We start from the raw sequence: 129,019 nt of genomic DNA, 5'->3' as shown, positions 1-129,019 counted from the left end.
AAAACAAGAGAGCATCTGTCCTTAGGTCTACCTCCTCCAGCATCGACCTCTGCCAGGCTGACCAGCTATGGTTGTGTAACCGTGCCACATCCTCCTCAGCAGTGCCTTCTCCCACCGGGCTCCATGAGCTGACACTTTGACTCATGCCACCAGTGTTTTAATGTGTGTGTGTGTGTGCATGTGTAAGTGTGAGCATTTTCACATAAACTCCATGAGTGTGTGCTTATGCATTCATGTTTTTGTGTGTGCATCTGCATGCAGGCTATTTAGTTGATGCTTGTTTGGTCACCCAGTGTGTGCGTGCGTAACATGTGTAACAAGCTCCATGACTAACATGTTTACATGATGCCAGCAAATGGATCCAGCACATTCTCTCTTGTTTGAAAACAACCACATCTGTGTTACCCAGCCTCCCTTTTCAGACAGCTCCATCTCTGGAGACCCAGCTAGTCAGTCTGTCAGTCACACTTCCACAGCCCGGGAAGGATGTGTGCCCACTGTCATGCACTAACGACGGCCCTTTATTCTGTCATTCAAGCTGTCTGTGGAGGCAGGAGACCACTCTGCGGTTCACAGTTCCACTGGCTGATATTGCAAACTGGTGAAGAAACTGGGAACACAGGCAATGACATAAAGCTTGCAGTGTTATTAAATATAAACCAATGTCCAGGCATGAATGTAAATAATATGAATGGCACTAACCAACTAGAGAAACTTGTTATAATGGAACATGCTGAGATGTTAATTTTATTGCTGTGGGTACTGGTATTCATGGCATAAGATCACTGAACCCTGAGCAACATTAGTGATTAGCTTCTGTATCTAATATTTAAAATTCATCCCCATAATTTCCCAAGGAGATGTCATTGAATGCCTTGTTTTGACCGACCAGCTGTCCAAAACCCAAAGATATTAAGTTTACAATAATTTTGAGACAAGGAAAAGTTAAAATGACTGCCAATTGATAGATTATTGTTGCCAATGAATTAGACGTTTTTAATCGTTGCCGCTCTAGTTAAAAAGTAGAGTAACAGATCCCCCACTAACACCATTTGCCCACACCCCCAAGGAATATAGACACGCCATTGCATAAGTCCACTGACCCAGCCATGTCCCATCAGTCCAGCATGACAGCACACAGCAAAAAGAACAGTGTGACCAAGTTACTCGTGACCATTTTCTTGCATGGTATTTGGCATTGCATATCAGGGTATGTCACCATATTTAAGGGACATACTCCACCCAATGGCCTCAACATGCCAACCTGCCAAAAAACCTCCGCCACCTCATTGCCACCTGCCAGTGTCCATGATCATTCAGCAGTCAGAATTCGGCAGCAGTGGGAAGCTTGAGACAAATGGACCAGTTACGGCTGTTACAGCAATGACGAAGCTTCTGATGATGATGATGATGAAACTACACAGCTTACGTAACCTTCAGTTTTGCCTGCTGGCCTTATGGGAGTCTCTCTCTCACCCTCTCTCTCTCTCTCTCTCTCGCTCTCTCTTTGTCTCTTTCTCTAAAAGTCAAATTTCACTACTCAAGTTGAGATAGCCAGTGGACATACGTAACCCATGCTACTGCTCAGCTGCATGTCTCCATCTGTCTGCCACTGTGTGGGAGAAAAACATGTATGTAAAAGACTGACTCATCAAGATAACTACGTTTTTTACCACCCTGCCGTGGAAGACGTGTAGGAGGTCTCGATGCAAATCGGCTAAGGTTACATTACTACCATGCTCTGTGGGAGACCCAGATGGTGTTCATAGCCTCCATGGGGGAATCCCTTGCTTTTGACAGGAGTTATTAACCGCCAGCAATTCTTATGTGGCTGCTTGGCTCATCAAGTAAATTTTTTCCACTTTCAATCTTTAGTTCAATGCTACCCACCCATTCACTGTTTATTCCTTCCTGCCGTATTTGTATTGTTTAATCTACAGAACACTTGTATATAGACATATGTTGTTGGTCATTGTTGCTTTTTTGAATATATTTATATATACACCTATTTTTCACCTACTTGTGTGTACATAATAGTTGTATGTTTGGTTTTACCTATCTTTGTTCAGCTTTGCTCTGTGTGTAAGTACACTGGGAGCAACTTTAAACCAGAGTCAAACTCCTTGTGTGTGTATAAATACTTGTCTCTCAGAGGCAGCAGGTCAAAGGAAAAAGAAAAAACTCATCGTGAGAAAATTAGCAGTCTTTGCATAATGAATAACAGCAAGTATGAACACTGACCAAACATACTCCTGGTGTTAAACAAGGCAACCCACTCAGTTCTTAGGCTGCTGCTTTGCCCTTATCTAGGCTACAAAATACAGGTCACATGGAGAGGATTTGCTAGTGGGTCAAGGAACAGAGAACGGCTCTGATGGCTCACTGTTGCCTTGTTAGTGAAGTGTTGGCCTCAGGATATTGAGAGACATATCTTATAAAAGAGGAAGAAGATAATAAAACAGGATGAGGAAAGGAAAGAAAAGAATAGCTTTAAATCAGCTGGGTCCACACTGATTAACCAAATGTATGACATTGCACTGCACAGCATGGCTTTGTTACAACCACTGACAGTCAAAACAATATTATTTGAAAAGGAAGAATTAATAATTCAGTATGACTGCTGTGTGCAAAAAGTGGTTCTAGCAGTGTCTTACGACTCATTCTGCTGATGATTACCCTGGGACACAGTGGCAGTGCTGTTACCCTTACCCCTGCATAACAGGATGCAGGAACTAGAACATGAGTCTCAGGGTTCAGGGACCACCATTCCTTTCAAAGACGGAGCCTATAAAGGTGTAGTCTTGAAAACTGGATGCTTCTGCCCTGAACCTGCGCCTCTGAACAACAATGTTTTACCATAGCATCATTGCAAGTTCCCACCCTTATGGTGCAGTAACATCAGTACCAACCTCTGAGAGAATGTATCCATCTCCCATTCGCTTCAGTAGAAGCCCACGGAAGTCATACTTGACCTTTGTTCAAACAGCAATCTATTATGTTTAAGTATGGATAAGTCATTATTCTAACAGTGTGCCATCAGCATGCGTCATTATACTTACAGACCACAAAGTGCAGCTTGCTCTCATACAGTGTTCATGTCGGACCAGTGACGTTGCATCTCCTTGCCTTTGGAAACAATGCTAGGTTTAATTCATTTCACTTTTACTTGTGTTTTTGGTTTTGTAAAGACTACGAAAAAGACAGGACCCTCCAAACCCTTAAGATACCAAGTATCACATACAGCCCCATCCACGTGCATCGACAGAAATCCAAAGCTTCACAGGCTGGCTGTTGATGTTGATGATTAAACTGTGAATTTCATTGTACGGAGGGCTAATATGGCCGTACCTTTAGCCTCAGAGAAACATGTTCCATGCATGTTCCTTGTAAAGTTGTAAATATTCAAGTTTACTTGAGTTGGTAAATATGAGTGGCAAATTTGGGGAAAAGATGACTTCACTCTGGCCTAAGTTAAGCTTTACAGTATTTTAAGAGCTGCTTTCTGGAATTCCATAACACTTGTGATCTGTGACAGGACCTATGCCCCCTACCCATAAATCCCTGCTCCATCTCAGCCCACACTTACCCATAATTACCTAGGGCTTACTGTTACATAATGCTGGTACAATCCTTCAACTGCACACCCTACAACACTGGACTCCTACTGCATTGTAGTGCATGACTTTGCAGCCTTTTATATTATTTTATGTCATTTATCCTTTATTTAGCCAGGAAAGTCCCATTGAGACACAAGATCTCTTCTTCCAGGGAGTCCTGGTCAAGACAACATGACAAGCAGTTTCACATAAAAAAAACTATTTCACACACAATACATAAAAACAACACAAGGAAAAGAAAAGAGGCAAATAAGCCATACCAGCGATATGCATAACACCAAGTCAAGGATTATGCAAAGCAGCAATACGTTTGCGTGAACAGCAGCATACATAAGCATGTACTAACATGTAGAAAGAAAGAAAGAAAGAAAGAAAGAAAGAAAGAAAGAAAGAAAGAAAGAAAGAATGTGGTGTTATGCAACCTGAGCTTGCTGTGCATTATTCCTGCAAGTAACTGTAGTGTCAGTGATTTGAAGCAAAAGGCTTTACTGGGTCTGCTTGCCTCAGCTAAGCCTCACACTGACACAAGGGTGCAGTGACACCATGCATTTTTTTGTGCATTGGTTGTGCGTCAAGGCAAACACACACTGAATAGAAATAATTTCTTTGGCTTTAATGCAACAAGAAAACCTTTTCTTGTTCTTCTTTATCCACATTTTCTCAACCATCCTGATTCTTTCTTCTTCAGACATTTTCCCTCTTCGCATCGCTGTTTATCAGATCATCGGCACTCTTTATGTCTAGGAATCTAACACAAGATGTAGAGGTGGTGTGTGAGCGTGTTTCAGAGGGTGTGGGGTGGGTGGTCCAGGGCCACCAGGGTTCAGAGAGACAGTTGAGCTGAAGCACATGATGTTTTCATCCTTCTGATTTATTCTCCTGGGTCTGATCCTTTTTCCGCTTCCACTACTCTGCTCCTGATAATCCACACTGCTAGTCTTTTTATTCCCATTCAAATATGACAATATACCTATCTGTCTCTCTGGTTGTTTTGTTTTGTCCCAGCATGCAATGTGCATTTGTTTCTCTCTGTTGTCTTCTTTTCCGGCTACCTTATCAGCATCTTTTCTGTGATGAAAACATTCTCTGAATACGTTTCATTAGCCGCTCTGTGTCATTTTAATGGTGCAGTCATACATCAAGAGTCCTGGGAACTGTACTGGAAGCAGGGAACAAATGTTCCTATTGAACCAAAGAGTCACATGGTGAAGCATTCAATCCCCTTGCGGCTAGTGGAAAGAAATCCCATGATCATCTTTCTGTCTTCAGTGAACAGAGAGGCTGGGTGTTAGTGTGTGTGTGTGAGAGAGAGAGCTAGTAAGGCAGTTGCACTGCATGGCCAGTCACATTTGACAGCCCATCTATCTCAAACTCCACCCCTCCTCTACTGCAGCTCTTCATTCCCCCCAGGGGACGATGATGGTGTCACCCAGCTTTCAGCAGTATACAGCCACATCATTTTTTGGTATTACTGCTATTATTTACCGAGCCTATCGCTCTCCTCTGCTGGCCTCGTAGCCACAGCAGTCCATCAAGCATAAATCATTTATGAGTGAGATCACTGCACCACAACAGCCACCTCCCCCGCCATGCTTCCCCACTACCCTCTCCGCCCACACACAGATATCCGAAAACACACAGTCGTGTAGTAGAAAGTAAATCCAGACTGGTCATTTAGGATACCAGTGCCCCACCTCTTTCCACAACACCCACCATCATCATCGTCATACTACGTCATACCGCAGGAAGCTCTACAAATCATCATTCATCACATCATTAAAATCTCCATTTGTTTCATTCCCTCACTCTCATCTCTTCAGGTTCCTATGATCCCACTGCTGGGATTTTATCTTGAACCTTGTTCGACCACCTCCTCCATAAGTGTCTGATCAGACAGTGTATTCCCAGGCCATTCCCATTCCCAAAGCCATTAAGGCTCTTCACTCAGGGCTAAATGCAAAGATGACCTCCAGCCATGCCCACTGCTCCCTATTTAGGTAAATCAAAACAGGGCTTTCAGTAGTCTCCACAGAGCTCATATGCAGTGCTCTGCCTCTGTAGTCTGTACACATTAACAAACACTCAAATGCACCACACAGAAACAGAGCAGCAAGTAGTATGGGAAAATAGCTGATTACTCTCTTGACACTTAAACACAAAAAACAGCACTTGTGAGGCAGTTTGTAGAAAGCAAGACAATGTTCCTCTGTCAAGCAGGTAGCAGTTAGCATGTCTTTCCTCTTTCTATATAAAGACCTTTAGCTAGCTTAGTCAGACTCTAAGAAGTAGTTGTTATCCCTTCACTGTGATTAAACCTCATCTGCATCAACAGCGTCGCACCACCATCAAGGCTGTCAGGGTAATTTAGTTAAGAGGAGATGGCCTATGGCTGTCATTACTTTGGACTATTGGATTTTTACAGTAGTTGCTTGAGAGGCTTGGTTCAAGGCTGGACCAAGAAATAAAAGGATAAACTGAACATGTGTAATGGTTTTTATTGAGTAATAGTTTAATGAATCTTTGAGGGCAGTTTTCAATAACATAGCCCAGAGAAGAATTACGTAACAGCCATGCAGTACCTACTATACACGCTGAATGGCTAATATTGATCTGTTGTGTTATCAAAGCGCTAGCCAATGCTGAATTAAACATCTCTCATGAAGGAGTTGTGTTGAGGCTCTGAATGATGAGTCGCTATTCATGTACAGCTGAACCAGTAGTAGGGAATCAATACCCCCTGGGATACGCAAGTATATCCTAAGGGACTATACAGTGGAAATGAACGTAGTAAGTGTCTGCCCAGAATGAAAAAGAAGAGCACAAAAAGTGTTAAATTACAACAACAATGTAGAGTAAATCCCTACACAGGACATAAAGTTCCAATACACTGTACAGTCCTGCAAGTCTGCATATTTTCTCTTCTTCTACATTTCTGTTAACTCATACATTGTTGGTTACTTACATGCCAGGCGCTTGTTGTGGTTGGTTGACCCGGTAGACGACATGATTCAGTGGATGTGGGACTGGTTGAGAAGAGTGTTTTGCCTTTGAGTGTGTGTGTATTTTTCTTGTCCCCTCCTGTCAAGGCTCCAGGACAGGATGCTGGTGTGTGTAGGAGCTGGTCATCTAGTCATTGCATCTCTTGACTTTGGCACCAGGACTATCGAAGATAGTACATTCACATTACACTTTATCTCCCTCCCCTCCTCTCTTCTCTTTTTTCTACTTTGCTCTGCCTTTTTGCTGTGTTCGCTGTCTCCCTCCCTCCTTTTCTGATCGCCTTTGCTGTTCTTTTGAGGTTTTCCCTCTCACTGCTTCACACTCTCATCTCGGCTGCCTCTCTGTGTCTCACACACACAGACGGACACACACACACACGCGCTCTCTTCCCCTCTCTCTCTCTCTCTCTCTCTCTCTCTCTCTCAGCAGGGTTGTCAGGAGCTGTGCAGCTTAGGGACGGGGCGAGAGTGATAGTGGGCTACAGCATTATGGCCTGTACCAACTGGTGACAAAGAGGGGGTCAACAGGATCAGGAGTAGTAAAGGCTTTCTACATAATATTGAGGAATATACCAGGATTAAACCCCTCCCATCTCAGCCATCACTGCTTTTCTTTACATATATATATTTTTTAATGTATTCACTTTGTTGTAGGATGAAAGCTTTAGAAGTGAGCTGTGATAAGACAAGAGGTACTGCATATTAATAAATTGCCACAGTCTCTCTCAGCATAACTGGAGAAAAATCTCAAAATTGACATGACTGACTATCACCGCACTATATGCTGTATGTAATAAAATCTATGTAATTTTATGTAATGTTGTGTTGCATCATGTCATGTTACGTTTATTGATTGTTTGTCTATGCATTCATTCTATTATTTCTTCAGTTATTCTCTTTAACAGTACCATTTTCTAATAAGGTATACTTCATAAAGGATTTATATGGTTTAGCTAATGTCCTTGTTAAAAGTCTATTCTAGGAATTCAGTATATAGAGTTGAGGTACTCCTGAGAGACTCCACAGCTAGCTTCTCTGTCAGGCTGTACCTGGGCACAGCGGTGCTTTCAGCTAAATGCTAACACCACCATGCTAACATGCTCACAGTGGCAATGCTAACATGCAAATGCAGGTATAATGTTTACCATGTTTACCATCTTAGTTTAGTCTGTTAGCATGCTAGCATTTGCTAATTACCACTAAACACAAAGTACAGCTAAGGCTGATGGGAATTTCATTAGTTTTGCCCTGATGATGGCACCAGACTAAAGGATCCCCAAAATTGCACCTTAAATATCTGTAGCAAATTTTCCAGCAATCCATCCAATAGTTGTCAAGATGTTTTATTAAAAAACAAAAATGTCAACCTCAAGGTGGTGCTAGAGGAAAGGTCAGGGGATCACCAAAGTCTGTAAGATTTATCCTGAGTAGGCAATATGTCAGTCCATCTTATATTTGTTGAGACATTTCAGTCTGGTGGACGGACTGATCGACATTGCTAACTATAGAGCAACACGCATGGTCCTACACTTCCCATAATTCAGCCCGACAGCATCTTTACATTACATCATCCCTGTCTGGAAAATGCCCACCATTTTAAAACTGCATACCCACAGTCTGTGGGTACGCAGGCTTCCCATGAAATATTTTTATTCTCCAAGCCCAAGCTGAGATAACCTTGATGACACCATAAGGGATTATTTTCTCAGACTTGGCAAAACTCCTCCAGAGCCTCAGAAGACATTATACAAGTCTTTTCACAGGCTGAGTACTACTCTCCATGATGAGTAAACTGATTGATGTATATAATCATTGAGGTTCCTCTTCAGCTGTTGACAAATCACTTATCATTTATTAAAGGATTAATAATAACCCTTTAATATATTTTGAGATCCCTGGTTGAGGAAAATCCATTTGGCTGGTGTAAATTCTCCTCCAGCATTGCTTTGTCTTTTTAGCCAACACTTTAATTCATTAGGAGGAAACAGAGCATCCACACATTTATGTACATGTACATCTGCAGACTTGACAGCTAATTAAAAGGTGAGAAACCCATTGCCCTTTATTAATGACTTGATAACATTTAGGCTTGGTGGCTTATTAGAATGTACGTCATTAATTATGTATTAATAGCAGCAGAAGGTCCTTTTGCCCATGACGTTTTCACCCATGATCCTTTGTAATATTGAGTACGTTTGCAGAGATGTTTGTGGTTGCATGTAATAAAGTGAATCAAATAATAATAAATAGAATTGCATACATTCTTAAAGCAAATGTGAATAGCAGCATACATAATCATGTACTAACATGTAATTAAGCACACACACACGAACACACCATTAAAAACACACATATTCTGACAAATACACGCTCTAGTGCAAACGCACACCGTAACTGTCACAGATGGGGGGTTAATAGGCACTTAGCATTATGGACTCTTGCAGGTCCTGACTCCCCCTTACCTAATAAGGGGCTTCTAACGGCCAATTACATCACACTTCAGCTGGAAGGCGCTGCTCCGGTCTAACCACTAATGTCATGGAAAACTCATTGCAGACTACGTAAGGAGATAGAGAAGTATAATAGGATATGATTCATGGCCTTCCATTCTGATGTCGTGGTAATTTATGAACTCTGAGATGCTTAATATATACTTTCACCAGCACAGTTTCACAGGCATCTGATTTTCAGGAGATATCATACCTGTGTTTAGAACTGGGAGCACCACAAGTCAGCCGTATCCTTTTTATAGTTGTGACAACAACTCATATGACTATTGACCTTTCTAAAAGATGTGAGAGAAGATTTTCCCAGCCAACACCTAATCCACTGTAGAGTACATTACAGTAAACCTCAAAGGTTCCTTATCTGGACCTCATTGGTGAGCCAATATTGGCATCTGCTGGTGAAAATTATGTATTACATTTTAGCTGCACACTTACGGAGCACCTGCTGTGTGTAGCTAACTATACAAGCACGATGATTCCTTCAACAAATTTCACCTCTTTTTTGCAACACAAGAAGGACTTCTTATGGAATGCCATAAATTAGAATCATTAATACTTGGTGCCAACATCAGGAAACTCATATATATTTCAGATCTGTTGTTATCTTGACCAACAACAGATCATGATTAGATGTTCCTTTGGGAAATGAAACACAATCATAATCACATTTGTATCAAATTTGTACTTCAGCTTTCAGATATTCCCAGGTTTAATTCATTCAGTTGAACGAAAGGGGATTTCCAGCGACTGTTACACAGTGTTATCGTGTGCGTCAGTGTGTATGCATGCGTGTGTGTGTGCATGTGTATGTGTGTTGTGCCTGTTGCTCTTTCAGCCCTATCAGTGCTTACTTCCTCTTTGAAACTGTGTTGTCTCAATTTTCTTGCAGCATAGTCTCTGATGTGGCTTTTGAGTCATACTGTGGTAAATATACACATTTGCGCATACACACACACATAAAGACCGAGACACATGTATTCACATCTACACACACACACACACTATTCATGGTCACTATAGTTAGTATTCCCTTTGTCATCACGTTACACTTTGGTTGAGCAATACACAGTAAGCCTGCTGACTTAAGCTGCAGGATTTTGTCGGGTGAAAAACATACAGCTGAGCCTCAGCGACAGACAAACAAAAAAAAAGTTCACATCTTCACTTCACGTCTTCACAGCCGCACCAGACAGTAAAGTCAGAGCCCTCAAACTTTATTAAAAATATCACATTGTGCTGTATGGGGATATTCTGGGGGTCACCATGGCAACAGACATCCAAGTGCCAAATGCATGAACGTGCACACCTGCCTGCCCGTGTTCCAACTTGTGCCTCTGAGTCAGTAGACAGTATCTAGGTGCTGTTTGCTAAATGTGGCAGGACGGAGAGGCGACAGTAACAATGCCTTTGTTCTCAGAGAGAGGAGCACACAGCTCTGTCAAGGTGTTAATTAGCCATTGTGAGACAAGAAAGTTGTTAGGATTGTGCTTGCCTCTGCTGTGAGATGCACAACCTTTTGTGCGAAACAGCTTTGTCTTGCCAGACTTTGTAAAGAATGCAACATAGTGAGTGACAGCTTCTTTGAAAGCAGCAATGCTTTATAAATATAACCGCCACATTCAGTACTCTCTGTTACAGTATATCTACCTGTTATGCCATTAAAAGTTTCTGACAGCGCAGAGCTCAGTATAATATGCCGCATCTCAGTTGTGTTTTGTCTCCCTGCTGCTCTGGATATATGTATGTTGTAATCTATAGTTCACTCAGTAAACTCTCAAATTTGAAATAGTCACGGCTCCCTGATTGTGTTGTGCCTCTCTGCAGATGAGCTGTGAAAGTGTGCACTTGGAAGGATCAGTTTTGGGTTAACATGATGGTTTGTGATGTCAGTTTTGTGAGCTGTGTTTGCAGTGTTTTTCAGTGTCTAAATGAGATCTAGTGACTCATGTGGAGAAAACAGGCTGCTCGGACTATATGACTGACAGTATCGGTTTGACTCGTCATGCCGAGCCTCGCCACTGATATACAGCAGTGAACTCAGTATTTTCTTGTGGATGTTAGTCATTGTCAGATAAAAAAGCAAACCGCACAGTAAAATGGTTTTGGTGACCCTAAAGGGCAACTACATTTTGTGTTTCCTGTCCGCGAAAATGTCAGATCATGTGTGTGTGATATTATGCATTTTCTGAGTCAACACAACAAAAATGCATGGTTCACTGTAAGAGGGCGTTTACGTTATACATGTGTAACAAAACAGTGATTAAATCTGTGAATGCTGGATGCTACCATAAAGCAATTTCCTGAAAATATTCTACTTGACATACTGAGACCTCATGAAAAGATTTGTTGGGCGTAACAGAAAGATGAAAAAGGTGCCATTATGTCACTCTTTTCAAATGGCTCTATTATTTGTGTTTGAGATTGTCTCCCTGGGGTTTGTGTGTAATTGTTAATGTTTGGAAATGAAATAGCATTTGGATGTTTCTGTGTGCATGTTTGTATGTGCGTGAATGTATGCATGAGTATGTGAGTCACGCACCACTATCCAGCCCCCTGGGCTTTGAGTTCTGATGCCCATCTTTCAGCTCCTCTACAGCACACTGAACCCAGTGAACCTTCTGCTGTTTACACTCTCCCCCTCCTCCTGCTCGCTCTGTCTCTATTTATCTCTCTCACACACTCTCATGCTCATCTATTCTCCCTCCATCTCTCTTACTTTCTCTCTCCATCTCCCTCCAGCTCCCCACAGTACATCTCCCTTTCTCACGCACTCTTGTGTTCTTCGTCTTTTCTCTCGCAACCCTTCCTCCGTCTCTCTTTATAACTGTGCCTCTGTGTATCTACCTCTGCAGATCAAGACTTATTCAGACTCCGACAGTCTCTGCCTCTATAAGACTCAGACAGACACTCAGGGTCTCTCTGTGTTAGGGTTGTCTCTTTTAGTGTTTCGATGTGTGGCCAGATAAAGAGACAGACAGAAAGAGAGGAGGTGACAGAGGGAGGAGTGGAATGAGAGATGGAAATGGAAAGAAAGGGATGTTGGTGCTTTTCAGACATTCAAGCGTTATACTTGAGATGAAGCTGAAGATGGATTCACCACAGATATCACCCTCATTCCCAACCTCTACCTTCTCCTCACTGCTGTCTTCCTCCTCCACCTCCTCGTCATCTCATCGCCATCACCATCACTGTCCTTCCGAACGCAAACACACTCATTCCATCAGGTTGCCGAAAGTCGAGCAGCTGCTGCGTCTTCAGCCCTCTGCTGCCCACACCGAGCCCCTTCTGTCAGTTACAACTTTCTCCAACGGCAGACTGTGAACAATGTGGCTCTTTTATCTGTTTGTGTGCATGTCTGTGTCAGCAAATCTCCTTTTTTTTCATGAATGGGGATATGTGTGTGTGGGCATAGTGTGCCTGGGATAGTAAGGGAGGGAAGGTACAGGAGGGGGTGGGGAAGCATGTCAGCTCTTCCAGGAAGCGCCGTTTTGAGTCTCTGGTTGACGTAACTTTACCCCCTCCCAAAAAAAAAAAAAAAAAAAAAAGAAGCAGTACGTCATCTTTGGCCCCTGAGCTCTGAATTGCTTTGCTTGCACTTCTCTGGCGCATTGTGGAACTGAAACACGCTATTAATAATCCTGGTTAAGTGTGAGTTGAGTGTGAGTGAGTGTGCGTGTTGGACCCAGCTTGAAAGTCCATTGAGCTGTGTAGAGGAGTTAAGCGGAATGTGCATCACATGGCATGCACCTCAAAAGAGCACATCCCTCACTGCGGCAGAGAACAGTTTGTCTCTGTGCGTGTGGGCTTGAAAAGTGTGTGAATGGGTGCAAGGTACAGTAGCCTACGTGGCATGTGCACTGATGTGCGTGTGTGAAGATGCTTACAGAGTGCGAGATTGCTTAATGGGAATTATGCACTCACCATAAATCACAGGTTTCATTTCCATGCAACCACCCAACTGTTTCAACACAAGCCGTACAAACTTCAATCATGTATGAAAACATACAACACAACATGCTTGTCGCTTTAGCGCGTGCCTGTTGCTTGGTCATAAATGATGCTAATCAACTGGGATTGATTGCTTTTTTTTCACGCTGTCATGCCTTTTCTCCCTGAGGCAGAGCAGCCTCCCTGGCAGCGTTTCTTCACTTGGTGGCACACATTGGGAACCCCAGGCCTGGTCACGGATAGCACAGATACACTGTAAACGGCTAATCGGGTATCAAACCAGCGGAGGAGAAAAAGCGCCTCCACTCCGTGTCTCATTCATTATTCACAGCCAGCAAATGAAGTTGGTACAGTGGGAGCAATCAATTATAGATGAGAGAAGGTAGGAGGGAAAGAGAGAGAGAGAGATGAAGGGGATAGAGAGAGGCCTACCTTGCATGCAGCAGAGCTTTAGCATGTCAATGAACATCACAGTGACACTCAGCAACCTGCATGCACAGAGCTACTTAGGTAATGGACTCTCGAGGCCCAGAAGAGAGCCTTCGAGAGAGAACTCTTAAGTGTGCATGCACCTTTCACACCATACCAGTAGCATTAATTTGATAATGACTCAGTATGCTAACTTTGTAGTCCCTTAGTTCACTTGTGTGTGCACTCATGTTTTTCTATGGCTCGCTGCGCTGACACAGTCATAGCGAAACTGCATTTGGTCTTTTCAAAAATGTCGCGCAACAGTCATAGCGTCCTTTCAGTAGGTTACAGCTTGCTCCGAAACCAGGATATAAAATTGGTCCAGATGCAGCATTTTAGAAATAACACACTTACAGTCTTCGATCTCTTCTGAGCTTGAGTCACACGGGCCTTTTTTCCAATTGCAATCGTTATATGCAGAAATTATTCATTGTGCCATCTTAAGTACTCTGATTGATCCTTTGTTCCTTTCCATAAATTGAAACTAAGAATAAAGCGATATCTTATATCACAAATTAAATTTTTGGGACTTTCCTGGACAATCAAGCGAGTCTGTCTCCTCAAGTTGATTTTAGTTTATCTTCTTGTGTGCCAGTGAGCCATAGAGGTAGTTTCACAACTCCAACCTGTGGCACTTATACACCCATTTGCATTCATTGTGGGGCTGTCCCATTCAGGCACAAAAACGCACCACTGAGATTCTGTGCTTTCTCTACAGCTGTCCACAGCTTTACATGCAGCGGTTTTCAATGAGCCTCCATTGTTGTGATTGGAGAGCCTAACTGTGAAGTTGTAAAGTGTCTGTTGGAATATTTGTATCAATCTCTCTGTCACCTCACTATTCGTTAAATGTCAGATATTGGCTTCTGGAAACTGCTCTATTTGTGCCGTCTGTATTTGGTGTTTGTGTGTTAGTGTGTGTGTGTGGGCAGAGAGGCTGTTTGATGTGAGTCAGATCCAAACCCAGGCTGGTTTCTCTCACATGTGTGTGGGACGCATCCAGATGGCTCCTCAGGACTGCACAAATGTCGCTCTGATAATGAGACAACAGGGCCTGTCGAAATACAGGTAGCAGGGCTGTGGTGCGTGCTTTTACACGCGCATGGACACACACATAGAGAGAGAAAAAAATATATATATATGTCACGTATACATAAATTAGTGGCCTGATTACATTTGCAAACATGTTCATGTGCCATGTTCTTAAAGATCATTTGATCCATAGAGAAACGTCTTTATCTCCAAAGCCGATTATCGACTTCAGCAAGAATTGATGAATGCAATAACATTCATCCACTGACCTGTGCTAAATGACACCTTCCCTCTCCAGTCCTCGGGGGTCATCGCAGGTCGCCGCGCAGTTGCCATGGGAACAGGAGACACGAAGGAAAATTCTCCTGAGCACTAAACAGTGACACCTTATGCCGTCTCCGACAGACTCGGCTGAGTTGCACATAACAAGTGTGAAAGCAGGAGTGAGAAGTTGTTGTTTATTTAATTTTCTTACGAGTCACAAGAGTGGCCTGTCAACCCCACTCTTTCACACTCTCTCTTTCTCTTTCTCTCTCCTGCATTCGAAACCAATTTTCACACGTACCCTTGTGGACATTTGCTCACACATATTTTCTTTGTCTGCATCACTCCACTCAGTAGTTATGCTCAGACAATATATTCCTGTTATTTTGAAGAGCAAAGCACAGGTGCAACCTCGCCTGTGTGTGTAAGTGAGATAGTTTCTGTTATTCCAGCTCTCCGGCTGCTGTGACCTAATGTAAGTATTGCACCTACATTGTCAACCCTCCAACAGCTCAGTCAGCCTCATGAGGTTACTGCACCTGTTTGTCTAACACGCACACAAACACACTTCATATACAGTATCAGTCCACAAATACTATTCCACTGACACCATTATGATCCAAGGCTTATGGCATGTGTGTGTTCAGAGTGTGTGTGTGTGTGTGTGTGTGTGTGTGTGTGTGTGTGCGTGTGTGTGTGTGTGTGTGTGTGTGTGTGTGTGTGGCGTTGCTGCTGTATCAAACACTGTCTACTGCTGGCAGCAAATTTCCTCTGTGGTGATCTGTTATAGTGACAGGGCAGCAAGTATTTTTAGCCAGAGAGAAAGGACAAATAATGAAGCAGGAAAGACAGAGGGAGACAACAAGGGGACGAGTAAGGGATAGAGAGAGAGAGAGAGAGAGAGAGAGAGAGAGAGAGAGAGAGAGAGAGAAATGGGGGGAGTGAAATCTGAGGGTAAACCAAAACCACCTGGATGTTGCTGACTTGCTGCTCTTCTGTTTAGAGCACAGTCTATATACATCACATTACACACACACACACACACACACACACTCACACACACCCACACATACCTCACGGTCATGCACACACACACACAACTAAACGCGTGCATAAATACAGACACTTATTTTGACAGCTCAGATGCTGCCAACAAATTATAGGATAATTCTGTTTTTTTGCAGCTTTTGGCTATGAGAATATTTTACTAGTAATTACTGAAATGTCTAATGTCTGTCTTTTGTTGCTACCGTGAAGGCCGATGGGGCGAGACACATGAGTAGTCAACGATCTGTTAAATAAGCAACTTTTTAGAGGTTATATCGCAAGTGAACGTACCCAAAATGTAATAATCATACATTAAACAGGAAAAATGTGTCCAAGTGTGGTACGTCAATCGATTAGTCGATCGCCAGAAGAAGAAAAAAAGTGCTTCTTTTCTTTGTCATATGTGATTGTAAAGTGAACATCTTTGAGTTTTGGACTGTTGGTCAGACAAAATGAGACATTTGAAGACATCACTTTGGGCTTTGGGGAAATTTTCATTTTTTCATTTTCATAAATGACATGTAACTTTCTGTTATGCTGGTTTTGCACATGAACATACCACTACCTTTGTGTAATATATGTATATAAGCAACTGTATCTATTGTTTCATTTTTATTTGGATTTATTTGGATATTTGTATGTATGTTCTGTGTGTGTAGCCTGGAGGGGAATGCAACTTTGATATCATTGTGCAGCCCTGTGTTGTAGACTCATAAATGTATCTTGAACCTATTTACAACAGACAGTTTGGGCAATAATGACTGACTGCCTGTTTCTCTTGAGCTCTGCAATTAACTTGGCGGGGACATTCGAGTTGTACTAAACCAGAATTAATCCTTCAAGTTGGGAGTTGAGTATAGTGGAACAAGTGTCACAGCACTGACAAAGCTTTTACTCAGAAGAACGAATGAGGGGTGAAATAATACAACTAAAAGGACAAAGACCGAGATAAACTTCTCCTTTTTACTTCTCCTTTTTCTCAATGGAATTCTCACAAGAGTAAGACTTTGTTTTTTTGTCTCCGTCGTCACGGCAGCAGGCAGCTTTGGCCTTAACCTCAAAGTGGTGGGTAAAACAATATAAAGTGCTCAAAGTGGTGGTCGGAACATTCTGGTTTGCACACGCAAGTCGTGAGGCCTCTGTGTAGCACAATGTCCTCTCTCTCTCTCTCTCTCTCTCTCCCTCTCTCTCTCTCTCACACACACACTCTCTCTCTCACTGGTTTGTTCCCTGAGTCAGCACTCTGCCTCAGCTCCAGTTTCTCTACCCCGGCCCGCCTCTGCCCGCCTGCCTGCAGGACACTATTAGGACATCACTGTGTGTGTGTGTGTGTGTGTGTGTGTGTGTGTGTGTGTGTGTGTGTGTGTGTGTGTGTGTGTGTGTGTGTGTGTGTGTGTGAGTGTGTGTGTGTGTGTGTGTGTGTGTGTGAGTGTCTGTGTGAGCCCATGCGTGTGTGTGTGTGAGTGAGTGTGCGAGCCTTTGTGGGAGAGAGCTACTGTTGCATTTACGTGGTCAGGTCCTTTCACCATCTTATGCAATACGATATTTTTCACTTTGCGAGTAACCCTGGATATTTCTGTCTGCTCCAGCGAATCAGCTATTGTACCAGTGCACCATAAAAGATGCACGTCTCCTCTCGCTCTTCCAAAACACTCCCAATGGGTTTTGCATGTTGTAGTGAGTGTGTGTGTGTGTGTGTGTGTGTGTGTGTGTGTGTGTGTGTGTGTGTGTGTGTGTGCGTGTGTATGAGGGAGAGTATCTGCCGGATACTACTAGTTCTGCTAACATAGCCCAAAAATAGCAAACTGGAGAGGTGTGAAGTAGAAAAGGAAAGGACACTTTAGTAGAGGAGTAACTGACACAGGGTGAGTCACTTTCACACACACACACACACACACACACACACACACACACACACACACACACGGTGTGCTCATCCAAACTCATAGTCATACATCCACACACATGTATGTAAAGTGTATACAAAAGCACATAAACACACACGCAGAGTTGTGAAATTGTCTCACATTGGCTTCGCTGAGTGTGTGTGTGTGAGTGTGTGTGTAGGCAGGAATCACGGGTTTGTGTCTCGCTGCCATGTGATTGGCTCTTTTTCTCAGTTTGTGTGATTCCATTGTCTGCACATATTACAGTCAAAGATTCCCCATCTTTGGCTTGAGGTACTGCCACACACTCGCTGTGCCTTCACAAGCTCAGTTACCTTTTTTTTTCTCAATGGATTAGAGTTCTTCTGTCAGCCTTTACAGTCTTGTGAGCTCTGCGGGCCACCGTAGAATCTGAAACTGTAATATGGTGAGGTGCTGAATTTCCTCCAGGGTCAACAGGGTCAGGTTTCCCCCAGAGAGACCCTGACACCCTTTTCTGTGTATAATAAGCCTGTCATGGTGTGTTTGACTGTGTGATGGCCTCCGATCCGTCTATTTGGCATTTGTGCTCTGTGTGTTTACGCTCTGATTGGTCACTTTGACACACCGTGCAACACCCTACATCACGCTATACACACATGCACCCACTGACTGTAAATCACTGATACTGACACACCGCTCAAAATAATTGACTTGCATCTTGTGGGGGGTCACATGTTGCTGTGCTGAGTTTGAACTTGTTGGGTATGGATAAAGTTGTCATTACCGCCTCACTGAGTCAGCGGGATCGTCAATTAGCTGAAGGAACACAAAACTCATTTTTTGATAATTATACAAGTTTTCACTCAGCGAGCAGAGTGGTTTTTTTCCCCAGTTCTGTTTACATCAGTGTTTTAGGATGTTGTAGTGTGAATGCAGAAGTGAGAATGGGAGAGAAAGAAGGAGAGAGGAAATGATACTAAGATGTTCGGCCTGTGCAGTGCCTAATGATCACAAGAGCAAAAGATACATACACACATATGAACACACACACACACACACACACACCATGTGATCTCTCGATAAGTGCTGTAGTCACACCCTCCCACTCTCTCTGGTTGTTTGATCACAATCTCCCTCCTACTCCTGGGCTCCAGTCAAACAGAAACTTTCAAAAGATTATACTTGCTTGACATGAAATCAGTGATGACCTTTCGTTAATATGACTTAGATATTCCTATTTTTTTCACATTCAGTGAAAATGTTCGGCTGACAGAACAAAAATGAATCTCTTTAATCACGTATACATACATCTTTTACGTCTGTAAACAATGTTTTGAAGTATCTATTGACATTTAAAGTTTGTGACTCAAAATCTAAAGGTGGCATAATGCAATGGCTTACAATAGCTCTGACTATTACTAGGCTGAAAGAGAATATGATCTATGAAGGTTATAAGGCACTGATGCAGCTGTAATCATGGCTCTGACACTTCGGGTGAAATGGCTAATCTTATCTTTATTTTTAGAGCTGCCCAACTGAGCCTGGTGATGCCTGTCAAAGCACATAAAAAGAATGAAATACAGTTGTACAAATATGAGAAAATATAAGTGATTTGAAACCCTGTTACTTAGAGCTGGATTTAACTTTTTAGAGGCCCATGGCAGAATTTTCTTTAGAGGCCCACTGTGAGCTAAAACTGTTGGCCCATTAAGTATTTATACTGTAAATGTACTCAAAGCTCTGTATTTTCCTTACTGTTCTAACAGAGTGTGGACTGATACACTGCTCCTTCTTTCTTTGCCTTTTTCTTTTTGATTTTTTCTGCTTGTGAGAGGTTGTTTTGGGAGGCTTCACTAGCCACACTTGAAGTGGGCTTCCTCTCCTATGAAATGGTGATATTTGTTTATGGTCAACAGCATGTAGGTACCCAATGTACCCAGAACTTAATTCATTATTTTAATTAAAAATCGATATATGTAACCCAGCTGCTTCATATTTTATATACTAATGATTCATTATTTATTTATTTATTAGCCATGCTAAGAATTCCCAGATTGTAATTTACACACAAAAAGTATAATAAAACAGATGCAGATTTTAATAGTTTAAAAAATGGATAATTGCTTGATCCAGAAGGGCGGACTGCAGCAAATAAAGACTCTCACTTCACTATCAACTCAGCATGTGCAGGTCGTAGATTCCAACTCCCTTTGGCGTCGTGTTGTAGAGAGATCCCTGCCGTGTAAGCTGCTCATGTGACCTGGCCTGGCCTGACACTCCCAGCTCTGGACCTGAGTCAAATGTTTTGCCCATGATGACGAAGGCAAAAAGATAGAGGAAGTACTCACCCAGGTGCAGTTTAAGGCATCAAAGTCAATGGTTGTCAGTGAGTTAGAACATTGAGATATTAATCATTAGAGTGCAGGTTGAATTGGATTTAAGTTTAATAAACACTTTGAAAACAGTATGATTATTACTTGTTGAAAATGTATTTACAACTCTCATTTCTCAAAAAACGGTCAGTAACATCCGTCAAGGGTTTACACCAGGTCATGTGTGATGGGAACTGGGGCGTGTGGTACAGTAAAAAGAGCATATGACTTATTGCTACATTACACAAGACATTCCCATACCTCGCAGTGGTTTCACAATAAGATGTGTGAGTGGTCTGTTGTGGTTTCATGCTTGAAAGAAAAGCATATGATGCTACTGCACGCATATCATGACTAAGTGATTAAGCTAAAAGCGAACATGACTCCTTGTGACTGTGATGAAACCCTCAATGTGTCAGATTTGACCAGCTGGTATCACCTGCCGTAACATGTCAATACTTGGTGATTACGTTTAGCTCTCTTACCTACAGCGCTGTGTGCCCGGCATGCACACCTTTCCCATCATCCCCGTGGGCTGCGATTGGCTGATGGGCTAAGAGGCTGAGGTGTTGCAGCAAATAGCACGAGCTGTGGGCTGGTCCATTCTGCAGCTTGAGGGAGGTTAATGAGTGAAGCCGCTGGGCTATCAGCCAAACATGAGCAGCAATGCTAAGGCTCCCACAATGAGCCTGACTGTATTACCACTGAGCTCTGTCTAATTATACACTCCCAGAGAGGGAGAGAGTCAGAGAGAGGGAGGGAGAGCATATTAGGCAGGGGAAAGAAAAAGTTATCAAGTGTCACTCTGTGTCAGAGAGACTTAGTAAGAGGGATGAGTGTAGATTGAAGTTATATGGGTGAGATAGAAGGTGTGTTTCAGTTAGAGCAAAGGGGAGAGAGAGAGGGAGGGAGGGGGTTGGAGAGATCAAGCAAGCCGGGGAGAGAGAAAGAGAGCGCACTCATCACAGGGAGAGAGAGAGAGAGAGAGAGAGAGAGAGAGAGAGAGAGAGAGAGAGAGCAAAGAGGCGTTTAGAGAGTGAGAAGGAGGAGAGGCAGGAATAGGATGAAGGGAGGGGAGGCTGAGCAGTAGAGAGGAGGAAGAGACTCGCAGTCTCAAAACTGGATATTCCTACGTGCCTGCTGCTGCCTGATCCAATGAGTAAACTCTCTGCTACCTGCTACGCAAAGGCACCCGGCGAGGTATGTGACCACACCGCTTCCTCCTCTGAGTGTGTGTGTGTGTGTGTGTGTGTGTATGTGTGTGTGTATGTGTGTGTGGGAGAGAGGGTGCGCAGGTGTGTTAGCAAGTTTGAATGAAGGGATAAACAGACCGTAGTACTTGTGTTGTGTGTGTGTGTGTGTGTGTGTGTGTGTGTGTGTGTGTGTGTGTGTGTGTGTGTGTGTGTGTGTGTGTGAGGAAACAGGTTTAGGAGTTACTGTACGTACATGTCATACTGAGAGTGAGCTGGGTTAATTATAAGGAGAAAATGTGTGTGTGTGTGTGTGTGTGTGTATGTGTGTGTGTGTGTGTGTGTGTGTGTGTGTGTGTGAATGAGTGTGTGGTATACACTCGTGTAAGTCAGCACCTATGTGTGGGGGTGTTTGTGCGCGTGGAAGAGAATAACAGAGAGAGTGTGAACAAGAGGGAGAGTGTGACTGATCCAGAGACAAGGAGCGTGTGAGGAAGACAGACAGACAGACAGACAGACAGACAGACAGAGAGGGAGAGAGAGAGGTGGAGGTTCATCACTCAGCCTGATGGCAGATCAGGACTTTCAGAATTAGAGCAGTGGGCTTAAATAGCCCTGGTCCAGAGATAGCCAGGGGCCCTGGAGGAGCCCGCTTAAACTGGGAGGGACGGATATGAGATTGGTGAGGGTGGGGTTAGTCGAGTGAAGGGGGGAAAATTTGGAAAGAGACTGAATGAGGGAGGAGGAGAGAGAAAATAGGAGGTGCAGATGCTGGGGGCAAGTCTGGGAAAGATCTCAGGCAATCAAAGGGAGGATGTGCAGGTGCATCAGGCGTCTGTAGTCTAACTTCTTTTTCAAGCAGCGTACAGGAGACATGAGAAGACATGCACTGGAAGAACTTTCGATGTCACATTTAATTTTTAATTACAACTTCACAACACTACTTGGTCAAGGACTTTAAATGCGTCTGTGTCTGCATCCCTCTGTGGGGAACACAGAGCTATGTTTGGGGTGCTGTTACTGACTCCACTCAAATCCCTCCTCATTTCTCGCCATTCTCGATGGAGAAATACTACGCCCGTGTGCACGATTATGATTTCTGTATGTCTATTTCTGCTACAGCAGGCACTGTCCTTCTGCTGCAGTGATATCCCATATGCTGCGTATAGGAGCATTTCACAGGTTCAGACAGTTCTCAGCTATAGATGTCTTTCAAGCAAGACGTACAACATTTGTCCCTGCTGACTTAATTCACTTATTTCAATTATGAGGACGATATGCTGGCGTGTACAGGAAGTCTTATGTCTCTGAGATATTGCTTCTAGAAATGCTCGTTTTGAGGGCGCAATTACAAAGTGTGCCTCATATGCTTAAGAGCAATTTATGCTTGTAGTTTCTAGTGTTGGATTTGTCACTAACACGTCGTGTGTCAGTGAGAGTTGGATCTGATGTGCTATAGTAATTTGTGTACCAGAGACGTGCCCTCATGAATGATGTAAAGATGACAAAGAGAAACTGAATGTATGTTATCTTTTGGGACACAGAATTACAACTTGTCTCTGTGGGGCTGAATGAGAAATACGGCATGTTCTCCCATGCCATGTTTCTTGGAGTACTGTCACCCTGAAGAGCAGAACAGGCCTCTTGTGGGAGAAGGTTGAGTGGCTGCTGGCCCTTTAAGAGGTCTATTTTTACAGGGGCACACTCATGCATGGAGCGAGGCGCACAGAGGAGGCAGTGGCACACGGAGACTCTATCTGCTCTGCCTCACTTCTGTGACTCCACACAACACATCCTTTCGGACCATAACCTCGCGACTTGAGTGGCCGAGAGAGAGAGTCAGAGAAGTTGTTAAGCCCATAAAGGAGCATGTGTTCTTTCAGCGCGAGCTCAAACGCGGAAAAATCATCAAAACTGGAAGTTACGAGGTTTGAGCCCGACAAGGAATCAGCCCTTTTCAAGTACATCTCTCTGAAGTCTAGAAGTGATAATGAGTGGGAGCTTGCAATAAAGACACCCTTATGGACACTGTACACAAATGTGCCAACATTCCCACATACTTGTTTTGATATGCAGATAGCTATGAAAGAAATCTGAAAACATTCATGCCCCCATCTTACAAACACATAATACACTTTAGTTTACTTACACCCACACACTCCTCGAAAGAAACCACAAAAATGAGCACATTTCAGAACATTTTTACACAAACACACATCCGTGCACTCAGAGGTGTGCATAGTGCTGTACACCCACGTAAAAAAAATTACTTATACATCCTCAATATCTGGACCTAAAATAATCTTCTCCTTATGCAATCTTCATGTTATATAATGCATGGCCTGTCATTATCACAGCGCTCCTTCACGCCCTGCTGTGCCTCTCCACCTACAGCACCACACAGACAGGCAGACACACACACACACACACACCCTGCACCTTGTGTTGACAGTCATATACTCTACTCTAGCACTCTCACCCACGTTGAGTGTGTGCTCTCAAACAGCCAGCCAGATGAGTGAGAGGGAAAGACAGAGAGGAAGACCAAGAGTGGGCGGGGTGGGGGGACTGAAAGTGAAAGAGACAGAGAGGGAAAACTTAGAGAATGAAGAGTACATTCATGCAGAGACTACATTTGCATGATTATATGCAATTGTGCATGTGTGTTGTGCATGTATGTGAGTTTTTTAGGGGACGTATGTTGTGTGTTTGCTCTGAGAAAATTCCCGTCTTTCACCCATTGAAACCCTCTTGTGGGCGCAGCAGTTTAGCAGGTATTTGAGGCTACATAACCCCACATAACCTTCGTGTATTCATTTTCTTTACTTATCGATTCCTCCTCAGGGTCTCGGAGAGCAGGGAAACTCTCACCAGTTCATTGCAGGATGTGTGATGGATAATCACTCTCACTGTCACTCACAGTCGCATCTATGGGCAAACACTTGCATGTCTCCGCATGTCTTGCGTGTCATCCTCTCACAGAACGGAAAGAGAGTCAAACCCCCCGTCCATCTTGCTGTTCAGCAGCAGCATTTTTAAAAACTGTGCTGCCCTATAAGCGCGTACTGTACTTCATGAAAGTGAAAATTGTATTGCACAAATTTCTCCTAAGGTATGTGCTGACAGTGAATTAGTTCTGTGTTTATGGCATTTTTGAATCAGTCAAGGGGACCTCCATGGCCACTGTTCCCAGGACAGCACTCACACAGTTGGAAGGGTATGAGAATTGGCTTGGGAGCTCAGCCGGGGAGCCAGGAGTGTTATGAATAATCCCAAACAGAGGCAGGTGTTGGAATACAACTGAAACCGTGCCAGACTACTTTAAGGTGACAGACACACCTGCCGGTCGGGGTGTACCATGAGAGGAAGGTGCAGGAAGTGATATTTCATAGGATGCCTTTACAATCAGATCCACTTACGTGTGAAGTGAAGATGTGTGTGTGCGTGCGTGTGCGTGCGTGCGTGCGTATGCAAACATGCGTATGCAATCTGCCAGTTATCTGAGTCTATTCTTTGCTCTTTGTGTTCGCATAGATCGTTTTCTTTGGCCCTGACTCACTAACCCTTGTGTATGATCAAGCAGTATGTTCTCCTCCTCCTCCACACTTCATCTACAATAGGGGCCAATGACCTTTCAACCCTGCCACCCACCACTTACACCCACAGTTTTTCAGCCAGGCCTGCCTCTTTGCCTGACAGAGCCATTGCAAGTAAATCTGCTCCCTCGTACAGACGGACCCAACGTGCGCAAACACAATATATTGCACAGTATCGGTTTTGGTATCACTGTACAGAAAGTGTAACATCTGAGACATCCTGTAGCCTATGGCATCAATAGTGTCCTGAAAGCCTGTCCTGAAGTTGGATGTGTATTACCTTCCCTACCCTTGCAATGCTTCCCTATTCATTTGATTTTTTTTTTTTTTTTTTATCCTGCGCAGCATTAAAATCACTCAACAAAGCACATTTCTCTAATTCAATTTGACGTCTTTTTTTGTAATTATTAGAGAGATTATCAAATAGCTGAGTGATAAAGGTTCTCTCTCAAGTGGGACTGGGGCTCTCCCTATTTTCATTTTGAAAACAAGCATTAAGCCCACTCAATCCTATTTCAATAAAATTTGCAGCACCCTCTATAACGAACAGCATAAGCCATGTGTTGAGTAAATGGCTGTGACCGTGTGTGGCTGGGCAGCAGATTTGGTGTGGGAGGGGTTGTAGAGCAATAGCAATAATGGCAGTGTATAGCAATGTTGCCTTGAATACCGGCACTGATAAAGGTACTGCAGACAGTATCTATGAAGCCAGTCTAGACAGCCTCTCTGAAAAAGGATGGTGCTTGAGCTACCAACAGGAGACCTGGCCATGCTCTCTCCATGGAGATGTCATCGCTATGCTTACAGCTTGCTGACATTTTGCTGCTAAACTAGAGAACCAACAGAAACCCAGTTTGACTGGCAGTTGCCAGGGGACAGCACCAAAGATAACAAATCTTTGGAATGAAAAGTAATCCCCCTCCTCTTTCACACACACACACACACACACACACACACACACACACACACACACACACACACACACACACACACACTCTTGTACTCTCCCTTTCAAGCTGTTTCTACCCCATCAGACTCACTCGCTGTGTCTCTCTCTCTTCCTCTCTCTCTCTTTCCCCTCTCCTCCACCTTCAACCCCCGTCGTAAGTTACTGATCTCGTAGCGTGAGACTACTGCTCGCATCAAGGGCTCTGAGTTGGGCTAATTATGTGAGAGGGACCTGTGAGCCTGTGAAGCTGAGCAAGTAAAAAGTTGCTAATTTAGAGAAAAACAAACAAACAAACAAAAAAGTGAGCTGCAAGAATAGGAATACAAAAGCATGACTGTGCATCAGCAGTATGTGACATCACTGCAGTTGCATAGGAATTGCTGTCACCTAACCAATAGTGGCACATTTGGTGTTTGTTTCATGTTTCTTTAACATCTTTGTGATGCATACGATGCCTACAAATTGAAACCAGAGTCATTTCTTTGTGGTTGAAAGTCTAGCTGGTGCAGATGCCGTATAAGAGGCATATTATCAGATTGAGGCAGTGGAAAAGAGCAAAGATGAAACTCCCATCACTTAAATGTCAATGAATGACAACAACATAACACCCGCCTTAGAAAATGTCAGCCACCAGGTTTGCAGAATACCTGCCCTGCCCTGCCCTGCATGCACACTTGTATGTGCGCTATATGTCTGTGTGTATTTACAGAAGCAGCAGAGAGAGAGAGGGGCGAACACTGTGGTCAGACGAAAAGGAGAATGAGGTGGAGGAAATTTTGCCTCTGCTGACTGGCTGACCTGCATGTAATTAGTCAAGTCATATTTTTAACTGATATTGCGTAAAAGCCAGCTTAAGGAGCCATAGCTGCCCTATTTATACCCCAGGGGCTAATGGCCTGTACCACTACACAGGGGGATTTCCTCCCAGAACTATACTAAGCCTGCCTTAGGCCGTACCAGTTAGGATTCACAGGGATTAGCCCAGCAATACATTACAGGCGTCACCCTCTACTCTGCATCAGTCACACCGTTCTACTCTCTTCCTATCAGCTCTGTTCTTGTATATTTACAACAATATTTACAACTCTTGCTTTTTAGAAGTTTGTATATTCTGTTCATTTTGCTGTTGATCTTATTCTTGATCAAAAAACTTTATTTTATATTTCCATTTTTTTTTTTTTTTGCCACAGGAAGGTCCATCATGAGTGAGCACATTTGCACAAAGAATCAATCTTAGAGTCACTCTTTGCATGCATGTTTACTTTTCTGTGTGCATGCAGCATACTGTGTGTGTGTTTGTGTGCGGGTGTTAATAGTAACTCCTGAGCCATAAGCCCATCCTCATTGTGGTTGAGCCTGCTGCGGGCAGGGCTGCTGGCTCATCCTGTTGAAGAATGGGTCAGGGCCCTGAAGGCTGACCTGGCCTCTTGCCCAATAAGCTATCACCCGTATCACCCTGCCCTTTTATCAGCTTAGCCCGGCTCCTTGTGGAGTAAGCCACCACACAAGGCTAGTAGTACTCCCCTCCTCCCCTCACCCCCTCCCTCCATCGCTCCAACTCTGTCTATCTATCTATCTATCTATCTATCTGTCTGTCTGTCTGTCTGTCTGTCTGTCTGTCTCTCTATCGGCTGTGTCCTCTACCCCCCCCCCACTCTCCTCTACTCTCCCCTCTGTTCAGATCTGTTACATTCAGCAACAAATTTCTGCTGCATCAGACGTCCATCATAGATCCCCCGCTCAGCCTGAAACGTGATCAGACACCCCATACAAGGCTACGCATGAGGAGGGGGGGCAATGCAAAATGGCGTTTGGATTTTTAAAAAATGGACCTGATTAAACATGTTTTGTGTTCAATAGAATCTGCTGAGGAGTGAATCCACTCTCTGAGGTCTCACCTGTGGAATCTCTTTTGCTACTGTAAATTTCCCTTCACAATGATTTGAATTTTTTTTTTGAGTGTAGTCTGACTCATCTGACCTTTCTTGTCTAGGCCTGACCCTGTGTGTGTGTGTTTATGTGCGTGTTTGTTTGTGATGGACAGATTAAACAGTGCAAAGTCAGAGAGACAGAGAGACAGAGAGAGAGAGAGAGAGAGACAGACAGACAGACAGACAGACAGACAGACAGACAGAAACAGCAAGCATGAGAGAGAGAAAGAGTGCGCCAAATGTCTCAGTGGTGCCATAAATGATTGACAGCACTGTATGACTCCACTGTGTGTTTGCTCGTGTTGATGTTTGTCTGTGTGTATGTGTGTATGTGTGTGTGTGTGTGTGTGTGTGTGTGTGTGTGTGTGTGTGTGTGTGTGTGTGTGTGTGTGTGTGTTCAATATGCTAAATATCAAAGTATGCATGCATAAGTAGAGCACAACAGTCATTTCTATATCTCTTTATTGTACTAAACACCCTTTGATAAACCCGGTTCTTGCTCTCTTTCCTTCTCTTTCACTATGAATGGACTATTACATTTAAATTTAGATCCAACACAGACTGGTGTTATGATTTGTGTAGAATTATAATTAGGATAGATTATACAATTATATAAATATTGGACTAAACGCTGATTATGGGGCAGAGGTGTTAATGATATTAGAAGAAAGTAATTATTTTATTTGCTTCACTACATTTTATTAATTTCCTATTTGTTCCCTTTTCATATTTGAATACACAAAGTATGACTTCTCATATTACTTAAAAATGTCTGATTTATGTGGGAAGTTATCTTGTATAATGTTGGACGGTTTAATTAAAATTACCGGGTAAACTCTGACACCTTATGAACAATGGGTTGCTTTGTGTAATATAATCATAGAAACATGTTTACAGAAGCAACTTTATTTTTACATGCTGCCAACTGTAAGTTAGTTATTAAGGTTTTTCAATCTTTAAAGAAAACTATTACAGTAAAATGAAAAAACATGTCCTGTTAGTAAACTAGCCTGCAATTCTTGGCCTTTTGATCCCTTTAATGCATTTATGAACAGATGGATTTTTCTTTATTTCATATCATCTTTATGATTGTTTTTCTAATTTATTTATAGTCTAACAATTAGATATTGTTGTTACTTTCGTTTGCTGCGACTGAGAATATTGTTTAAGAAAAAAAAAAAACTCACAGTATTGATTAATCTTAATCCAAAATTTAAAAATATGAGTCTTTACTCTCTATTAATTGTGATACTTGTAATGAACCCACACAAGTGCAACAAATGCCGGAGCAGACAGCGCTCGTGCCCACACAACCTCAGCGCACATCATCTTCAAACGGCATTCGCTTTGAAAAATAAAAGTAATCTTCTCCTAAATGTCAGAGGAGACTTTCTTGGCAATTGTTGCCTCACTGTGAGAATGTTTCAATGTGGCCTTCAAGCTGATGTGTCTGTACACACACCTACAAGTCTGATTAGCTTTCCATTCCATTGAGGTTGAGAAGTTAGACAAGGCTAACCTCTAAATTACTGTTGGTGGATTCACAAGTCTGCATTTTGCTCTGTGTTTGAAATGTTGGATGAATTGCTCTCAGAAATATGAAAGAACATAAAGATTGCTTTTTACAGTTAACCATCAATAATGATTTGATTGCTTCATTAAATCCTATTTCCCCCTGTGCTCCAATTTACGCTCTCGCTCCTATATTGCATTTCTGGGCTGGTTATTAACATAAGCTTGTTTGAACTGAGTGTTTTGGCCCTGTTTCTTTGACGAGGAGCAGACGGAGTTATTTGCATAGCGTTGCATTTTCAACCTTGGGCCTGTTTGTTATTTTCGTAAAAGGTCTTTTATACTAACAGGTTTTTGATTTCTTGCCGTGAATGAACTACACTGCTCTCACCAATTCGGTCCTAATAAGCCACCCCAGCCATACCAACACACTTCACTTGCACTGACTGAATCGCTGAAGCAAATCATTCAGAGCTCTCCTGCAGTGCTCCTGTTAGCGTATGAGCCTGTGTGAGTGTGTCTTTTTGTGTGTGTGTGTGTGTGTGTGTGTGTGTGCGCACGCATGTGAAGTCAAATCAAATGTATTCATAAAAGCTCTTTTAACAACAGGTACATCACAAAGTGCTTTGATGAGAACAAAGGACACAAATTCAGATGAAAACTACAGATAAACAAAAAACATTGCCAAGTGTGTGTTTAAGTGTGTGTGCGTGTGTGTGTGTGCTTGATGGATGTGAGGTTTAGTTTTGAGTCAGAGGCAGCAGCAAAAGCCTAAGTCTGAGAGTGTGTGTAGGATGAGCCTCCTACCACCCTCCCTGTCTCTCATTAACTGTCTCTCTGCCTCCCCTCCATCCTTCCCTCTCTTTTATGTGTCAACACGTCCTCTGAAAAGTGTTCATAAGACATTCAGATTCTCGGTTAATTACTGATTAACTGATTCATGACTTTTCATGTTAAAATATACATTTAACTGGTGAAACGTATGTGGAAAGCATACCGCCAGACAGACAGAGGCAGGATATAGTCAGTATATACCATCCAGTGTATAATGTATGTATGTGCTGCATCCTTGACTGCTTGTATGTGTACATTTGTGTGCGCATATATATATATATATATGTGTGTGTGTGTGTGTGTGTGTGTGTGTGTGTGTGTGTGTGTGTGTGTATGCATGTTTGTATCCCTCACAGTGATTAAAGCAAGTGGGCGGCAGCAGCAACTGGTCTGCCTGTGTGGCTCTGCATAGCAGACATGTTTCTCACTGCTAGATATTACTCATTTCCTCAGCCCTTTGCACACACAAGCACACACACACTCTTGACACACTCACACACTCACACACACAACAGACACAGAGACGGATAGCAGGCTCTCCGTTCTTTCCCTCAGTTTGGTGGGCTCGCTGGTGTTATTTCATGCGTACAGAGATCAGAGGCAGTGTGTAGCTGGAGGCTGCTGATAACTGCGGGTGTTGTAGCTGGCAGTGGTGCTGTGGAGGAGCAGTGTAGCACAGTGTGGAGCTGAGGAGTGGGTTGACCCTCTGGGAGGACTGGAATATGAATGACTGCCGACACTGGGACGTCTGCTCAGCCCGCACTAAGGTCAGTCTCACATCACATCACAACAACTACCAACTCCATCAACCTGTCTGCCTGCTCCCACATTCTCTAACTGCTCTTTTGGATTAAAAGAGCAGTTGTTGAGTGCTTTACTGGACTACCAATTGATTTTTCTTTGATAGCAAAGTAGGTAAAACTGGAGAGTAATATTCTGTAGTTTTTTGCACGTTTGCACGAGTATAGAGATGCGTTTGATAGTTCTCCCGCAAAATGCGTGTAGAGAAAAGGCGGGATGAGGTGCAGCTGTGTAAACAGACATGTCAAATTTGTCAATTACTTGAGAACAAGTTGAAGAATGTGAGCACTTTACGTTTTAATGTACAAATATAAAAACAGTTGTTTCAGATGTTTATTTTTTATCAGTTTTAAGCAAAAAATTGAAATGAACCTTTTAGATAAATTGCATTTATGCTCAAAAGTCTTATTGTCTATTGCGTTTTATTGGAAGGAATGTGTAATATCATTATGCCCGTGATCTGTCAGTTTTGGTATATTCAAATGCAACGACCACAGTAGCTCCAGCTAAACTCCAGCTCTGTGTGCATGTCTGCACAGTGTAGGAGTATTCTGTTAGAAGACGTTTCTCTGCAAACTCCTCCACATGCACAATTGTGTTCTTTGTTTTCTTGTACTTTTTTGGCAAGTTTATATTAGGGGTATTTTGACAGCCTTTTTCATATGTCAAAATGACATGACGATGGTGTCAGAGTCATTTGAGGACAAAAACTGAAACCAGAATTTTTTTCAATTTAAGAAATCTGGATTATAGTTCTTGTGCAGAATTTGAGATAGTTTTTCCATGTGGGATTTATTATGGGAAGTGTGGGAAGTATTATTGTTGCTCCTTTTCTTTTTTTTTCTTTTTTAAAATTTATTTTTGATAATGGAAAAATGTATTATTTATTATTTATAGTTTTTTTCTTTCTATTTAGTCATAAATTGCTTAACTGTTATATGATGCTATGTTACTCTTATGATATTAACTGGTTGTCACATTTAATAGATTGATAAGATCATCATAGTTCATTTGATAAAAAAAAAATATTCTAGGAAAATGATTGATAGGAAACTACAAACGAAGACGTGTATGGATTACGTAAGGAATGATTTCCAATTGTAGCTGCCGTCTTAAGGCCTTTTATCACAAGAATATACATTTTCATGAAGCCCATAGCTCAATGTGTTTTTTCAGCCCACAAAACGCTATGTTATCTCTCAGCTGACCTGAAAATATATCACTTAAATTGGACTAACAGCAACATCCTCATTGACCTAATATTTGTCCATCATAAGCATTTCCCATGTTCTATTGCTTCACAGCCGTTCTGTCAGTGTCTGGGACAATAAATCCCCCTCCTCTCACCGCCCAGTTTTCAGTTTTCCACTCAGATGCACAAACAGCTTGCTCCACTCTAACACTTATTCTGTTTTTGGACCAAGTCATTTGATGAGCAACAGTTTACCCGCCTCTACATGGAGTATCCCCATCTAACCTCTATAACCGACTGGATGTGTGTGTGGACACAGTTGCCATGGTGACAGTGAGGTGGATGGTGAGACGGCAGGGAGTTGGTAGGCTGTTGAGACATGCGGGTGAGTGCGGGGCTGAGTGGCAGCATGGTGCTGTGGTGCTGTGGTGTTGTGGCGGCGGCGGGAGCAGCGTTGGTGGCGGCGGCGGTGGTGGTGGTGGTGGTGGAAGGAACAGCTGGGCTGGCGGCGCGGCAACCATCACATCAAAAGAGCTCATTTAAAACGTTTGGAGAAGAATTAGTAGAGCTCCCCCGCACTTCTCACTGAATGAAACAAGGCTGCAAAATCTCTGACACATTCGAGGACTCAAACACAAACACACACGCACACAAAGACCTAAACAAATAAACACATTCACACATTTCTCCCAGAAAGAAAAGTTACACATGCACACAAACATGGCATGCACACACACACAAACAGACACACACATTTCCCCACACCCCTGCTGTGACACATAATTAATATGCAAAGACACATATCCTGTATCCACAACAACTGGTGGTAATATCAACAGTGTTTCTGTCAGCTTTTGGGTGGGTGGTGACCAGCTTTGCCTATCACTGGGGGAGTAAGTACAGCCGCCTGAGGGAGTATTTGTGTGTCTGTTGCTGTCCGTGTGTGCGTGTCTGAAAGAGAAGGGGTGGGGGGTGGGGGTGCTAGTAGTAAGCTTATATAGAATACAGAGAACACCCGGGGGTGTCGTGGGGGTGGTTCATGAAAGTGGTACAAAAACATATCTACATATTCCAATCATCCCCTGAGAGTCAGAGATGAAAACTCTCCTGCTGTGAGTGCTCGATGTGTGTGTGTCTTTACACACACATAATGCACTGCCTCTGAACTTCATTGGCTGCAAAATGTATTTTTAGCCCACATGTGGGAGTAATGTGTTTGAATGAAACGAGTAAGTTGGGTAGTTTCAGTCCCACCGCAGTGCACATATAGGTAATGACTAATTAGCGACAGCTATCAGAAAGCTAAGGGTTTCTAACCTTTTTAAAGTAGTTTATATGAGGGAGTCACTGGCTGATTTCTCTCCCATCTGTCTGATGCAGCTGAATGTTTGTTTGCATCCCTGACCAGACAGCGAAGTCTTAACAACAACTGATGCCAGGACCCAACAGACTGTCCTTTTTCTATGTTCACTCTTAATCTCTCTTACTTCCGTCTCTGTCCTCTCCCTCCTTTTTACCTACCTTATCTCTGTTTCTGTCCTCTTTCATCCTCTCTCTAGGTGAGTGGTGCTTCAGTACAAAAGAATCAACAGTGATCTGACAGTGATGCTGTGTAGCAGCCTTCCCCTCTGTCTGCGCCCCTCGTTCTCCCGTGAGGCCCATGTGACCTAGCCTACACCCACACACAGGGGGCCCCCACTGCCGCTGGAGCCCACCCATGAATCCCAGCCCCGACCGTGGCAAAGAGTGCCTCCCTCCCAAGAAGAGGGAGTCTCGGCAAGGATCAACAGAACACCACGTCCCTCTGGACGAGTTTAAACCCCCTGTGCCGCTCCGGAGTCGGTCCAGCGCAGGGGGAGGGGAGGGAGGCAGGGAGGCCAGCGACAGGGACAGAGCTCTGATTAACCAAAACCTCCATCTCCTACATACTCCTCCACCCCTTCCTGCTCCAGCACCAGGCCTTCCCCTGCCCCTACCATGGCACCTGAGCTACTCTCCCTCTGTCTCTCTCCCCCTTTTCCCAGGTCAGGTCAGCGAGAGGAGGGGCTCAGGATCTCCTGCCTGGAGAGATGATCCTCTATCCACACCCCTACCCCACCACTCCAGGTGGCTTAGAGGGGAAGGGCCCCTCTCCTTGCCACCTTCCCCATCTTCCTCCTCCACTTCCTCCTTTAAGACTCCCTTCCCAGCCGATTCTAGAGAGATGTGGTACATTAATAGCGGGCGGCGGGACAACAGCTCCTCTCTCTTCTCCTCGTCGTACTTGTTTAGCCACCACTCTCTCTACCCTCAAGATCCAAGCTTAGTTGAAGCCAGACACAGGTACCTGGGCAAGAGGTCCAACGGCCTGGATGGGCCAGGCAGCAGGACTGCCTCAACCTCCAGGCCTCTGCTCACAGGAGAATATGGGAACGATAGCAGCAGAACCAGGCTGGACGTCAGTCCACACAGCTCCCATACCAACGGTGGACGGAGACATCAGGAGGATCTAACATCCCGCATCCATTCTGGAGGGCCATTTTTGTCAGACTCACAAGCTCAGGAGGGCCCTGAGCCACATTCCTCACTGCAGGACAGACATCCGCATGAGATAGTTAAGACCAGCTCCAATTTACTTTCCATCAGTCCCCATCCCCTGGGACCAGTCCCCAGGGCAGGTAGAGGGGGACTATTGGACCCCCTAGGGGCCACACCAGCTGAAGCCCAGATCTACTACTCCTTGGGATCGGTGTGCCACCCCAGCCCTCAGGCCCAGGCCTACCCACTCTACAGCCCCTCAGGAACACCTCTGTACAACCTGCACAGGGAGCCAGGCCCCAGGCAGCACAATCTAAGGAACTCACCGCACTCACCTCTGGGTCTGCCTAACAGCCATGACAGGTCGCAAAGAGACCGGGAAAGAGATCGGGATAGAGACCAAGATAGAGACAGAGAAAAGGTCCTACAAAGGGACAGGGAGCGAGGTAAAGACAAAGAGAAGCACCTTCAACATGACAAAGACCAAGAAAGAGACAGTGAGCGGCGACGGGACAGAGAAAGAGACCGAGGGAGAGAGTTATCTCCTTCCCATCTTCACACCTCACCCCCTGGCCTTCACCCATCTCCCCCTGCGCTCCTACCTCACTTCACCAAGGGTTCTCTGATTGAGTTGGCCAGCGGGCGGTTGAAGCGGGTGGAGGAACTGCGGACCGAGGACTTCCTGAGGAGTGCAGATACCTCCCCAGAGTTCCACCTCAGCACCTGCACTGTGCTGCTGATTTCCCCCAGCAGTGCACAGGGCTTCAGCCACCTGCAAGTCCACCTCACAGACCGCAACACTCAGGTCAGCTTTCTCTTTAGATATATGCTTCATCTTATACTCTACATAGCAGCATAATCAAAAATAATTGCAATGACAAGATGATTGTTGATGCAAATCAGTCATAGTTTAGTCTGTAGTTGCCTTGATCTTGTCAGAGGATAACATGTTGTATACCATTGTATAACAATGTTGTGGTTTTGTGTAGGAGTTACTGAAGGTCTTGGTGGAGTATCCGTTCTTTGTGCAGGACCGAGGCTGGTCTTCTTGCTGTCCCCAGAGAACCACGCAGCTGTATGGCCTGCCCTGCCGCCAGCTCATGGAGGGGGATGTCTGCCTGGCTCTCACCCCCACACCCACCCAAACCCACCGGACACACATACGTGCTGGCTCCAGGGCCCATCGCACGCAGCTCCCCTCCAGGGTTGCAGGAGAGTCCAGCAGCTCGCACAGGGAGGAGATGCCACCTCCACCTCCTCCTCCCCCTCTTCCTCACCACCCAACTCCTACCGCGCCAGCCCCTCCACGCGCTTTGGCTGCAGAGCCTCCTGCCCAGGAGCAGCCACGTCCACGCAAACGACGCTGGTCTGCCCCGGACACCCTTCCCTCACCCGGAACTGATGAAAGCCTCCTGGATTTACCTCATGGCTCCAAGCTAATGAAGTGGCAGTAGAAACTTGGAAATGCATACGTAAACATGCATACTTACATACACACCTAAGCACATACACACCCTCCTTGTCTCTGTTGCACCCACCAAGACAAACAATTGAGAGACCTCAAGGCAGGGTTGCAGGGAAGGAATAAAAAAACTATAGAAAACACAATTTACGGGTGTCCACACTGCTGCCCAAAATATTAACCTAGTCAAACCTTTTTGCACCCCTCCTTTCCTTCCTTTCCTTTCCTCAACCTTACTTAGCACAGCCCTAAGTAAGGAGCAGCAGCTGAAGGATCTCTGGATGGCTCCTTACAGACACACTGAAGACATTTAGTGAGACAATCAAGCACTTGTCTGTGTTCACTCTGTTTTTGTAATGGTTGTCCCACACACCTACTTACTGACAGTGTTTTCTGCAGGGTATCCATTTTCAATCAGTGTTATGAAAGTAAACACTATTGAAGAAGTGCAGATATATATGAACAAAAGTTGACTATATATATTACATTACAGATGTTATATACAGTAAATATGCTAAACAGATTTAATGCAATCTCTCTGTCAATTTCGCAATGCATTTTTGTTTGGGGTTTTTTTCTTGCTTCTGAGCCGATGCCTACGTGTCGGCCTGGGCAGGCAAGGTGAATGTATGAGCAACTCTTCGCCTTTTTTTATTCTCATCACTGGGAGTCATTTCAAACAACTGTTCGTCAAGGCATTACCCTCCAATATGTTCTTAACATTATCTCTGAGAAAGGGAGAACACTAATGAAAACTGCGTAACAGACAATCCCACCCACACAGACAGGTCTGTGCCACATCGCCTCAACACTCATGGTGTTTTTCCATTAAAAACTGAATGATGGAAAGAGTAAAAAGTGCAGTATGGCTGAAGAGTAATGGTGCTAATAACACGTTGGAACATGATGCTTTGTGAATACTCTTGACCCCTGTGAACTGTACGCTTCTGTTCCCATCTCATTTTTTACGTACTGTATATGTTTGAAGGCAGGGAAAATGATGAAAGTATTTTAAACTCAGATACGGGTATCTCATCTGATTCAGCACACTCTCTCACTTTAGTTTTTGTGTTTGTTTTTTTTTATTTTATTTTCAAAAAGAGAACCTTACCTGTTGATTTTTCTTTTTAAATGTTATAGCTACAAAAATGTATATTTTTAAAAATTGTGAATCTGTTATATGATGTTCGCTAGAAATAAAGGAAAAAAAGCTTTATAGATTTAATGAAAGGTGTCAATTTATTCTCTGCGTGGGTTGTAAAATACTATACACTTAAATTATCATTTAACACATACGCTGAATATGGGGTTAGTGAAAAAAAAGTGTAGGAAATGTGTTCATATTAACAGTATGTTATCTGCATGTTTCATTGGGTTAAACAAGGTGTTTTAGGTGCTTTAACAACAGCTGAGAACTGATGTAAAAAAAAAAAATCAATACATGGTAAAAATATAGATTACTTTGAATTTCCCTTTAAGCATTGCGAATATGCAGCATCTCCAGCGTTTCTTCATTATATATACATCTCCACTGACGAGGCTCGGAATTTTTGCTCTTCTCTTAGTCTTTCATAATGATGACAGGGAAGGAATAAAGCTTCAGTATTCCACATGTATATTGTTCATGGCTACCCTGGTGCAGGGTAGCTTACCCTCTCTTCTCCTCTATATCTTCTCACCCTGTGTTGGAGGTGAGAGTCGACCGCTGCTCCTCAGTCTCTCCCAAGTTGAACCTCTGCAGCAGTTCCACCGCAAACAAGGGCACCACCTGGCCAGCAGGACACAGTGTAGTACACAATCAGTATGCTCATGGGGACCTCTACTGGTGGTTCAAAATACTACCACAAGGAGCGTTCAAACAGGAATTATAAGGTTCTGCCTGGATTGCTGAACGTTAAAGAGTTGACATACTTGTGTGTCATTAAAAGCACATAGAACGTTGTGAGTCCAAGCTCACGGTGGCATTTGAGAAATGTACATGGTGGATCAAACCTTTGACAGTAAATCATACTCATCAGACACCAGTTCACATCACTCTAGTCAGACTCTGTAACTCTGCTTTCCCTCATTTCATAGAAAAAGATAAACACAAAGTACAAGTATGAGAGAGAGTGCTTCCTTTTGCCCAGGTGCAAAAGAATTTCCAAAAGAAGCCATAATTTTGAATTCATCCTCCCAAGAAGGACAGAGGAATCTGTATCGAATGACGAACCAATTTGGGTTCAGAATGTTTCTAAATTTAAAGGGAGCATTCACTCAATAGCGTTGAGAGTCCTTGGGAGGTAAAAGTCTAATGTGAAATGAAAGCATTTCTAAACTGTATTCTTGATCTACAGGGCAAATTTAAAATGAAAAAATTACGGGTAAATGTGGAAGAAATTCTTAGGCCCTTTTCCACCCACCTGCGCCATGATCAGCTTCTTTGTTTTCGGTACGTTGGGGTCTGGATATTCCTCTCCGAAGCAGAGCTCAATCTCATAAGAAGGTGTAGGTCCCTTCCCCTGTAAACAGCTCTGGAGCTCTGTACACAAACATTTCATATAGGAAAATTCAGATTTGGCCTCTTTGCAATGAGCATATTTATGACTAACTGGTAGGTAATGTATCAACTGCTTTTTAGTAGATGTTATTGTGTTTTCTTTTTATTATGTAAAGTATGCATGCATTCCCTTACCATTGCCAAATGTGGGTATATCAAGCAGTTTGAAGGTCTTTTCTCGCTCCAGTTTGTTGGGTCGGTCAGTGTGTTGGGCCATGGGACCGCTCCAGTACACCCTGCCCTGGCAGAATCGCTTGATGAACACCCCATCTGGGGCCACCCATAATAGCACACCCCTCTCCAGATGACAAAGAAGGCGGTTCATTGCCTCAGCCATGCTTGACGGCAGGCACACAGAGCCTGGGGAAGGGAAGGAGAGCTGCTCGGCAATGCAGGGACCGTAGATCCGTTCGTTTCCCAAGGGGACACAGCCCTGCAGGATGAAGCAGCCATCTGGACTCCTGGTGGTCATTTTCATCACCCTCTGGCCGTAGTACAACAGCATCACCTGCATACGATAGTCTGTACACACAAACTGCAACTTGAGTTCCAGGTCATACAGTGCAAAGACCAGTAACGGGTTCAATTGTTTTTTTTCCTGTGCATAATCCCATAAGCGTTCTTACCTGATGTAGTAAGTGAAGGGCTGAGGAAAGTTATAGGAGCAGGACAGTGATTTTGAGGTTTCTTTCTTGTGATCTCACAATACATGTGCTCCCTCAGCAGAGCCTCTGAAGCAGAATAGAGACATTCAATGAGTACTTTCTCAATCCTGAACGCATATTTGGACCCCACAGGAGGTTGCAAGATTAGATTGTTGTTTTTAAAAATAAGTTCACAAATAAAATTCCTACCAACGTGTACATGTGGGACCAACATGGGTTAGTGATGGAGTAGCGTTTGGGTCTTATTTAAGCAAACCAAATGGGGTCCATAAATATTTGTTCAATTGATCCATATAGCAGGTCTGATTGATCAAAGATTGGGCAGAGGTGAGATACAGGAGGGGCCCCACCCCACATGGTACATGGTCCTTATTGGAGAAAGCAGGGCCTACTTTGACTTTTTTAGTAACTTTTTTATCCATTCCCTCTACAAAGATATTCCATTCACACAGTAGGAGTTTCTATTGTGGCAAATACTATATACTAGATGTAGGCTACTTTGAGCTAAATGCTAATGTCAGCATGCTAACATGTTTACGACTTCATGTCATAAGTTTTGCAGGTATTTTGTCAGAAACCAATGTACTGGACAAATTTAAAGGGGGACATGAATGAATTGAATTTCATGACATTCCATCCAATACTTGTTGAGACACTTCACTCAAAACCAGAAATGTGAACCTCATGGTGGCGCTATAGGAAAAGTCAGAAGATCACCAAGATCATCAAGTCTTTAGGATTCGTCATCTGGACACCATGGAGATCTGTACAAAATGTCATGGCAACTGTTGTTGAGGTATTTCAGTCTAGACCAAAGTGGTGGACTGGCCGACATTGCAATTCCTGCCTTGTGCATGGCTAAAAAAAAGAATTAAATGCTCAAGCTAGCTAATGGTAACCCATAAGATGTAGACTCACATGGTGATCAACAATATCCCACTTGGGGCCACTCTTTGCCGATGCACACACAACTTGATCATTTGAGTTTACTCTTCTTTGCTTTGAGGGTTTCAGGTAGAGTCTGCTTAATTGTTGTTGGTTGTGAAGCGAAATGGCTGAAAAATACTGCTAAATCCATAGGGTTTACACAGATTGCCTTTCTGACATCTATGTGAATGATTCTCCATAACCATTCAATAGAACCTTACCAGTTTATGTGCGCAACCCTTACCAGACAATGGTTTTTCTTCTTCTTCTTCTTTATTTGCTTGAGATGATTCCTTTTTATAATGAAACTACAGAAACAGGAACCAAAATTAGGTAGACATAGTATGAGGTTTATAGCTAAGTTTTAAGGATCAGATCCTTTTATATAAAATCAAATCAGATTAAACTGATCAGATTAAATCCCCACGCCCCAAAAGCTGTGTTTCCTGCTGCCAGAAGACAATGTTGTTCACCACAGTGTAAAGTCCTCTTCAGATGTGGACAGCTCAGAAAAGTGCTTCCACTAATACAAAGTCCCTCAATGCAATTAAATAAACAATACATGAATAAACCCTATACATAGGATTTGAAAATGTCTAACTTTGATGACTCATAGCGGTGGTATCAAAAAAGACAAAAGACAAATTTGACCTGAAGACGCTGAGAATAAGCAGCCTTCACCTCACCTTTTCACTGGGATTGACACTCATAAAAAACAGGAATAATGAGCCCTATTCATAAGAAACTGATTGCACTCACACAATGTTCTCAGCATGAGGTGACTGAAGTCAACCTCTCTCGGACAATTGTGTCCACTGTATGAGCAGTATATGATCCACTGTTAAATGTTGAGCAAGTTCAGTGCTACAGTCAATTTCTGGCTTATTGGCTCTATGTTTTTAGCTTACCTGTTTGTCCAGAAAACAGGGGCTCCTCGGAGACCTCTTAGCCTGGATGTTAACTTGATCCTTTGTCTGGGGAGACTCTGAGGAGAGCAACAAGTGGGAACGAAAAATGAAAGACCCAGATACTATCAAGTTAGAAAGACACCCAAAAGCAGGTTAACTTTTTATATTGATGAAAAGCTGATGCAAGAATGACAAAAAGGTCAAAAACTTTAAAACCTTTGCTCTTTATGTAAATACATCATTTCATTTCTTGTTTTGTTTGCTTTACCTCTACCTTTCTCTCCTGGTGCAATGTTTTGATGAGTATAAAGAACAGCCCTGACATCATCAATAAGATGATATGAAAGGAAAGGAGCGGTTTGCTTTACCTGCTGGCCTGGCTGACACATTGTCATGCTGGATAAGGTAGACTTTATAGGGTTCAGTGATGTCCAGCTGGTTGCGTTCAGGGACCTCCTGGAAGTCTGTGCTCTTGTTGAGTGCACAGCGGAGACGGGTTTTCCACATGGTGGGGTCAGCTTTATCCCTCCCCTCCCTGTACTTGCCCTTGTACACAGCCCAGGCCTGAATGTGAGGATTGAAATATTAGATGCTCATGCATAAATAAATAATTGGGGGGAAAAAGGAGTGTAATTTTCTTCAAAGGGAATGTCTCCCTGAAATATATGTTGTTATTATCTATCTTTAACTAAATCCATCCAGAGCACCATGAAAGCAGCAATCTGAGTGTGCACTGTAAGAAAATTATTTATTTATCATTTAACCAATCTGTCTGAACTATTACTGAATAACTTCAGTTCAGCTCATTACATCTCACTGAATTATCTTAAGTGCACTTGAGAAAATAAGTTCAATAAACTTAAGATAGAGTTCAGCCAACAATTGTTTAGTTATTGGGTTGGAGTGGCATTCAGATTTATAGCAGTGAAGTACTTTTAGATTTAGTTGCACCACACAGACTTTTGCTATTTTAATAGCTACATTGATATCAGTATTAGTGCTGAGCCATGTCATCTGTAGCCATGGTGCCTTGCAAATAAAAAGCATAGGGGTGGCATAGGTTAGCATTGTTTCTGTTTCTTAAGTTCTGAAATGGCTCTGATTGTGTTGACTTGAGATTGAAACTAACAACCTTGTTACTTACGTTTACTTAATGATTACATAGACTTTGACATTTCACTGAATATTAAATACCTTTAAGTGAATGAAACCAGCAGAACTAGAATCAATAGAAAGGCAAAATAGTCTGTTAAGAAGCACTGAAGTGACACTAACTTTATTTATATTTATATATTTATAAGTGAAGAAATTTCCTCTTGACAGCGTTCCCCACAGGTTAAACATGTACTATTCTTGGACCAGGATCCAACACTAATGCAACACAGCCTTGCAACAGAGCTTTGCAGGGAATAGTTAACTTCTTATCATGAAAGTATCTAGTATCTACGACAGCACATGAACGCCTCATTCTAGCAGACTTCGCAAATTAACCCACAATTCACCATTTATAGCCTTTTGAAAGAGGATAAAATAATACGAATTATTAGTATAATAATGAATACAAAATCAACATTTTTGAAAGCAGGTAAATCTGTTTTGGTGGGATATCCAATTAAATTACATTTCTCTAGAGAATGAGACACGTGTCCCAGACACAGATTACCTGTTTAAATAAAAAATAAATGAAAAATTCTATAAATACATGGGACACACTGTTGGCTATTTCAAACCACTGACACCTTTGCAACATGATAACTGATCTAAATGTTTCCAAATAATTAAGCAATGAATGCTCCTTCTGTGAGCGAGATTAAAAGTAGTCTGGCTTCTGATTAGACTTAGATTTACTAGGCTAATATGTTGTAATTATAAACCTATTTCCGCAGTTAGTAGCTGAACATGGTAGGCTACAATGTGAAAGGTTTTATCTTTTATTTATGGACTTGTTATAAGCCTCAACTAAATAAGATACATACATTTAGCCAAAAGGGAAATATTGGTTTTATCCAACAGTCGACTCTTCCTGGATCAAATTCTTCCTCCTAATAAATTCAAAACGTGCTAAAATTGTATTTGACCATAACTTCCAAATGAACTCACAAGAATCCACATGACATGTTGAAGAATATGAAACAGACTGAAAGTGTTGACCTTGAAAAGAGCCGCGTCCGCCGTCTGTTTGTAGTCCTTCTTAGCTGCGTGCTTCCACGGGATCCTGAACATGGTTTTGTCCTCATCTTCCCAGCACAGTCCTTCATACTTCCCACTCTCTATCTGAGCTATCAGCCACTCCTTCATGTGCATCTTAGCTCCTTCTTCCATCTTCAACTCAGACTGTGTTGTTCTCACAGGAACAAAGCCTGTCAGAGATACATGAGCAAAGTGCCTCCAACTGTTTAATCACGTCCCCACCTTGCAAACGGAAAACAATTATCAATGTTTTATTCTGATGCTGCCCACGCTTCCAAAATGATTTCAAACACAATACTGTAGCCTAATAATGAGATGATAAATGAATAAAAGTTCTAGACAAACAGACCTAGCTGCAGACTTAAATGCAGAAGTTCTGACTAAAGTTAAGTGCGCTCGTAGGAGCGAAAGCGAAAGCTTTGAGCTCATCTGATACTTTCGGTTTCCCCCTTCTTCTTCTTCTTCTTCTTACTGGCTTGCAACGAAAGTTTAATCATTTCCAAGTAAGGTGTGGAGAGGTGTGTGTGTGGGGGGGGGGGCAGGTCACGGGGTTACAAATTAGTCAGACTGTCTCTATGCGAAAAGACTATTAATAATGCTGCAAATGAATTGCTTTTGTTTGTATTAGAGAAATAATAAAGTATGACTTCACCTTTAATTATATGACACTGATCACAAAACTCAGCCTAGATATTCCTTATAATGTTGGAGAAGACTAGTGTAAAGACAACTATCCTTTATAGTCCACAAAACTGGTGAATAAAGTTTAGTTATGTTTTCTTAAATGGGGGGTTCGCCTTTCATTTGCCCCCACTGGAATCAGCACGTGGGCAACAGGACTTAATCACTTAGACCCGAATGAAGCACACAGACACACACACACACACACACACACACAGACAAACATACAGATATACGTGTGAGACTCAAATTGAAACGTTCAAGTGAAAATGAAAGTGTGTAGGAGTAAGGAATTTTCTTTCTTTTCTCACGGACTTCTCCTCCTCCTCCTCCTCCTCCTTATGATGCTGACTGAAGATGCAGCCACTTCTTGAAAACCAATATTGATACCGAGGACAATAATAAATGACAGTGCAAACCGATAAGAAAGTTGTACAAAAAGGGCTCACAGCATGACATAAAGACGTGTGGACAAACGCACTGTGTAGTTTTCCCCAGCAGAGGGCAGTGTGAGTCTGTGTTGCTGCCCACACTGTCGTCTGTGTGTTATTTAATCAACCAATCAAACTGTGTCCAAGAGACAGTTAACGTGCTGTAATGAGGAGGATGCTCATCTGTATTGAAGTGCCATTAATCAGAAAGCACCTGATCAGTTGGAGAACAGCTGGATTGTCAGTCTCTGGCGCTGATCACTGGTAGAGCTGGTCTTGGTGGGAGCTGTTTGACAGGGATTTGTTCAGGTACAGGACATTATGGACAAAAGTCAGTTTCATAACAGCCTGAAGGTGGTGTTGGTTGGTGTTAACTGAACCAAGTGACCAGAGGAACAGCAACCAGGCAAATAGAAACCCCTGATAAAATCCAACTCAGCACTCTCGTGATAGTTTGAGAAACTTTTAAAGGTTATATGTAATTTCTTTCAGTATTTTTGCTCCTCTGTAGAAGTAAATTAGCTGAGAAAGATATTTGAAATACCTTTCAATATATCAGTCCAATGCAACACCACAGCCAGCCTAAAAGTCTAAAATATATGCACAATATCTGTACACAGTTCTAACTATATAATTTCAATGTCAAATACTATGCAAGCCCTGTTTATTCCTATAGCAAATTTCGTTACACATAAAGTCAACGTGCTTTATGCTAAAATGCATGTGCAAACATCCACCCACAGACAGAAACACACACACACAATAACTAGTCATAAGCCTGAGAAAACAGACACGTTCACAGTTTGCTTTTCAACGTGGAAACACTTCTCAGACAGATCTTGGGTAAGCAGGTAAAGGATGTAGCTACAATCCAAGCAAATATTTGTGCGGGAAAGAGTAAGAAAGTGCAGTACCAGCATGTGTCCTTCCTTCAGCTTGGCAATTTAATTCTGCTTTTCATCCAGATTAAACAACACATCTCAAGGTGGTTTTGTTGCTTTTCTCCCAGTTTATTGTTGTACCAGTTCAGCAGTAAAACATGGTTGAGACATCGGAGCACACTGTAGAACATTTTAGCCAGCTCTCAATAAATAGACCTTTTAAATATGACAGATTGTATTACAGCAGAGGAATATAAACCTGAAAATGTCTAGCACACAGAACAAGATGCTTCGTACAAAGCTCCCTCTCTCCCTCTGTCTGACAGTTCAGCTGATTGTTGCTATAAAAATGTGCGTCATGTATGTGTAACAGCTTCGATATGCAGACATTTCCACAGCTCCAAGTTGTCATAAATTGCCTCCCACCATCAGCGCCTGTACACGTGAGGCAGAGAGGAGACGCATCAAGTTTGAACTCAACGCTGAATGTCAAAGCTGTTTTTCTGTCAACTTTGTTTTCATTTCCTCAGAGTCTGTGTGAACTATCATGTGAAAGACAACAGGCAGCATTACATACAGGAGAAAACACAAACCCAAGTGACATTCCAGGAAATAAATACACTTCTTGCTTTGTTTGAAAAAAAAAAAATATTTACACAGTATTGTACATAGAAGAAATTCAGAACATCCATCCGGGTCTCTCAGTCATAAAAATATATATATATATAATAAAATCTACAGTAAAAGAATGAACTACAATAACAATTACTGAAATAAACAAAAGATTGTTGACTGTGAATGAATATACAGTACAATCACTGCTTTTAATGTCTTGTATACACAGTAGAAAGCACAAACGTGAGTGTGTGTGTGCGTGTTTGTTTGCGCGCATGTGTGTGTGTGTGTGCGAAATTTGATTGAAATTCCTGTTCAGGCACACAACATCTTGTTTACTTCAGGACAACCTGGAAAATGGAATGAGAGTTTCTTCCACACTTGAACTCGCGGAACGTTCATGAAATGCGTGTACAATATTTTGTAATCCATTCGGCAAAGAGAAGCACTCTCTACTCGTGTGTGTGTGTGTGTGTGTGTGTGTGTGTGTGTGTGTGTGTGTGTGTGCGTGCATGTGTGTCTCTGTGGGAAGATGCTGACAGTCTAGTGGCAGCCACAAGCTCTTACCACCATGTTGCGGTATTTCTTGAGGATGACGTTGGAGCTGTCGTCAAAGTAGAGCACTGAGATGGCGTGGAGCTGTGTGGGGGCACAACAAGGCTTAGGAACCGTGTCCGGGTTAATAAAATGAACCTGGGAAAAGTAGGGGGGGAATTCAAATGTTAAATTCATCATTGCACCATGAATTGACAAATGATTAAATAGGATGTATCACACAGGGGAAAATGTTGATGTTTGTCACATCACTGATGAACGTTTACTCTAAAATACAATCCGCAACCGTTTTGGATCGTTAAATGCAGTAATTCCAACAGCGGCTACATTGTCTTGACAGTTGATGAGATGATTAGACTCTTAACATGACTGCTGGGTTTTTGTCCCCTGCTTTCATGGTTACTCACGAGGGTTTGCACGATGGCATGGTTCGTGGCGTTCATGTAGGAGTTCAGTGGGAAGGCACACTCTCCCTCGCAATAGTACGCCGCATATCCCTCTGGAGCAATGATCCAGTCCTGAGAGTGGGGAGGGAGACGGGGAGAAATTTAGGTTGAGGATTTGCTGGTGCAGGCTAAATATCAGCCAGATTTGGGCCAGTGGTGGGCCTATGGAAACACAGGTTTGGTTTTAGAAGTGAGGGGGCCACAGTGAAGTTCTTCTGTCATGCTATGTAATCAGAGAGATCAGCCAGTATGTAGCTTGAAAGGCAAAATCCAGGGCAAAAAAATCTTCTTGCTCTGAACATACTGTTGCATATGAAAATGACCCAAAGAGCGCATCTTTCCCCCTTGGAAATTACGCCCTTGGGCTGAAGTACTGTACGGGCTGATTCTAGCATGTCATTTATCAGGATTCTGGGATAAGACTGGGCTTCTGTTGGGACTACCTGGGAGAGGAATGCTTTCCGTACCTGCCACCCCAAGTCTCTGAAACTGACGTAGAGCTCATGCTTCTTACACGCCTGCTTCTGATCAGTACTGCTGTTTTCTGAGGAAGAAGACAGACAGACAGACAGATTATATTTCAATACATGTGCTATTATCCCATTAGAGTAACTATTTACTGTAGTTAGACCCCAAATTAGGCAGAGATGATAAAGAACAGACCTAAACACAGCCAGTATCCTCATACAAAACATTAACATTTAAACAATGGCTGAAGGAAATCACCTCCAGATACAGCAGCAGTTTGGTAATTGTTTCAAATGAATGGGCCACCCTGCTTAGAGGTCAGTCTGCTGGGCTTTGAGTTTCCACTGGATGAAACAGATGTGCACACAGAGTAGGCTCGCCCCTTTTTTCATAACTCAAGTCTTTATTTATTCTCTCTCCTTCCTCTTCACCCATTTCAACATTTCTTTTCCCCTTTTACCCCATCCATGTGTTGAAAAAAAAAAGAATAGTCTGTTTTCTATCTAATGGTATCTCTCTCTCTCTCTCTCTCTCTTCTTCTGGTGACCTCTGGGGCTCTGTGGTACATTAGTTGCTGAGAGTGGTTCGCGTTTTAAATGATCATGAGCGACTGGTTCTCATCATCCAGTTAAAGACCACTCCTATCCAAAGTTCCAAACAGGCCCATTTGGCCCATGTGTTGTGGCCCCGGTTGCCCCACAGCACACTGCAGATGTGTTCTGCCATAAAAGCCTGCGTTGCCTTACCTCCATGCAGGGAACTTGGCCCCGACTGCTCTGTAATGCTTGTGTAAATAAATAAAGACAGCAGAGGGATATTTGAAGCTCCGGCATTACAGTCTAATGTTTCAGCGCTTCACATAAACACAGCCCTCTCACACCTCTAAAACAAAGGCCCTGCAAACGCATCGCATGTCTAGTCGTGCAGAGTTCTCATATGGACCGACCAGTCGTCTGTGCCCCATTCCATGGATTCCTCACATAGCCAACAAAAGCCATTAAACAAGGGATCAGCTCAACACAACAGCATAAACAACACACACACTTTGCATGTTTACCTGCAACATTGGCCACTCTGAGAGCCTCTTGGCTCTTTGCCCCTTTGGAGCGGTTGGGGTTACGCTGTTTGGCCCCCCCTGGCGCTGAGCGGATGCTTCGCAGGTGCACCTCAGTGGCTTTGAAGAAGGCCACCATGAAGGGCTGTTTATTCTGAGGCCCACTGCGACCAATCAGCCCTGCCACCCTAGGATTGATGCTCTCTCCTGTAGGGGGAGACAGAGAGAACAGTACAACAGGTGTTGGCATCACAGAAATCTCGATGTTATTCATACAAAGTGAGGTGTAAGCAGAAAGGAAATGCTTTTGAAATCAAATAAATGTGTGCCAACATGGTGTGCCTGTGTTTATTTTTTGTGTGTGGTCCTCTCTTTCCTCACTGAAACCACTTTTGTCATGTCTATAACGCTGCGTTCAGTTTTACAAAGTCAATTTTCCTGTGAATTCCTTTCCCTTTTTCTCATCCCTTCTCAACCTCTGAAATGCCAAGAACAAACGCAGCACTGAACATCAAAGCTTCTCTACTTGTGTTTGCGTGCGTGTTATGTGTGGGTGTGTTTGTGCATGCGCGTGTGTGTGCACTCCAGCAGTGTCTATCTAGTTCTCACACAGAAGAATGTGTGTCAGATCACCGTCTGGTGGTAAATCAAGGCTCCTGGTCGCCGCTGGCGACGGGGTGTCCCGTGAGCCTGTCTGTACATGCTCACCCATAACCCTTCATACCCGATCCAACACACAAACACACACTCATGGATACAGCCTCCCCAGCACTCCCCTCCCATAACATGAAAGCAATACACTGTCTGTTTTCCTCACCTAACATGTAACATCCTGCCATCCTGTGTGAGATAATATTCTCAAACACGCTCTTGTACTTCACACTGTTTGTTGATAAAGTTTTCCACTGACTAACATCCAGGCCTTGTGATGACAAACTCCTGCTGAGATGTTATCCTTAGGATAACGCAGTGTATTTTCTGCATGCCTTCTAATGATGCTGAGGGTATGACGGATGAAGACGGGGGTGAATGACTGATGATGAATGATGAGGGGCAGGGTTTGATTTATCTCTGCTGTGTACACACAAAGAATGAATCAACTGGTTCTTTGGCCTTTAAGAGAACAGCCATGATGTAGGCTTATTATATTATAACGCAGACCTTCATGTTTGTTAGACATCCCAAAATATCAACTCCTTATTACAGTGATATATATATAGTTAATTTGGGTCTGTGTGAAGAATATGTTAATTTGAGGGTTGAGGTTTTATACCACAGTTTTTCATGGTTTCTACCTCAAGTATGGAGGCAACTAATTACATTTACTTCGGTTACTGTAATTATGCTTTCACCAAAGTAGTGTTGATCACTAAATTTTAAACTTCTCAAATCTACACTAACCACAATCTAGCTTGAACTCAATCCACTTAGGAATCTTTACTCTGAGTACATTTTAAGATATACCTCATGATAACTGGTGGGCAACTGGTAACTACTTAAACTGAATTAGCTAATTCAATTCATTCATTCTAATTAAGATAGCTACCTTTTACCACTACCAGCGTTATAGACACGACAACTGTGGAATCTAAAGCACAGGTGTACAAAAACCCAACACAACAACCGTGCAATAAATCATATCTCGGTGAATCTTATAGTTCTTGTTTACACAGTGGGGGATCAGAGGGGGTTGATTCATCTCATTTATCTGGTTTCTCATCACCGCGTCTTTGTACCTCTGTTCTTGTTCTTTTCTGATGTATTTACTTCATCTTCAGCTGTCTCTGTGCAAACCACGTCACACCAGTAACATGGCCATCTACTGACTTCCTACATGGCGGAGAATACTGAATCTGAGTGACACTCACCATTTGTGCTTTCCAGGGCCAGCTGTAGACCCAGGTTCCTGCCAGGGTTCAGGACCCAGTGGTTACTGGTGGCTGTCACGTCAAACACTAACCAGCCCTCCTCTGCTGCCCAGATCACCCGCGAGTCCAGCAGAAACAGGTCTGACTCCCTGGAGAGGACACAGAAGATAATAAAAGTTAACACTTAAAGTCAGAGATGAACACGAGTCAACAGAGATTATATGCACAATTACAAAAGATAGGCTGAAACCATGTGACAGCTGAGTGACCGAAGCGCAAAGCAAAGTAATGGAGTGGAGAGAGAGAGTCAGAAGAGTGTGACAGAGTGAAACAAAGAGAGAGAGAGAGATGGAGCAAGACAGAGAGTGAGAGAGGGAGGTGGGGAGGTGGGGAGGGCTCCAGATGGTGAGGCCCAGGGGAACACTTCATTTTCTTAATTGACAATAATGGCTTTATAAACGGCCGGTCCTTTCACACACTACACACAGTCCATCACTGGCTGGAATTTTGTGGGAGAGCCAGAAAGCCAAAGAGAGAGCGAGAGAGAGAAAGAAAAAAACACAGCTGCGAAAGAGGAAAAAACTGTGTGAAAAGTAGCGGGTGAAATAGTGCATATCCAAGTCAGTCCTATTGTCCAACACTGAACTCTGGATTTTTCTACTCTTTCACCATCAGAGACTAAAATCCCTTGTTCCTCATGTGGCCATTCATGTATCCCGACCTATTTTCTGACTGGGCAGATAGTGTGTCACAGAGCTCTGGTTCATTCATGTACCCAGGCCCGTCTCTGGCAAAGGAATAAATGACTGTGTTGTTCCCTCTGGACAACAGAAACCTTTAGGAGGGGTCGAGGAGAGCAGGACATGGGCCATTCCCGAGTTACATACACCTTCTGAGCGGCCCAGATTAGCCACATGGAGAAGGTGGGGCTGAGACCTGCCCAGAAACTTCCAGATAAGGACTGCAATGTATGCTTGTTTTCATTATTGATAAATATGTTGATTTTTAAATCAAATGAATCAATTAATAGTCCAGTCCATAAAATATAAGAAAATAATGAAAAAGGCCTCTTACAAAGTCCCAGATCCCAATGTGATGTCATTAATTACGACATCAGTCCCAAACCCAAAGATATTCAACTAAAAAAAGACATTTTGACATGTCATAGTAGGAAAAGCACAGATGTAAATACTGTAATGAATGATGGCTAAATTCCATTAAGCTGCTTTGGTTTCAGGGTCCTAGTATTGTGCATCCTGGCATACTGTCATGGCTTACTGGGAGGGACACTTGAATACAACAGAGCCCTTGTGAATGTTATTAGTAACACCTGTGCTAAGTCAAAATGTCGGCTGTGAAAAAGGCAGATGATATAAAACAGAGAAAAAAAGCAAATCCTCACATTTCAGAAAACTGAACTTTCTTCTTGATAAATAACTTTGGACTAAAAGACTTCAGCCACGCTAGCAGCTCTGTGAGACACAGCCGTGCTTTGAGCTAAATGCTAACATGCTCACAATGACAATGATTAAATAGTGATGTTTAGTTATAATGTTTGCCATGTTCACCATCTTAGTTGAACTTGTTAGCATGCTAACATTTGCTAATTAGCACTGAACAGGAAGTACAGCTGTGGCTAAATGTTGTTAGTTTTGCAGGCAACCAAAGTATTGGACAAATGAAATTTTTGACCTGATGATGGCGCTAGAGGAAATAGTTAAAGGTCCAATATTGTAGAAAGTGAGATTTCCATGTCTTTCTTGATTACAAAGCCTAGGTGCTACATAAATACTGTGAAAGTATCAAAACGTTCAGTCAAGCTCAGAAATGCACACAGCCCGTATTCAGAAACTGTGCCTTTAAATGAGCCATCAGGACTTCCATAAGGTTGTGATGTCACAACTATACAGTCACCGCACTCAGCCACGCCCCCAGCAAGTCATCTGCTGCAGGCACAGCACACCCACCAAGTACAGGGCCACGCTCATCCACCCGCTCAGTCTGTCTAAGTTATTTGACCGTTCTGCTCAGGACTACTCGTTCAGTTTGTCTAAAACTGCTTGTTTCAGACAGAGGGTGAACTGAGGGGCTGCATAAAGGGCCAGTAGAAGATAAATAAGGACTTTTTTGAACTGTGAATTATGCAAAGCTACTCTAGTGGAGTCCCAGAATAAAAATATAGAGCTGAAATGAGCATAATATGGGACCTTTAAGGTATCAACAAAGTGATTTCAATTCTTGTTGGTTTACAATATTGAAACATACATTTTTGATGCACAAACGCATTAACTACATCCTGCTCACCTATCAGAGTGTTCCTCCAACACCTGGTAGACGCTGATGCGGAAGGTCTCATTGTCATAACGTTCGTGGATGAAGTCTTTATATATCCGAAACTCAGCAGCAGTGACCGCCTCGCCCTCTGGGATCCGTGATAGGTCGAATCTGAACTCTCGGTGATGCCGCCGCACTGGTAGGAACTCCTTATCATGCTCCACTGTAAAGAAAATAAAAAAGATTTTACTTGAAAATTTAACGAAAAATGTATGATCACACAGATTGTGTGTTTGCAGAGGATATTGCTTCTTTTCACATGAGCTCTTCTGGTTCCCGGCCTTTACCAGCAGGGATACGAAATGTGAGCAGGGAGACAGAGGGGTAATGTGGCTTCATATGATGGTATTCAGTTGCATCTTAGAGAGAAACAAAACGTACGAACAAATGTATTTTCCTCTCAGATTTTCTACAATTCATTCTTCATCCACAGTCCATCAACCTCATTTGCGAGGAGCTGACATAGCTTGTCAGACTCTGGGTCAGTTCTAGATTAAAAACATCTATAGATATGCAGTACACATGTTGGCTTATGATTGAAACATTTATGAGGACTAGCACTAGAAGCAATGCATCTGGCACACACTGAGCCAGTGATAGAGAGATGCAGGCGGACTCTGACAGCTTTATGAGCCCCTTTCTTCTCCCTCTCTTCCTCTCATAGCCCCAGAGAGTCATCCAGTCTGCCCTTCATCTGGTTTTCATGAGTTGGGGCTCCATGTTTGGTGTACCCCATCCCCATCCCCTCCTCTCTCTCATCCCCACATCCTAGCTTTGCGACCCCCCCCCCGCACCCCCAAGATGTGGCCCCCCTGACCCTGCTCCTCTCAAGTCCCAGCAGGACATCCCAGGGGTCAGCGCCCTGTCTCTCATCATCTCCTGGCTCTCCCTCCACCTCCCTCTCCATCAGCTGTCAGACAGACCCCCCACATGTACACGCACCCACACATATAAAAACAGATACATAAAGAAACACACAAACACACACATGATTTATAATTTTGCAAAAACCAAGAATACAAAAATCTAGCCATGCAACTGTGACATTTCGACTTTCTGTATAGTTTAGTGCTGGTTGCTGACACACTTCATTTATTCACTGATTAATAGGCCAAAAAATAACCGACGACAATTTTCATAATTGAGCCATATTTAAGTCATTTATAAGCAAAAATACAAATTATATTATATTATTGCAAATTGAATATCTTTTTATACAAGCAATTTAAAGATGCAAACCTTGGTTTGGGGAAATTGTGATGGGCATTTTTTTTTACAAATATTCCCCTGACATTTACATATCTAAAGGATTAATTGATTACAAGACTATAAGAGTTTACAGCCACACTGTGTGAACTTTGAGCTAAATGCTAACATCAGCATGCTAACATGCTCACAATTAAAATGCAGACATGCTGATGTGTAGCAGGTATGATTGTTTTGTATGATGTTTACCATCTTAGTTTAGCATGTTAGCATGCTAACATTTGCTAATTCATGCTAAAACAAAGCACAGCTAAGGCTGATGCTTATTAGTTTTGGAGGTATTTGGTCATAAACCAAAGTATTGGACAAAATTTAAAAAAAAAATAAACTTTGACCTGACTTTAACCAAAATCATTAGGATTCATCTTCTGGAGACCATGTACTGTATGTCGGTATAAATTTCATGGCTATCCATCCAGGAGTTATTGAGATACTTCAGTCCAGACCAAAGTGGTGCCAAACAGAGCCATCCCTTGAGTCACGCCACCAGCATGGCTAAGAATAATCAATAACCAATTAATCAATAATGAAAATAATTGTTTACACCTCTAATACAGTTAGATATCAACCAGAGGCAGGGATAAGTCACAGCTGGGTGACAGAGGAAAGCCCTCTCTAGCAGCCCCTCCCTCTGCCATCCTCAGCAGCCATCCATCGGCCATCCATTACCACTCAACAATTCTTTATCAGAGTCGACTGCACCTGAACTCTGCACAACTTTGGCAGAAAAGTATCAGGATCTTTGCCAAGCTATCATCACACTAATGGCCAAACACACACACACACCAAATATTACGAGTCAAAAGAATTTCTGACAACAGCATACTTGATCCAAACCAGCTGTCAGTAATATAAATGTGCAATGATGTAAATGTTGTGCATGTTTCACTGCACAGCGAGTGCGGTGTTATTTCTTTCACTGCACACCTGCCTCTTTGTCTTCCTCAGCACTGTTTCCCCTCTTCCCTCTTATGTAGTTTTCCCGGTGGGCTCTCTCCCCTACATCCCCTTCCATTTATGTCTCTATTAAACCCAGTTGCTGAAGGATATTATGCAAAGGCAACACTGTGAGATGATTGGCCAGAGCAGGAGTAAAAGAAAGGATCTAATTACTCTTCAATGAGGGACAGCTCCGCTCTCTGTTGGTCATTACATGGCCTAGCTTTAGGCTCCCATTGTCCTCCATCTACTATGGGCACACATTGGACTGGTTTGAAAAGCTGTTCGATTCCTCCAAAAACTATGGAGTTCAAGGTTATGTGGACCTTTATCAATTCAACATCACTTCCCCCAACACCCAAACTTATTCATTACCTCTTTTCATTCAGCCCACTCTCTGTCCACACTTGTACCACTCCTGCACTGTGGACCACTCCAGCAATCAGGGCTTTCATCAAGTGTGTGGACAATACATATTTTCTATAGCTGAAAAGGTCTAAAGCTCATGGGAGTCTTCAGCATGGTTCACGACTGCGCCTGCAGCTCACTACACACTGTACACTAGCCTAGTGGTTCCCAACCGTTTTGGCATGTGACCCCTTAAAACAAAGCAGCCATGACCTGTCCTCACAGCTTATGGCCTTAGTTGTGTGCATAAGTTAGGCGAGGAATTCAACCAAATAGTGTTTTTCCATTCCTAAAGAATTAACTTTATACTAAAGAGGTGAAAGTGTCCAGGCAAAAGGCAAAAAGAAATAAATACAATTTTTGTAACATAAATACATTTTTTCTTTAATATTCCTTCAATCATCTTGTGACCCCCTCAGATTTATCTTTGGAGGTTGGGAACCACCATACTAACCTATTAGGCCTGGGCAGTAACTAATTATCGTTGTCTTTCACTATGTATTCAAAGCAAATTATAGTTAAAAGTAACGAAATTAGTTACTGAATAGTTTTCTCTTCTTTGAGTATTGTCGATATTAGAAATTCTCTCTCTATTCAAAAGAGGAATATAACAAAAAGTCTACAATTTTCATTTTATTATCCATCCAGAGAACAATAACTTCATGTTTTTGATACCCTCTCACATATTCTCATTTCTCCTTTATACCTCTCTCCTCCAGGGCCTGCTTATTCTTCTACCACATCAGGGACCTCTCCCTCTTCCTGTGACCCAGTGCAGGTGCACTCCCTCTGGGGAGAAAGCCAGACCTGTTCTTTAGCCTCTGGAGCAGCCGCCCGCCCCCTCTACTGTAAAAGCTCTTTATCTTTGCTTGTGAGAACAGCTGGATGCTGCTGTGGAACTCCCACACTAACTATTTCTCTCGCACCGCTTTCCATTTCCACTCCTCGATGCATGAGTTTCATCTGTGCAGTTTGAGAGAAAATGAGAGCAGCCTACAGAGTGTAGCTTTAGCCTCTGAATGCATGATTCTGCCTTTGTCTCTCTCTTTCTTTCTCTTTTAGGCCATTATAGCAGTATGGCAGTCATTAGATGAGGGGAAGAGGCACAGTCAAAGCCAAGCGGGTGCATTTATGACTTCCTCTGGGAGGAAGTGAGTAGCCATCGCCCCACCTGTGTCGCAAACATACACACACACCACAAACATGGCGAACACACCCTCCCATGCCACATGAGCCCTTCATTCTGAGTAGCCGGCGTCCGGATCGGCTGCTGCTGCTGCTCCTCACACACAAACACACACACACTCACATGCACACAAACAACTATCACAAAGTATTTCCTGTGAAGCGAACGGTCTTGTGCGTCACAGCACGGTAACACAATCATTATGGGTTTCTGTAATCCATAATTAGAGATGCAACACACACATGCAAAGAGACAAACACACACACAAGCACACAAACATATACACTCAGTGAGCTGCTTTTATCATTGGGTCGGACATCTGATCTGCTTTTTATACAATCTGCTGATGATGCACGTTTATCCCACATCATTTGACTTGTGCAGGCCACACACGTGCACAGCAGCACACATCAGAGATGTCAGGATGGCGATGACTTCTACATCCTCCAAATCTACCGTACACCTGGCAACCAGAGGGTTACTACCGTATGAACACTGTTAGCATCTTTCAGATTTATGCTTCCCCACCAGGCACACAGCTCGCTGAGTCTGTGCCTGCAAACAGCTGAAACCTCTGATCTTTTTCCAGAAAATTTGAGGTTCACTACCTTACAGCCATGCAGTGAATTCTGAATTAAATTTAAGTTAACTTTATTCTTATTAATTAATTATTATTTATTCTATAAACAGTATGTGCTTTCTACAAAACTCAAAATCCTTCAAAAAATGAACTGTACCTTGTTTGGTCTACAGTAAACCTTTGATCGTCTTTAAAGGATGAGTCTGTTGATATTCTATATCTTTCTTGTCAGCGAATCCCATTAAAAGACCAATGAACTATTCTAAGTTTATTAATTTTTATTGCCATTACCACACGGTTACACTGGGGTGACATGTTCCTTCATTACCATGAACATGGGTACTGTAGTTTATCGGGTTCATCCCACATACACTGTCCTGCTGATGTAAATAGTCACTAGCGTGCCAAATCCGCGACTGAAAATAGTCCCCAACAAATTTACTTCTGTTTGAGAAACATTTGCTAAAAACTCAGTTCCCAGTTGTTTTCGGAAATGATTTAGCCATTTTTAAACATGAAATCATACATTTGTGTCCGAGGTCTTCAATAGGAACAAATGGGCTTGAGGCTGAGAGCCACGGGCAAGTTGGAGACATAAGTATTGAGAGATGGACTAACGCACTGTCAACTTTGGTTTCATCATGGGATTTGTTGACAATAACAAAAACACAGAATATCACCAGCCTTATCCTCTAACTTAATGTTCTCTCTTCTTGTCCATCTCTTCCTTTTCTTCCTCTTTCCCTCTCCTCTCCCTCCTCTCCCCCTCGCCCTGCCGGGCCTGTGGACCTAAGACACTTCTCCGACACCTCAGGCTCCTGAGCAGCAGCGGTCAAATCTGACGGCTCGCATTAGCCGAAGTGTCTGTTCAGCACCCTCACACCCTTCAGTCCCACTTTGCACGCTTCCGCTGCTCCGCAGGGGGGGGATCTCACCCCTGGCACCACTCTCACTTCTCTCAACTTCCCCTCTTCCCACCCTACCCTCAGTTGTCTTGAGATAACTGTGTCGCCATTATCTGCACCTCATTCTGCATCCCTGCAGGGACCATTAACTCCAACACCACACCTGATTCGCAAAACCAGAAACTAGAAAAGCAATAAGTCAATCAAGTCAGGGTCAGAACATTTTATGATGAGAACCGGGAGGTCAATAAAGGGGCCTGTAGCACTACATAGAGTCAAGCAAATTTGATTGATGCACCATAATGATCCGTCTCTTTCTTTCTTTCTGTTACTCTGTTACTCCAACAATGTTTCAAGTGCAGCACTGGGAACAAGTAAGTCATAGTTTCCATAAGCTAAAAGGAGAGAGGGGAAGAAAAACGGAGTGCAAGGAAGGGGCAGATTGCTCAAGATGTTTATCCTATAAAAAGTAAAGAGGGTTTGATCTCTTGGGTACCGAGTGACTACCCACAGTTGGGCGATTACCACGTTAGGAAACATCCTGCCCACTGGCGACTACTGATGACATCATGCCTGTGTGATGTATTTGTACTGCTGTAGGGCCTGACAGCAGCGGCTCCCTGGGAAAGGGTCAGCGGAGTTTCATGCTATAACTTACTCACACTTAACGATCATTAACTCACCGCAGCATGTGTGTGTGTGTGTGTGTGTGTGTGTGTGTGTGTGTGTGTGTGTGTGTGTGTGTGTGTGTGTGTGCGCTATCACGTACACATGCCTTTGAGCCTGTGTGCAAGTAGGAGCAGTAACCACAGGAAGAAGAGTCTTTACATTTAAGACTTGCGGTCAAACCAAACTTTTCGGAGTTCTCCAGCCTGAAGGCCATCGAGAGGTCTCAGATTATACTCACAGCAGCTTCGTTGACCTCTCTTTCTCTCTCTCTCTCTCTCTCTCTCTCTCTCTCTCTCACACACTGCAGCCATCAAACATGCTTGCCCTCTGCACCCGTAAACTGCAGTGCTGTGTTCCACCTCATGCTTCGCTGGGCATCATGGACCAGAGATTTATACTGGATATGTAATAGCCTGGAACTCACAGGAATGTATCTGACTGTAAAGCTTCTCTTTGGTGCTCCACCTCTGTCCTTGACAGAGCACTCATGCAGCACCTGTGCTAAGAGGTCGGTTCATCCAAACTGGTATCTTGCCATGCAGATAGTTTTGGTTTAAATGAATAGTTCGACATTTCGTGAAATACGGTTATTTGCTTTCTGGCAGAGAGTTAGATGAGGGATACCACTCTCATATCTGTCCGTTAAATATGAAGCTGGAGCCAGGAGCTGGGTAGCCTAGCTTAACATAAAGACTGAAAACCAGGGGAAACAGCTAGCCTGGCTCTATCCACAGGTAACAAAACCAGCACCACTAAAAATCACTAATTAACACGTTATATATTTTGTTTGTTTAATCTTGTGCCTAACTATTTCTTGGTACGATTTCTTCTATGACATAAGTGGTAAGTGAGAAAATATATAATTTTATGTTTGTATATTTATATTTTTATAATTTAAATGAACCTCTGCTGTAAGCCAAAGTGGTAAATCTGAAGAGTCCACACTACAGTGACTGAAGAGCCTGCAGGACAAATTGAGTCATCTCTGAAATTGGAACTTAGACATTATCATTATCCCTCAGAGGTCTGTCAAGAGAGATTGTACATTAGTGAAAGGCAACGGTGACAACAAAGAAACCACATCCTAAATCTTCAGCCTTCATTGTTCTGTGGCGTGATATGTTGAGAGACAGGGATGAAGGGGTGTGGAGAGATCTGTGCCAAGCAGTGAGGGATCTCTCTGTGCTAATACCACTGTAACCATCTGCACTTCCTCTTAACTACAGGATAAAACAACTCAGGGACGTGGAACCACAGCCATTCAGTTTCCCCCACTCACTCTTCCCCTCATCCCCTTGCTTTTATGTTCTTTAATTTTGTGGCCGCAGGGGCCACACCCTCCTCGACCAGCCAAGCCGGCTCTTATTATAGACCTCAGGAAAATTCACATACAATACGCACATTGGCACAAAAAAAACACACAGATGTGTCTACATAAAACTTTATAATTTCCTCTTGCATCCCAGAGCGGCATCTTATGCACACATGACGGGCACATTGGCACCCTGATTTTAACAGCTTGTTGTTTATTTTGTTTAATTACAGCCCATTGCTTTTTAAAATAAACAAAATAGCTGTGGAGGAAACACAAGGGAAACGCAGCTGCACGCTTGCCTAAATAAATAAAAATCCTGCCACATGCAGTTCATATTTTCAATGCTGCACAGATGCAGAATTTCATCACTTATCATAAAAACACTTGCATACAGTTGTTGCTTGGCTTTTACAAGCTTTGATTTGGCTGTTGGAACCTGGTGAGGAATCTGGTCAGTATTACGGGCTTCCGCTAACGCAATCTTCCGCTAGGAGAACTAACACACATCACACAGTGCAGCTGGTGACTGGGCAGGGTAGGTGGCTCCAAAATAGTGTTTTACTATGCACAAACACACATAACAGCCCTAACACGAATGCTCTGAAGCACATTATGTTCCCACAAGGAAAAGGAATGAAGACAGAAACTCGGTTTAAAGACATGCACGGCATCTATTCGTGATCCACCTTTCCCCTCTCCTTTTCACTTGTCCTTTCCACTCCTCTCTCCTTTCCTTTTCTCTCTTTTTCTTCTCTTCTCATCACCTTCCTCCTCTCCCCTCCGCCCTGTCAGTGCCCCAGTACCGAGCAAAGAGTGCAGTATTTGTTTTTGCAGCAGCGGAGCTGTTGGTCCCAGGATCTCTGGCTGTGCTCTGGCCCACATCTGCTCTCTCAGCTTCGCTGCTTGGTACCCGCCGTCATAGAAGTGCAGGGGAGTCTTATGTGCTGCCGGTACACTGATAAGGCAAGGCCAAAGTAACCCAGATGAAAGAGAAGTGGCTAAACGGGTGAATATATAATTAATTCTGTTATCCACTGCACTTTTTATATTTTCACCGCTCACTAAGAATTAGTCTGTATGTATTTTGCGGTGGTCACATAATATGTGAGTTTACCACAAAGTTGGAGCTACGTTTTGAGAGACAGACAGAAAAAAGAAAAACTCAGAGCAGGAGAGTGAAATTATTAAAAAAAAACTAAAATGAGCCCTACATTCCTGGCAATGAAGGAGCTCCGTCCATCACTGTAGCAGAGCTAGAACTCCCGCTGCTTAGTACATCTGGGCCTTTTGACCACTCGCCACATTGTTAAGTCCCACCCGCAGAGTGTTTCATCATCTCTCCCAGCAAGTGCTTTAGCCTGGCCAAGAGCACAGAGGCTCTGATATGTACGTCCAGATGTCATTCTGGACTCCTGGGTTCAACAGGTGAATCTGAGAGATAATAAATGGAAAAAAACATGATTTTCCAGGATCTCAGCAGCCATGGACTTTGTAAAGCTGCCTGAAGCTTTTAGAGAGAAGATCTTTCTCCATTTGTGGTATTTATTTACACACCAGACCTCGGCGTAGTACATCACATTGTGGATAACATTAAGAGAAATTACCTGACAGAAAAGGCAGGGCTATCTGTACCAACTGCTACATTCCTCTGCTTCTGCTCACTCCCTGTCCAGCAGAAAGCAATAAAACATGCACCCAATAACACTAATTAGCTCCAGAAACATTCCTTTGTGCGTTTCTCTCCACACGTATGAATGCGTTTACCTACACATACATGTGCTTTTAGTCCACTGGGAGAGTATACAGAAGTGATTGCATAAATACGTGAGGGAGAAAGGCATACTAACAATGTCAAGGACAGGGTGCACACACAGAGGAATGACCGGCCTTCAACACATACTTGTGTTTTAATTTTCTGGTCCTCATGTGATGAGAAGCCTCCTCAAACACATTTGGGGAAGCAGCTTCTGGTGTGAGATGGACAAATCCATCACATTACAACAACTCAACAATGGACAGAAAGTACAAGTGTGTGTGTGTGTTTATGAGAGAGAGAAGGAGTGAGAAATGAAGTAGAGAGAGAGGGAAAGCTGGGTTCAGAGAAAGTGTGTGTGTGTGTGTGTGTGTGTGTGTGTGTGTGTGTGTGTACATGTGTGTATGTGAGAGAGAGAGGTGCGGAGTGGAAAAACATACAAAAGAACTTGAGAAAGTGTTGAAATGTTTTATGTCTGGAAGCACAGGAGGTTTAAACCTCTGGAGGTGAGGGCCAGAGCAGGAGGTTGGAGACTAAACACCACACAACACCACTGGGGCCATATGATAACTAACTAATTAAAACTAGGAGGCCAGTGCTGATAATCAATACTGTTGGTTCAGGAGGGTAGGGAGAGAAATTTGGTATCAGATGATCCTGCGTGTCGGACAGATTGGAGACAGGGCCAGACATGATGGCGGAGGTCGCTATGAGGGGACTTGTTGGACTCTGAAAAGATAAAGTTTCTCTGCACAGCTGCTTTGGCCTGCAGACAAAGGGAAACGTCTGTATTAACATCAGCACTGTGGGCAGCCCACTCTGGAGAGGAATGCAATGGAGAGAAAGGTGGGGAGGGAATGACTGGGAGATATGAGTATGTTGGGGTTTTTTTTTTAAAGAGAGATATTGGAGCTATTCATTTGAAATTACAAGTGTGGACCCCTCCGCTTCTCTCCTAATAGCTATAAAACTGGAGCTGCGTGCCTCTAGCGTGACTGTAGTGTGACACAACGGCTTCCGAGACCCGTGAGTGCGTGAGCCGGTGACACAATGCTGTCTGAAAGCCAAAGCCTCTAATAAATCCAACCTAATTTACCAGTTAGACATTTCTTCCCCTCACTGCTCTCCATTACCTTCCTATTAACACGTTCTATAAAGGAGAGGGAACTGGCAGACAACTGTGTGGCAGCTCCTATGGGAGCAGACGGAGGGCCGTGAATGGTGGAGGGCCAGGTGGTGCCCTGTCGGGTCACCAAGGTAACGCAGAGGATAATTACCTGCTAGTGCACTGACTCACTCAGCCAAGTCTGTATGATACCTCTCCCTTCTCTGATCACAGCCTCAACTCACTAAACATAGGCAAAGCTTCAACACGACACAATACAACTAAAAATGGTCTCCTTGTGCAACATCATGCCAAATGTTGCATATTGCAACAGTAAGAGAAAGAAAGCAGTGGAGCTTTGTTTGTTTACTGCTTTTTAAGTCTGAAATGTATCACATCTGTTGCAGAATAACAGCAGCAGAGCACTGAGCAATTAAATGCACCCTAGTAGCACATTTTTTTCAATGGCTTGATACTTGTTCACTTTTTTAGATGCTTTTCTTTACAACAGCACCCCCTCTGAGTGTCCAGACATAGAGGCTGACTTAACGCCATCATGTTACACAGACAGGGACCCATAAACCAGAATGAACAAGCACCATTTATAAGAACATCTACAAAGAACATCAACAAGGAAGTTTACAGCCGGCATTTTGACTCAGTAGGAAAAGCACACGTGTTACTTACACATTAACAATGGCTCCATCCTGTTAAAGTGTCCCAGTAAGCTGTGACAGTGGGCCAGCATGCACAATATCAGGACCCTGAAACCGAGGCCGCTATTATCATGATATTAATGAGGATACTTTGCGATACTGATATGTATCATTATATGGCAAATGTATGCAGAATCTCAAATAGAATAATTCAAAATATGTTCAAAGCAATAAACTAATTTTGTTGGTTTTGAATTAATTACAGATTTGAATTATTAAAAGGGTAAATCTGGTGATATTCTGTATTGTCTACATCTTTTTTTTTTAAATGAATACTTTTTTTTAGGATTTAATCCCTTTAATCCCTCTTCAGTAGGAACCAATAATAACAACACATAACAATATGTATATTCGTTGGTTTTGGTCTTTTCATGGGATTTGTTAACAGTTAACACAGAATAACATCAGTCGTATTCTTTAACTTGGAACAATAACATCATAAGACCATATCATAACAAAAGGACTCCGCTCAAAATGGATAAACTCTTTTCCTCACACTCGCCTAAGGCTACGTTAATCCATGCAGGATTGCATGGGAACAGAGAAAATAAAGAAGCTGTGACTAACGCGCCTCATGATAACATTTCACAGTGAAGGACTATAACCCCTCCTCCCACACAAACACAGGTGATGATGTTGCTACTGTTTCAGTCATCCAGGATGCAAATAGCAGACGTCCAAGTCACAGCCTCTTCCTGTGGTCTGGGATGTGTAAATGGGCCTTTAAAGTTGGGCATTATGAGTGTTTGTGCGTGTGCCTGGATGGCTGCGTATGATCAGCCTGTGTGAGAGTTTAACATGAACTGAACTGAACTGAACTGTAGCTCAGCACAGGCCAAAAGCCCTGGAAGCTGTGGTCTGTTAAGGAGGAAATGCCTTAATTCACAGTGGCTGAGGGCTAATGCTGCCAGAGACCACTGGGACTACATTAAATAATTATTACAAAAAGGATGTGTGTGGATAGGAGTATATGTATATATATATATGTGTGTATAGACAGACAGAAAGATAGATAGGTATAATTTGTATAAATGTTGGCAAGTAATGGGTTAAAATGCACCTTTTCTTTTTTTTGTACCTTTTTGTATTCATTTCTGTTGCCACCTTGAAAGACAGGAAACGTGTGTGTTGCGTTAACTTGCTGGCGTGTTATCGTGGCACGTCCGGCACACACCCAGCGCCTGGGTGACCTGTGTCTCGTGTAGCAGTGTACATTCTGAATGTATGCTGTAAGCCATTTACACAGCTGGGCTTTTAAACTGAAGTGACTCAGTGAGAGGACGTCCCTGGCCTAGGGTCTGTCCCAAAGCCCGCACCCGCCCTAGCTGGCTGCACTGCAGTCTGCAACACTCACACAAGCTGACAACAAAGTGTATCAGCTCCCACGAGTGGCAATCAGGGACGAAGAGGAAGAGCTAGTCAAATCTTTTTATCTTTTTTAATATTTAAGCATTGGGTGAGATATGATCTTTGACTGGGTAGTTTACATTCTATCACTATAGCTCTATGGTGTAAATCAGATACGTTCTTGTCATCATATTTAGCCTTATATAAAAATACAAACCAGTGCATGAAAACAGGCCTCTCAGGAAGCAGCAACCAGTATACAAAGTCTGACTAATGTACCTTGGCACAGTAGTTATGGAGACACGCAGAGTTTTGAGGGACAGTTTTTAAATAAAAGCCACACTCATTTTGCTCTCAGACAACCTAAATAAGAAAACAAACCCACAACGAGCAAATGTGGAAAGGAAGGAATTTGGAGAGGAAATAGTCAATCCATTTGATAGCCATCACTTTCTTCTCCGCGTCCCTCTCTCTCTCACACATGAAGAGTAATAAAACAGCATATCATCTGCTGTTTTGAATCAAGCCGCCTGGACACATATTTGATGGTATTACATGAGACTCAGGGAGAAACCTAACAATGAACCCTACTGACAGATGCAACACGTGGCAGATAGCTCAACACAATGTGATGACAAACGCCCGCTTTATATCCAAATGAGTGTCATATATGGAAACACTGAGCATGTGCCATGAGGAAGACTCAACCTGGGAAAATGCCATCAGTAATTACATTAGCCACAAGACAAGGAAGCCAGTGTGACTTTCTTTCCATGATCCTCTAATATATTAAATAAAAATGTTCTCCTCTCGCTGATGTGACCCATCTTTGTTTAGATTTTCTGCTTTAAGCATCATCCTTGCAAAAGAAATGGACCGAGTCCCGACCATCTTTCTTTCCCTCTCAAAAGCTCCCCTCTTTCCTGTCAGCTTACTGCAGCCTCGGCCCTTGACTTTGCGAGTCTCTGTGGTCAAATCCATCTGTGTCACAGCCTGTCAAAAATAGTCACAATGCAGCAGCTCCCTCAGTAATTACACAGTGCAGTGGAGGAACCAGTGTCACCTCCCTCTCTTTTGCCAAGACGCTCCAACAATGATCTTTCCAGGATTGAACGTAAACTTCCAGCTAGGTCTGGTGGCTTGCAAACATTCAGCTGCTCAGAATTTCATTTGCTATTTTGTCTGTCTTGTGCCAAATTATGGTAAAGGTTAATAGACTAAAATAAAAACACAGTTACTCACCTGGAACAGAAGTAGAGCAGTTGCTGTGACTGCATAATTTGTTGAGCAAATTGAATTATAATGATGTGTTTATCTGTCCACAAATCTGACACCGCCTGCTAATGTTGTGATTATTTGCACTTTACAACCTCTCTAACTGTTGCTGACAGCAATAAAATAGTCCAAGACTGTTTGATTTCAATGAACATCCTGACTAGATAAGCACAGTGGACCAGGGAACAGCATTCAACAACCAAGAACTAAATAAAACTATTCTATGGGAGTTAAGTCCATCCTACAACATAATGATTCAATATGTGAACAACTGAAATGGTTTGGATCATCATTGACAGGCATTATTTTGTGGTGTCTATAGGGATATCTCCAGATTAGAGTGAAGGGAGGACCCAGTGCACTTTGAACCCAGTGTGCTGTTGACTTGCTCATTCTTTAGATAACACATGGTTGACATATTAGCTGCTGGCCGGCCCATCATCCGCAGCTCGAGCACCTGAACATTAGCCGGTTGCACAGCTGTTTAACAGAGAGGGACACTGGAATGTGACACTCCTGGTATTAGCTGGATAACTGCACCTAGCTGTACGTAAACATGGTTATTGTGCTGGTCTCCTGTGTGTGCATGCACATGCAACAACAGAAAAGTACATGCGCTGCTCCTTGAGGTGAAGTAACAAGATAAAATGTCACCACAGTGATTCTACTATCACCTATGACTCACAGATATCCTTTGACTGAAATACTCATGATCTCATTGCAACAAGTGGAGGGCAATACCTATAAAGTAATTAATTCCCCCTGTTAATGAATCCCTGTATTATAACATATACAGGCCTACGGATGATAACCTGACAGCTACAGAAACTTCAAACCAAAAATATGTGACAACAATGTGAGTTTCCTTAACAAAATCATTTACATTTCTGTGTTAGCATACTATATTATATGCACGTTTTACTTACTTCCAATATTATTATCAAATATTTTGGTTTTGAGAACTGAGACTGACTGGACAGAGTAGTGGTGCAGAATAATGACTTCAGTGGCCTTAATCTTTGCAATCATTACAACATGTCTATAAATCTCTTGTTTTGCTGTATTGGACTATTGTAAAACTGTACTTTCAATAGTTTTTTGGTCATACATCAAATGGTGAGAGAATAAGAAGCCTACCTAAGTTGACAAAGCTCATGACCATGTCTGCATCGTTCAAGAAGTTGTTGTCTTGCAGGCTGGCTATCGGGGGCCCCTGGGTGGTGAAGACGGGCTTGTAAGGGTAGGAGTATCTGTCCTCGTCCCCCTCTGTGGACATGGCGTTATACAAGTCCAACATAAACATCGGAGCAGCGTTGTGCTTTCCGTGGAGGTGGGGTCGCGGCCGGTGCGGCAGCCCCAGGATCGACAGGATCTCCCGCTGCATCTCTCTGCGCTCCTGGCTCTTCAGCCGGCGGTGGATGAAGCTGGAGTGGAACTCGTTGTCCAGAGTAAAGTTCGTAAAGGCGGTATCCGCCAGGACGCAGTAGCTCCAAACCAAGAGCAAAGCGGGAGTGCGTCTATCCAAAATCGGTGCCATGGTACTCGCCGTGCGTAATTGCGCCCAGTTCTGTTCGCCGAAACTCTGGGAAATGGATATTGAACTTTAAGCAACAGGCAGCCTGTGTTCAATATCCAAAGTCAAGTACGGACCCTCATGTTGAGGGAAGTGCTCCAAAATTAAACATCAACTTAACTTCAAAGTCCTTTTATTGATTCGTGTTCTGGGCAGATTGTATTCGCGCGGACCTCTGTCCTCATCCACAACCTGTGGCCAACAGCTACCAACTGTAGTGCAGCCAGCGACTGCAGAGTGGAGGCTGCGAGCAGACGCGGACAAGTTCTGATGAGGCGCTGTGTACTGGGAGGAGCAGCAGAGAGAGAGAGAGGGAGAGAGAGAGAGAGAGAGAGAGAGGGAGGGAGAGAGAGAGAGAGGGAGAGAGAGAGAGAGGGAGGGAGAGAGAGAGAGAGAGAGAGAGGGAGAGAGAGAGAGAGGGAGGGAGAGAGAGAGAGAGGGAGAGAGAGAGGGAGAGAGAGAGAGAGGGAGGGAGAGAGAGAGAGAGGGAGAGAGAGAGGGAGAGGGAGAGAGACAGAGAGAGAGACAGAGAAGAGAGAGAGAGAGGACGATGTGGTTTTCTAATGGAGATAGAGCGAAGTTGGCCTTTGTTACTAGTTGAAGAAGGGCTTGAGGCAACATGTGCAAATACAAAACGTATTAGGACGGGATTTGTATCATGATGCTTCAGTTTATGACAAAGCACATTTCGTCATTCCTTTCCCACAATTCCTAGTGTCTGTATGCTTGTGTGGATTCAATAATGACAGATGTGCAGACAGTGACAATGGGCCTTTCAGTGTTGGTGTGCTTATGGAAAATAACAGACTTCATATCGGAGAGTCATTATTTGCCTGTGTGGGTGAACACTTCAATACTGTGGGAGAGGTTGCTACATGCACTCGCAACGCTGCCATTGTAAGAGCTAGTCTGTGATCTGCAGGTGCACTTTCTGAATACCTTGGTTCACATGGTTGTTTGACTTGAAGTCAGGTATCTTTTGATGTCAGAGAGGCAGTATTACAGTCTCACAACTGCCATTTCATGCTGCATTTTTGAAGATATCCGAGCTCTCTATCCCTGCTGCTGGAGCAGGAAGTTTGTGACAAAGACAGCGGTGCACAGACAGAGCGCAGACTGCGAAGGAGGGGTGCAGATGTTTGGCAGCTGCTTCATCCCTCCATCTGCCCCCCTGGCCCCAGCACCTCTTAAACACCACACTTTAATGGAACGTTCCTGACCCTCTTGTGTGCTCTGCTCTCGCTGACACAGGCGGAGGGATTTCAGATGGCCCTTGCACCAGGAACGACCGCTTTATCTAGACAGACCCCCTAAAACCTTTTCACTACGCAGAGAGTGGAGTTTTAAAGGCTCTGTAGTTGAGATGTTTTAGGGCTAGAGCTTGCCAGGTGATTTTTATGACAATGAAATTAGACTTCAATGGCACAGCATGAGAGGCTGCCAGACGGCCAAAGCTATGATTGCAAACAGAGGAAGGGAGGAAAGGAGGCAGAGCGTGTCTTGGGGTCTTCTACACTTAGCTCACCTTCCTGCCCATTTAATGTGGTTGTTCTTGTCTTCAAAGGCGTTCCACTCCTCTTTTTCCAATGACAATTCAACATGGCTTAAAGCCTGAAAGCTTACATAGCCTGCCACTACTCATTCTGTATATCTAATCCTCTATTTGCTTTTAAATGGCCTTTCAGTAGTAGCCTGTAACATATAAACATTTCTATCCGGTGCCTCAGATAGAATCAGCTAATGGCCGCAGGTGTTTACATTACATCAGTTTCCGATAGGGGACTTGAAAGGGTCTTGGTTTCAGTTATAACTATACATCTTCCTCTCTCTCACTTTCTTTTCCCTCTCTCTCATTGTCTTACACTCTCTTGCTCTCTTGCCCTTGCTGTAAGGTTGGTGAGGTCAAACCCCCCCGGTGCTCCTCCAACAACCCCCAGCCCTTGGCTCGGTTTGTGCCCAGAGAGGGGCTGACAATCCTGGGCAGGACAATAGGAACAGACCCCCCTTTGTTTGGGCCTCCATGGGCCTGATGACAGTCACAGTAAACAGTGGGCACAGGCTGAGGCCAGGCTGGGTGAGCTGCACTGAGGGGCCTTTGACAAGGAGAGCTAAAGCAGAAAAGCAGAACAAATAGTGTTTGAACTTTCCGTCGACAACACACACAGAAAAAGAGCTGCCAAAAGAATAGACACAAGTATCTCACACTAAACTCAATATTTTGTCCAAGATACACACAACCACTTACATATTTAGACAACCAGTGATACACACTGTCAAGACCTGCACCATTACATTTAAGAGAGGGCTAGTACACCTGAATAAATCATTCGAGAGCAGAACTATGGTGAGTTAGACAGCTTATGATGAGGATTATATTATTAAGGCTTAAAGGTGAGCTCACAAGATCTTTACATATCACATTTGTGGTTGATTGCTTCTTCTTGTTCTCTGTTTAGGCAGTTTTTTAATCTTAAATGTGATTTAGCTCAAATTCAGCATTTGGCCTGAAGCATTTTGAGTGCAGACACATAAACTCTTCCAACTATGTAATCTAAGACAATCTGCGCGAATACACACCTCCACACTCCATCAGGTTGGAGCATGATAATAAACTCCAAAGAAGACCACACAGCAGTGCAGTGAAACATCCCTGGGAACTCGTTCACACACCCACAACACCAAAAAAAAAAAACACACACTTTTCATCTCCATATAATATTGTTCTCTCTATCTCTTCCTTTTTATCTGCGCTAAGAGTTGGTGCTTTTTCTATCTGCCTGGTTATCTCTATTTAAGAGCTCAAAGCATGTGGTCAGAGGTCAGATTAATATTTATTTCATGTGTTGCCTCAGAGAGCAGCAGGCAGCAGTCCTTTGAAGGCCTGTGTATGCGGGAAGGCGGATGAAGTTCGGAAGAGGGGGGGTCTGTCCAAGCAGACCCACAGACTATACAGTAAAACTTTTTTTTTCAGGGTAAACTGACCCTCAAATGAAGCAGTGTGGGGTCGGGTGCAAGGACAGGAGAGGATGGAGGAACATTTTTCCTCTCTCCCCCCTCCCTGTCTGCCCGTCCTGTCCGCCCTTGTCTACGTTTTTGGCGTAACCCCACTGTGAGCACTGCACAAACCAGCGGCCTGTTAAAACAGCCTAACCAGGTGGAGCTGAGCTATTGCAAATGTTCCCCTTCTGGTGTCTCACACTTCCAGGGGCCTCATGAACATATGAGACACAGCTGTGAGACAGGCAGAAGAAAGAGAGGGGGTGGGCATATAAAACAGCTTCAAAACAGTTCACATTGTATATCCCACTTAGGTTTTGGGTTTGATAGCCAGTAGTTATCAAATCTATTTAGTTTGGCTTTTTTAAGTTACACATCACTTCATTTTTAAGAAGTTTTGTCGGATAGATTATTCATTATATAAATTGCTATTTGTTCACGCTCAATACTGATGGCAAAAGAAATAAGGAGATCAAATAATCAGTAAGTTCTTTGGTGGACTCTGAGCTATACCAAAAATGTCACCAATTTGGAACCAAATACAAAATGAAACCTATCCCATTCTTGATTTCTACATTATTAGTTTGGAATTACTATACCAAATGAGTTTCATGACAGCATCACATGTCCAAATGTTTCTGCAGAGGAATACACAAGTATCTAATTTGAAATTCTGCACCTTGCAATCCTTGCTATCACTCAGTACCTATTTTCGCCTGTATCCGGTGTGTCCTGTCTGCAGCTGGGTCTGGCACTAAGGAACACCAGAGTAGCTTGGATCTGATTCATAGCTCTCAGCAGTCCACCCAGACCCATCAGTTATAGTTGGTGTCACTGACAGTCAGAGATACCGTTTTAGTTAAGCTTTCCACAATGCCCGGCTTAGTAGGGCTTATCCATTGCAGGATGTTATCACTCAGGCACTCTGTCACTTGTGTCATCGGCACCGAGTCCGGGCTTGACACTGAGCTGGTCTCTACACCCAGCCACACACTTATCAGCATCCATTACTGAGGTGTGAGAGCCTGATAAAGGTCTTCCCAGTTCCATGCAGCTCTAGGCAGAAGTCCCATTTCTGCAGTGAGAGGCCTTGGCCCTTTGACTCTTGCTCTCATCACTCTGTGAGGCTGTGTTGGTCTGTCAATCAGAGAGGACCCTGGGTGATCAGTCAGCTCCTCTTTAGGGGATGCTGGTCTGAGGAGCCATTAGAGAGGAGGCGGCATACCCAGACTGGCCCAGGCCAAAAGCTGATGAGAAACAGAGGAGCAGGAGAGCCTGAGGTAGAAAGTAGGGGGGGGGGGGGCAGAGGAGCAGGAGGTGGATGTGCTGAACTATGCGGATTGTGGAGGGAGGGCAGCTCTGTTTTCTATTTGTGAGGATTAGGTTGACAGATCTGTATTTAGTTTCTTTGGGCCTCTAGCTGCAGTTAATCCCCCTCACCTGCAGCGAGTGCCCCCGCTCTCTTTCCTCTGACCCTACAGCCCCCTACTTCCCCCATGTCCCCTCCTCCTGCCCAGCACAAACACTCATCCCGAGACAAGCACATGACTCGTTGCACTCTGTCTCCTCAGGTTAGGGCCTCACACTCGACACAAATCTCTCCCGGGCCAAAGGAACAGCAGGGGTCTCAGCCTTTCAGGAACAGAAGAAAAAGGACCCCTACAACCTGTGGTCTTCCACATGTTAAGATTTTTTCATCTTGGGTGAGGGGTTGTCCCTCATCACTTAGAGATAGCAATTACTCAGAAATTAAGAGCCATTACTACGGAAGCAGCTTGTCAAAGCCACTCAGGGGAAAGGGGCACCTTTGGTAAAGCTGCACATTAGGAAATATTCAGGGTCAGGTCAGGGGCACAGACCTCTTCTCTTTAGATCCTGGCTCCCACACACTCTGACCAGGCCTTCACACTGTGAAAGAAAGACTGCAGTGCCTCCGCAAACACACACAGCATGCCTGCCAGCAATTCTTGAAGGTGGGGACTCTGGATGACCTAATAGTTTTAGAATCTAAGCACATTTCTCTGGTTTAACAATAAAGTGACATGACTGCAAGATGATGCAACAAAGAGACTGAAACAGGTTTTGATGAAGCAATATGTGGGATTTCCTCTAGGCTTCATATCTATTTAATATCATTTTAATGTTTGGAGCTTAACACAGCTGTAATTAGTCCATAACTGTCTGATGCAGTGAACTGAACTGCTAAAAAAAAAGAATGAGCCACATTTACAGCATCTCACTGAGCCCTAAAACACATGTTGGCCCACGTTATCGTTACACAGAACCATCAAAATTATATTTAAAAATCACTTCCATATGGCTGACAGATACAATATATATTAGGTTTCTCTGGGACTCCAACCACAGCCTATTACCCCCACTGAAACCACCACACACACAAACAGAAACACACACATAATGAAAACAGAAAATACTAGACTTTCATAGACATACAGTAGACACACCTTTGGACAAGTAGCAGCAAGCTCACATAAAGGGTCTCATTACTGAGTGCCACAGAGGGTGCTAATGGGGATTTTTCTAAAAACCACCAGTGTAGGCCTACTACCTTACACCAATGACGTGCTAACTGGCCCACACACATTCCTGGCTCTTATTAATGGACCCAGCTTGCAAAAGTGCACTGACCTTTAGCTTGAAGAGGAAGACTGGTAGCTTCTTCCAGCCATGTCCAGGCTGCTATGTGCCTGTAAGGACATCAGTACTTATTGTAGGTTATTTAGTCTGGTATTTCTGCATTCTCAACTGTGGCAACCTGAGAACCAGCACCAATACAGAGAAGAGAGAAGATTTAGCACACAAAGTCAAGAAGCAAATCACAAGAGGTTGTATGAAGAACTGGTTTTAATTAAAATGTGGCAGCATATCATAAATGCAGAATGGTTGTTTGCAGCAAATGTTAATTCGCTAAGTAAAAGCAGGAATATCACAAAGTAAAAATACTCTATTACAAGTAAAAGTCCTGCATGTACAATTTCACCCCGGGGATCAATAAAGTATTTCTGATTCTGATTCTGATTCAATATTTTAAAAAGTAAAAGTATAGAAATATTAGATGTTCTTAAAGCATGAAAAAATAAAAATACTAATTGGAATAAATAACTGAAAGTGTTTTATAGGCCTACTACTGTATACTGTGTATATGCATACACAGTGCAGTATTTTACATGCGGTTGTGTAGTATAATCTAACACAATGCATCATATTGTCTAAAGTGCTATATGGTTGTTGACTGGATGTTGTCATATGTGGTCTATAGCCTATATAATCCCAGTTTGTGCCTCTCGTGGAAGACCTACACATTAACACAACGTTGAGTCAGTGCGTGGAAAGAATGGACAGCGCAGGTGAAAGAGGGAACGACAGAGAAAAAAGGGAAAGGGTGGAGCTGAGCGCATTACAAAGAGAAAAGCCCCGGAGGAAAGTGCTGTAAAATTACAGATATGTTCACGAACACATGGTTAATGTTTCAAATAAATGATACATGCAAGCCGTCCTCGCACATAAATCACAACGACCCTTCCCGAGTTAATTCTATGTTGAGTAAATGGCACCAACACTTAATCATGCTATGTAGGAAAGCAGAAGTTGTGTGCGTGGAAATAATATTGAAAATAAAGACCTGTATACTCTTTTCTGTCAGGTGGAAGTACCTCAAGTTACACAGAGAAACCAGAGCTTCATGATGATCAACATAAGTGCAGTCAGAGCTCTGAGGAAATGCCAGATACTCAAGTGCCCAAAACTCTGGTTAAGTAGGAGTAAGTAGTTGAGTAAATATACTTAACTAGTTTCACCTCTTCATATATGAGGCACAAAAAGGCTAGTTTATAGACATATAAACTAGTCATATTTGATTTTTCCACTTTCCCTTTTAGACATACTGAATAAGCTACATTTATTCATATCATGGTGTGACTATCGTCTTACCGTGTACATATGGTGGAAGAGACACAATCGTACTGTAACGTTGCTAAGTTTCTACAGTCTTTTCATGTCCAAAACACTAAAGCAAGGTGAACGCTTCCTGCTGGAAATTCGGCCAATCAGGCAGCTGCGAAAAAAAACACGCGAGATTTCCACTAAATCCTTACGCGGGAACATTGTGTATATGGTTTCTTTACGTAATAGTCTATGTAATGATACATGATGGGATCCCGTGTAGCAGAAGTGTTTTGTGAAATTGACAAGCTCCGTGCTCAACTGTTGCATAATGTCGAAGTCATGACAAACTGCCAGCGTGTTGAAGAAGAAATTAGCCAGTAAGTTCACAATCACCTGCCAGCTAACGGGATGTTAAACCTGGTGAGCTAGCGTTTCATCCTGATACCTAGTGTAGTGTAACAGGTACCACAGCGGTGCTGTGGTGTCTCAAGCAGAAAAATTACTGTTAATGTAACTGGTATTTCACTTGCCCAATTCTAATGAGACAGCTAGACATAATGCTTGATGGTTTGTCAAAAGTGCAGTTTAGCTAGTACCATACTCTACACTTACCACAGTCACTACAGTGCTGATAGCCAGTTAGCTCTACTTAGCTGTATGTCCAACAAAGACTAGCTAACAAGCTAACACTAACAAAGTCATAAAATGAGCGTTATGCTAACGTTACCATGCTATTAACGTTGTCAGTTTGGGCTCTAAACGAAATTACGAAATCAATTAGGGTCTGTGTCTAACAAATCTGTATAATATAAGAGTTGGTTGATTTGACAACCAGAGGACATTATTACTTTTTCCCAAAATGCACTTTATTGGAACAACTATAATAAGTATATTATCAATGAGCAAAAAATGTGTTTTTTTCAAAGTAAAGTAAATTAAAGGTAGATATGATCAGCAACAAATCAACTACAGCTGTTTTGTAAACAGCCAAGACCAAAACAAATGCAGCACTATTGAGTCAATATAAATTTATCCACTGTCAAAGATTCTGCAATTTTTTTGTGTTACAGCAGCTAACCCTTTCATATCTGGAAATAATATTAGACCATTGTGGGCAATGTTAACTTGGCTGACTGCTGCATTATTCATATTTTTGATATATTGTCCTCCTCACTGCATCTTCATTTCCAGCAAGGAAATTTTGTCCCGCATTGAAAACGTAATCCTTGGAATAGTGACCAGTCTGTCCAAAGATGAGGCCCCTGTCCTGGCCCTGCCCAACAGATCCAGCTGGGCCAACGTCAGGTAACGTGATTTAAAAACATGCTGTAGCATGAAAAGTTTTTCTCCCGACCCTGAACACTGCAGTCATTTTCCAAACCTACTGTGTGGGATCTGTGTAAGCCGTATGACCTTTAAAAGATAAACACAAGCAGTCATGTTGTGTAAAGAAATAAATAAACATTTACCTCTATAGGTTTTTTGTGGGAGGCCAGGCCACACAAGATGATCAGATTGCTGTTTAATTTCCTTAGAGGAAATACACACTTCATCTCTGTCTGAATTTGTATAAGGGGTGTTTTACTGACTTCACGGGCAACCAGGTGGTAGGAAAAAAAATGAAACTTTCAGCTTTGGTTTGCAGAGATTGAAGTTGAAATAACTTCCTGCTGCTTAAAAGATGACAGAGTGATAAGGAATTGAAAAGCACTGGCCTACATACACACAAATTTACAAAGGGCTTTAATGTGACTAGGCTGCGGAGACCTTGTGCGCAGAGCAAAGCAGACTGTCTGGTCTTGTCTGGATCAAACCTTGCCGCAGCTTAAAGCACATTCTGGCTCAGCCCTTTCAAATGTGAGAATCCCACAGATTGAGCGCCAAAGGTTTCACAGAAGAATCAGGACGGTGAGGTACGGGGGAGGCCTTCTCACAGGTAGCCCTCAGGGTGTGGGGAATTTTAGATGGCTTACAGGTGGGGGAGCTGATTTTCAAAGCAAAAGATGTAAATGTAGGCACACACAATCCGTGTAGACAGCTTTGATGGCCTGTTTTCTTCACTTCTTTTCACTTTAATTGCTACCCCTTTTTCTTTCATTACTTCCCACTTAAGTTTTGACAGTGCCATCGGGCTTCAAATGAGTTCAAGAAGTTCTGTCACCACCATTAGGAGCGACTGTCCTTCGTCTGTCACTAAATTTGGTGAGAAGATACGTACCCCTCTGTTGTTTATTTCTCATTTTGCTTCATATGCAACTTCTCTGTTCTTGACAACCGACATTCCTCAAAAAAAACCTTGACAGTCGTACTGTACTTCATGTGGCTTTCATTTATATTCATTGTGAACACATGCATAAACTGCACAAACGGCTGTAAAATTCAGACGTAGTTTTAGGTGACAAATTGGCAGAGACAGAGTATGTTGAGAGTCTTTTAGGGATCGGTTTACCACGTGGATATCTTCATTAAAAACAGAATGGTTTTTTCCCCACTCCAGTCCTTTTAAAGATGTGATATAACACTCATGATAGTGAGTATAATGTTTAATGTTCACAAGAAAATTATTGATTTCTTATTTGTTTCTCTGTTTAAAGCGCAAATTCTCAAGATTCTCTTGGTCATCTACAGACTTGTGCAGAGCAGCTCATACGCTACGAAAAGGTTATTTGTTATCAATTCACATTTTAAATGATCACTAAAGCCGGATAAAATTCACATTCGGTACATTTTTTTGAAATAGTTTTGTTTTGCTTGGTTGTAGCTGAATTTGCTCTCATAAGAATTTAGCATTTTGCTTCCACAGAGACATCTATTACAACAATACACAGCTGTTTGGTTCCCAAAAAACTGTTGATAGTATAGTGGATGATATCTCCTGCATGCTGAAGGTTCCTCGCAGATCACTACATGTGGTAAGTGTGCATGTCTATGTTAATGTGAGAGATGGTGTACACCTCCAGACATAAAATTCCATTGGATATGCTTTATTATTTCATGTTCAGTTCAAGTTCATGTCTCACAGATGAAATCTGTTAGTTTAGTGCGGTATTTTAATCATTTTGTTCTGCTTCACATCTCTGGAAACACCTGTGGGGCAAAAAAATATGGTTCTTGTGATCAAACAGAAATTGAATTAAAGTTGATTTCAAAGAGGCAGTGTCAAAAATAAGTGTACAAATATATATGTGTTGATTTGAGCATGAATTAACTGTGCGTGTAACTTTTATGTCACCAGTTGGCCACATCCAAGGGACTAATTTCAGGTGATCTGTGTTATCTGGAGGAGGATGGCACAAGGATTGACTGCCACTCCAGCTCCACTGTAAGTTCCTTCAACAACCTAAACCAACTGCCTCATTCATGTTACTATACTGAGAAACATTACATTAACTGTGACTTGAAAGTATCCTGAGTAGTTTTCATTGTATAACAAAATGCTTTATTTATGTTTGTTTCCCATGAAAATACTGCTTGTATCCATGTTGAATACTCCTACCTTTCATAAACCATTTCAACCATTTTTTTTAATGTTTTGAAAACAGCTGGAGGGCTTCTTCTCCTCTTTTTATGCTGCATTGTCACAGTTACACCAACTTACCACCATCTGCTGTTGGCAGAAACGTGTATTATGAACCCCTGTAGCGTGTGACATTCATGTGTTGGTATTCATATGATACAAACAATATGCCAACATTGCTCCGCAGCACCAGGAGGTGTCAAGAGCTCTACAGGGTGCCTTGTGTTTCCTTCCAAACCAACAAAATTACAACAAGGCTTACAAGAGAAAGTAATGCATTTGAGTGTCATCTTTACTGGTTGAACCAATTTTTATGGCTGTATTCTGTTTTAGGCTGTTGCGGTTTCATCAAACATCGGTGGGATTAGAAGTATCCTTTGTGATTTGTGACTCTTAGATACTTCTGAGAATGTCATATTGTATTATTATGTATTTTTACTTTCTGTGTGGGGAGGACACTATCTGGTTGCAGGATCTGTGTTTTCCTTGATCATGTACAGATATTGTATCATCTGCAAAATTTATCCTGATAGTTGAGAAGGATGCAACATTTCAGAGACTACTGGATGACGACTTCTGCACAAAGCTCTCTCCTTGCATCATAATCACAGTGTGTTTCCTTTTTTATGCCACTACTTTTTTAGGGGGATTTTATAAATGTAATTTGAATCATATTAATCTGAATGTTGTCTCTTCTCAAAAAGGGCAGTATTAGTGTTCAGTATACATAACAGGTGTGTTTGTGTTGATCAGGGTAAAGGCGTGCCAGATGTGAACAGCAGGTTGATGGTGAGAAAGCTCTGGGACACGCTGCACATCCCCATCTTCGCTCTGGTGGATGCTGACCCTCATGGTACACATCATCTGTCATGTGTGCAAACCAGTTTTACCTCTCACACATACTTCACATATTTCCACACATTTAACAACACTTGACTCTCTTTTCATCTCCTCACACTCACAGTAGGATTGCATGTCTCACTAAGCCAGCAGATGTTAGCACCTGTCTGGTACGTCATGGTGCCTAGTCTGGATATTATTTCCGCTGGCGTGATCTCGTCCAGGCGGGATGGCTCGGTTTCCATCAGTCTCCATACCTCTAACCCTTTTCCCATTGCATGGCGAGACACATATGTAATGCTTTACTTTGTTCTAAGCTCCGTTGCACATCTCGGAGGATAATTGCTCTGGTATGCCAGTGATTGCAGCGCGTCTCTGTCTCTCCTTCTGATTTTTCCCAGGAATTGAGATCATGTGTATCTACAAGTACGGATCAGTGGTGAGTCCTGCCATGCCACTTATTCCTGTACTGTATATTATCCGATGTGGCCTGTTCAGTGTCTCTCTGTTAGCGATATGTAATTATGCCCCTCTTTGAGTAAAAAAAATGGACCAATCATCCATCTCAGAATATTTAAACTGACATGGTATGGAGTGAAAATGCTGAGTGATTGTGTGGCAATGTCTTTGTTGGTCTCTGTGATGCTTGTGTAGTCATCCTTACATTCATTAACTTTTATTCTGAACATGTGTTGGGCATAACCACATTATGTAGGTACAGTGCTGATCATCTGTGTGTTTATTTAAGATATACCCTGTGTATAAGTATGTTGTATTTCTGTGTGTGTGTGTGTGTGTGTGTGTGTGTGTGTGTGTGTGTGTATATGTATGTGTGCGTGTGTGTGTGTGTGTGTGTGTGTGTGTGTGTGTGTGTGTGACTGGGCGTATGTGTTTGTGTGTGTGCGTGGGTTTTTCCACAGGCCATGTCGTTTGAGGCCCACAGTCTGACCGTCCCCAGCGTTATGTGGCTAGGCCTCCTCCCCTCTGACCTCCAGAGGTTTGGACTCAACATTCGCTACTTCCTACTTCCTCCTCCTGCCTCTAATTGGGATTATATTCTGGGGACATTTAGATTGTTTGTTTTGGTTTCTGTTGCTGTCGCACTCACTTTTCTTTTTTCCTTCAAGGAGCTGCGTCTGAGAGCATATTGAGTTTTAAGTATATGTCCCCTTGAACAAATTTAGGCCAAAAGGGCTTTTTGACATACATTAAATTGTAGTCTGTACAGTTTTTCCTCTTATGTGTCCCCCTAAACATACACATAATAACTCCTCAATGTGAGTCTGTTGAGAGTGGGAGGAAACAAAGTGTAGGGACAACATCTATCAACAGAACTGCCTGCTGGCTGCTCTCATTTTTAGGAAATGAATTTAGTAATGTGTAGTAAATTCAACTTTTCATTCTTAAGGTTGCGGGTTCCCAAGGATGCCCTGATCGCCCTTACCAAGAGGGATGAAAGTAAACTCAACAGCCTCCTCAAAAGGCCATACTTAACCAGCCGACCAGACTGGCAGAAAGAGGTGAGAGAAGGGAGAGGGAATATAGGAAAGTGCTTTGAGGTAGAGTGAAGGATAGAAGCTAAAATACGATGAAGGAAGCGCTCTGAACAAATCACTTCAAGTAACCAAGTAATGTGTCTAAATTAATAAGTAATATTTGATCAAATTCTGTCCCAGTGAGAACTCTTCTCGTTTAATCAGAATCAGAAATACTTTATTGATCCCTGAGGGGAAATTATACAATAATATAATTATATTATTATTATATAATATAAGTCATGTGAATTTGTTCCAAACCACCAAAAATCATTTGACTGAGTGAGTTTCAACCTTTACCATGGGATTTTGAATGGCAAATATGACATACCAGTAAAAAGAAAATGCTGTGGTATTTGATTTTAACGTACTTTAGTCCATATCACACACCTCTAAACCACCACACACAGCACCCTGTTGCAAAAGGAACAGGAGTTCTTCCTCAGAGGTTTACACAGTTTTAACATTTTGCACATGTGACACACAACGTAGGAATGTGTGTGAGAGGACTCTTAGCTCGCTGGTACTGATGATACAGAACAGCCACTCTGCTGTGGAGAGCCGGTTGAAGATAAACACCTAATGATTTATGCTTGTTTGCACGTCTTCCTCTTGTGTGCTCCTTAGAATTACATGTTTGCTCTTGTTGTAGATGGAACTGATGCAGCAGAGTAAGGTCAAGGCCGAAATACAGTCCCTGGCAGCCATTGCTCCTGATTTTCTCACCAGCATCTACCTTCCCAATAAGCTGCGTTACGGGGGCTGGGTGTGAGCAAAATGCTGCCACTTAGTGGAATAACAAGTGAACTACTAAAGCTGGTTGCAAAACTAAAGAAAGATCTTCATGCAACTGTCCTACCTGACCTTGTCAGACAGATTTAAACATGAAGTTAAGTTGGTTTGGTTTGAAATGTTTGCATATTTATTACTGACTGTGTGCCTTTTATGTTTTCTAATTGTGTTTATTCAATGACCTCATCCTATCATTAAAACCCTGTAATCTCATTGACAAGCCATAGCATGTTTTTAGTCTTTATACTCTTGTTGGCCTTGTTTATATTCCCAACATGTTGGACCTGCTGCAAAACAAAACATCAGTTTCCTTCATGGAGTTAATTATTCTGTAATTGTTTCAGCATTGTCTTGCATGCTTTACGACCACTGAATGCTATGCATGCTGGTGCAAAGACTACAAATGAGCAGATGAGGATGACGATTTAGTGGTTTGGAATTGGAGCGTCTCTGCGGTGGTTCATTCATTAATGCACAACATATAAAGGCCCACATGCTGTTCCTTATATAATCTGTTCTCCAGCAGGTGGAGACAGTGTTCATTACGTTGGAGAATTGGGCAATATCATAGAGACCCAACAATACCATACTTGTAATGTGGGTACATTATCATCACAGACACATTTAGAATAGAGCTGCTTTTTTCTGTCTTATCTTTAGACAAGAGTGTATTTGTGTGCATCCTATTTACATATTTTAACAGTACAAATGTACATACAAGAGTGACTCACAAAACAATGTTTAATGCTAACATAAAAATGGGTACAGAAACTATTTTACACATAATGAAATGTATTTTATTTTATGTTTTAAGACATTTATTGTTTGTAAAATCAAAAGAATGAGTTGCCTTGAGTAAATTTGGGGGTTCAGAACCCAAAAAACAAATAAATAAATAAAATAGCCTATTAATAGTGATGGAAGAAGTGTTCAGATCATTTACGTAAGTAAAAGTAGAAACATCACACTGTCATAAGTAAAATACCTGCATTCAAAATTGTACTTAAGTAAAGTTCTGTTCTTAAAAGTTCAGAAGTATGATGCAGAATGGCCCTTGTCAGTTATATATTATAGATGCATATAAACAGTGCTTTGATGTAGTTGGTCGAGCTTGAGCTCATTTTAACTGCATTATCTGTATTTGAGTGGTTTAATTTATAGCAGTGCATCTCATTTTATAAATTGATCTTAGCCTATGCTTTTTAAGATAAAGTCCTAGTCTCAGAAGTAGCTAGTAACAATCGCTGTGAAATGCAGTGGCGTAAAAAGTATAAAAGCAAATATTTGCCCCTCAAATGTAGTAGAGTGGAAGTATAAAGTAGCAAAAACTGAAAATACTCCCCCAAAGTACCTCAATATATATATATATATATATATATATATATATATATATATATATATATATATATATTGAAGAAATGAAAGTTATTCATTTCACTGGAGACATGTTTAGAAGACGTGTAATGCTTCCTGTTTGGAATAGACGATCTTGGTTAGTATTACGTGACCGTCAGTGGGCGTGGCTCCATGCTTGTGCAAGACACTGCTGCTACGTCACCTCAGTGACTGAAGTGTTGTAATTTCTCCGGCTGAAGTGTCCCCAATGTGCAAGAATTGTCCCTAGGAAACTACCGAGGAACACAAGACAGAGCAGCATCTTCAGTATAAAGGACGAACCAGGTGGGTTGATGTGAGAACTGTATGAGGGAATACAGCCGGGTCAGTTTACATGTCATGTGGTTCAGCCTCATGTCCAGCTGGTTGAAGATAACTCTTCTTCTTTTTCTGCCATCAATTAAAGCTCGACTTGATGAGTTTATTAACTGATTTCAAAAGATGCCTGTTTAGTTTCTTTTTAATTTAATCTGTGTGATGAATGTGTTGCTGAAGGCTACCAATCTTTACTAAAAGCCTATAGAGAAGTTATGTTAAAAGTAGCTGGATAGCGGTTTTTGGCATTGAATGAATATTTATGTCTGTCACCAGTTTTCAGCTTAAATAGCCTGTTGAAATTGATCAGATTGTGGATACTGTGACAATAGTTGGTAAGAATGTCTTTGTAGGTAAATGGGTGAAATGTAATGCATGGCAATAAAAAGTTGTGTACAGTTAATTTTGGTTTACAATCTATCTAGATATTAGATATGTTGTTTTAATCTCATCAATAATGATATCTGAGACAAGGTCAGTTACCTCATAACCGTTCATTTCTAGAAAGAAAGTGTTCTACACAGTATGAAAAAAGAGACTATAATACATAGCTTCATGTTTGACTTTGTGGGTATTATAATCTGCAACAGAGAGCCTTGTCATGAGAGTTTTGTCATATATGGGACGCTGGGGGCTCAGTGTTTCGTCTGAACAGCAGCCAGATGGCTCTTCTTCTCCTCTGTCTTAGGTAAGATCATACAGCTGTAGTAGAGACACGGGTCCTTGAGAGGCCTTCCCTCTCCCACTTGTCAAGGACAGCTGACTACAGAGCAGAGTGAACGAGAGTAGTCTCTTGGGCTTTTTTAACACAACATCCTCTCGGGTCTCACTGGTTTTAGATTAGTGTGGAGTCTTGTCATGTTTCGCAAGACATTTTTCGTCTGTTACGTCAAGGTGGACTGGGATGTGTTCAGGTAAAAAACGACTGTGTGGCACTAGGAGACAACTGAGAGAAAGGTAGATGAAGGCGACATTTTTATGGGATCACTTTTGGTAGAAAATGTTCTTAAATGTCACTTGAATAGTTAAACATTTTAACATTGTTTAGACGGTACATTTAACTGGATTATTATTATTATTATTATTTTATTTTTTTTAGGATTATTTCTTTATCACACTGCCCATGCTATGTGTCTTAATTTGTTGTTCAAAGTAGGATGGAGCAGGTTGCATTCCAATATCTGACCTTTATCTGACCTTCTCATTTAGGTCAAGAGTTTCTAATATGGACTCAGTGATCCGCCGGTGCCCATTCCTGACTGTAGTACCCAGTGTTTGCCTGCAGCTGGCTGGGAAGTCATCGCTGGTGAGCTATGCCCAAAAGTGCCCTGTGATGATGGACCTGGCCTCCAGACCTCTGGCCAGAGCTCTGTCCTCAGCTTCTGCATCCATAGGCACCCCAACAAATGATGGTCAGTTGTAAGACGAAGATTATAACGCATCCTGTTATATATGATTAACTGTTAAATCAATACAAATAATGGCAATTTAAATGCAAACAAGATTTATTTTTAAAAAATGTATAATTTAAAAAATGACTCCCCTGTTCTGTAGATGGAAAGCATGAAGTCAAGTTGCCCCCAGGCCACGTCACACCACCTTCTGGCCAGACTGTAGGCTCCAAATGCCCTTTCCTGGCTGCAGAAATGGAGCAGAAAAACAACAGGGTAGTGAGAGAGGCCAGCATGGAGCTGCAAGAGGACGTCCAGGAGATGCACTCTGTCCGTGCAGGTAAGTGATCGCACAACCACACCTGTAATTGGACTCCCATCCTGAGAGAGGTCAGTGTTTGGAGCAGACGCACTCTCGCACTCCAGTGACATTTAAAGTCTAGAGCAAACGAATGTCATGCATTGATTTAGAGATCATTAATAGTGTGCATCTTTTTTGAACAGGGAAAACAGATGTGGATTTATTTGTTATGAATCTTATCGAGGCAGACAAGGCCAACACGGGGGCACCAAGAAACCTTCTTAAACCCATATCTTCCAAAGTGTCTCACCTGCTAAAGGATAATCTGCCTGAGGGTAAGATAGACAAATTCTTCTTAATTAACAATAATTCTCAAAAAGTGTATTTTTATTTTTATTTTTTGAAGCTTATCAACCCTCCTCTCATCTTTCCTCCATCAGCTGTCACCTTCCAGTACGACAGGTTTTTTGAAAACAAGATTGAAAACAAGAAGTCAGACCACACATACAGGGTTTTCAAGACCGTGAACCGGAGTGCCTTCTCGTTCCCCATGGCAGACGACTACTCACAGTCTTTTCATGCAAAGAGAGACGTGTCTGTGTGGTGCAGCAATGACTATCTCGGCATGAGCCGTCACCCCAAAGTCACCCAGGCCATCATGTGAGTGGGCTCACTGACCAGCGATCAGCCACAACCCTGATTAGTGACATTAAACTGAAATAATGAGGATGGTGATAATTACAGATTGAGCCCTGATGATGTACAAGAATAAGGAAGTTTTAGGATAGTAAACTCTTTTTCTTTTTTTCTTCAGGGAGACTTTACGAAAGCATGGTGCTGGTGCAGGAGGCACGCGAAACATTTCAGGGACAAGCAAATTCCACGTGGAGCTTGAATATGAGCTAGCTGACCTGCACTGCAAGGATGCTGCACTGCTATTCACTTCCTGCTTTGTAGCCAATGACTCCACATTGTTTACTCTGGCAAAAATGCTACCAGGTGACATAAAGTTCCATGCCTTTGCTTTGCAAAAAAAAAAAACATATTTGATCACATTTTCCTGATTCAGACCTAAATCCGTAATATAGAACTGAAGGGTAAACATTTCTTCCATTTGTTTACTCCTCTAGGTTGTGAAATCTACTCTGACGCTGGCAACCACGCCTCAATGATCCAGGGTATAAGAAACAGCGGGGTCAAGAAGTTTATCTTCCGTCACAATGACGTCGGTCACCTCCAAGAGCTGCTTGAGAAGTCGGACCCTTCCACTCCAAAGATTGTTGCCTTTGAGACAGTGCATTCAATGGATGGTAAGCACACAGCCCTCCATGAAAGCGTCAGTCTCATTTAATAGGGCATTTAAAGGATTTTAAATAGTTAGTTGGAAAACAAGGACAAACTGGGTTAATAGCATTTAGTGTTATTGTCTCTGTAAACTGATTTTCATTACTGCTATATATGAAACCACAAAAAAATTGTGTATTTAGTGTGTTTGCAAAGCTTTACAAAGCAAGCATAGATAAAAAAAAGTATTTTTAAGCTAATTTTTATGATGAATAATCTTAAATAGTAATGGATGCTGTGTTCTCTACAGGGGCTGTCTGCCCACTAGAAGACATGTGTGATATTGCCCACAAGTTTGGTGCCATCACCTTTGTGGATGAAGTTCATGCTGTGGGCTTGTACGGTCTCAGAGGAGGAGGGATCGGAGACAGAGAAAGAGTCATGCACAAGATGGACATCATCTCTGGTACCCTTGGTAAGTACAACCCTCGCTAATGAGGGGAGACCTCTCATAACACCCTCACCGGTTCCATATGTGCCCCTCTGACTTGTTGTGGGTTTCGTTTCCAGGCAAGGCATTTGGCTGCGTGGGTGGCTACATCGCCAGCACCGGCGCCCTGGTGGACACAGTGCGCTCCTACGCCGCGGGATTCATTTTCACCACTTCTCTGCCCCCCATGTTGCTGGCAGGAGCAAAGGAGTCCATCAAAGTCTTGAAGAGTGAGGAGGGCCGGGTGCTCAGGAGGAAACATCAGAGGAGCGTCAAGCTGCTCCGACAGATGCTGACAGACTCAGGTCTTCCAATTGTCCACTGCCCGAGCCACATTATTCCTGTCCGGGTAAGAAAATTAATAATTACTCCATTGAACTGATGCAGGGATTCACTCATAGGACAGTGTCTCTAACCACCAGGTAACCCTTCCAACGACACTAGCTGTTCATTTGGTGTTAGCTGCATTGACTGAAAGATTGACTGAAACTTTTTTACGGCTGTTTGACTGTAGCCGTATAATGTTATAGAATGCCTTGTGTTTTTTATAGTCTAAATTTTATTTCAGGCACTTTAAATCTGACATATGGTGTTTTATTTGGCAGGTGGCAGATGCAGAGAAGAACACTGAGATCTGTGACATCATGATGTCTCGTTACAACATCTACGTCCAGGCAATCAACTACCCCACTGTGGCTAAAGGAGACGAGCTGCTGCGCATCGCCCCCACACCACACCACACCCCCGAGATGATGCACTATTTCGTTGGTATGCCCAATATAAATGATGTCGCTTGTCTCATGATTCAGAAATATCCAAAGATGGACTTTTTTGTCTACGGTAAACATTTGATGCAGACATGTAATACAAAATATTTCTTGTTGGGTCGAGCAGTCTTCAGTCTCCAGTAGCAACATTTGATAGTGAGACAAGTAATTTATTTCAAATCCCAGCACTATTAGGATTATTTTGACACTGTTTATGCTTTTAGGTATATCTAATATCCATAATTATCGGCAAAGATTGTATCCTCAGCTGTTCCTTCTCTGCTTCGCCTCCACAGACCGGCTGGTAAAGACGTGGAAGGAGGCGGGTTTGGAGCTGAGGCCGCACCCCTCAGCAGAGTGCAACTTCTGCCAGCAGCCTCTTCACTTCGAGCTGATGAGCGAGAGGGAGAAGTCCTACTTCACAGGCCTCAGTCACATGATATCAGCAGTAGCCTGATATCACATAAAACGCTAAATCCTAATGAGCCCCACCTCCTAGTATTCAAGCTATTTATTGTATTTAAATATATCACCAATAAACATGTGGGTAAAGTGTTAATTTCCTCTTGTGTGTTCACTTAATGTATTAATTACGACTTACACAATTTGCTTTATGTGTGAATATTTTCAAGAACAAGAAAAATTAAAGATCATTAGCTTCATAAAGGTTCATATGAGATACAGCCATTAATCACATTCATGAATCAATCAATTTATCAGTCACCAGTTAGCTGACCATGCATAATCAACATCTGTAAGTTGGGTGAGATACCTCTGTTAAAAAACAAATACACAACATTTGACTGAGGCTTTTTATAAAACACTTGGTTTCAGAGCATCTAAAGGTTAAATTAACATTTTCTATTGGTTATTAAAGCGCTGTGTCAGAGAAGGACTTCTGTGCTAACCCTAAACCTCGCTAGCGAACAGCAGCAAAGGCAAAAGCCTTTATTGTGTTTTATTGTGCTGCCATGCTGAAAAAAAAAGGTTTTCCTCTTTTCCCCTAGTAATACACTCAAGTATTGTAAGTGTATTACTCTCACAGATTACTAGATATGCAAATGTGCATATTATGTGTTACACAAAGATCTAATCTGAATAATCTATATGAACATTTCATGCTAGAATGAGATAAGCAGATGGGATGAAATATCACACACTCACTCCAACCCAGTTACACAGTGAACCCACAGTATCTCAAATCACTAATTATGGTACAACCATGTGTGTTTGCGCTCATGCAGTTTTATCCTTTTACATTTATCGTGACAGCCGGGATATTTGCTGCACATACTGTACATGCGCTGTATATTTGAACTATTTTACATGCAGTGCTCCGGACAGAAGGATTATCTCTCACATGTGGCATTGCTTCCCTCTGTAAATATATCACTCAGAAGATGGTGTTGGATACATGTCGTTTGCTCTTACTACAAAAGTGGTGATATAGTAGTGATTGTAATAAGTAGTTCTACATAAACAACGCAAAGGCACATTACATACATGCCACAATAACTCTTTTATTATAATGATTTATTGATCTATAGGAAAAACTACTGGCTTAGGAAAAAGGCAGAGATGTATCAAGTAATGGTGTTCATTCATTATCAGCTTAAGGGCAGATTTGTGGTCATCTGGTCACTCATTCATTCATGAAACACATTTCATGGCATTCTTGGTTTCGCCACACGGAGGCACACTGGGTCGTCTTATTTGCAGCTGTGAGGCTGTGACATCAGACACCTCCCTCCTTTGCAGATGACTCATAGCTGGTGCAGCAGCTTTCATGATGAACCACTAGATGGTATCAATAGAGAACAGGATATTGTATTTCCCATCTAGATAACATGGGAGATCATATTGGTTGTAATAAAATGCAGCAAATACACGTCAATGTGCCATACAGCATGTGTCAGTGTAGCAGACTTGTAAAAGCAGAGATTATAGAGCATTTTAAATTAATTGAATTGTTAGATTTATCTGCCATAATGTAGCAGCCTGGTTATTTTATGTACAAGACAGATTTGACATTTTTATTGACTTTATACATTTTCTACACTGTGGCCTATGATCATCATGGTTAGATGAAAATTAGTTTAATAAAAAGCCCTTTACTCCCACATGCAGAGAAACATCAATGGAGAGGAAGCTCTCCTCCCATCTGTCTCATCTCTGAATGCATCCCACTGTACATCTGCACGTGACAGGGATGTGTTTGTGTGCCTGTCGGGTATGCGTGAAAGCCCTCAAAGCAGCACTTGACATGCAAAACCTGGGATTTTCTGTTAAACCAAAGACCAAAGCTAAACCAGAGTTTCCTCTCTCTCTCTCTCTCTCTCTCTCTCTCTCTCTCTCTCTCTCCTCTGATAGACTTACCATGAGCTCACGTTTGGAGCGCATTATGTAACCTAAGTGTCGGTGGAAGAGGAGCAGTCAGGTGACCACCACTATCTTGCAAGTCCAGCCTGCTCAGAACATGAATCTTTGATTTCTTTTTTTTTTAGTTACGTGTTAGTTACTTGGATTTAGTTGATTTCAAATTCTGAGACATATTCATTCATAAACAAGGCCATCCTTCCCCATAAACAATAAGTCTACAGAATTTGTTGGCAAGAAAGACTGCTTTGTGCATTGTTTGACCTCATTGTTACACATTATTTCCCTCGTCCATCACTGTCTTGTGTAGACCCTAACCCTAGGCTGCTCAGTTCCTCATTGCAGAAAGTCTGAGGGCAGGTCCAACACCTCTACACTTCCTGGAGGAGAGTTCCAGTGGAACAGCAATCATGTGGGTATGAGGGGCCACTGGCAGTGTGTGTGTGTTGGTTTGTAAACTCTTGACATTATGCGGTGGTTGGCTGCTACAGGCAGGTGTTGAACAGGGTGGCGCAGTGTTGTGATGATATCTGGTTTGTGTGAGTTTCTGTGCTGGTTTAACTCTATTCTGTGTTAATCCCGATGCTTTGCACATCTGTGTCTCCCCCCACTCACGTGTGCAGACAGATGAGCTACATGGCTGGATTCCCACTGCACGCATCTCTCTCGCTCGCTCTCTCCCTCTGTTAATGTTACACATCCACCATTCGCTTGCATCATTATACACAACCATGGGAATGTTGTGGTTGCATTCTAAGAAAAGACACTCATGCACAGCAATATGCTTGTGAATTTCCTATTGTGGTCACCATGTTAATATAACTTGGGAAGAAAAGAAAAAGTCTCCTTGATACACTTAACCTCAGAAATAAAATAAAAATTGGGGAAGAGAGCAGTTTCAGGGGTGTGTCCAATTTGATACTAAATGTTGTCATGATGAAAGATAACAACATGCTTCCGTAGTGAAATGATCCGCAGCTCTCCTGCAGAAAACATGCATGCCGTTATTCAGCCCATTTGTTTGTGTTCTAAATGGAGGGTGTGATTTCATCGTAAATTCTGCACTGCACTTGTAATAAACTGATAGTTGTTGTAATATAACTAGTATTGTTATATGATGTTACATACTATGTAGGTATATAGTTATGTATAAAGCCAGGTAAAATATAATATATCATAAGATTTCTGTTGAGAAAGGGTATCATTGGACCACTTCAGGTTAGGGGAATTTTGTTGTGAACAAAGGACAATGATGCAATAACAATTTGTGCAATAATGCAATCCCACCTCATTTGTCAAATTTGTCCCTCAAGTTTCCCCCTTCAAAAAATATTGTATCATGCAAGTTGCAACCATGCAAATATTATGTAAGATTATTTTTATACTACCTCATACACACCTTGAGCCCCCATGAGAATATTCAAGTGATGACATTAAGTAATAAAAGTTACACAAGGTCATTTAGTAGCCTAAAACAGAACCAATTTACTCCCAGGGGAAAATGAGGGAATAATATTTTGTGACTGTTAGTGATAACAATCCCCTTAAAATCAGCATAAACTTGCTATAATATCTTGTCAAGAAATATGATGATAGTCATTGACAAAATTATGATTGGTAAAATGTTCCCATTGAGACCTACTGATACCAAACTTTGTGGTATTTCTGCTATGACTTTAAATCATAAGGAATAAACTCCTCCCTCTTGAGTACTGTCAAGTAAAAAAAAAAAAAAGAAAAACCCTCCCATGCATCGGAATGGTTAAACGAGAATGTGCATGGAGGACCCTGGTACGATGTGGAGGAGCTGAAGTTGATGAAGAGATTATTGGCTGTAAAACATTCACATTTAAACTTGTGTATGGTAAACTAAAGTGTAAATAGGTCTCCATTCGCGTTGGGGCAGGTCAGACTCACTGACTGATGGAAATAGAAGAGAGGAAAAAGGGGAAATCTCTTCGCTCAAGCAGAAGCGTCATGAACTGGCGGGGCAACATTTAACGCTTCTTTTTTTTTTTTGCGGCTGAAATGTAGTTAGTCGTCGCTTGGTGGACCATGTAGTAAGTGTTTGCTCTTGTATGTAGTATGATATTGAGTCCGATATGTCTAATGTGACGCCGAGTAAAAGCGTGGAATGGCTGCAACTCGAGTTAGAGTCCGGAGGCACTTCTCTGCTCCTGCTGGACTGCCGCTCACATGAGCTTTATGAATCATCCCACATAGAGACCGCCATAAACCTGGCCATACCGGGGCTCATGCTCCGGAGGTTCAAAAAGGGCAACATACCTATCCGGACTATCATCCCCAACCACGAGGATAAAGAGAAGTTCATAAGACGGTGCAAGACGGACACGGTCGTCCTGTACGATGAGTGCACCGTGGACTGGCAGGACAGCGGAGCTCCAGCGTCGGTTTTGGGGCTGCTTCTTCAAAAACTATGGGAAGACGGCTGCACAGCGTATTATCTGGAAGGTAAATAACAGTCAGTGCTGCTGTCGAATTAACTCAAGGAACGATGAAAGTGACGTTATACATTCATGTAAACTATAGGTAGCGTCGGTTCGTTATGAGTTAACGTTAGAAAACGTCTAACTGGCGCCGCTTTACAATTCCATCGCTAAAATGTTCTTATTGGCGAATATCAAGCTAGTTTTGGCGCATTAGTAGTAAACCTACCATCTTTTGAACGGTATTAAATGCCTTTTGGGAGAGACGTTGTCAAATGCAGCAGAAGTTTTTTTTACGGGGAGAGGTTTTAAACTTTCAAATGCCGACTTTTAAGAAGGAGACTAACGTTCATCTGGATTTTTGTGGTGTTCTAACGTCACACACGTTAACGTTACGTCTGCGCCAACGTTCATCCTGTGTTGTGGGTTTGCGGTTTGTACGCTGTTCAAAAGTTTGTGTGTTGTGTGTCACTGAGATTCTCAATTAAAATTCCAAAATGGCTGCGCCATGTTTTGCTCTAGCAGGAACAGGCATGCATTTCATGAATGGTCTTTTTGGGGGGAACTTGAGCTACTACTTCACAGCTCTGCTTCAATACCAATACATCAATAACAGCCTTCTTGCCATTGAAAATATGATTGAAATGAACAGTTTATTTGTAGTGTCCCTTTAATTTATAAGTGTTTCAACTCTATTGATGTGACTTTGTTAATTTGTGTTTTGGCTCTTGTCCAGGTGGATTTGTAAAGTTCCACACAGAGTACCCAGAGCACTGTGAGACCCTCCTAGACAGCTCCTGTCCCAGCTCCTCTCCTCCGCTGTCTGTTCTGGGTTTTGGAAATCTGCGGATCAGCTCCGATTGTTCCGATGGGGAATCTGATAGAGAGCCGAGCAGTGCCACAGAGTCTGAGGAGAGCCCCATCCCCAGCAATCAGCCTGCCTTTCCTGTCCAGATCCTACCCTACCTTTACCTGGGCTGCGCCAAAGACTCCACTAACCTAGACGTGCTGGGCCAGTACAACATCAAGTACATCCTGAACGTCACACCCAATCTCCCCAACATGTTTGAGCATGACGGCCGCTTCAGGTACAAACAGATTCCCATTTCGGACCACTGGAGTCAGAACCTGTCCCAGTTCTTCCCAGAGGCCATATCATTTATTGGTGAGTAGGTCTATAACTGAAGACACACTCACACACTCAGTCAAAATTATTTTTTTCTAAGTGTGTGTTTGTGTTTAGTTGTTTGTTTTGCCACAAGGAGTGTCTAGTTTAGTAAGGCCTTGTGGGCTGGGGTTAGGTTTAGGGTTATATGACTCTTAAACCAAAGTATTAAATAAGTAATTGTTTGCTAATTATGTTTACTAATAACATAATCATCAATACTCTTCTATCTTATCTTTTCTTTATTTATTGACAATAATTATTTGGTTAACTGGTGTGTGAATGTTTTTGTGGGACAGGTGGGAGTTTTTGTATCATTTTCATAACCAAATGGTGGTTTACACCCGGAGACATAATAAACGTTCCCTCCCAAACCGCTTGTGTAGGCTGTTATCAGCTGTTGTACGACAGTATTACTACATTTCTTTGATACAGAGCAATAACACATTCATCTTGAAAGTAAACATATATTATCCTTTTTTTTTTTCAGTTCAGCACCGAAACACAACGTTTCAATTTCACTTTTGATTTGTTGTCTTTCACCCCGACTGCACCTGAAACCACAGCTTTTGACTTGTTTGTTTGGTGGTTGCAAGGCTGTGTATCATGAACTAGTTTCCAAAGGGTTTAGAGGTAGAATGAGGAAGGAAATGTTGTTTCCACTCTCTGGGGCTGGTCTTGATATTAGGGTCACAAGTTAGGCGTAGTGTTTTTTTGTTTAGCTAATGGGATATAGGTACACTGTTTAAGGGCTACAAAAAGCCCTTGGTTAACTTTCTGCTGACCGTAGTTTTCCCTTCCTCTCACAGATGAGGCTCGGTCTAAGAAGTGTGGCATCCTGGTCCACTGCCTGGCCGGCATCAGTCGCTCTGTCACAGTTACCGTGGCCTACCTGATGCAGAGACTCAACCTCACTCTCAACGACGCTTATGACTTTGTCAAGAGGAAGAAGTCCAACATTTCCCCAAACTTCAACTTCATGGGTCAGCTCCTGGACTTTGAGAGGACGCTGGGGCTGCACAGTCCCTGTGATAATTGTTCCACCAGCAAGGAGCCGCTCTTCTTCACCACGCCTACCAATCACAACGTCTTCCAGCTGGACACGCTGGAATCAACATGAGGATTGGACAGCCTTTTTGTTGTTTCCTGTTGTGTCTCTTAGGTTTTCTGAGCCTGTCAGACGCCTAACTAGCTGACACAAGCAGTAAGTCAGTTACAGTGTTTCTGCACCAAAAGGAACTACATTGATCTTTTAAAGGAACAGAGCCTGGATACAGAGAACGTCCTCCATTAGACCCAGTCTCAATGCCTTAATATCTAACACGAGGATGGATTTTGCTATCCACCATACATGGCATTAATCAATGGTCATGTACAGCCATAATAGCAGGACATTTCATAACTTTTCTATTAAATCTAGGATTGTTGTTTGACTGTTATTTGCTATTCACCAGCTGTAAAGTGGATGTTTATGTATTTCTTTGTATTAGTCATGATTATTGCCTTGATAGTGTAAAAGGGGTATTTGGCCTATCAGAATGTTTTCTGGGGACCAATCTGAGATGTTTTTGATGGTACTCTAGCTGAGGAAAATAAGCTACTACAGTGATCCGGCCTTGAATTATTGTCTAGTTTTTCTTCTGATGGCTGCAGCTCTCTTTTGCCACAGAGTTACCATAGAAAACATTTTATTCTCGCGCTTTCACTCAGAATACTTTCACTAACGTCTGGTAAACACCATTATGTTAAAAAGTTATACTTTTAAATACAAGATCAAGTGGCCACGTCCTTCGAAGTATCGGAGTTGAAACATACTATTCTTCAGAAACGCACCTGTACATTCTATTGCTTATAACTGCATTATTTGCATGTGATTATGTTCTACCAAGGACCTTGTTTTGTAACCTTAAGGTCATATTGCCTGTTGTTGTTGAGGCCTTGATCGTACCTTAACATGAAATTGAACTATATGTCAGTTACCAGGTCGAGGTATAGTGTATAGGACTGGCTTTTGCCACGATCGAAAGGAATGTGTAAGTAATCAGCATAAAAAGGATTGGATGTTCACCTTATTTTTTACACAGTCTTCAGTCTGCAGCTACTCCTTCTGTGGCACAATAATGTTAAGGGAAACATGATGTGTAATTAGCTGTTCTCTATTGCCAGTCTTGCCTCAGAACAAATGAGTGAGTTTGATGTATGAGAGGGAATGAAAGGAAATTAGCTTGACAAATGTGTTCTTACCTCACAGAGAGACATTTTCAGGGATTTTTATATACAAGGCATCTGTATCTCGTCATGGCCTCTTAAAGTGCATCCAAGGGCTGTTTTGTTTGGTATGTTTGTAAAGATGTACATAAAAGGTGGTTGTTATGGGGGACATTTTCTCAAAATCATGAAGGAAGCGAATGTGACCCTATTTTGACCCTTATGTATAGTATATGTAAAGCTAAATGTCCAAGACATTCTGTACAAGTTTATACAACAAATATATTGTATATTTTTACTTGAATATATTTTGTTGTCGTCTTTGTTATTATTATTGTGTTTGTGGCACACTTTCATAAAACAAGTGCTTGTGTGGTTAAGTCAGGACCAAAGAGTGCTCTGAGAAGTCAGAGTGTGAGATTAGTGGCTTTGTGCTTTCTTGCCTTGAGGCTCTAGGTGTGGTCAGATGTCCGTTTTCTGTCCACTCTGATGCCTGGCTTCCTGTCTCCCACAGGCTTTCTGACACAAAGACAAGTGACAGGGCCAGATCTGTCAATACCACAACGCAGACACACCCACTACCAGTCACTCAGAGAGCGCTGAAAGGAAGAGGAAGATGACACAGCATGTACTCAACCACAGATACAAGACTTCCGACAGCTCTCCTCTGCAACTTGGGGAGTGATAACAATTTATGACAGTGTTGTGCAATAACAATTTGAAGTGTATTAGCCTCGGTTAAACATATTTTGTGTTCATTATGGTTATAACATTTATTGGCAAAAGTGCAATATCCAGTAAAGCCATGAATGCATCCTGTAGTTTAAAAAAGAGGAAATGAGAGTGAATGAGAGAGCCCTAATATATTCACATCCATACTGCCATTTAGAGAGGGACATTCACAATCATTTTTCTGCTGTAGTTTTAGCATTTTCATGATAGAATTTAAGGGGGAAATATTTACACCAAAGTTAATGTAGAGTCATTTTTATAATTCCAGGCAAAACAAGATTCAGGTGAATCAGAATAGGTAGGTACATATGTTATTTCTAGTGGCAAAATTCAGTTGCGCTTACTTTGCCTTCTCACCCAATGATTAGACTACAAAGTATGAACATTTCCAAATTTAAAGTACCTGGAGGAAATATGTGTTCTCCTGGGTGTCATCTCAGATTCATGTTACGTTCCAGCTCCCCAAGTGCTCGATCGGTTTGGTATTGTTTCTACTTTGTCTGGGAGATTTATTCATATGTTCTCTGCCAGATGACAGAAAGATGATGCAGTGAATTCCCTTCCCTGAAGATATTATTTCATGAACTAAGGCCAAGCTCTCTTAGTCAGGAAAAGAAAATGGGTGGGGGGAAATGTTCTGTAGTTGAATTGTGCAGTAGTTCATGTTCCAATAACTGTCACTCTGTGGGATTTAATGACTTAAATACTGCACTAAAACAGTTTTTTGTTCCAGCTTCGGGACTGAGATGATTGAGGATATTGTAACGGCCTCAAACTAAAATCTTCAACTTTAACAGCAGCAATGCAACACATGAAGAGACTTGCCCAGCAACCCCTCGCAGTTGTGATAATAAAAGCTGTTGAGTGATGGGTTTTCCAGCATGACTGAGCCCGACTGGCCACATACCTGCAGGGCAAACCTGTGATTAGGTCGGAAAAGACACCCACGATAAGGCAGAGGCAATGGGTAGCTGCTGTGCATGAAAGATAGGAGTGCACTGCCTGGGGATGATGGGAGTGAGAGTCATTAATCAGAGAGGTCTTATCTGTAACTGCCACTGTACATGTACAGTATATCGACAGTACGGTACAAGAGTAATGAGCAATGATTTATATGTATATACACACACATTGAATACCAGTTTTTATTACATAGTGTTCAAACACTTATCTTCAGATATAATGTACAGTAGCGGTTCATGTGTGGGATTGCCTCACAGCTGCTTTTAGTATATTTTGGCAGCAACTATTCCATGCTATTCCGAGTGTCTCACCTGAGAGTTAAGCATAGCCTTTTGCATTCTGTAATTATAAATCATTTTGTGTGCTGCTGCCAACTTCAAAGGCAAGGTGTGGGGTCTCAACAGCTCCTGTTTTCCCCCTCTGTTACTAAGTTACTCAAGAAAATCAGTAGGAAACTCACATCTGCACATGTAAATAGAAATTACAGAGCTTATTTTGAACTGCGACAGAGAACTTTTTAAGTAATCCTTTGATGAGAATAAATCATAATTTCCATATATAGAAAAAAAGGATGCCTCTGTGTGTGATTCACAAGCTTTTTTTTTTGCTCTCACAGTATGCTTTGTGTGACAGATAAGTGGAGTATTTTTGTCCTGTTATGATCACCCATGAAGGGAAGCAGAGGCTAATGCAGTGCTTACTCAGCAGTAGTTGCTGGGGAAGCAGATGTGCATGAGACTGACAGGATTTTAGCTCGGGGTGGGGGCAGGAGGGGGCATGTGTCTGTTTGGAAGCATGTATTTGTGTATGTGTGTGTGTGTGTGTGTGTGTGTGTGTGTGTGTGTTGTAGAGGCTGAGCAGAAGCCAGTCAGAGCTGGTTCACACCTGCTGTGGTTATAAGAACATACTTAGCATACTGCATGACTGACAATAATTTCACAGCTGCTTCTGCCTCGGATGCACAATAACTGGAATAGTTTATTCAGCTCATCCTCGCTGAATATAGAGACCCATTTTTAGATGAGGGCCAATTCACCTTGTAGTCTCAATAGAATTAAATTGTGTTTTGTATTTCCATAAAATTATAGTTCTAATAGTTCCGACTTTTCTAAAAGGGTCACTATTATCCTATTACAGATCAAATGTTTGGCCATCCTGCTGTAAAAGCCAATCTCATCTGAATAACTGCCATCTTTACTGCAGGGATTTTTACTCCCAGTGGCCTCACGCTAGTTTGTGTGCAGCAGATGTTCAGGGCCGAAAGAGAATAATCCTAATCTTGGCCAGTCTCGGCTGTCTCTGACATCATGTCGCTGAAGAGGGGATGACATCATGGATGCTGTGCTGTCCTCTGAGCCTCGCTGTCTTTATTTTTGACAGAGCGTTTAGACGGAGCTGGATGATAGGAATACAATCTATGTTACCAGCAATGATGATGACCGTGAACATTTTACGTTTTTCTAAGTGAACAGTCAACAGTTGCATTGAAACATGGAAATACCCTTTAGTCATGGTTTCATGGAGCTATGTATAACTGTATCGGAATGGCATGTGTTATCATGCCAGTGATTTCTTCTCTGGTTGTTGGGGATTGCCAATTGATTCTCAGAACCCTTGAATCACATCGAAACCATTAGCAATGCTTCCTACTTCCCCATATTTGTAATGGAATAAGCATAGATCCAAAGTTAGACAGGTTCCCACAGACACAGAGAGGAAGGACACATTTAAAAGCTGAACAAGGCTCAACTGTGCGGTTTGTCACCATACTGTAAAATTGAACAGTGTTACCACAACTCATTATAAAAAAAATACTTCAAATCATATGCTGATCTAATTTGCAATGCTGCCACCAGTGAAGATTCATCCATCAAGTCATGCTAGACTTTCCGTTCAATTAACAGGAAGTATCTTTATCTTTCCCGGAACCCACTACAGATACACTATCTAAAACAGCGCTCACAACCCTCTTAACTAAACTCTTGTGAAACATAAATCTTTTTTTGACAGACATGTATGTCCTCTGAGGAGGAAGAAAAGTGTTAGTTTTGGCAAGGAGGATACTGGGTCATGTGTAAAGCAGAGCCACATGGAATACTAGTGGCAGAGCTAGGCAGCCATCTGTTAATACCAGAAGTCTCTCATTTCGTGGCCAATTTCACCATCCGGTGATGTACAGTAGCCCGCACTCACCAAGCACAAGAACAAAGTGATATTTGTTTGCAGTTTAATCTGTGGCAAAGTGAATGAAAGGGAACATTCCTCATGTCTTGCTAGACCCAACACAAAGTAAATGTCATCTGTCTATCATGTGTTCTTGCTTGGGAACTACAGAGGAGGCCATGCTGGGAACTGTCTTGCTGTCTGGTATGCCATTCACACAAGGCCATATGTTGCTTACAGTACAGAATTGCTGAGTGAGCCAAAGAGCATGTCTGTGCCTCGGGATGTGCTTCTACGACATCAACGACCAAAAATAATGATGTCATAGCGCAGAGGACAGGAATTTCCAAAAATCTGTCACTTAAAACAAACAACATTCAATAGACCTGCTGGAGAAAATGTTTAAAACTATCTTAAGATACCTCTTATTTCTCCAGCTAGACATACAGTTTCATACTGTAGAGGAACGTAACAAAGTACTTTTACTTGAGTGTAACTTGACTGTATTTGAAGTGGCTATTATCAATATTGTTATAATAACAATCCATCAAATTACTGCGTATACTTCGTACCTTGCAAGGGGTCACTTGTAGTGACAAACCCAGAGAGAGAATTAGCACTCGACTCCACAGTTCCCCTCATCTCTACAGAGTTTTATAGCATCTTTTAGCTCATTGTTTTGGTTTTCCTGCCCTCAACTTTACTGTTTTGGGTCACACTCACGGCTTTCATGGTGTTGTTTTTGAAAAGAAATTGCACATAAAACCATTGTACACTACCTTCCCAGGACCAAACGGCAAACAGACACAGTTAGCGACTAGCTGGTGAACACAGTGGAGCATTTAGCAGCTAAAGAGCCAGATATTTTTTCTCAAGAGTTGGTGGAGACCAAAAACAGAGCTAAACCCGACCCCTAATGAATGCTAAATATTGCTCCATTTGTTTGCTAAATTTGCTTAAATTTCAACTTAAAAGGTAATATATCAATATTGTGTTTGTATTCACTGGCATTTATCCACAGCATGTCTTTGATAGCTATAGTTACTAGTTACATTATAGATTAATAGTATGCATAGAATAATTTTATGAAATACACTGTTATAGGATTAACCCAACAATTTGTAAAATGGTTGAAAGTGGCTACAACATCAAAATGCTGCTCACATGTTAATGAATTAATAATTATAATCCAATAATATATTGTAGTATAACACAGAGCACTTTTAAGACTTTAGATTACCTTTTTAATGGAAAACCTTTACTTGTAGGAGTATTCTAACATTGTAGTATTGCTGCTTTTACTTAAGTGTATGATCAGAATACTTCTTCCACCATTTTACACCCATGAAGTTTCCTCTTTGAAAGTGGTAAAAATAGATGAACCCTCCAGTGGTACATTAAAACAAAACAATCGCTGTTATTCATTTGAATCAATGAATAGTTATTGTGGAATTTGAGAATTCTGTGTCTTGTAGTCTTGCTGTTCTATGGGCCATTATGGCCGGGCAGTCCAGAAACAGTACTTCAGTGTTCTCAGGACCAGAAGTGGGATGGAGCATCATGATACAATATTCTGTCTGTTCAACTTTGATTTGCAGTCCTTCCACTCTCTCTTTGTCTAAAGCGTTCCACTTCCTCATTGTGTATTTATTGCAACAAAAACAACCTAACATTTGCTCTCCAAAAACAGGCAACCATCTACATTTCTGTATTCTCAGAATAAGATCATTATATATATACATAATAATTCTATGGTTTTCTTTCGTTTTCAGAGAGGGGAATGTTGCTCATAGATGGCAGAATAAAATCATCCTTTTACCCTTAAGAGCCAGACTATTAACAGCACAAAACATCAAATATAGGAAATCAATATCAGCTAATTATGAATCTAGAGATTTTGGGAGCATATATTTGTATATTTTATGCCATTGTGAATGGTGAATGAGAAATTTCCTGAGATTAGGCTGGGATATTCGGCATTGGACAACTTCCAAGGCCATGTGATGTAGAGAAGCAAGAAAAACAGGAATCCTCTAAACCCAAAAGCCTGCTGGCTTCAAACAAAGTCTGCATGTGTGGGCGGCGGAGAGATGTTATGAGTAGTTAACGCCTTACAAACTCTAAACCATGTCCGGGGTATTCCTCGCTCTTCCGGGGATTTTATGCATCTATAAATCATACTGAGCTGTGAAAAGGTTATGAAAACATCACACTGTTGGCGTAGCTTAATAACACAGTTTTAGGACAATTTCATGGTGGATTATGACTCTTATGTGATCTAATGGTTTGAATGGATGATTTATAAATCCATAAAGCAGTGGAGCAGTGTGTGCGAATGCACTACATACAGCTCCATATCCGTCTGACTTGACCTCTTAGCCAATGGAATAACTCATTTTACCCAGCACACACACTCACATGCACACACACAGGCAGAATAAAACAGTGTTACAGGGGCGTGACTGTTGCACACAATAAGGAAACCGGTCTTATGGTGGCTTATGTGTCCCTGAAATCCACATTACAAAAGGTGGCTCATAACCGCAGTGTGTTAATAACAGCAGGCATGAGTCATCAGGCCTGTCTTGCGTAACTGCGTCACTTCTCCACCCAACTTGCTGCTAGTGCGCCACACCCCAGATTCATTCACACAGTCTGCTCTGCTGCTGCCCAGCCTCCCATTGATGGCGGGGAGAGCACTACTCATCCTGTTTCATGCTTCAGACGGCGGCTCAGAGCTCATAAAGAACGTAGGAAGCAGAGCAGTCCAATCTGTGCGATAAAAAACTAACATGTCAAATATTAACATGACATCTTATCACCTCATATCATCACTTGGTCTTAATGCAGTATTTTTGGTCAGTGCAGCTGGACTGGAGATAGCTGTAGATAGGGCAGTCGATGTAGTGTGTTATATTTGTCACACTGTTGGGATTGGTCTGGCAGAGCAGCTGTGCTTCACTGCTGATTGGGGTTTAAAGTCCCATAAGTAACACAGACCATTAGGACTGAATGGAGTTAACAGGACCCTCAGGGACACAGAGAGAGCGAGAGACGGAGGGAGGTGGGGAGGTCTTTGGATGTAATCATCAGTCAGGCCACTGACGTCACCTGCTCACACAAAACACAGCCGATCCCATTTCACACACTGAAACTATAGAAACGATTTAAAAATGATATACTTTGGAAATGGATGGAAATCAACTCTGATGCCCTCATCAGTCTGGAAATCAGAATGGGAATGGATTTTCTTTCAAATACTAAATGAAGTAATGGTGTATTTGTGGTCATTTTCAAAGATTAGAACATATTTTACTCTAAATCATCGACCCCTTTTCATCCTGACTGGATCTATATATGTGTTTTCATAGACTGATGGGTAAGTATTATCTGTCTTTGAGTACAAGCTGTGCCCTAAAATCTCCTCATCTTCTGGTTCCTGTAACTGGGCCAAACAAACAGATAAGATTGTGTTTTCCTGCTGACATCAAGTGGCCACAGTGCTAACTGCATGACTCCTCTACCACTAAAACTGCAGCCTGTTCACCTGGGAACGATGCTTTACACAAGTAACAGAAAAACTGTTATGAATTTGTTTTGATATTGTTTTGGTAAGGAATTCCTCTGAATGTGGCACTAGCAACTAAAATCACTAGCAGGGAAAAAATACATATGTATTTACTCCAGAATTAAATGCTTGTTGGTATGAAATGAATCTTTCGGCTCTAATCATCCAGATATTTCAATGCACTAACACGTATGTTTTAACAATAGAACTGTTATCTCTTTGCTGTCGAATAGCATTCTTTATATGGACAAAGGCATCTGATTGTCAACTGGTGTCGGTCAATCCAGATCCCCTAACATGGGCACTAACATGATTAGACATAAATAGCTCCTGTCTCAATAGACTGGGTAACTAGATACTTACATGGCAACCATGTGATAGTTCACATGCCGTAGACCAGAACCACTATAAAATACAAATTACGTAGACGGCACAGTTTCACACAAAAGTATTTTGTCTTGATTTAACAGTAATATTTCAGGCCTCTTTTGCTTGTTTATTTGCTGTGTGAACAGCAGGACGGGGCAGAGAGGCCAGCATGTGATCAGCTGGTAAAATAGTAAAATAAGTGTTGCTTGCTTCTCAAAAATAACTGCTGATTTAGTCTCAGAGTTATAAAGCACAAAATATTACTGATGTTGACTCTTCTCAGTCTTGCAAACTGTTAGGGTTAGTAATAATAAAATAATAATAATAAAAACTAGTAAAACTACAAAAGCACGGACCCAGGGACAGAATAACATGTCTGCAGGCCTTATTAAGCCAACCACTTGTCAAGAATCTCAACTCTATTCTCAAACTGAATATTATGAGAACATTGAAGTTAGATTATTCAAACAAAAAGAAAAATTGACAAAAATACTGCACTGACAAATGCATCTTGTTTATTACGTGAGTGCACATTCCAAGACTTTTCATGTGGAAATATGCAGGCGTTTCAGGGGTATGAGAGGGGAATAAAAAGTCCTGAGGGAATCTTAAACATACAGAAATGTATACAAGTATACAAACTGGATCCAGTACATTGCTCTAAAAGTATGATTAGTCTACCAGAGCCTGGATATGCTCTGCTCTGTGCACACATACAGTTTCTGCCCAGCTAAACAATATCAGCCTCTCAGTAAGAAGAGTTGTAAACTTGCTGTGTCACACAGATTTAGTCGGAAATTAACATAAAGTTGATATTTCAAGCTGCCAAACTGCTATACTATGTGGCCTCTATAGAAAATATAAGTAATTTGGATACATTTACATAAATTCAGTATACATGGGCACCAAAAGTAGTTACAAACTGTATTTACAACAATGCAAGAGGTGGTAGAAAAATACAGAAACATTCAGCTACAGTATTCGACTGAATCTTGCAAAGTCGTTCCATTGTTTCTATCAGCGGCCACCAAATCAGCTCATCAGTTTTCCACAGTTGACCGTGGAGTCACAGAGAAATACAAAAATAACACCCTGGATCTTCTCTTGCTCAGGATTACTCCACTCCTTTCATGAACTCCAAGAACTCTGTGAAATGAATGAAGACACAGTTAGAAAATAGCTACTGAGCCCAAAACAAACCGTAAGATGCCTTTATCAAGAAAATGTCTTATCTGGCGTGTGTTTTTAAGGAATGACTGATGAATGATAGATTATAGAACATGAGTGTTAGAGCATTTTCTCTACATAAGCGTGTCACCATGTCTCTTCTATCAGTTTAACACAGTTCAAACTCCTCACCATCGTAGTCAATTTTGCCATCGTTGTTCTTGTCCCCGTCTTTCATCAGCTCCTCGATGTCGTCCTCAGTAATCGCCTCTCCTGTAGATTCCAGCATCATTTTCAGCTCATCCAGGTCAATGTAACCATCTGCATTCCTGCACAATCAAAGGAATAAAAGTATATCAATGCACACAACAAACCTAAGTTGAGCTTCACAGATGGCAGTGGAGGAGGTGGTGTGTTTGTATGTGCCACATGACTGGTCATATCCTGCATTTAAGTATTTGAGAACCATCACTGTGTGAACAAAAAAAAAGTATGGCAAGTTTGGTCTTTGATGCTCAGGCGAGTGTCTGGCTCACATGGAGTGGGTGTTCTGTGCTGTCAAAAAGGATTATGGAGCAAACTACATGCTGTACTCTGCAGAGCTTCTTGGCATTTTGTCAGTACACATAATTGCATGTGGGATAGCACACTTTGCAGGAAACACACTTCGAAGAGCAATTTGATTTCTAGTTGGTGGTGATTTTCGGACGGTAGCGTCCTCTTGTTGTAGATGTTTTGTCAGGTCCATCATTGTGCCGGTGAACTGCTCTCCGGGCATTAGTTCTTATAATTCAATGGGACAAATTAGCAAACAGGGTTTAAACATCAAACTCACTTGTCAAACATGCGAAACAGCTCTGCCAGTTCTTCCTCTGACTTCCCTTTGCTGTCGTCCTTCATGCACCTCACCATCATGACCAGGAACTCGTCGAAGTCCACCGTGCCACTCCCTGCACACACACACAATGCACTTCATCACATCCTTACACTCCACACTGGATAGACTTTTATATTACTTAACCAGTGGAACTCCAATATTCTTCTTAAAGGCCCAATCTATGAACATAATGTATCAGCATAAACAGAATTCACAACACAGTATTGGAACCTGCAATGACTCAAATTGATCGAAAGGCCTTTTAATACAAAGACAAACGAGAGTACCTAAATCTTATAATACCACTGTATAATACCAAATATACTTATAATTTATATGGCCAAAAAGTACAGATTGGGCCTTTAAATGTCTCCTTTAGATGTCCACCTTAGTTACAGAAAATCCCCACTCTTTGACAACATGACTGAAGCTTTATCGAACAGATCCAAGATGCTGTTTTTTAAGTTTCATCATTACATCACATGGAAAATTCAAGATGACTTGTGCCTCATTTGATACGCATTTCCCTTTAATTCAGCCTGACACATGTTGTCCTATGCAAGATCCCTGACTATCATTTGACATTAAGTTCAGAGACTTTGAACTGCACTTGTCTGCACAACATGATGGACCTGCCAGCTGGTCCGTGGAGACGAAGAGGTCAACAACAATCAACAAATCATTTATTTTCTTGTACTGTAGCACGGTAGCGTTTTTGATTTACCATCTTCATCCACCTCGTCAATCATCTCCTGCAGCTCCTCTGGTGTGGGGTTCTGGCCCAGCATCCTCATCACCTTCCCCAGCTCCTTGGTGCTGATGCAGCCATCCTCTGCATCTTGTACGAAGATGTCAAAGGCGGCCTTGAACTCTGCAACACCACAGCAGCACACGGGGAAACAACTCTCAACAAATGTGGTATGGGCCTGGACAAGGTGAGCATCAATCATGCAACAAGTTTGTAACATTGATGATATTATTAATTCATATTCTTTTTAAAAATGATGAGTTTTTGATGCATGCTTAAAGAGACTTTTTTACACACCATTTTTCTGTTCATCTGTCAGCTGCTCAACCTGCAAGAAGTAACAAATTTGAATAGTAAATACTTTGGTTACCTGATTGTACTGTGTGTATCAATTTAGGCAATTAGTATATTCTGTACATTCTCCTTTACAGTCTTTTTGAATGTGTATGTTACAATCATCATGCATTTAGTACCAATGCTGAAAAAAAAAACATATTTGCTCCATGAGTGTTTCACATATGGCAATGGGTTAAGATGTCTTGAATTATAAAGTGTGAAACTGGCCTCTGGACTAGATTATCTTTATCTGTTTTGATAACAACAAAGGTAACATTTTGGCCCCACACACTGGGCCATCCCTGACAAAACACAGAACCTATATATCATATGTGAGAGCCAGTAAGAGGAGGAGTTAAAAATAAACAGACAGGAGGATCAGGAACCACAGATAAAGGACACAATACACAGTGCTTTAAATTAGCATAGCTGTGGATCTGGCCCAACAATGGAACAGTAATCCTGGAAAAGCTACCACGAATGAGAGAGGGAGACAGCTGCTTATGTAAGAGTTATTGTCTGTCAACCACTATAAATTTAACACACACACACACACACACACACACACACACACACACACACACACACACACACACACACATGCAGACACACACACACACACACACACACACACACTCCTCTGGTGATGATATATGAAAATATCCATCTAAACAAACACATGTAATGCACATTCCTGTGTGTTTTTACTGTCTCAGCTGCACTGCTCACTTGGGATGTGAGTGGACGGGACAGCCGGCTGACGATCCGGGCAGAGGTGGACAGACAGCCACACGGCTCTCGGGCTCACAGATAATGCAGGAATTCAGCCGTGGGGGGTTTATCTAAACCTGAAGCCCCTTCTCTGGCACCAGAGAACCACAGACAACTGGCCAAAATTAGCCATGGGAAGTGGCACTGTACCATTTGAAGTCAAGAGTGAGGCAGCAGAGTGCAGACCAGGGACCTGTCCTGTCAGTGACCTCCTGAGTGGCTCCTATCAGCTCTGATAGGGCTGAAGTAGGAGAACATCTAGAGACGTATATGGTGTCAGGGCTCTTTTGACATCAGCTGGTGATGGAGGCAATGTGCTGTGCAAGCCGCATCAACAGGGATTTGTCAACCATTCAAGTAATGTCAGATGTCAGATGAACAAAGTGATGGGGGACTTTTTTTATACAACAAATGAATACACAAGTGCCAGAGTATTCCATATTATGACCACTTAACTGGGACAGAATGAAATGACAGTGTTACATTATAAATCACTGATCAGGTGTCGCAAACTAATAATGAATGTTAGGGATTATGGTTTGTGATCCAAAACAGCATCACTCTTATACCAGATTAAGTTCACACACAGATTTTTGGTGAGCATCCAACAAACTAAAACCACTTTATCAGAGGAAGCCAACCGCACACTTTCAGCTGTATGTGAGAGGACGTACCGCTGCCTTGTAGATGTCGTTCATGTTGGAGGCTCGTCTGCTGCCTGTCCTGGCGGCGTCCTGGCACAGAGGAAGGAGGTACTGTCCAGCTCAGGGCAGGACACTGGTCTCATCCTGGGAGGGTTTTATAGCTGGAGCCTGGCGCTGTCTGGTCCCTCCCTGGGTGGACCAGCCTCCCCTCTGCCTCAGCGTGTGTCCACGAATGTGTATCTGTGTATGTGTGTCATTTGGCCAATCTGTCACAATCACCGGGCTCAGATAAAAATGCGGCAGCTCTTAGGGGGCATACTTTGGAATGGAATGAAGGGAGGGGGGGGCATGCATGATGAAGCCTAATCTCTAGAGAGGGGGCTATAGAGACACTCAACATTCCTCTAGACCTGGACCAGAGACGCAGAGGGCTCAGGAGGCTGTGTGTGTGCGTGTGTCTGTAGGGCGGTGATGGTAGAGGAGGTAAAAGGGTGGAGGCCAGGATGCAGACGCAGACTACAGCCAGCAGAGAGAGGAGGGCAGCTCTATGTGGATTTTGACTTGTCATAGCTTTTCATAGGAAAAGCACAGGAGTGAGTAATGACATTAATGATGGTTGTATCCCATGTAAGGCGCCTAGCAAACCATGCAAGCGCACAACACCAGGGCTCTGGACTTGGATCACCTAAAGGGAATGTAGCCATTGTTAATGTTAATAGTTACACCTGTGCTTTAACTACCATGACATGTTAAAATGTCTGCAGTGAAAATGGACTATTAGGTAAGGCAAATCACCTCTGCTGCAGCTGACAGGGCATTCTCATGTTGTTATCTGTAGAGAAAGAGACAAAAGAGAAGAGAAATTAAAAGATCCATTCACCCAAAGGATGAAAAATGAAGAGGTTTGGGGCCCCCACTCCAATGCACTGGAGTTAATCTGTTTCTTTTTGCAGCACTGAAGATGACTTTAGAAAAACACTAGAAACATCGCTTTCCAGAAACAATGTCCCTGACTGGATAATCCACAGGCATCGCTATGAACAGTTTCCACTGAACCTTTTCTCTACTGTTGACAGTGTGTTCAGTGATGTTACCACCAGAGACAAAATTCCCATTTATTCCTCCATTGTGTTGGGGTGAAAACTTTCAGAAACAGACATCTCAAAGGCCAAATAAAAGATACCATCAGAGTTAAGTAAAGAAAAATATGATTCTTTGTAATTTGAGTGAGTCAGCTCTTTAAAAGTTAAAATATTATTGTCTCCACATGTTTAATCACACAAAGTATATCTGCACAATGATACTGAAATCAAACATATTAGATTTAGCCAATGAAGAACTCAGACATGATTCATGAGGATTTTAATTCTTTGCCTTCATGTGCAACACAGACACAGTCAGCAGAGGGTGCTGTTCACTATATATAGACAAAATTTAATTGTTGCACAAGGCTGCCTCCGGATATCCAATTTATCAACAGTGGGGTAGGTGAGAAATCTGGGTCAAACAAACCAAACACTTGCAGACACATTTAAATTGAATTGTACACAGTGCAATACTTTGCAGCATTTTTTTCATGTTCTTTTGAAACAAGGCCATCTCAATCACTTGACTGTGTGATTCACACACACGTTCACACACGTGCTCTCACAGAAAGCTCACACACACACACACACACACACACACACACACACATGCACACACACACACACACACACACACACACACACACACACAGAGCATGCTGTGGCAGGCATTCTAAGGGACGAGTGATCATGCTGGTTTATAATGGGATGCTAATGGGGACTGGCACAGCTTACAAGCATCATGCAGCCACTCAGAGAGAGAAAGAGAGAGAGCTCACACTGAACAACATACATGTCCTACTCGTACACAGATATAGACACAGATCTCCTGACAAAGACATCACATCAGTGCACATCAGTCACATGTAAAGGTTGAGCCTGCGTGGAAATAGACAGGCGGTGAGGTGGGGAGGGGACGTCAGGGGGGAAAAGGTGGCATGAGGAAAAATGAGATTTGGTGCTGGTTTTCCCTGTGTGTTTTCTTGGTCATTCGTCAAAATTTCATGATCAAAACACACAGCACTGCATCGTACATTGCTGCTGGAAATCAGAACAGAAATGAATCGTCATCAATGGCCCCGACTCCATCAGCTGAAAGCCAATGAGTCTACATGGTCAGACAGACAGATTCATTTGGAGAGCTGAGTGCAGTCTGGTGGGCAACAAGAGTGATGAGCAGCTCTGCAGGGGGCACTAGATTCTAATGTAAAGCTTTCTTGAGCGTGCACACACACATGCGCACCCCCACACACATGCTGTAGTACCAAAGACTGGCACACACATCAAAGAAAGCATATGGAGTGCTGTTTCATTGGAGCTCTCTACCAATTTCCTCTTACAGAGGAAGGCTGACGAAAGAGCCAGCCATCTCCTCCACACAGCGCAATCAGACAGCGCATCTCAAATCCACAATTCACCGCACACCGCTTTTTGAGGGGTTGCCATAGAAACTCTGCTGGGTAGAAGCGGGCAGAAAATGAGAGGAGATGAGCGGGGCTATTTCCCCCTCCACCTCCCTCTCTACCTCCCTGCCACCACATTTTGTCCTCAGAGTGACTGTATTATTTTCTATTCTTTGCCTCTGACACGCACACCAAAATTGCAAACACATATGGGGGTCACAATTAGGGTTAATAATGGTCAGTTGTGCTCCAGAGCCATTCATGCAAATGAACTAAATCCACAAGTCCAAATGATTGCATTCCATGTCTCAGGCTGAATATTGGTATACACTGTTTGAATTATTTTATTCTTGTATCTAACCAGGTTATGTGAAATGTTCTGAAGTTGCACAAGCATTCACATTGCGCTTGAGAATCCTACTTAACATTATAATAGTTATGTGACTATTTGAAAGGCTGAATTTCGATTTCAGCAACCAAAATAAAATTTCCTGCAGAAAACAGATAGATAGATTCCAAGTGTGCAATATGTCAAAATGCCCGAGGCGTAACATCTCATGCTGGCAGTACTGAATCAGCTGGACTACATTTGTGAAGATCTACTACTATACACAGCATACATCATGTCAATTTAAATACTCGTGTGATATAATGATTGGGTTGACGTGCAGCTGAGCTTGAAGCACAGGACCTATACGCTCTCTCCTCCTCTCCGTGTCCTCACCTCCTTGATTGCTGAGGGGAGGAGGGGAGCTGAGCCTGTCAGCCTCTCTTTCTTTCTCTCTATTCTTTCCTCCCTTCCTCTCTCTATCCATCTCTCTGCCTCCTTTCATTGATGACCAACCTGTCAGCAGCTCCTGTTGTGGCAGGCTGTGAATGCGATGCATGTGACTGAATGACACAGTGCTTTTCACCATGAAAGCATCTCATCTCAGTTCAGTGAGTGAAGCCCAATCTCTGATCAGTGACAGCGTCTAACCCAAATTGAGGGATTTGTCTTTCGGGATGAGGGAGAGGGAAGTCTTCACTTTGCTTCACTGCCTTCAGTGATTCCTTTCTGAAACTCTCTGCGCTGAAGCACTTGGAGTTACGCAGTGTTCCTTACATCAGAGCTCTAATGAGGCAGTGGCCACATTAGCTCCAGCGTCGATAGAGCCTCGCACTCACTCTCTGCCAGGGGGCAGCGTTTTCCAGTCCAATGGACCACCAAGTTGCCTTCCACCCTTTCTACTCGAACCCCCCCCAACCTCTATAATAGTGTATGAGACACCCAGAAAAGATTTCCTCTCAGATATATGGCGGATGAAGTTGCCGTCAAGCAAGATAGAAAATGTGTTTCTTCTTTGTGGCAACAAGAGCAGCGGTCAAGATTCTGTCTTGGGATTTGTCGTCGAACAAGCTTTGCAGTGGCAATGTTGACAAAAAATAGATAGTGGATTTGGAAAGTAAAATAAGACGTTTTTTTCTATTTTGGCTCAGTAATGACTACTGTGCCTATACATGTCTGCGAGGCTTTCATCCAGGTGTCTGTCATTGTCCATATAATAATAGATAAGAATGTATGTTATGCTATTGATTTTTGATTAGGGTAATTCCAACACAGATGACATATTCATAAACAGAGATACATACAAGTGTGTCAAAGCCGTAACGGTCAGTTCAGGGCATCACTGCCCTACAATTTGGTATTTTATCAATGCATTTACAAAAATGCATACACCTACAAATACACCATCACACAATACAACAACATATATACAGTTCATAAGCAAAGAAAACCTCCACTGTACAGCGCCCTTCAAAGACATCAGTGAAGATAGAGAACTGTGCACTTTACCAATGTCCTCATCTTTGCCAGATTGAAATACTTTTTCTACCTGTTAAGAAGGTGTTCAGAGTTATGACAAAATATAAAGGAATATGTATATATGTCTGTATATAACTATAACATGGGCAGGATGGAGTGGGATAAATAGGGGGCACACTATTGTGCGGGGACACACAACATACAGTATATGTTGATATACGTATGTGGTTATATCGTCTTGCTGCACCTATACAGATTAAATCTTGAAAAATTGGAAGCCATTTGCAATTATTGATACCATTTTTACACATAGAGCAGGGAGGAAGCAAAGCCAATGTCAACTAAACAAAAGGGTTAAAGGTATGGAGCAAGTACGATAAATAAAAAAAAACAACAGCTTGTATTTTTAAGCCCTTATAAACATGGCCTATGACAAGAGTTGCCTGTCTTGTAAAAATTCTCCCTGCGTGCACACACACCCATTTTGGATTTGTCAGTGTCTCTGCCTTCTCCTCTTCCCCTCAAATAGCAGCTCTCTGAAATGGAATCCGCGGGCCCTCAGGGTTTCTGACAATGTTTCAGACATTCCTAAGTAAAATGAACAGCAGTATAACTTCAGCACTATTACATTTAAAAAGTTAGCTCTATTGAGAGAACGCAGGTCACAGTTTTTACTCTGGCAATCTAAAACTGGGGTGGTAATAGTTGGAAGTTGCCTCTCTGAGCTAAATCAAAGTTGAAGTATCACATTTCTGCACTGAGATTCGGGAGAATGGTGATGAAAAACCTTGACTTTCATCTAAAAGTAATAAAATATAGTACATTAAATAGCACCCTATCAAAACATTAAAATATTCATTAAAATATATGAAAATCATCATTGAATGTTTTCAGCCACGCCCCGACATTGTCACTTTATGGTCCTTTGACTTTTCCTCTAACACCATCATGAGATTGACAGGTTGACTCTTTTGTGTGAAATGTCTCGCCAACCATTGGGTGGATTGCCATGAAATTTAGTACAGACATCTGCGTTTTCCAGAGGATGAAGCCTAACTTTTGTGACCCTCTGACTTTTCCTCCAGCGTCACCAGCAGGTCAAACTTCTCACTTATCCTGTGAAATATCTCTACATCTACAGTACTAGATAGATGGGCACATGTTTTTTGCAAATACCATTGCACATTCATGGGTTCCCAGACTATGTGCAGCATCCCAATGACCTTGGTGAACCCAGACTTTTCCTCTTGCACCACCAGCAGGTTGGCATTTGTAGTTTTGAGTGAAATGTCTTGACTTTTCCTCTTGCACCATCATTCGGTCAAAATCTCAGTTTGTCTAATACTTTGGTTTATGACCAAATGCCTGCATAACTAATGACATTCCCATCAGCCTCATGTGGTTAGAGCTAATTAGCAAATGTTAGAATGCTAACATGTAAAACTAAAATGGTGAACATTGTACCTGCTGCAGTACCTGCATGTTAGCATGCTGACTTTAGCATTTAGCTCAAAGCATCATTGTGCCTAAGTGTAGCCTCACGGAGCAGCTAGCATGGCTGTGGACTCTTGTTCTCATAAGCTCGGTGCTGTATTTCTGTCCTGGTATTTGCTATTGGCCAGTGCTGATCTGTGCTCTGTGTGTTGTGTCCAAGAGAAAATGTTTTGAAATGGCTCTCTAACTGGGATACTGCCTGAGCCTTGAACAGACTGTCAGCATTAAAGCGGCACCAGATGAGATTCTATGTCACAATACACCAATGTTACCAGCCTACAGCATTAAATGGGAATGCAAAAGAGGAAAGTGCCCCATCCTAGTCAAATTATTAATTCTATTTTGGTTTTAGTTAATTGGTCACCTTCTTTAGAAAAGGAAATTAAAATAAAGCGACCCTTGTTTTACACTCCTTAATGCTACCATTTAGGGCTACCAGCATGCAGTTCTGCCTTGGTAGCAAGTAGAGTCATGTCAGACGTGAGATCTGCTACAATAGAAGATCTATATTTTCTCTATATAAAGACTTAAATTGCTGAACAGTAATGTACTCACAAATCAAATAACTAGAGAAGAGTTTCCTGCTTTGCCCTCTGTGAGATGTGGGTCCACAAGTACAGTTTTATTTTTTATACAATTCATGGAACTGTCCGGGGATGAATGCCCTCCAGAGGCTCATTCATAAGATAAATTGGCCTGAAATTCATTGGTCCTGCAGACAGTCTGTGTCTCCCTTTGTATGTCTCACTCTATCTCTCTCTCCTGCTTACATGTGCAAACATACTCACACCAACTGTCACAAACACACACATACATACATCTTCCCCTAATGCCCTCGTGTTCTTCCGTGTCATTCGGGGTTGCAGTAAGCTCAGGCTAAAAGAGGGGAAAAAAACACCTTTGCATCTGTCTGTGTAGCTGAAGTCCAGCCTAGGGCCTACTAGGCTGCAGTGAAGTGTGCTGTGATTTGACAAGGCCACTGACAGGAGGCACTGTAAATATCCGGCTGTCATGTGACTCACTTCATGGCCTCAAGGAACCAACGAAAGGTCAACGTTTCCTGATGCCATTGCCCACAACTAAATTAAGTGACTTCATCTCTTGCTCATGCAACTGTCCCATTTTAGGAGATGGATACATTGGAGGTGTTGCATCACTCTGCTCGTACACTGCAATGATCATTCACATGTCCACCGGAACTCATAGCAAGCATCCATGCACACACACACACACACACACACACACACACACACACACACACATTGGAGTTGTTACACAAGCTCATCTGCCATCTCTAGATGTGGATATATACGTATACACACACCATCAGGCATGTGGCACGCACTCACAACCTCTGGGTTTGTCTTCATACATGTCATGTCTGACAGTGACAGCAGTGTATTAGCACGTCTCCACAGCTTCTCTCATAAAGCAAATTGTGATCCATGTTCTTTATCCCAACGTAGTGCGAAAGGTTAAATAGCATAATTTAGCTCTGTCACTACAAGAAAGAACTTTAAATCAAAAGGGTAGTTTTTGGTGCAACTGCAGCTCTAATATGAATGTGTGTCTCTGTTATAAAATGGCTTTGGGGTCATGCATTTATCCTGCATACTTTAATTTTTCCACCTCTTAGTACTTATGTGCAAAGGCACCAAAACTTTTCTGCTTTTATGCTCAAAGAGACGAAAAAAGAACTAACAATCCTGTTAAACAAAATACGTTGCTATTTACATGTGAAGAAGAACCTGAAGGATGTTCAAAAATAGATTAAGAACAGTCAAATATAAGGTAATCTGCTGGAAGGAAAAGCAAAGCGGGGAAAGGCAGCTAAAACTAATGGGCGTTTTAAAGAAAAGAGAAAATAGATGCTGACAAATGTCCCAAAACCCTGAAACTCTGTAATGCCCCCAGTGGAAAAGCCCCTAATGGAATATCTGCCCATATGCTAAAACATTCATCACGCTGATTAATTGGGCAACTTTAAATCAATTTTCCAGACCGCCACTGGTCTGTGCCCGTGGAAAATCTGATGCTCTCTAAATAAAATGTGGTTTACTTTGTACAGTTTACTGTGCCATGGGGAGACATGGGAGATCATGGAGGAAATAAGCTAGATAGAACTAGCAGCCAAAGCACACAAGGAAGGCTGTTGGGTCTGATGGGTCTCCCCTTGTGGAGGCTGAGGGGCGATAAATCTAACTAGTCTGGGATTTGTCTTCAAAGCTTTTAACACTCTGTTATGTCAAATTGACAAATAGGCAGCCAGCATCTCTTCGTCTTTTATAACGTACTGTATACCCAAAAGTACACACAAATAGTGGGTTAGCCTTTTTTGTAAAGTGTCAACAATTAATTTTGCAGGCATTGTACTGGTTACTAACACAGTGTAGTTTCTGAATTAGTGAACTGTTTCAAAATAGATAGTCAGCTGTCTCATCATAAGCCGATTGTTGTGTCAATGTAACCTGGCATCGCCAGACCAATTTGCTAATGCAAATTAGTCTGGAACCTCTCAGTTCCTTTTCAGTTTCCAGGAGGCGTTATCAACGGGCGCAGACCAAAATGCCTCTGGACGCTACAACCAATCAGAGCAACGAAACATGTGACGTAGCTGGTAGGCTAGGTAGCTAGATCCAACATCCAATTCATATGGCTTCTAGTTCAACATAATACACAGACACTTGGCATGACATGATTTAGAATCCAATATTTACTATTTGTACATAACGTTCATTACCATCCAGTTCATTTAATACTGACACGATAGCGGATTCAGAATGTTTCCACATCACCGGCAGCCATCTTGGTTGCTTTATCCCACATTAGATAAACGGTTGCGATTGGCCCGACCTGAATCAGGCCAGATGGAAATCTGTCTGAAGGGGAGGGTTAGACGTATCTGCCAGTGCAAATAAAACATGAGATTCACAGATTCGTCTGGCTAGCGTCAATGATAGTTTTATTTTTTGTATTATTGGACAGGTGCAACTCCAAACTCCGGAAGTTTTAATGATCATACATGAAGATCTAGTCAAAGCCACTTTATCCCTGCAAAAGACCATCCAAGGCCCTCTCTGTCTCACTGATTCAATTTACAAAACCATGCTAATTTGCTCACCAGCATAGACTATTTCTTCATATTTTTACTGATTTTACTCTCTCCATTGTACCAGAATGTGGAGGAAATAGGCCTGTATATGTAAACACTGCCTGTGTAATGAGTCAACATGATTCTCCGTTTTCGCTATAATGTAATTATAGCAACCTCATGGTCATGGATGGATTATTGAAAGCACCTACTGGGCACAGGCTCAGGAACCCAAGACGTCAAGCGGCCCGTGAGGCAGAGCCTCATGTAGGTTGGCTGTAAGTCTTACATATCTGAGAGAACACAGTGGGTTTCGTCATACAGCTACATTTTCTAATGTATGTAAATATGGAGTACATCAGGGCTCTGTTCTTGGCCCGATGCCTTTCTGTCTATACATTTCACCTCTGCTGCCATGCTGAAGATACTCAGTATGTATGTACATGTATGTGCCTGGAAAGGCAGATGATCATACACAAATTATTAAATTAGAGGCCTGCTTGTCACCTGCTTGCTTTGTTTCATCCAGTATTGTTTTGAGTATTGTTTTGTAGTGAGGCCTGCCGCGTGAAAATACTACAAGCCTTCAAATTGTTCACAATGCTGCAGCGAGAATTGTAACTAGGTAGTTTAGCTGCAGCATCGCTCCTGAGCCCCTTCATTGGCTCCCTATGTCAGATCAGACTTTAAGGTGCTTCTGGTGACTCATACAATTCAAAATGGGTATGCCCCTTCATACCTTGAGGCTTTTGAATTCAAACTTAAAGCTCATCTTTTCGCCTTAGTTAACTTAGTTGCTCATTCTTTGATTACTTCAGGCCTTGCACCTGTTACCATTATCCTTCCAGCGGGTCAGTCTCAGTCTCAATGAATCTATTAAGCCTAGTACTTATAGTCCATGTTTGCCCAGCTGATAAGGATACTGTAAACTTTCTGAAAACCACTGCATCTCTCTAACCCTCTGCTTGTTGTCTGTCCCACAGTTGTATGCCTATTTCCCTCTCTCACTCTCTATTTTCTCCTTGTCCTCTCTTTTCAGGCTTCTCTGTGCTGGACCATCAGTCATCCTGGGACCTCTCCCTCCCCTGACCGTGGGCGCCTCTTTACAGACGTTCTGGATCTGGATCTTCATCCTCCAGGAGATTCAGGCTCTCCTCTTATCGCTCTCTCTCCCTTGTGGTCATGTTGTCTTTGTCTCTCTTTCCCTCTGAGTTTAACTTTCTTCTATCTGTGTGAATGGTGAGCTTTGCCTCTTGTGTGTTTTGAAGTCTGTCTTCTTTCCAGGTCTCCATAGTGGAGAGGAGGTTGTGTGGCTCAGGTCCTCCCAGATCCATTTTCATATGTATTTATAATTAATCAATTAAATTGTCATCCTGATTGTCCATACTGTAATTTTGCATTGTCTGTAATTCTGTACACACAACATCTATTGCATGTCTGTCTGTCCTGGTAGAGGGGTCCGTCCTTGCTGCTCTTCGGAGGACCTTTTTATTTCCCTGTTACAGAGTTTTTTTTCCTTATCCGAATCGAGGGTCTAAGGATAGAGGGTATCATATTCTGTACAGATTGTAAAACCCCTTGAGGCAAATTTGTGATATTGGGTAAAATAAATAAAATGTACTTAACTTTTTTTTGCTCCTGATCCCAATCTGTGTCACTTAATATTGAGTATCTGCACAAACTGAGTCAGGTCTAATGATCTAATGTCAGAACTGAATATGTTTGACAGTTGAGTAGCTCCACTTTATTATTAGATTTATATTTGAAACATTGTACAGTCATGTTTCCCAGATGATGAATCTTAATGACTTAATCCCCTGATTTCTCTTCTAGCACCACTATGAGGTTCACATGTGTTTCTGAGTGAAATGTCTCAACAACTGTTTGATGTTTTGCCTTGAAATTTGGATGACTTGTAATAACTTTGGTTATTCATCAAAAAATGTATTTGTCCAATACGTTGGTTTATGATCAAATACCTGCAAAACGAATTACATTCTCATCAACCTCAGCTCTACATTTGTTTTGCTAATTATCAAATGTTAGCATGCATGCTAAACTATAACATTGTCATCACGGTAAACATTATACCTGCTAAACATCAACATGTTAGCATCATCATGGTGAGCATGCTAGCATGTTGATGTTAGCATTTAGCTCAAAGCACTGCTGTGCCTAAGTACAACCTCAAAGAGCTGCTAGCATGGCTATAGACGCTAATGATGATGTTATATTCTCTTGTAGAATCTGAATGTACAGGACTCACTGCTACACTCAGTGTTATTAAATAATTAGACATATTTAATTGCTGTTACAGACAGTAGCCACCCTGGCCTCATGGCAGATGACACAAAGAAAACTGGTGGAGACAGTTTCAATGCTCATGAATACTACAGAATCTAGCACCAAAGATAATTTTATTAATTAATGTGACCATTTATCCTCTACATCTTAAAGAATGTCTCAAGCAGTTAACTTTGTAATTTTCCAAAAAAGGAGAATTCATAAACTTAAAATGTAATGTCTTGGGAACATGATGCAGAACTGGTTTTATAAATGTGTGCGGAACCTCATCCTTCCTATCATTCAAAGCTGAATAAATAGAATAAAAATGCACATTACATTGTGTGTCTCTGTCCGGGGTAAAGATTGTCCTTGCATGTGAGTTTTTCTTCCTTTTGAAAAGTGTTTAGTTGGCCAAACACATCAGTCCAGATGTTATTTTCTCAAGCGAGACAGAATCAACACAACATGTCTCAACAACACATGAGCTGGTCCTAACACACCCTCATAAATGTTAAAATAGTGTTGATTGTTGCACTGCTAGATGTGAATTTGTAAGAACAAATGACTTATGAATCATTTATCAAGGACATTATTTATTTATTTCATTGTTCACTATTTGCTGATGTGTTACACAAGTGATTCATTCTGGGAAAGTGATAACAAAACAGACAAAAATATTACTTTGCAAATATATATTTTTTTATGATAATAAACCTTTTTCTCATCCACACCATCCCATATGCTTGTAGTTAATTTCTCATGATGACAGCAATCGGTTTAGGTGATGTGGACGAATCCAAGAAATAAATGTCTTTTATATTAGACTTGACAGTGTTTAGGAACTTGTCTATCAAGTAGTGGCAATGGCAAATAAATACTGTTTATTTAATTTACATCAGAGTTTATTGTTGGTTCTGAAATGTTATTATTATGATAGAGGGTTGAAACTTGCGATAATCGAATGATCAAAGTCAGTTATCCAGTAAAAATCCCAAACACATCGGAGAAGCTGCACTCCAATAAGCAGTTTGAAGACTCTACTTTGGGCTGTAGTAACTTGCAATATCTTGTGATAGAAATGTGTTATTGTTTTTGACATTGACACACATGATGGCACTGCTCAACATGCAATGTGCGTCAGTTTTGAGACAAAAATTCAGCCAGGCAGGTAATTCATGTTTGGAGCTTTTTTTTTTTTTTTTTGCTTTTGGCATTTTTATGAAAAGATGTAAGATGACAACAACAAGCAAAAGAAATGTGGGTGTGATTAGGTTGCTTCCTGGTTCATTTCAGAAGGCTTGAACTATCTCAAGATGTATGTTGCACAGGCTTCACTTTGACTTCTAGGCTGTGTTTACCTGCGGGCTCTGTTCTCCAGACGATTCCAGCTTATCTCAGGCTATCAGTGTTAGCGCTGACCAGGCTGATGGTGCTAATGATTATAACCATCTTTTTCCTGTAATTAGCAATTACTGGAGCTCTTCTCCAAGATGTTGAGGGGGTTGAAGAAGTGGTTTGGGATGGATTAAAGCTGACGTCAATGGCAAATGCAAATTTGCTTCTCCAAGCTTTATGTGAAAGCTCTGAATTGGGAGCTTAGCTGGGGAATTTTGTCCACATGCTCTCACCCATTCTTGTCAGTGCTGGAAGGATTGCGTGGTCTCACTGATGGGTTGGACGACCAGCTCCCTCAGCTTTGAAGCTGATAAACCTTTTAAAACCATGACAAATATTCTCCTGCAATTTTGCCAGAGGAGAGGCAAAGAAATGAAATAGGTAGCAGGCGCAGGAATATGAAAATTTGCTCCATCCACCGCTAGCTCCCCAGCCAAGTTTTTCTTTTAAAGGCTGGAGTGCTTATTCTTGCATAGCTTTGAACTCATACTACAGTGATTGTCTCTTCTGGAGCAGTCTTCCAGGTCTTAAAAAAAGCATTACCCTAATGGTCCTGCATCAATATGGCAGCCAATAATAGCCAATAATATCACAACATGGAGACATGCGGATTGTAGTGGAACGGTGATCAGGCAGCATTTAACTGCACAACCTCCATGTCAGTGGCGGATATGGCTGCATGGCACAAGTTAGGAAGCAAGGGTGAGACATCCACTCAGTTTCCATAGTGATACGGTTGAATGGAGGGGATTAGCAGGGGCAGTGTGGTGAAAATGGATTGCAGGCTTCTGTCAAAGCTTGCATTTAAAGAGCTCCATGTCGTGGCTCCCTCCTGTTTGGTGATGCTGATGATGGACCCTTCGTCTCCCTTCACTCCCCACACTTTCCCCCGATGCAGACATGTTTTATGTCCACTGAAACTACTGTCTCCTCTGCTGCAGTGATTTCTCAGGTGTACAATATTTGACGAGCTGGTTGTTCACCATAACATATGATCCAGGTGCAAACCCTGCTGCCAAATCGAGCACAGAAACCTTCAGAATGACCTTCTTGGTTTTGAATTATAACTATATTCTTAAATGTATGTCATCTTAATGTGATGCATGATACACAACTTTTCACCACAACAACATGCAGACACTTCCTCTAGATTATATACTATATGTATAGTTTGCCTTTAAATCTGCAGAATGTCAGAAAGTTAAACATGTCATTTTATGCCAGTTCATAGACAGTCATTTTAAGAATGTAATCCTTCTCACTATGGCTAACCATCTCAGCACATTTTTCCCCTTCAATTAAAAAAACCCTCAGTAATATGATAATTAATCAGCTTCCCCCCAAATCATTAGCAATCTGATTACTGTGGGTTTGTCATTCATTTGTAATCAAATTGCTTTAATCCTATTATTTTTATTTTCCATCTATCACTCTGTAACCCTTGTTGTAATGAGGACTAGGCGGTCTTACCAAGCAAAGAATTATGGGAGCTGAAAAGCAACTCTTAATTGCAGAAAGAGCAATAGAGCACGAAGAAGCCAGAGACAATTGGATTGTGGATTCTTGTTATTATTATTTGATAGGATGAGATTTACTGAGTCACTTTGCTGAGGCATTTTAATAACGCTGAAGTAGAGATTCAAATATACAGTATATGTCTTAAATATCTATATAAACTCAAGCAGGCAGGTGTACGGAACAATTCAAACTGAGGACCAAATATATTTTAAAACACTTTTTCATATTAATCATTTTTCAGGTTTGAAAGAAGCTGGCTATTATACCTTTAGAAATAACAAACACAGTAATCTATAAGGACAAGCTTAGAGTCATCACTGAAAGCACAGTTCTTTTAACACGATTTTTAAGAAAATAAAAGTAATTTATTCTAGGTAAGACAAATATAAAAAGAAAATAGCATCAGACAAAAAGGATTACAGTACCAGTTTTCAGGTGCAATGGCAATGCTGAGGTTGACCTCCGTGAAAATGGGCTTTATTTCCAAAATATGAATGAAGTAATGTGCAATTTATCACACAGTAGAAAATTGTCATCCAATTTTCTGCACCATTGGACCAATGGTTATTTAAAACATAAACATTATAAACACATCATACTGACACCAGGATGTGTTTTGTTACTTTAGTGATTTTGGGAGGGAAGGCGTCAAGTAGAATCTGAAAATATTCTGTAAACACTTTGATACAGAATTGAAAAATGAAATAAAATAATCTGTGTACTGTGTGGACTTGGCTATTAAAGGATAAACTGAGAAAAATGGGAGAATCTAAACACATCTTTCATCTTACATTTGTATCAAATTAAGCCCTCAACTGAGAGTAAAGGTTAAGGTCAGGCAACGAGACACACTGCCACTCGTTTTCACAAGAGAGATCTCCGTCCTGTCATTTCTTTTATTTAAAGATTCAGCTCTCTGTACATAACGTAAAATCTCCAACAAATTCTGTGGCGCAATTTGAGTGTGTTGATGTAATGTGAACAATTAATTTGATCAAAAAGTTATTATGAACATATTACAAGATATATTATGTGGGTGAACTTAACTGTAATTAATGTTAACTAACATTTTAGTGCACTTTTCCATATAACTATGATTTTATACATTCTGTGCGGTACCCTATCTTCTCCAACGTCTCTGTATACACTATATATATTTCACATATATGTACATTTCTACTTTTTTAACTTTTTACATTGTTGCGGTCAGGAAATATATTAAATAAAGGTCAGTATCAGTCACATTTCAACTTTATATCTGTATGCCGTGTAAGATAGAGGTGCTACATTTGTGCGTGTTGTGTTTGGACACATACAAACATTATAAATCTAGACTATTAGAGGGTGACAATGCTGTTCTTTCAGCCCTCATAATTGCATTAAATTGTTTTCTCATTTTGAGAATCAATCATAACAGATTATCTCTGTAACTGAGTTTGTCAGCAACGGAACCAGTATGTCCAATTTGCCACATAACCTTTTTAATGTTCTTAAAGCTTATATTGCTAGAATGCAACCAGATGCACAGTTCTAGGATAACTCATTTCAAAGGCCCTTTTAATCTCTGACATGCATTTGTACGCTGCCGTATATTTCTGCGTTGGCTAGATGTGCTTTTTAACCCTCAGAAGCCTAATCTGCCCCATTAATGGACTTTTTGTAGAAGTTAATTAACCATTTTCAATGATAGCAGCACAGCAATCCCAGTAGAAAGCCATATAAGGAGGGAGAGACAGAGACCGATTATGCTGTTGCCTAGCAACACATGTACAAAATTTGAAGCGATTTAGTGCCCCCATACTGGTTATCATGGAGGTCATATGTTTACTAAACCCACACCGTGTGCTGGCTGTCACACAGGGCTGTCAACAGATCAACACGGGTACCTGTCCCCGTCCTGCCTGGTGCACGTTGACGTGTGGATGCCAAACATGTTAAATCTGCAACTGTGCTGAATGTCTCCTAAATCATGGCTGTCTAATTCCATGGATTTGTGGAAACCGCATCTCTTTTGAATGACTGGCAAATGCAACATCAGAGTCCCAACAGAGGAAAAAAGCTAGTCTTTCTTTTTTTTTTCAGCTGTGGGATTTATCTTCTTTGCATAGTTGATCCCTTCAGGAAGGTAAAATCAGAAAAAAAACATCACCAAGGAGAGAAACAGAGCATGCTCCACAAATTTGGTAGATGATTCACTCACTATCCCTGAAATATCATTGGCCAGCCCACCTCACTGATTCCTGCATCCCACAATACTTCACTACGCATGTAAATAATATCTGGCAAAAGCTGTTTGTTATAAAAAAAAAACTGTCCTCTCAGCTTGTTTTGCCTGTTTGTAAATTATGTGTGTGTGAGAGAGAGAGTGAAAGAGAAAAGGAGGCATACAAAGAGACAGAGAGAGAGAGAGAGAGAGACGTTAGGGAGGGAGAAAGAGAGAGGCGAGACAGAGCTGCTGAGGCACTCACTTCACAGCAATTTAGGTCATGCTAAACAAATGCTATACTAAAGAAGCACAGACAAATAAGAGCATCTAGCCTTGAAGTGATTTCAGCGTCTTCGGAGGCTGTACACAGTGGAGACCACTGCGTAGTGACTTAGAATAAAAGAAGCTGTGTACATGCAGTGAATATCTCTGTCTCTGTGCAGCATGTGCAGGTGTGAGGTAAATTTCATCCCCGCGAGGGCAGAACAAATTATATTTGTGCTTCATATAGAAATACTGAGTGAGCGGTTATTCAGTTATGCATTGCTTCCCCCAGTGAAATGCATGTACGCCAATCCCTCTATCATCAAGACACAAGTGGTGCACCACGGCGGTATTGTACTCCACACTCTCTCTCAGTGCTCACAAGTCAAGGAAAATGTACAGCAGCAATCACGGTTAGAGGCTGATGAAAACAAAGAGCAGACAGCAACAGGAAAGAGGCTGCACATCCGGGCGTCTGACAGTATAACTCTTCGTGGGATTACCTAATAAGACATATTTATATTTTAGTTACCCTGTTGAAGACCTGCCTTGCTGTCAAAACAAGGGTTTTGTAAATATTTACTGTTGATTTCTTTTGAATTGCGTTCTGCAGATTTTGTTTTGATGCAGCACCTTTTCAGCAACCAGGTTTATCCTGAAAATGGGATTGTAGCAATGTCATACATGTATATCATATCACTCAGCATGATTATGTTCTTTAGGATTATTGCATGTGCAAATGGTGACATTATGTTGAGATGCACTATAGGTAAAACAGAAATCATCATTCTTGCTGTAGATTGTCAGCAGCCTCCAGATTGACTTGCATGTTTACAATAAAAAAAATAAAATGGGATGTGTACACAATTTGAGGCAGAAGGAGAAAAACAAGTCTGCGACAATATGAATAAAATATGTGAATTGCTTATGATTAGCATACTAATGACTAATCATCATGCTAATCAGTTCATTTTGTGGCCTCAAATTGCAGACTGGTGTTGGGAAATATGAGTCCATGAAAATGCATTCTGAGAACTGGGGGAATGCTCAGAAAACTGCACAGAGATTAGCAAACAGTTAAAACAATCATTTCAAGGCAGGTTATTAAAAAAGTATAGACATCAAGGGAGAAAATGGAGGGCAGATTCACACAGTGGCTCGTCGTCATCCTCAGGAGGATGTTTCAACACATACAGAGGAGGGCTTTTTTAATTTTACATTAAATTGTGCTATATGCATGCATTTTTTTGACATTTCACTTGAGATTATATTTAAAAACCAAATTAAACAACATTTAAGTATTGGATTTATTTTACCTTTTATCTTTGTTATCAATAGGCATTCCACCTTTAGGTCACTGTGATATTCAACTTAAATTTCTCTTATTTGAAGAGATATTTGGTGTGATGCGGTGTGTATAGTCACATTTCTAACGCAGTAATCATAATTGTGTCCATACGAAACGACATGACGAGAAACCAAGAGGAAGCCTTCAGTTTTAAATCCTTCTGCAAACGCCTCCCCAACATTAAGATGGTTTTACAGCCACTGGGCCAGTAAAGAGGGGCCACCCAAGCCTCAATCTCTCACATACTCTAAATGCCTTTACAGGAAAGGACAAGTAATCCCAACCTAATGGAACGCGTACAGTATTCTCAAAGAGCCAAATACAAGCTTCTGACTGAAATTAAGCGACTGAGTGCTGCTGGTGAGAAGGGGCAGTGAGCTGAATCAAACCAGAGCTGCAGGGTTAGGAGGTCAGCTGGCCGAGCGTGCATGTCACCAGCCCATTGGACATGCCTGTGTGCTCCATCAGCAGGTGTATAAATACGTGTCATGTTTCACACTCCATGTCCGCGGGGACGGCGGCCCAGATGGGATTTTAAATGCTGCATTTCATGTGGTATCATTTAGTAGGTTAGTTCACCCCTCATTGGTTTGCCATCTGGTGCCCTCAGCTCTCTGCCTGTGATGGGAGCATTCACACTGGAGTCTAAGTGCCCCTGATCTCCCTGCCAGAGCATTTCCAGAAGTTTACACTGCAGTCAGTGTGCCCTCCCTCAACCTCGACTCAGTAACATTTATGAAAAAAAATAATAATAAAAAATCAAAAAAAAAGGGGAAAAAAGTGCATCTGCATGTGCTGATTTGGAGCAGGAAACTAAGTGATATCAGCAGGAGGAGTTTGGACACAAAACCTATAAAACCTCCAAATGTAGAGAAGTTACAGAGAAGCAGAAGCCGGCGTGACATCACAAGAAAAACAGCTGAGCTGAAGGAAAACTTGTGCTAAATATTCAAGTAAATCAAACAAGTGGGCTCGTGTGTGCAGGCTGTGAATCACTTACCGTTGCACTTGGACTTGACAAACTGCTCCTTAAAGAAATGTTTTGCTCTCGTTGTTCTATTTCACTTTCCGGATGCTTTCTTTTTAGGAAAAGAAGACAATTAAAAATCCGCGACTGGATCCTCTCCTCGCTGATTTGCTGCCCATGTAAACATAGTTTTTCTCTCTCCCCCAGCCCCGCGTGTCTCAATCAATGAGGGTTAAACCTTTTTTTTTCATTTCTTTCTTTCTTTCATTCATTCATTCTTTTTTTTTTCTTTTTCTTTTTTAAATTATGAGCTTATAGTCCACGAGTTTATTCCTCGCACATCATCCCCTCATTTGTGGAAGACGTCGGGCTTTGGACGATTACAGGCAGAGTTAGACATCCAGCCAATGTTCCCTCCCTTTATTGACGGGCTCCCTTTATCACAATTTGCCAGATTTGCAGACAGCCGCTGACTGGCCTCACCTTCCAAATACACGCGTTTGGACCTGATAATGCTGCTTATATTACCCCCCATATGTTTCCATTTTGCACCCCGACCATACATTTTATCACTGGAGGGGGGGGGGCTCTGTTTTGGGGGTAGGGTGCGGGGGGGTGTCACATTTCGTGTTGCTGGGTGCAGAGGCAATTATATATTTAAACAGGTGAATCCTAAAGGTGTTTGGGGGAAACAACCAGAATTAAAGACAAAACAACGGACCAATATGTAACACCTCAGTTTGTGTGGATTACAGAACTTGCCTGTCGTTCTATGGGAGGTCATGGCAAAGAAATGAATACCTCATGATTGGTATTTATCAAAATGGGGGGAAAGAGTTAAAAAAAAAATCAAATATTAAAAAACAAACAATCTGCGATGTCAGTGCAGCCTATAGATGAGGATGAGGAGGGGGAGGAGGGGAGGGGGGCGACTTTGAGATGACATTGAGGCTGTGTAGATGGGAGTTGAGTCTCTGGTTGTTGATGTTAGACAGTCGCACAAGGCGAAGCGGCTGCTGCCCGTGTTGATTCAGCCTCCTCCTCCTCCACCTCCTCCTCCTCCTCTTCCTCCTCCTGGTCTTCAGCACTGCTCCCCGCTGGACAGCTCCTGCCTGGACACCTCTAACGCTGCATGGTCCCTTTAAGTCTTTTAATGGAAGTAAAATCTATTTATGTTCCAAGAAATACTGGGAGTTTACAACTTCATCCACAGGAGGAATCTACGGATACCTCGTTTCGAGATTTGTGGCAGGCAGCGGATCCTCGGCGGCACAGATCACAGATTCATTGTGAGTAAACTGGGTGCTGAATTCTTACGTCTGTCTGTGCGTGTGTGTGCGTGTTTGAACCCTAAAACAAACCAGTCTGGTTAATGCATGATTCGTTTTTGTGTTTTTTTTTTGTTTGTTTGTTTGTTTTTGCAGCGACAGTGTGTGTGTGTGATTAAATTGTGAATGAGACTGTCAATATGTTGCTGGGGTCAATGTAATGACTGCACGATGAGCTCTGCACCGACAAGCTGTAGCCAATTAAATGCAGAATTGATTGCTGTTTGTTAGTCTATTGGATGGTGCAAATGTGGAGACGCATTCTCGTGCGTTTTGGTTCTCGTTCAGTCGGGTAGAATGGGGTGGCTATTTGTGCAGCCTGATGCGTAAAGCTTTTACGCATTGGACATCCCTTTGTCTCCACTATGCGTTTTGTGTTCCATTTTGTTTGAGACCTCTCTGTATCCCTGCTGCTCGCAATCCTGTGTGTGGATAACTGTTGGGAGAATCTGCAGGTGGTAATTGGTGGACTCCACTTCATTATGCTTAAATCTCACAGGCTATTTGCTATCGCGACGGTGCGTCTTGCGCTTGAAGTGCATGTTTTGGATCATGTAATTTGCCTTAAAGTTTTCTTTTTTTTCGTTGATGTTGTGAATTTCCGTTTTCTTTTGCTTTTTTTTTGGCTCATCTAATTGCAGACTTTGTTTAGGCTGTCGTGTGTGCTGATCTGGTTTTGGCGGCTGTTAATTTACGCGCAATCTGTCGTCTGTGTTTTAGTTATGGGAGCAAGTCCAGCATGACTTTGCCATCGATGGTTATTTTGGTGTTTGCTGAGTCTGACATGAATGAACATTTTTTGTCAGGGAGCCAAATGTTCATGAGATGCTTTAGTCTGCGTTTTTAAATGCACGTTTGAGTAAAACAGTGTGTGTTTGAATTTGATTGATATTGTTTTAATGTGCCTGCCGAGGAGTAAATGAATGCAGTGCAAAATGTGTCCATATTTGCTTCTCAAGTGACCACATTTTCAGCGCGTCCTGAAAAAACAACCACATGCTCTATTCACGATTCCAGGTTAACGGCGACTGACGAGCCGTGTGTGCACAGGCTTC

The 129,019-nt window shown here is 42.1% G+C and overlaps 7 protein-coding genes across 9 annotated transcripts; 4 read left to right on the top strand and 3 right to left on the bottom strand.

Moving 5' to 3' along the window:
• Positions 1-33,847: 33,847 nt before the first annotated feature.
• LOC139288371 (uncharacterized) lies at positions 33,848-36,101 on the top strand. The gene is made up of 2 exons (XM_070909648.1): positions 33,848-35,452; positions 35,637-36,101. The coding sequence occupies exons 1-2, from the start codon at positions 33,848-33,850 to the stop codon at positions 36,099-36,101; spliced, it is 2,070 nt and encodes a 689-aa protein (XP_070765749.1).
• Positions 36,102-37,321: 1,220 nt separating this feature from the next.
• Positions 37,322-43,713, bottom strand: irf10 (interferon regulatory factor 10). The gene is made up of 8 exons (XM_070910159.1): positions 43,300-43,713; positions 41,517-41,712; positions 41,149-41,225; positions 40,485-40,548; positions 39,275-39,379; positions 38,784-39,170; positions 38,512-38,630; positions 37,322-37,877 (listed from the first exon to the last, which is right to left on the bottom strand). Exons 1-8 carry the CDS (start codon positions 43,468-43,470, stop codon positions 37,785-37,787), a joined length of 1,212 nt encoding a protein of 403 aa, XP_070766260.1. The 5' UTR covers positions 43,471-43,713; the 3' UTR covers positions 37,322-37,784.
• A 2,690-nt stretch (positions 43,714-46,403) lies between these two features.
• bmp7b (bone morphogenetic protein 7b) lies at positions 46,404-71,605 on the bottom strand. Its single transcript, XM_070909658.1, is given in 15 exon segments — positions 46,404-46,639; positions 46,909-47,019; positions 47,415-47,491; positions 48,473-48,676; positions 50,338-50,486; positions 52,642-52,834; positions 67,273-67,717; positions 67,882-67,958; positions 67,961-67,993; positions 69,573-69,621; positions 69,623-69,816; positions 70,860-70,939; positions 71,416-71,535; positions 71,537-71,593; positions 71,595-71,605. Coding segments are annotated over 15 exon segments (1,950 nt in total). The 3' UTR covers positions 46,404-46,489.
• A 3,267-nt stretch (positions 71,606-74,872) lies between these two features.
• On the top strand, positions 74,873-81,275 carry spo11 (SPO11 initiator of meiotic double stranded breaks). Its single transcript, XM_070910194.1, has 13 exons — positions 74,873-74,988; positions 75,803-75,916; positions 76,725-76,813; positions 77,206-77,272; positions 77,415-77,523; positions 77,847-77,933; positions 78,462-78,498; positions 78,629-78,738; positions 78,882-78,981; positions 79,370-79,407; positions 79,889-79,965; positions 80,377-80,488; positions 81,156-81,275. Exons 1-13 carry the CDS (start codon positions 74,873-74,875, stop codon positions 81,273-81,275), a joined length of 1,176 nt encoding a protein of 391 aa, XP_070766295.1.
• Positions 81,276-84,215: 2,940 nt separating this feature from the next.
• LOC139288834 (5-aminolevulinate synthase, non-specific, mitochondrial-like) lies at positions 84,216-87,780 on the top strand. Of its 2 annotated transcripts, XM_070910265.1 has the most exons (11): positions 84,231-84,411; positions 84,545-84,730; positions 84,783-84,821; positions 84,946-85,032; positions 85,138-85,357; positions 85,512-85,696; positions 85,828-86,007; positions 86,292-86,456; positions 86,552-86,820; positions 87,077-87,239; positions 87,535-87,780. In XM_070910265.1, the coding sequence occupies exons 1-11, from the start codon at positions 84,231-84,233 to the stop codon at positions 87,693-87,695; spliced, it is 1,836 nt and encodes a 611-aa protein (XP_070766366.1). In that variant the 3' UTR covers positions 87,696-87,780. The 2 variants fall into 2 exon arrangements, with proteins under 2 accessions (XP_070766365.1, XP_070766366.1); XM_070910264.1 differs by lacking the exon at positions 84,783-84,821 and having other exon boundaries at positions 84,216-84,417; positions 84,560-84,736; positions 84,901-85,032.
• A 3,615-nt stretch (positions 87,781-91,395) lies between these two features.
• Positions 91,396-95,742, top strand: LOC139288835 (dual specificity protein phosphatase 7-like). Of its 2 annotated transcripts, XM_070910266.1 has the most exons (3): positions 91,396-92,086; positions 92,798-93,226; positions 94,036-95,742. In XM_070910266.1, exons 1-3 carry the CDS (start codon positions 91,717-91,719, stop codon positions 94,344-94,346), a joined length of 1,110 nt encoding a protein of 369 aa, XP_070766367.1. In that variant the 5' UTR covers positions 91,396-91,716; the 3' UTR covers positions 94,347-95,742. The 2 variants fall into 2 exon arrangements, with proteins under 2 accessions (XP_070766367.1, XP_070766368.1); XM_070910267.1 differs by lacking the exon at positions 92,798-93,226.
• Positions 95,743-104,343: 8,601 nt separating this feature from the next.
• tnnc1a (troponin C type 1a (slow)) lies at positions 104,344-107,826 on the bottom strand. The gene is made up of 6 exons (XM_070910111.1): positions 107,803-107,826; positions 106,319-106,349; positions 105,998-106,144; positions 105,232-105,346; positions 104,589-104,725; positions 104,344-104,375 (listed from the first exon to the last, which is right to left on the bottom strand). The coding sequence occupies exons 1-6, from the start codon at positions 107,824-107,826 to the stop codon at positions 104,344-104,346; spliced, it is 486 nt and encodes a 161-aa protein (XP_070766212.1).
• Between the last annotated feature and the right edge of the window lie 21,193 nt (positions 107,827-129,019).

The sequence above is a fragment of the Enoplosus armatus genome, chromosome 8 (assembly GCF_043641665.1).
Source record: "Enoplosus armatus isolate fEnoArm2 chromosome 8, fEnoArm2.hap1, whole genome shotgun sequence".
Taxonomy (NCBI): domain Eukaryota; kingdom Metazoa; phylum Chordata; class Actinopteri; order Centrarchiformes; family Enoplosidae; genus Enoplosus; species Enoplosus armatus.
This window is presented reverse-complemented; position numbering and strand designations above follow the sequence as displayed.

Excerpts from the sequence above, each read along its gene's own strand:
- irf10 (XM_070910159.1), bottom strand. The coding sequence starts at position 43,470 with ATGGAAGAAGGAGCTAAGATGCACATGAAGGAGTGGCTGATAGCTCAG. Across the intron at positions 39,380-40,484 it reads AGAAGAAAAACCATTGTCTG|AGGCTCTGCTGAGGGAGCAC; the intron begins GTAAGGGTTGCG and ends ATTCTGCTTCAG. Across the intron at positions 39,171-39,274 it reads CCCTTCACTTACTACATCAG|ACTATCGTATGCAGGTGATG; the intron begins GTAAGAACGCTT and ends TTGTGTGTACAG.
- spo11 (XM_070910194.1), top strand. The coding sequence starts at position 74,873 with ATGATGGGATCCCGTGTAGCAGAAGTGTTTTGTGAAATTGACAAGCTC. Across the intron at positions 76,814-77,205 it reads TTCGTCTGTCACTAAATTTG|CGCAAATTCTCAAGATTCTC; the intron begins GTGAGAAGATAC and ends CTCTGTTTAAAG. Across the intron at positions 77,273-77,414 it reads AGCTCATACGCTACGAAAAG|AGACATCTATTACAACAATA; the intron begins GTTATTTGTTAT and ends TTGCTTCCACAG.
- tnnc1a (XM_070910111.1), bottom strand. The coding sequence starts at position 107,826 with ATGAACGACATCTACAAGGCAGCG. Across the intron at positions 106,350-107,802 it reads ACGACATCTACAAGGCAGCG|GTTGAGCAGCTGACAGATGA; the intron begins GTACGTCCTCTC and ends TACTTCTTGCAG. Across the intron at positions 104,376-104,588 it reads TGGCAAAATTGACTACGATG|AGTTCTTGGAGTTCATGAAA; the intron begins GTGAGGAGTTTG and ends TTCATTTCACAG.
- LOC139288834 (XM_070910264.1), top strand. The coding sequence starts at position 84,231 with ATGGACTCAGTGATCCGCCGGTGCCCATTCCTGACTGTAGTACCCAGT. Across the intron at positions 84,737-84,900 it reads GATGCACTCTGTCCGTGCAG|GGAAAACAGATGTGGATTTA; the intron begins GTAAGTGATCGC and ends TTTTTTGAACAG. Across the intron at positions 85,358-85,511 it reads AAAGTCACCCAGGCCATCAT|GGAGACTTTACGAAAGCATG; the intron begins GTGAGTGGGCTC and ends TTTTTTCTTCAG.
- LOC139288371 (XM_070909648.1), top strand. The coding sequence starts at position 33,848 with ATGAATCCCAGCCCCGACCGTGGCAAAGAGTGCCTCCCTCCCAAGAAG. Across the intron at positions 35,453-35,636 it reads TCACAGACCGCAACACTCAG|GAGTTACTGAAGGTCTTGGT; the intron begins GTCAGCTTTCTC and ends GGTTTTGTGTAG.
- LOC139288835 (XM_070910266.1), top strand. The coding sequence starts at position 91,717 with ATGTCTAATGTGACGCCGAGTAAAAGCGTGGAATGGCTGCAACTCGAG. Across the intron at positions 92,087-92,797 it reads CACAGCGTATTATCTGGAAG|GTGGATTTGTAAAGTTCCAC; the intron begins GTAAATAACAGT and ends GCTCTTGTCCAG. Across the intron at positions 93,227-94,035 it reads AGAGGCCATATCATTTATTG|ATGAGGCTCGGTCTAAGAAG; the intron begins GTGAGTAGGTCT and ends TTCCTCTCACAG.